Source organism: Diplotaxodon limnothrissa, linkage group LG5 (genome assembly GCF_057381915.1).
Source record: "Diplotaxodon limnothrissa isolate DT_005_m linkage group LG5, D_limnothrissa_male_GT1.1, whole genome shotgun sequence".
Taxonomy (NCBI): Eukaryota; Metazoa; Chordata; class Actinopteri; order Cichliformes; family Cichlidae; genus Diplotaxodon; species Diplotaxodon limnothrissa.
The window spans coordinates 24,376,209-24,485,212 of NC_140600.1; the positions used below are offsets into that span (position 1 = coordinate 24,376,209).

General features: G+C 40.4%; 5 protein-coding genes across 5 annotated transcripts; 4 read left to right on the forward strand and 1 right to left on the reverse strand.

Annotated features, from left to right (window-relative positions):
• The first annotated feature begins 7,506 nt into the window (after nt 1-7,506).
• Nucleotides 7,507-16,358, forward strand: miip (migration and invasion inhibitory protein). The gene is made up of 9 exons (XM_085354325.1): nt 7,507-7,738; nt 11,411-11,586; nt 11,871-11,976; nt 13,404-13,515; nt 13,594-13,673; nt 13,768-13,894; nt 14,409-14,505; nt 15,900-16,019; nt 16,200-16,358. The coding sequence occupies exons 1-9, from the start codon at nt 7,507-7,509 to the stop codon at nt 16,335-16,337; spliced, it is 1,188 nt and encodes a 395-aa protein (XP_085210451.1). The 3' UTR covers nt 16,338-16,358.
• Nucleotides 16,359-19,974: 3,616 nt separating this feature from the next.
• On the forward strand, nt 19,975-26,608 carry tnfrsf1b (tumor necrosis factor receptor superfamily, member 1B). The gene is made up of 9 exons (XM_085354326.1): nt 19,975-20,081; nt 21,467-21,560; nt 22,900-23,025; nt 23,144-23,302; nt 24,772-24,865; nt 24,945-25,198; nt 25,316-25,402; nt 25,550-25,608; nt 25,975-26,608. Exons 1-9 carry the CDS (start codon nt 20,031-20,033, stop codon nt 26,521-26,523), a joined length of 1,473 nt encoding a protein of 490 aa, XP_085210452.1. The 5' UTR covers nt 19,975-20,030; the 3' UTR covers nt 26,524-26,608.
• Nucleotides 26,609-32,436: 5,828 nt separating this feature from the next.
• Nucleotides 32,437-64,467, forward strand: trim62.1 (tripartite motif containing 62, tandem duplicate 1). Its single transcript, XM_085354327.1, has 5 exons — nt 32,437-32,928; nt 53,147-53,242; nt 56,335-56,591; nt 59,241-59,356; nt 63,874-64,467. Exons 1-5 carry the CDS (start codon nt 32,521-32,523, stop codon nt 64,422-64,424), a joined length of 1,428 nt encoding a protein of 475 aa, XP_085210453.1. The 5' UTR covers nt 32,437-32,520; the 3' UTR covers nt 64,425-64,467.
• Nucleotides 64,468-74,480: 10,013 nt separating this feature from the next.
• On the reverse strand, nt 74,481-98,513 carry LOC146632376 (uncharacterized). Its single transcript, XM_085354329.1, has 3 exons — nt 98,444-98,513; nt 77,651-77,800; nt 74,481-75,584 (listed from the first exon to the last, which is right to left on the reverse strand). The coding sequence occupies exons 1-3, from the start codon at nt 98,511-98,513 to the stop codon at nt 74,491-74,493; spliced, it is 1,314 nt and encodes a 437-aa protein (XP_085210455.1). The 3' UTR covers nt 74,481-74,490.
• Nucleotides 98,514-98,764: 251 nt separating this feature from the next.
• On the forward strand, nt 98,765-106,918 carry znf362a (zinc finger protein 362a). The gene is made up of 9 exons (XM_085354328.1): nt 98,765-98,811; nt 99,291-99,354; nt 100,597-100,837; nt 101,097-101,222; nt 102,861-103,185; nt 103,404-103,628; nt 106,099-106,177; nt 106,276-106,434; nt 106,521-106,918. The coding sequence occupies exons 1-9, from the start codon at nt 98,765-98,767 to the stop codon at nt 106,638-106,640; spliced, it is 1,386 nt and encodes a 461-aa protein (XP_085210454.1). The 3' UTR covers nt 106,641-106,918.
• The last annotated feature ends 2,086 nt before the right edge of the window (nt 106,919-109,004 follow it).

Genomic DNA, 109,004 nt, shown 5'->3' on the forward strand with positions numbered 1-109,004 from the left:
GGCATTCAGTTAGAGTCATTGTCTTCCCTCAGCCTGAAAGAAAGGCTGTGATTAACTGGTATGTTCCTCCTCTGTTGATTTACTGCATGTGTTTAATAGGCCTCGGAGAAGGCACACAGGCCATTAAGCACAGAGCTAACATAAAAGCTTCAAAATGAGGTCCCGCTGCAGACTAACTCTGAGGAACCAAATGGGAAGCAAACCTCATGTTCTCTGTCCTCATCTCACAAATCAGCATTCATTAGATCACAGTTTGCAGGTGTAATGTGTTGAAATACAAGTGGCTGCTGGTATATTCATTCCTCAAATGCAGCATAAGCATGGCTGAGCATAATTGCTTTGGGGATAACTTCTTTGGAAAAGAAAGTATAAAAGTATACTTCTTTAGACGATTTTGCCATACAAAAAGATTTTAAAAACATATTTTTTTGACTAGCATTGTCTTTTTTTATGTTTGTGTTCTGCTGAAAAAGTCCATTATAGATGGAACATAGGGTAATTTCTGCTTTTCATGGTTTCTTCTCAGTTTGTGAATATTGTCTAGCTTGCCAAAGACACTAATAAGAACAAATAGTTTTTCCCTGAATTATTTTGTCAAGCAGATGTAAACCTGCACTGAACTAATTAGAAAGTAATAACAAGAAAGGGGAAACAGTCACAGCAGCATGAAGAGCTTGAATTAGGTTAGGCTTTCATATGGAAAGCACTACGATACACTTTGTATGGTGCATTTATGAAAGCTTTATTGAAGTCTGTCTGCAGTTGGACCACAAATACTTCAAATACGGCATTTAAAATAAGACTTTTTAGCACAAAGTTGTGAATACCCGTAGCCTACACATTAAACACAACAAAACACCCCAAATAAAGTAGCTCAATAAAATAAAACAAAATGACCCAATAAAAACAAAAGACTTCTATAAGTAAAAATGTAAATAAAATGCAACACTAAAAGATTCATGATATTGCTTAATAATTTCTTAAATGTTTCCTACTTTTTATTTTACTGACACGTTTACAACAGGTACAATCACCAGTGACCCCTGACATCAGTATAAAATCATTAAAATACTTAATAATATGATGCAACCCAATTCACCATAACAGTAGCTCTTTGACAGTGTCAATCACTACTGAACATTGTTATATTTGTAAAGGTATAATTTATGCTGAACTGTAGGGAGATGATTCATTATCATAGGCTGAACTACTCAACAGCGTGATCGTAATTCATGCTGGAAGGGGCACAATCGTCTAATCTGCACAGCTTACCTATTAATAAACTCTAATCAATATATTACAGATTTAACTAATGTACTACTGCAAATAGTAGCGTCTTGCAAGACCTTTCTTTTTTACATATTGTCACCACCTTTCCTTCAACCCGTTCATTTTTGTTGGACATTTAGTGCTCTTTCACTGCAGCTGTTAATCACAAGAGAACAGTGAGAATCATTCAGCTCTTCATTATTTCATTATTATGGAAATATTGATGGTGAGAGTTTTTTAAGCTTCAGGTAGAACTGTTGATGGTGAAATATAACTGGATTGCTGTCAATTGCAATAATATTAAACTAAATAAAACGTGTTAACGTGAATGGATGAGTTTCTTTGGTCACAGAAAGGTGAAGTGACAAAATACCCCCCACTAGCCACCTGTCCCTCGGGTTTTAGCAGCTAGGACAGCACCGTGGCAGGTCTAATCCTCCTTATCTTAATGGCATCTGGCCTTATCGCTGGAGCTGTAGGGAAGATCGACCCTTTGCCTTTCTTTATCAGCAAAAACCACTTCCCTCACCAATCCTGTTGGTCACCCTGCTCTCTCACCATCAGTAGGCCTGTGTCACTCTGAACTTACCAAATCTTCTTGTGCAATGTGATAATCCCAACCTCGGTTGATGTCCAGATGCATGTTTCCAGGAAAACATTAAAAAATCTTCTCAGGAAACGTCGCTGCTGTTGAAATAGGCATATGGCTGACGTATCTGAAAAAACAAAACACTCACATTTATGTGCAAATACAAAGAACACACAGTCTGGATGTGTACCTTGGCTCTGGGTTATTTTCTTTGCCTCCCCATATTCCCACTGTGGCAATAGGGACTTTGCAACAGGGGAGTCAAGAGAGGCTTTGTAGCTCAGATTTTTAAAAAAGATTTTCTTTGCAAAGCCTTATCACAGTTTGGCTTTTATAACAAGAAAGTTGAGTTTCCCTAGGTCGACTGAAAACAAATGTAGATATACCTGGTTTCCCAGGCAAAACTGTGTGTGCTGTATAAACACTAAAACTCAGAAAAAGCATGTCCTAGCAAATATGCAATGTGAATGCAAAGATTTTGCTTGAAATGCTTAAAAATATTTGAAATATTCAAACAGCATTCATATTAATAAATCTGAGCTCAGCCTAAATCTTCTACTTTGTCTTATTGTGACGTTATCTTTCTTTTCATCGCGAACGTGAAGGGAGCTGAGCTGTATGTGAAAGACTTTCACTGTCCAAAACACTCTGTGTGCAGAAATCATTTACCATGGATGATAATCGGCTCTGAAAAATAATTGCTGCTCAGGAGCTGATAGCTATCAGCATCAGTTGGATCACTTTTTTGTTAGTTCTGTGTTTTAGTTCTTCTGTTTCAGGCACTGTAGCACAAGGAAACAAAATTGTCTTCTTTCACCACATTTTTCTTGTATTTAAGACTAAAACTGTTTATACAATATGATGCATTTGTCATTTCAGGAGATCGGTCTGACACCAAAATGTGCTGAATGTGAAAATAAAAATTAATTTTGACCATCAGATAGACTCCTATCCGATGGTCAAAATTAAAACTATTTGTTCTTATTAGTGTCTTTGGCACTCCTACTTCCAGGCAAGTAATGAAGTGACCACTATTAACAATGAAGAATACTTTTGATTGACATATGACCCGGTAGTAAATACATCTAGGCATCTATGCAACAAGAGGCTTGAATGCCATCAGTTTCAAAGCAATATGTGACAAGCGTCCAGTGTGCACACCCTTGTGGGCACACCCCTAGGTGCTCCACTGGCCATTTGACGTTAGTGCCAAATTTCTATTACTATTATGCAGATCTTCCTTATTGAACTTATGCATAATTTCAAATAAGTAAGATCTGTATTCATCCATTTGCCTGCTTTCCTGGGTGTTTGGCTGCTAGTCTGTTCTTTTCTTCACTACCATTTTCCCATGCTATCAAACTCAGTGCGGCAAAGCGACATCATTACTAGTGATATCATTACACGAGTCTAATATCTTCTTCCCCACTTTCTTTGAGCCAATCAGCCTCCACTCTGCGTGGTTTAAATCTCAGTGCTCTCTGCCATGATATTGCTCTAATACCAAGTTAATACAGGGACAGTACTGATGATACCAATATTGATACTGACACTTTAAACCTATGAAGGTTTATGTAGGGGAGAGCAGTGTGTCATAATTCGTGAGATGAATCATCATCAATTTGCGAAAATCGCTGTGATTTTTCATTTCTACAATAATTAGTGAAGACAATAAAAACAAATTTGTCTATTTCAACTCATGTTCAGTTGTTCCAAATGATCTCTCCTTTTTCAAATGTTAAAATGCCCAACTTAGAGCAATTAACAACATGTTTATAGCTATAGTAGATTTCTTCTTCGTAACAGCTACTGAGGTTTGATTTTTATAGAAATCTTGTTGGACAAAAGTTATATATTATTAGGGTGTGGCTCTTTTGAAGGTAGGGTGAGTCCGACTGGGCAGCTTTAACTCCAGCTCATATTTGTGCCGTTGGTGCCTTTTGGAGCATTTTTATTGAATTATCTGCTAAATACTACAGCTTAAGGTGCATTTAATGTACTCCCAGCAAGTCAAAGAAAGCTATGCTCCAGTTTTATTTCACTTGTATCTCATCACAAATTACGCATAGAAATAATTTTCTAAATAAATTTGCCTGTTAGTTGGCAACACTCTGTTCTTTCATCTAAATATTGTTAATTCTCACTCCAAAAACCCAAAAACTAAAATAGCAGCGGCTCTCCAGGCTTTTGTATACAGTCTATATGTTAATTCTTATTAATACTTATTGTCACTAATGCTATTTGTTTCTTTATTATTATAAGCTAAGTTATACATAAATAGCTTTAAGCAACTGTAATGGTAAACAGTTCTTTCCCTCTATATGTGAGCCAATTGCACTATGCTGATTTAGTATTTAGTAAGAGCTTCATTACACAGAGCCAAACAGGAAAGGATACAAAGACTTGAAACGGTCCTTCTGAACACATCACGACAAATATAACAGTTTCTCTGGGTCATGGGACTCATTTTCTAATAATTGCACAGCCATTCTTCTGAACACATCAGTGGTTTCTTTGAAAAGAAAATGTCTTTCTTAGGTGATTTCGTTATCAGAAATATGAATATTTTCACATTTTCTTTTGTTTTTGTTGTTGATGTGTCCGTTATCTGTGCCTAATGAACAATGAAACGTTCTGGCGGCGGGCAGTAATTGCTCAGAGCCCAACAGTGGGGGTGTAATTAGAGAGACAGGGAGGAGTATATGACTTCATGACTGGTACTGTTTAATGATAATGGGGTGCAACGCCACACTACTGTGGTCAGCTAATCATACTGGGCCGGCCTGGACAGCTCTCAGTGCAAACGAGCCGTGACTGGAATACTGAGCAGGTGCTCGCCCACACAGTTCCACACCATTCACTCCACAGGGGATCAGGCATATGATTATAGGTGCAACAATGTCATTAGTGCTACCACGCATGGACAGTTTAATGTAAATAAACCAATGTCATCAAGCCACCCAGTAAAAAGAGTGACCACATGCTGCTGTCTACACTTTTACAAGCACAGATTGCCCTTGAAAGGTCATACAATGAGAAGAAAATGAGGGTGCTGATCTACAGGAAGTTGGCAAGAAATTCTGATTATTGATTGATCTTTGCATGCTCTTATCTGATATGAATATCATCAGCTAACGGCAGCGTGGCAACAGGAAAAGAATGTGCTGATTCGGTAGTACTTGGTGTATTACGAGAACTCTAAGGTATAAAAAAAGTTCTGATGACGACATCACATTTAAAACTGAGAAAAACAGGAAACTGAAGCGTGCATGTTCATTGCTGTAGTTTCTCTCAGTTTATATTCATAGAGACTAAAGTTTGTATGTATAAGAGAATCATAGGATAAAGACACATCCTGAACTTCATGGGCAAAGTATAGTTACTGCCACTGAGACAGATAAACAGAATAAATAAAGTACAACTGTAAGCAAATGTTAACCAGCGCTCTTCTATATTTTTAATCTTACGAGTAAATAGCAGCAGCTGGGCAAAAACATCAGCTGGGTCATGTTCAAATACAGTCATGGCGATAACTGCTTGTATGTTAGATAAAAATATTAGATACACCCATAGACTTAAATCCAGTCCAAATGCAACAGGTCAGTCACTTAAAGTGCCTTCATATAATTTATTACTGCAATTTACAGTTAGGGCTCAGAGAGACGTTAATGCTCTTGTTTCTGCTGTTCATCTCAATTCGTTTTAGTAAAATGCACATGCAAAATAGTACAAAGACAAGTCAGTATAACACAGTAACATTAAAAATTGTGGTCTTAAAAATGAATGCCTCTCTGGCTGTATCAATGACAACTGGAGATGTCCGAGTACTGAAAACAAGAAGTATGTCAGACCCTGAAGTAGAATAATTATAGTTTGCTGACAAGTGATGGGTGGGTTTTGCAGTTATTAGGGAGCCTGTGTCTTCATTTAGGAAATTTGCAAACAAGTTCATTACTACATGCCAAATATCCTAAACTGTGTATGACATAAAGGCTGTAAATACAAGTAGTTTTAACTGTAAATTCACCAAAGGTTCTATTATTTTCTAGCACCTCTTGTAGGGGCCTGTGGAGGATTTTCCTCTGAGCTGCCTGGTCTTCCTTGCACCTAATATGGGTTTCTTGGGAGCATTTTGTCCTTGTTTTCTTTGAAACCCCGATGGTACTGTTTAGGCTCAACTCAGCCTTTAAAGGCTTGTTCTGTTCTCTGTAGTCTATCGTATCTTGTTTTGTTTTTCTTGTGCTATAAATAACATTTTTTTCTTTTCATTTATTAGCTGGATGTTGTTGGGCTCGTGTTTTGTAAAATTTTTAAAACATGCTTTGTGAATGGCTTTAAGACTAAGTTTGACCTTGTGCGTTCATATTTTTTACATCACTGACCTTATCAATAAGTAGAGAGCAACCAAGTACTTTTACAGAAACACTAAATTTTTTTTTACAAAAAACAAAAGGCTGCAAAGTTATGGAGGCATGATTAAATATTATATGGTTATGTATATCAACATTAAAAATGTATTGGAATGTAACTAGTACATCATAGGAACAAACTGCTTTTAAGGTACATTGTTCATGATGTTGCTAATTTTAATATTTATAATGAACTTTGGATTATGTTCTCCTTTATGGCATTTAAAAAAAATTCTCCTACTTTAAAAATAAATACATAATTTCAAAACTCCTCTATTATCTTGGCAATGGGTATGCAGAAGGTGATGTTAATCCAAAAAATATCATATTTAATAGCAAATCACTAACTGGAACCATTTTACAGTACAGAAGTTCTGTTGAAGGAATAAGGGTGATTTAAGGGACTTTGGACTTGTATTTCAGATGCTGCTGATCTGCTGGGGTTTCCCCAGAAAACCATTTCTAGGGTTTACAGAGAATGGTTTGATAAAAGAGAAAATATGCAGTGAGTGGCGGTTCTCTGAAAGAAAATGCCTTGTTGATGCCAGAGGTTAGAGGAAAATGACCAAAGTGCTTTGAGTGGAGAGGAAGGCAAAAGTAAAAATATAACAAAAAATAACAAGTAACTACTGAAGTACATATATTATACATATACATTTATTAAAATAGTACAGGTAACAGGATACTTTTATTGTGAGATAAACTTGTCGGGCATTGTGATATAAAATGCCCGACAATATAAAATTATGCTACTGAAGAATTTGATATTTTTTAGACTTTGGTCACTCCTTCGTGCTTCTTGGGGGAAAAAATTAAGTAGTAGCAGAAACTTACTGAAAACAGAAACATAAAAATGTACTTATAAGTGTTTCTTTTTAAAAGGGGGGATGAAAAAGGGGGAGAAAAAGCCAGCTAATATCCTAAAAAACGTGGGTCCTGTTGTTTCTGGGGAAGTCACCCATCAGTCTCATCAGTGTTTCCATCATGGAAGTGTGGCGCCCTCTGTTGTTCAACATCTGGCCTTGTAGTGAAAATTTATAGTTACACGTGTGCCTGTCACTTTAAGAATGCTCAGAATTGTGGGTAAAATGTTAACAGCCAATCAAATCACTGTTGTCAACGCGTTGTTATGGAGTCGGCCTAATTGAAAGCATAGAAGATCCCGAAAGTTTCTTTGTGTGTTTGATGTACTTTTAATTAAAGCTACATTTTATTTGCTTTCTCTAATATTAAAACTAAATGTCCATGGATCGGCTGGAGGTGTTGCGAGAGCGCAATAAACAGTTACTGGACCAGTTGAGGCAGCATGGAGAGAAACTGGAGCGGCTGTGCGGCTGCCGTGAAAGCCGCAAGAGGGAGAGAGAGGATGGAGCTGAGGAGAGAAGACCACTTGAAGAAACGATCGGGATGACCGGTGGAGACCGCGGCCTTGCAAGGGCGGCCCTAGCCAAGTCTTCCGTGAAGTTTGCCGGTAATTAAACTGTTTGTTTACTTGACGCCAGCAGCACGAGAGAAGTAATTAGCAATGAGCTAAGGTCACATCAGAGTTGCTCTTGATCAATCCAGACCTCACATCACAACAAACCAAAGCTGTCGACGTTTTGTTTACCAGATAGCCAGATTAAACTCCTTCACATATACAGCCCCAACTCCAAGAACGTGTAAAACGTAAATAAAGGCAGACTGCGATGATCTGCAGATCTCGTAGGCGCATATTCACATTAGAACAAATGTTTAAACTAGAAAACGTACGGTTTTAGAGGCGAAGATAATGCCATTTTGAATTTGATGGCAGCAACACGTCTCAAAAAACTTGGGACAGGATCATATTTACCACTGTGTACACGTCTGGACACCGAGGAGACCACGTGGTGGATTTGTGGGACAGGAATGTTGTCCCATTCTTGTCTTTTGGGGGATTCTAGCTGCTCAGATGGTCTTCTTCGTCAAATTTTTCATTTCATGATGTGTCAAATGCTTTTACTTGGTTAGAAGTAACTGTACGCTTGCCAGTTCAATGCCCAGCAGCCATGCTGTTGAAATACATGCAGCATGGAGGAACTGAAATATCCAAGACTTTCCCTGAAAAAGAAGTCTGGAAACGAGGATATATTTGAGCACTCATGGGACCTTTCCAGATGCCAGTTTCATAGATGCTGATGTATTCCCATGCCATGAGCATTATTAACAAGCTCTATGCCCCTTTTCCTCTTTAGTCCAAAGGACATAGCAGCCATGTTTTCCAAAAAGAAACTGTTTTCACTTTACCTAAGTCCATGTAGTGATTTCCATGAGAGAGTCATCATTAAATGTAGTGCTGCCTGATAGTCAGAAGACTATGGGCATCCAGTATTGATTCTCAGCCTTGTGTTTTGTGTAGAGAGATTTCTTCAGACTCTTGGAATCTTTTGATGATATTATGTACTGTAGATTAGATATTCAAAATCTTTTTAATTTCACATTGAAGAAATTATTCTGAACCTGTTCCACAAGCTGTACATGCTGTTTTGTACAGATTGCTGAACCTCTGCCCATCTTTGATTCTGGGAAACTCTGCCTGTTTAAAACGCTTTTTTTTTTTTTTTTTTTTTTTAATCCAATCATCTTGACCTGCTCCTCTAGCTGTTTCTTTTTAGTACCATTTACTTTTCTGGCCTTCGTTGCCCCTGGCCCATGTTTTGCTGCCATCAAAATGAAAGTCAACATATATTTTTCATGAAATAGTAACATATTATTTCGAAGTCAGTGACCAAGTCTGAGACCATTCCCAGTCAGTTGCCATCTGCAAAATGACCGTGGTGTGTCAAGACTACAATAAAATGAAAATACGATGGACTCAGTCTTGATCCTGTTTAATCAGTTTTTGATTGAAAAGGATCAAGTTGCCACTTACATGCAATCTATTTGCAATAATACCCCAATTAGCTGTGATAAATCTCTAATCTGTTGCTATCTGCATCAGATCTGTGGTGCTGTAACATCTAGAGGTGGACTCGCTACTGGCAGACCACGAAGAAGCCACACATGGGGTTTGATTCTCTCGATCACAGACAGCCAGATTGAAAAAGGGCAAATTTATAAATGTATAAACACAAACGCAGCTCGTTCATTTCAGTATTCTACCAAGAACAAAATATTTGTGTACAAGATAAAAAAGGTAATTTGCTATCATATCCAGAGCAGTCTGTGTGTTAATACAGATACTGCTACTGTGCCATGTGGGTTGTTCTACAGTCTGTGAAACTGAACTGGGTCTGTGCACCGCGGCTGCTGTTTCACATCTCGCAGTCAGAAAGCCTTGTTATGTGGGCGTCTCTGAAGACATGTAATGTGCAATGTTTGTTGGTTTTGCAACAGAAGGTGCAATTGCTGCCTCACTCCTGAGTGAAAAGACCCTAACCTCACCGTCACTTTACTGCTTCATTCCCAGTTAGAACTTGCAGCGCCTGATGCTGTAACAGACATTACAGAGCCAAACTTCACATATTTACTCTCAAACTCTCATAGTCTGTTTCGGATTTCACTAAGGCCTCAGTCACACTAGAGGAAAAATAGGCCGGTAACGTCTGTGCGATCACGAGAGGTGGTGGTTGGTGAGTGATTGGAATGAATTTTTTTGCAAATAGTTGCACCAACCAAATTGTCATCTACAGCAGGGGTGTCAAACTCAAATACACAGTGGGCCAAAATTCAAAACTGGAACAAAGTCGCGGGCTAACGTTAATATTTATTGAAAAAAAAAAATCTTCCTCCAGATATAAGAATAAATCTTTTCTTATGGACTCAAACAAGTTTTTCTGAAAAACTGAATATGGAACAAGCAAAGCTTAATACTAAACAATATATATATTAGCTGTATAATACAGGTAGGCCAGCTCTAATAGTAATTTGGTATGGCTTCGCGGGCCAAATGTAATTAGGCTGCGGGCCAAATTTGGCCCACGGGCCAGAGTTTGACACCTATGATCTAGAGGTTAAGCGTGCAGCACCCTCAACCTCTCAGTGACCAGCTTTGGTTGCAAAGCGACTGCATAGGCCACACTGTGGGAGTAAACCTGTATCACGTCTGCAGTTAATCGCTGTCTTATTTGTAAATGGAAAATTAATTGCCAAGATCGGTCGGAGTTAGTCTGCTCCATCATTTACTTCTCCAAGTGAGGATATAATGTAATAAATCACATACAATTGAGTTGCTAAAGTTTTTAGCAAATGCCTGCAAATAGCACAAAAAAGTCTTATTTTGCGCCCGATATATGTGCATTAGTTGTCTTTAGGAGTGTTCATTTATTTGGAATGAGAGGAGAGCAAGTTTAGCAGAATGAGTACGTAACTTTTACGGATGGATTGCTCAAAGCTGAGTGCAGTGCCAAAACTTTGGCTTTGCCCCGTAACTGTGAGTGTTTAGAGCAAAGGCCCGCATATTTCTGTTCCCTAACAACCCTGAAATAAAGCAGAACTGAACTGAACAGATAAATGGATAAAACTTTATTTTTTCTGTTTACAGCAAGCAGAGTGGGCGTTTCAGTTTTTTAGTCACATTTCGACACAGTGAAGCAGCAGTTCGCTCACACAGTGCAACATATTCACATTTCTTTCACGCCCCTCGATAGTATGATAGGTTTGATTAAATTAAGATGCTCAACATTCCACTTCAGACACTCGCAATCAAATGCAAGACAAATGGTTTTTCGTGGTGTAGTGTGACTGAGGCCTGAAGTAATTATTAATAAAGTACTTTAAATATAAGTATTTCTTCCCTGGAGATGTGAGCTTTATTATAGAGAGTGGATGGTGCTTGGTTTTATTTTTTAATAGTGGATTTAGTATATACATGATGAAATGATGTGTAAAATTTGAAAGTATCTGGAAGAAAAACTACAAAGTGGACCTTTATTACCATTCATCAGAGATGACAATTAACTGATATGTGTTCAAATGTAACTAAAATAAAAAAAATATTTGTGTCTTTATCACCTTTTCACTATTGACACTATTGGCAGTTTTTTTTTTCTGTTTGTTTTGTTTTTTTTTGTTGTGGAGCCTTTTCATCCTGCTGGTACTTTCCATTTGACTGTGAGCCTGTGGTCTGCATGTAATGTGTGAAATAATCATTTAGAAATCATTTTCTTCCTGTCTTCATCAGACACTTGTGAGAAAAGAACAGTCATCAAAAAGACTGTTTTCACACCATCTTTCACCAAACACAGAGAAGGAACTGCTGAACAAACAGTTAAATCAGATCTCATTAGAGGCAGCAAGAAACAAGACACAGAGCCATTCAGCACCAAGTCCTGTGTAGTAAATCCGAGCAAAGGACAGGTAAGCAAAGGAGCATCAGCATTACCCTGCCTGTGTTACTCTTATAAAGTTAGTAGGAATAAATAATTCATCTCAAACTGAAAAGGCACTCACTAGTATTTCACTGACAATCCCCCTTCAAAAAAGCTAATTCACATCTACATTGGTTTGGGAGCTTTGTATTTATATCGTTACAACTAGTTTATAAACTACAAGTCTGCAGCAAGCTGTGTGCTTTATGTCCACTGAAAAGGTGGAAGTAGAATATGCTGATTGCTAATGCACTGCCTGCTTTCTTTTTGTAGAGGGGTGTGCAGAGCAGGGTCACGTTTCAGTCGGACGATTTCAAAGACGTCCTTGACCCAGAGAGGCATCACCTACCACCCTTACTCGGATATGACTGGATAGCAGGTAAGCTTTATCGGTCTGTCACATATCGCACTGATCTGCAGCCAAAATGCTCCTGAAATATAGGGAGCCACGCTTTGCTAATTTAGGTTAAATTAGTTTGCATATATTTCAAATCTTATTATTAGATCTATTTAACCTTTTGACCTTTCCTCTGACCTTTGATTTAATCGTTCTAGTAACAGGAAATCTATAATGCTGAAAAGTCAAGTTACATGATTTCTTTTTTTTAATCCCACATGTAATACATTTTCACAATATGCTTTTGAAAGTACTGACTCATAGAACCTGCAGTAGTGAAATAGATATAACCTAGATATAACCTTTGCATTTTCTATTGTGGTGCCCAAGATTAACAAATAATTTAAAAAGTCTGATTGTGGAGATATCCACAGACATCTCAATACATTTATTACAGCTTTTTCTTTTGAATTAAGGCGGAGTATAGTTCTAGTGTAATGTTGCATGTTAAGTTTTCTTTACATAGACCTGTTTTCTGATATTTAAATTGTTTAATAATGATGAAAGATAAATTATCATATCAAAATTCTCCCCGTTGCCCCCTGGGAGTGTGGTATGCATGTTCGTCAGGCTCTGATCCTCTACCAGAGTTTAAGGTACTGACTGCACTTCTGGACAGAGACTTCTTAGCCCCGTTGTTCTCTACTACCTGTGGTAGCATTTCCCATCGGGAGTTGGACACTTGTCCATATGAACAACACATATTCCTGAACATTATCCCAGCCAGCCACCCAGGTTCGGACTGAACCTTTGTGCTGTTCTTTAAGCCGGCCTTTTCTAGCAACTGGTAGGATTTCTTGGTGTCAGCCACTTCCTCTGTATCTGTCTTATGTCAATGGTACATCCTATGCAGGAGGTTGGTCGTCCAGTGATAGTTCCTCTTCCTCTTTGTCATCACCGTCTGTCTTCAGCTGCCTGAGGTATTCTTGGAGCAGCTCATCTCAAGGGGCGATCCTCATGGTATATTCACGTATGCTCCGTGTTTCATCCTGTCGCTCTTGCCTCTCGTTCCATTGCTCATAGAGCGTCAGGGTGCTGGACTTCGGGTAGACACCTCCGTGCACTGTAAGGTGTTTTTGTGTCTTTACATCATTAGTGTCTATCTCATTCTGTGGCCAGCTTATTATTCCAGCTGGGTATCTGGTGATTGGTAGGGTGTTTGTATTGATGCCTTGGATCTTTTTCCTAACATTGAGCTGGCTTCTCAGCACCTGTCTTACCTTGTGGAGGTATTTGGCTTTAGCTGACCTTCATGTATTGTTATTGTGGTTCCTGTTGGCCGATGGGATACCCAGGTGCTTATAACTGTCCTGTTTAGCTGCTTTCTGACATCTCCACGCCTTGAGTCCACTTTTTATCTTTGAAGCAGAAGTACCGATAACAGCTGATGTTTGTTTTTACCCTGTTAGGAGTGCTGGATACTGAGGACTCCTTGATGGAGCGCTCAGACGAGTTCTTCAATGATCTCTGTGTATTTCGATCGCTCAATAAGGACGAGTGTGTCCACAGTGGACAAACCGAGTGAGTGGTGCTCTTTAAATATCTCTATTATATATCCATACTGTGTTTTCCTGTGGTTCATTAAGATTTTCCTCACAGATTCTCTCAGGGGAACCAGCCAGTGACACAACTGCTAACAGACAAGGATGGCCCACAAGCTAACATGGACACTCATCAGTGTAAGAGGGAGCATTTATCTGAACAGGCCACTTTCTATTTCCTCTCATTAAGGCTGTTCTAACACTTGTCTCTGCTTGCTCACCTTTTGTGCAGGTACATTCTCTTACAGGATTAACAGCAGACTGTTCCCGGTCCCCCTCCACTCTCAGGAGTGCTGTCCCTTGTGCAAAAAGCCTAAATCCTCCCACCCTCACACTGTTGCTGAACCTGCTCTAATCAGGTACTGATGGCCTGCACTTGAACTGCATTGTTAAACCACTTATGAACATTAAAGCACTTCATCAGTTTTATCTAAAATATATTAGTCTGTCACTTTCAATTGAATACAGGAGGCAGCAGCTCTACTGTGTGCAGCAGGGACTTAGACCTTGTGTTATTTTTTTCTGCCTTCCCATATTTTACACGTTAAAAGCTGAAGCTGTTTCTGAATTCAGTAAAACAGCAGCGACACAAAAAGCAAGCTATGGTAGCTTTGATCTGTAGTATGATACACTGCAACAAGGCAAGGGAAACCTGTGAAAAGGGCGTCCGAAACCTCCACTGGATCAAGTCCTAATAACTAAAAGCAACGGCGCCTGTATTCTCATTTTACATTTTGTTCAAATGTGCTGTAATCAGTAGTGTTGCTGTGTGATATTGACTAAAAAATTATCAGGATTAGTTTGAAAAAATTATCACCTCACAATAGATTTCTTCAGATTTCTTACTCATCTTCTTTCTCTTGTATTTCTAAGGGTCAGCATCCCTCGCACCAGGCTTCTGCCACCTTACATATACAAAGCTCATCGGCGATGCAGCTTTGACCCTTCTGACAGTTTAGGATTACCATCGGTGAGTTACAGGTTAATGACTAAAGATCATCACCACTTGATTTGATTGAACCACTGTCCCACAATAATAAAACCCCTTCTAGCCATTGTGTCTTTCCATTCATTGGTGATTTGAAGGTGCAACATCTCACTTCCTAAAAACAGTTAGACCGTGTGCATGGGTTATTGTCTTACTTGCTGCTCTTATAGCTAATAAACTGTAATGTTTCAGTATATACACACAAACGCACACTCACTGGCCAATTTGTAAGGTACACCCATTAATATGCTTGCTAACACAAATATCTAATTGACCAGTCACATGGGAGCAACGCAATGCATGTAGGCATGTAGACATGGTCAACACGACATGCTGAAACTGCTGAAAGTGAGAACCAAAATAGGGAAGAAAGGTGAGTTAACTTATTTTGAGCGTGGCATAGTTGTTTTTGCCAGTCGGGTGGGTGTGAGTATTTCAGAAACTGTTGATCTCCTGGGATTTTCCCACACAACCACCTCTAGGGTTAAGAGGGAATGGTCTGAAAGCGACAGAGCAGCCGATGAGCCGCATTTCTCTGGGTGAGGTTGCATTGACCTGATAGGAAAAGGCAAAAGCAGAAGATCACACTGGGTGCCACTCCTGTAAGCTAAGAACAGGAGACTGAGGCCATGTTCATCTACGAGTGGTTTCTTTAACATGACAGTGAGTTCACTGTACTCTAATGTCTTCTGCAGTCACCAGATCTCAGTCCAAGAGGGCATATTTGGGATATGGTAGAATAGGAGATCCACATCATGGAGGTGCAGCTGACAAATCTGCATCACCTGTATCTGTACAGGCGATATAGACCAATAAACACCTTAATATGGTGCTGTAGACACAGCACATTTAAATGCTGCAAACTTTAAGAGATAGGCATGCACGAGATTACTACTCCTGATAAATGTGTACCTCTCAGAATGCGTGTTGCTCAGCATAGTGAACACTTGCAGTACTGTGGCCTGTTATGACGCAGAAAGGAAATTTTGACCTCATGCATCCTGTGTGGCTTGATGTCCTACTTGGTATCTCAGGTATATTACACAAGTACCATGACTTTGTATGAATATAGCTCTGAGGAAAATTATTGTATCTGAAGTAATGCCATCACTTTACCAGATACTATGATACAGAAGTGTTGCATATCCCATCTCTAGAAAGGCTTTAGCATCTTTTTTTTTTTTTTTAAATTTTATTTTTTTTAAACTGATTGGTCGGATGTTCTGACTGTAAAGTACCCGCAATTGTGAATTTGACCATGAGGTCTGTATAGCCGATCAGCCATCTCTGCAACTTGTGTTATGGCCCCTGTATTCAAATCTATAAATTCATCTCAAAGCATTCTTTCTTTTCTTTCTTTTTTTTCCACCTTCAAGCACTGTCTATCAGGGTGGTCCAACACAGGGCAGAGCACCCTGCCACCACCCAGCAGCCTTGACCTGCAGAGCAGTGTTAATGTGAAGAACCCAAAAGGACCACTGAATAAACAACTGGAGGTGAGGAACTGGACAACTGTGTGGTTTTTATACAGTCCAAGCTGCCACAGGGCTGACTGATTTAATAATTAATAAATAAGCAGCTGTTCCTAGTATACAGTTTCTCGCTCTTGTTAACATAATTACGGAGGGTGCTGTACATGTCACAAATTAAACGGTGTTTTTAAAAATATTTTTCAGGATCGGTCTGCACTGAGGGTGTCTCATAACCCAAACCAGATCTCAGATGTGGCTCGCTTAGCTCGTCACAACTTTCAACGGTTTAATCCAAAAAGAAGAGTGGGCGGCATATCTTACCCTCCTTACCCTGCGTGCTGATAAACTATCAAAGTATACTGAGTGGGCTTTTTTTTGTTTGTTTGTTTTAAGCGCCAAAACTGAAAACCTTGAGCGGATGTCTAAAAAGTTTTGTCATAGATGACAGATTAGATTAATTTATTCACGTCTGTACAATAAAACTTGAATAACTGCAGCAATTCCAGTTTGGTTGTTCCTTTTTTTCATCTCTGTTAAAAGCTGAACCGATTTAGACTGCACATGTTACTGTCAACAGCCTTGTGGATGTGAAGCAAGACTACTTAGAATTATTCAGTGAAGTGTATGTACAACATTGCAACATAAAGGATGTTGTTTTGGTTGTCTCAAGTTTGCTTTTCCATTTCCAGCCTCTTGTTTTGGCTCCAGGGTCTAGCTTACTTCTGTTTTTAAGCTTCCTTTGACACTTCCTTAATGTTGGGCTGAGAACACAATAGAAGCAAAAGCAGGGGCTGATGTAAGGTACAGAAGCAGTAGTTCACAGGAAACCAAAGAAACACCTATGTTAAATGTCACATGCTGTAGAAATCCCACCCATAACACTGTCGCTTTCCAGTTTGTCCCCTCTAAGCCAACTAATTTGAATTTCTGAATACATTAAAAAATCTACATGCAATGTATTTCAACCAATTAAATCCACAGAAATAGGGTAAACACGATTCTACTGATTTCTTTCTGATGTATTTCTGCTGCTCAGAAGGGATATAATGACTGGGTAATAATTCATATCTTCCTGTTCTGGTGAAGCACTTTGAAGGTTTGTGCCACAAACATCAGAGACTGAGTTATCTGACAGACAGACATCCGATAGTTGACTTACTTTGCGGATGTTGTGACATAAATGAAAGGCTTCTGTGTAAGATGTGGCCCTGTGATAGCAAAAGTGTTTTTCTTTCTAACACTTGTCAATAAACGAATCTAACCCTGTTGATTATGGTCGTTAAACCTTTCAGTGTATTTGTTAGAAGCACCAACTTTTTCTTCCTTCAGCGAAAACAGGATCTGAAAGTCACTAGAGAGTGACAAGATGGCATTGCATAATCATCATTATGGCTGGTAACGGTGGCATAGATGCATTTTGGGATTTCGATGGTATGCGCAATTTGCTGTGAAATATTTAGACTGACTTCTTCAGAAATAGAAGCAAGCAGTGCGTTCATTCCCGTCTCAAGAATGTTTCATGTCTGTCATTAACAAATATCATGCTGTACTTTTGGAAATTAGTCATCAGTACTATATGCAAAATCAGTGCCCTATCACGTGAAAGTTAAGATATTTAGAAAAACCTTTAAAAAGGTTTCAATTCACCTTGTTGTGGTTTTTTACTACAACATGAAACTCAGGTGAGGCTAATGCTCTAAAATAAGCTCAGAATTTCATGAAAAAAGTTTTTTATTTTAGATTAAACATTAGAAGACTGTAATGGACAAGAGGGCTGATACTGCTGAGCAGCAGAGACGTGATGACAATGTGGGAGGGGAAACTTTATTATGAAATGTCAACTTCTCACACAGGAACAAACACTGCGGCACAGGGGCATCAGACTGGGCAAAGCACAAACGCATTCAGTGTCATAGCAGAAAACATGTCTTAACAAGAATAAAACAGTTGAGGTGTAAAGTATGATAAAACAAACCTCTCTGCCTTTCACTATTCCCATGTCTCCACAGAGAGATCAAGCTGGGAACGTCTCACCCAAAGACTCTTGAGCAATGTCAGCTAGCAGCCACAGAGTTGAACCTGTGTTTCTGGTTTCTTTTTTTTAGATCATTAAAAAGTCTAGACACACATATCTATCCACATCAATCCTTTGAGTAGATTAGGTAGTACAATAGCCATTGCATTTGACCCATATAATTTGCAAGCTGTGCTCTATAGACGGCTGTGCATCTAGGTTGCTGTGTATAAAGAAATCTAGGGCATTCACTTCCTGTTTTAAAGGTGACTTCAATACATATTTTTTTTAGCACTTCTATTTTTTGAATGAATTGTTGACACAGCGCTTAACTTTTTATTACCTGTCAGTTTTTCCCCGAACATCAAAAATCCTATTAAATGATCAAATTAAAGTAGTTTTCAGCTCCATAAGCTGATCCAAGATCTCCCAATCTAGTCTACCGACCACATGGAGAAGTATGCTGTTGGCATAATACAGGCTAAAAGCAATGCAATTGTGATTTAGACTAGACAAATGCTTACAGATAAAGTCCATTTACAACTGGAAAGGAAAGCTGCCAACAAAACCTAACGTTTACCAGAATCACTACGCCTTCATTAAGGCACAGGTGAATCTGACTATAATTACATATTGTATCTAGTGTGTTGTTGCTTAAATTATGCTAGTCTTATGGCAGGTAAGACAAGATTCGGCTTGCTCTTTCAGCCCTAACCCTGGTCGTGTTAAATGGACTGAAGAAATACAAAAGCACAATTCAAACTTGTAAGCAGGCTTACAAATGTATATAGGGTGACAAGTATCAAAACTTAGGTTTCACAGATATGTGAATGTGTGTTACTGGTTTTCTTCCTTCAACTTCTTAACTCAGTTCAAGGAAACTGCTCCTGCTTACACATGAGTATCAAAACTTAGGTTTTAGGACAATGTCCTTATTTTGAATCTTACAACTCCAAGACGATGTTTTTCATTATCTTCCAACAATCTTTGTGACACTAAAAACTCAGGGCTGAACCTTAAGTAACCCTGCTAAGTCCCAAATGCTATTTTGCAGTACAGCCCTCAGCAGCAGAACTTGATTGCTGAGTTTGAATTTAAAGCAGCATAATTAGGCAGATGTAACCACGATAAGTGGGAAGTAATTCTGGTGCATTTATGCTGATCTACGTTCGAGTGTTGAAGGGCAACAGACACACAATCCTCATCTCAATGCACATCAGCAAATTTAATGCTTATAGCTAAACACTAATGTCACATGCATTTTAGCTGAATAAAACTCTTTGTTTACGTGACTAAATAGAACTTAGTAGCTGAGAATGCCAGATCCAATGTCTTTTCACTCAGATGTTTAGATACTGATAATAAAGCCCTACCTTCTTGTTGAAACTAGTAAAGACCACTTAGCAAATCTACATAATGCGAAAAGATGTGGGTTAAAAATGACTTCCAAGTTGTTGTTCAAAGGTCTATTTCTTAATTTTTTTATGTGACAAACTTTTTGGCACATCATGTTACTGACCTAACGACCCCTTTTCATATGTACTAAATTAATTATTACCTATTCATACTGGTGTTCTGTCCATAGGCAGACATTTCTTTGTAGAAGTCTAAATTTTACTTTAACATGAAAGAAATATTATCCATAAACACCATTGTTTCCTCACGGCACAGCCAGCAGCTGGAGTAAATCTTACTCTTTTAGCAGACACTGAATTACCCCAGGTAAACAAACGCTGAGATCATAGCAATCTTATACTGCGCATTTATAACGGATATCATATGTAAACATGTGGGAGTCCAACATCGCTTTTTAAACATGAACTGTACCACTTCGTATTAGGTTTTTACAGATATGTGAATACGTGTTACTGGTTTACTTCCTCCAACTACTTAACTCAGTTCAAGGAAACTACTCCTGCTTACACATGAGCACAGTGAGTGTTGACCCGCCTAGAAATGAAAAGTACAGTGCGCACGCTGGCTGCCGACTCGTCTCCTCTGTGGTTTACTTTAAAGAAGCAATGAAGGACACGCTTTTACTGCTGTTTCTGCTGTGTGCCCAAACTATCAAGGTAGGCTTTGTCACTGTCTTTAAGTCTGTCACACTTGATTGTACTGTTCATCGCAGACTGGATGAATACCAGTGCAGTGGGATTCAGCTAATGACCAGAGGGACAGTTTAAATGGAAAAGGAACTGAAGACGCAATTCTCTGAAATCACTGAAAGACCGTCATTAACATTAAAGATTTAATGTAGATGTCTAACTTCTGTCATGTAATTTAACCTTTCTAATGTGTTTCTGTATATTGTTTAATCTGATCACCTGTCCTGAAACCAACAAACGGAGAGTTTTTCATTTCTTTTAAAGCATTTCTTAATAGTCTGTATCAATGTGATCATATTACAGTAAGTTTTACCGTGGAATTTTAATGAATAGGTTGTGCTGTGGTGAACCTGTATGAATGTTTGGTTTCGGTTACTTGCTCTCTCATGGAGTTTCAGACTGAATATCTCATTGCAGAAATGAAGGAGCAGCTCTTTCTGTTATCTCCCTGTATCACTGTGCTTTTCTGTAAATCATTAGTTGTTTTAGGCATGAAGCCGAGAGCTGGAGGAAAACACAGACTATTATCACTGATTAACTGTCAGGAAATAAGAACAAAGTGCTTCATAAATCACCTTTGTCATGACTCGCAGTAGTACCGGTGGTCACACTACACAAGAATTTACTGCTTAGGAACCCAGCGCTTCCAGGTCGCCGCCTCTGTTTCCTGTAATACGAGAAACACGGTGCTGCAGTCAGCATAATCGTTCATTTTGCTTGTCATTGGAGGCCACTGCGGTGAGGGAGTTTCATGTTTTTTTTGTGTGTGCATAGGACAGGTGTGCAAGCAGCTACAATGTACTTCAGTCTTTACTATCTTTTGGTGTGTGAGACAGAAGCACAGGCAGAGATGGCATGTGAGTTAAGGCATTGGTATGCGTGCACTGCCCAAACGCCCAGAAATACTGCAGAAAAAAGAGTCACTTCCTATGAATTCTGAACAAGAGTTTGCTTGTTTGACCATGTCTGCACTGGGGCCAGCACCATTACCAGAAAGGAAAAAGTGGGCGAAGGTGTGGGTAGTCTGGTTCTACTTTAAGGTCCTATTTAACATACTCAAAAGTACAGCAGGTTATATCTCAACCTGTCTGTTTCCTATATCAGACAGTGACTAAATCTTTGATTTTGAAATTACTATCTTAACTGAGTTTGCTAATGTTTACGCTTATTGTCTACTTCTGAGAACATTTATAGCAAAAACGTCATACACTTTCCACATAAATTTGTAATTTCAGAATTACTAAATTTACCTGAATTACTGGCTCTGGGTTGGAGGGTTACAGCATTCTTCGCTGTCTACATCTAAGGAGCAGAAAATGAGATGCGCTCAAGTATTTGTCTGTTTCCCATAGGTCTGCTCTACACCCTACAAGAGTGAAAATGGACAGTGTCGAAATGACACAGAGTACAATCACAATGGCCTGTGCTGTACAAAGTGTCGCCCTGGTAAGAGTTGTCCTGTAAACATAACAAAGACTGCATTTTTTTTTTTTTTACAAAACTTTCCACCACAACAGTTAGACTAGATAAACAATGGTCAGGCATAAGCTATTCTGAAAGTTGCATCACTACACGATGAGCACTAACGCATGTCATGAAACGTGTTAGTAAAACTTGGGTGTGAAGGTGTGAAAGAAGGAAATTTTCACCTACTGTGACTAATTATATGTATTTATAAGCTGCTCTTTCATCCTCAGAGACGAAGGAAAGCAAACGCACAATACTGTTAATTACTTAAAGATTTAAAGCAGAATTTTAATACCTTACACATAACACAGCTTAACAAACACAGACCGCCCAACTTCATTTGGAAAGGTGCACACACAAAGCCTCATAAAAGTCTACAGTTCCACATCTATTACAAACTGAAATAGACATGAAAAATCAAGCTATTACTATGTAGAATTTCATAGTTAAAATACAATGTGTATACTGTAACATAAACAGGTAGTACCTGTCAACAAGTAGTAACAATGAACACTCTTTTGAATGATACAGATATATTAAATACTAAGGTATTACTCAGTGGTGGACTTTATGGGATTTGAGGAATAGAGAACAGGGGCTTTTTTGTTCTTTCTGCAACAAAAACTACCAGCTTGGTAATTGTGTACTTCCTGACTCCGAACAAAAATGCTGGTTAATACTGCAGGTAGGCTGGGTTTCGTAATGACTGCACTAACAAAAGGTGCATTCACACAAGGATTTCCCTCTGTTTATTTCCTCTTTTGTTAAGCAGTGGCTTGTGTGTGTTTTTGGCTTTGTGAACCTCCTGCTGTGACAACAGTGATTTGGGCCACACTGAGCTGGAAATCAGTTTTACTTTGAAGCATTTCAGCCGTTTTGCCCTCGCTCCACCCCTGCTCATGAGATAACTTGATCTCCCATGCTCACTAATCTCATCTCTCCCACTCAGTATGAAGTTAATTGTTTTACTTCCCACTTTACCACTGAATGAGTGCAGCAGACATTTTATTGGACTGCCTTTTATCGGTTAAATGTGTGTATTAAATGCTATAGTTGCAATAACTTAATGCACTCAGGGACAGAGTATAAAGTATTGTATTATAATGCATTGTATGTGTCACTGTTACGTTATCAAAGTATGACCAGATTTTATTAGGCTGAACAATTAACAACTATGACAAATAACATTAAATTTATGCTTTTGGCCTTTTTGGGGCTTTTGTAGAGTTACGGTACCTATGTGCAGTAATAAAATGCATATAAAACTTATAAATTAAATATAAATGTAAGTTAAGTAACTAAAATGATATAATTACAGGCTATCGAGGGGACACACGTTGCACTGAAACTACCGATACTGTGTGTACACCATGTCCTCCGGATCAGTATCGAGAGAACTTTAACTTCTATCCAAACTGTAATAGCTGTCAAAAATGCAAAGAAGGTCAGTGGATGAACTGTACATCTCCATGTTATTACACTCATATTTGTCCAGTTATTGTTTTGTTTAATACCAACAAGCAATGGATGTGAGCAAAGAATACTTTTCTGTCTTCAACTAGAAAAAGGTTTACAGTATGCACAGAACTGCTCCTCTACAACACCGTCCAAGTGTATTTGCAGACCTGGGAGGTTCTGCCGCTTGGGATATGACAATCCATACTGCTCAGACTGCAAAAAATACAAACAATGCAAACCTGGCTTGGGAGTGTCTGTAAAAGGTAAAACTTTTTTTTTATATATATCTCTTGTCACTATGTTTTTATGGTACATCTTAAAACAATATTTTGAAATTTAAGGATGTACCATTTGTCAGATGAGCCAACTTCTTTCTGTGAGGGTCTTCTGTAATTACTACTAATAAAAATATAACAAAAATAAAAGGAGAGGGGTACATGCTTGTTGTGATATTTTGATACCATGGTAGCATTTACAGGATATTGTTTTATTGTGATATTATACAGAAAAGAGTTACTCAATAAGGCCCATTTAATAGTTGTTTTTCTCTTTCTCTCTGACCCAAGAATTGATGTGTAAGACTCACAGGCTGGTACCCCAAGGTCGAAAACACCACAGAGACGAGACCACTTCCTTACTCCCATCCTCCCTTCTTTATCTCTTAGAAAAAGGCTCGTTAAAGGCCAGGTGGTTTGTTTCAGAATTCACTAATGAAAGAACTCTGTATTCTATGTCTAGGAGTGTATTTTGCTGGGATGATCATAAATTGTAGCTGAACTGATAAACTACACACAGGATACTTCTCTGCTCACAAGGCAGGAAGACGTTTCCTTATTTGGTCTGTACCGGTTTGAACTGAGAACTTGCTGACACACGAACCTTTTTTTCCTCTATATAAGCTGTTATGTACTAAATAAACCTTTGAGTCGATTGGGAAGACAACCTAAAGCAGTCTCTGTTTTCTTGTTCTCCCAAGCTGCTCCCGAGCTCGTACTAACACGCTGAATGGCATACCTGAGTGTTACTTTAAATAATTAGGAATCTTAGAAGGAAAGGACAGAACTCTGCTTATCGCTCGTGCCTTGGAGGGAAAACCGGGATGGACATTTTTTTCCTTCAATGCTGGTGCAGTGGTTAGCACTTTTGCCTCAAGCAAGACCTCCTGATTGCCTGTGCGAGTTTCCTCTGGGTGCTTTAATTTCCTCCCACAGTCCACACTTATCTGGGTTGATGTTTTGATTTAACAAGAACAGGCCCTTTTCTAAGTATAGCTTTAACTTTAGTGGTTACTGGAATAGAAAAAGTACTGGTGTCGGCCCTCAGCCTCCTCGTAGATATACTCCACTCATTGACAAAGTTATATGCTGTTACAGATTCATTTATAGATCAATCAAGAGTCATCAACATGATCAATTATTCTGGCTCATCCCACCAAATCACTCAACAAATACCATGTTATGACATTATTAGTATATTGACCTTTATCCTTAGTGCAATATAGCTGTCGGTATACTGTGCTCATGTGACTGCTTTTTTCGGGACAGTGGGTCAGATGCACTCTTCGCAGCTACAGCGTTTTTTTCTACAGATTTCTATTCAGTCTCTCTGATATTTCCCATGAAGTCTCAATATGCCAGTGCTTTTATTAATGTTGTTTTGTAACATGTTCCATACAATACAAGTCATAGAGTGAAACACGTCATTAAATTAAATGTTTTTCTGTTGTTGCCAGGCACACCAAATTCAGATGTGAAGTGTAAAATATGTCCCGAAGGCACGTTCTCTGACAAGACCTCCTCCACTGACCCCTGCCAGCCCCACACAGAGTGAGTGAAGGAGAGCTATGGTATTTCCACAAAGGTGTTCCAGACTCAAATTGCTGACCCTTCTCTTTGTTCTCTTCAGCTGCAATGGGAGGGCTGTTCTTAGAGAAGGCAATACTGAATCAGACAATGTGTGTGAACCGTACTCACAGACAACAACTGACAATCACAAGAAGAGTGTCGGTACAACTCCCAGCACAAGCACGACCACAGTTGCACCAAGCTCAGGCTCGACATCTCTGCTAAGAAGCACCACACAGTCTGCCTCAGTTTCAGAAGAACCCTCCACCTATTTAATAACAAGCCTACTGACCCCACCGCCTGACAGCAGTTATGGTACTATAACTGACTAACTTTCAGACTACTCATAAGAAAACAGCTGTGTATGAAAAGTATTTCAAAAGTGCTCTTGTTTTGCTTCTTTTGAGATGTATCTCTGCTTACCTCTCTTAGTTGGATTAATTGCTTCTGTCACTGGATTACTTGTCATCACCATCATCCTTTTTCTGCTATGTTATTGTCAAAAAATCTGCAAGAAAGGTAAATATATGCTTTTATAGGCATTATGTTTATTTCTGAGTTACATTAGAGAATGATAAGGACCAGTTAGTTTTTAACTTCTTTACAAGGAACAGTTTTTATTACACTTTCCCTCTCTTACTTACAACCATTGTTCTTTTTTCTTAGACACTGCAAGTTTATCTCCTAAGGTGGATGCAAACGGAAACTGTGAGACTGCTGACGAAGTAAGTCTCGGCTTTCTATCTTTCATACTGAATACACCCTACATTTAGTAAAGTACACATCCTCTGTGGTCTGCAATTCAGTACAAGATCACTGCCATTTATTCTCCCCCTTTTAAAGTTGATTGCGTTCAGTTTTACAACAATTAAATCATGAAACATTCCCATTTGCACGTTTATTGATATAATCCAGTCCAGTACAACACCACTGCTAACTGTAACCACAGTGCGACTTCCAATAAAAGCATCAATAAAAACTGGGCTTGGTAGGCACCATAAAATTAGTCTTTATGGCAGAATAGCTCAGTGTTTGTGATTTTTTTTAAAAATCCGCTGGAAATGAACTTCTCTTTTTCTTCCTCCCTGCAGAAATACAGTGGGAAAACTCAGCTGACTTTATTTAAAGTTGCATCACAAGAAAATGAGTGCCTGCTAGAAAAAGGGGAAGCCAGCAGTGATCACAGTCAATGCACAACCAATACCGAAACTTTAACTAGAACTGATGGTTGCAGCAGCCAGGAATCCATCAGCCCTTTACATTCCACTTTTGCGCTTGACAATCCATTGTCTGTTCTGTCCGAGCCCAAGACTTTACACTCCAACAAAGACTCTGCTGCACCACAGCCCAGTATCCAAACACAGACGTCCTCTCAGCCCAGCAGCCCTCAGATCATCACGCCCATGACTACCAGCCCACACGTCAACGTTAACATCACTTTGCACATAGGAAACGGGTCCTGTGGGACACCAGCTTTCATACCTGCGGACTTGATAAAACCTGACTGTAAGCTCCCCTATGGAGAGGAAGAGGAGTCCTTTAGCACCCCACAGCAAGAAGATGGCAAACAGTCACTAATGTCAGTGCCGGAGAGTTCCAATTACTGCACTGAGCACACAAAGCAAGACTCATATGCATGAAAGACTGATGTTAAGGTACACAACTATTTCCACTTTGAAGGCAGAAACTGTTACTTATTGTTTATATTTGTATTTATATGTATATATAAATATATATAAGCCGTGCTGGAAATAAAAATGTAAATATGGAGAGAGGTGTAGTCTACAGTCATCATAATATATTACATCTATATCCAATGTTTGTTGTAAAATGCATATCTTGTGTGTACAGTTTTGCTGAAAGAATCATTTTCTTTTGTTAAGATACCACACATCACTATATTGTGTATTACATGTAAGGTAACCTCAAAAATGTGTTTGGATACCAAAACCACACTTTAAAAAAATGTAGGTCAACTGCACTAGATGACAAAATGTCAAAGATTAAGCAAATTATTTTAAAGCAAAATGGCACAGCTACACTTTAAATTATATATTTTTAAAAAAAATACATATTCAAGAAAACACTCTGGTCATGCAGCAGTGGCTGCCCTAAAGAGTTCAGTCACAGTCTTTCAGAAACTAGGCTGGGTTCCTTGCAGTTTGCAGAAACTGCTTGACAATATTGGGCCATGAAGTCAACTAGTTGAAATAGCTGTGGTTTCCTCCATGTGACAGAGGGCACAGATATCCGCTCATTCACGCTTCTGTATGCTGCATGTGCTCTGTGGGATATTCTGTGAATTTAATTTCCTCATTTGCAAAATATTTCTACAACGGGGGGGCTGAAGATCGACGTCGGTCACATACGCTCATCAGACGCTTTATTAGGTACACCTTGCTAGTACCATGTTAAATCTCTTTTGTCATAGCCGTCTTAATTCTCTTAAAACATTCCTCAGAGATTTAGTCCATGTTTGGGTCCACTGAAGCAACTGTGTGACAGTTGCTGCAGATTTGTCATGTTTGAGTCCATGATGCAAATCTCCTGTTTTACCACATCCAAAGGTGCTCTGTTGGATTCAGATCTGATGATCTTGATGATTTGAAGTTTGTGCATTATCCTGCTGGAAGAAGCCATCATAACCGAACCATCAGGATGCCGTAGCAGAAATTGAGAATCAGAGCAGGCAACATCTTTCCAATCTTTTCTTGTCTAATTTTGCTTAGTACATACACATCTCAGCCTCAGTTTCCTGTTTTTAGTTGACAAGAGTGGTACAGACTGTGGTTTTCTGCTACTGTAACCCATCTGCTTCAAAGACTGGCGTGCTGTACATTCAAAGATGCTCTTCTGGTTACAACCTTGGTTGTAACAAGTGGTTGACTTATTTTTGCCTTCCTAGCTGCTCAAAACAATATGGCCAGTCACCTCTTGCATCAACAAGATATTTTCACCGAGAGAACTGCTGTTGGCTGGGTGTCTTGTTTTTCAGATGATTCTCGGTAAACTCAAGAGATGGTTCTGTGGGAAATTCCCAGTACATCAAAAGTTTCTAACATAATCAGACCAGCTCATCTGGCACTAACAAATATGCCACATTAATAGTCACGTAAATCACCTTTCTTCTCCTTGTGATGTCTGGCTTGAACTTCTGCAAGTCATCTTGACCATAACGACCAAATGCACTGAGATCAAGCCATGTAATTGGCTAATCAGGAGTTGAAGAGGTGTACCTAACCAAGATGTCGGTGAGAGTCGACGTGTAGTTACATTTCTAGGGGGTGTATATCAGGTTATAGCAAAGGATTTCAGAGGGGTATGCAGTTACAATGTAAATAAAAGGTGTATTTTTATTTATGTATTTGGCTGATTTAAGTTTGCATCCAAATATTTACAAAAACAAACAACAGTACATGTCTGTTTGAAAATCATAGCCATAATTTCTGAGTTTTAAACATCACACACCCTTTTTATCCAAATTCCTTGATTCTACTTTAAATGTTCTGTAAACAGACTTGCATTTGGTAAGTCTCATTTATCCTAGAAGTGATCCCTGCTGCTGTTTCACACCTGCTCTGCTTGATGTTGCTCACAATTATTCAGTCCAATCTGCTGCTGCGCTTTCTCTGCCTGGTACCTCATGTTCTCGGTCAGAAGTCTTCCATTTCTTGTTTTATTCTTTAACATTTTAAACAAATGTGAAAGACAGAAGATTTTGCTGATTTGACAAAACTGCGCAAAAAACCAAAGCTTGACTTTTTCTTTGAGCTCATTTCACTCGCCTCTGAAACTATTTAAAACTATAATAGTATTTCTATTTTCAAAAATGGAAAGAGTACCCTAGCTAGTTTTAAAGGTTTTATACTTTTGGGTAGTGGAGTAAAAGAAGCAGCATATTTTCATGTGAAATACACCACCAAGCCACAGCATTAAAACCACCTTCCTAACATTGTGTAAGTCCCCTACCTGCGGCTAAATCACCTCTGACCCTTCACACCTCTGGTTCCTCAAGACCTCACGTATCATGCGGATGCAGTCCTTGGAATCTGGGAAATTTGGAGGCTAAATCAAAAGCTCTTCCTTTAAGCCCTTCCTGAGCATTGTTTTTTTTTTGGGGGGGGGTCGCAGTTCATTGTTTGCTTGGTTCGCAACAATGTTTGGGCACGTGTTATGTGTCAAAGAAACATCCACACGAATGCCAGGAACCAATGTTTCTCTGAAGAACACTGCGTTCTAATAAGATAATCACTGTTGTTTACTTCCTCTACAGTGGTTTTATTGGTGTGGTATCTTCGTGTAGTGGGGTTGGTGTAGAGTAGCAGGGAACTACAGCTGGCTCTGGCTACTGTCGATGTGAAAGTGCGTGACTCTACTATCAGAACGAGACTACACAAGTTTGACTTTTATGGGAGGTGTTCAAGGATGAAAACTTCACTCTCTAAGAGAAACATTAAGGCCAGACTAAAGTTTGCCAGAGTGAACATAGACAAAGACAATGACTTCTGGAATAATGTTCTTTGGACTGATGAGTCTAAAATTGAATTATTTGGACACCAGAACAGTAGACATGTTTGGCATGAACCAAATACAGCCTTCCAAGAAAAGAACCTCATACCAACTGTGAAGCATGGATGTGGCAGTATCATAGTTTGGGGATGCTTTGCTGCAGCAGGACCTGGCCAGCTCACCATCATAGAATCCATCATGAATTCGACTGTGTATCAGAGGGTGCTTGAAGAATATGTGAAATCATCTGTAAAACAAAAAACAAACAAACAATTAAAGCTGAAGCGGAACTGGAGACAGCAACATGACAATGACCCAAAGCATACCAGCAAATCCACCAAGGACTGGCTAAAAACTAAGAAGTGGAGAGTCCTGGAATGGCCAAGTCAAAGCCCTGATCTTAATCCCATTGAAATGCTGTGTGGTGACTTGAAACGGGCTGTACATGCAAGAAACCCCCAGCTGAAAGAATTCTGCATTGTGGAGTGGGGCAAACTTTCTTCTAATCAATGTCAGAGACTGGTAAAAGGCTACAAAAAGTGTCTCACTGAAGTTATATCAGCCAAAGGGGGCAACACTAGTTATTAGGGGGTAGGGTGTCCTAACTTTTTTCTCTCCATTAAAATACACATTTTTGTTCATATCTTTTTTTATGTGTAACAAAATGTTAATTTTTGCTGTTTAATTGCAATTAAGTCCCTTTTTTCTCCAGTAATACATGAAAACATGATTGGACACACTATTACACATATTATACATATTCATGATACATCAGCGACCAAGTGACCCACTTTTACATGTAGGTCCCTTTCAAGATTTTGTTTGGCTCTAGCTTACAAAAGTGAACATGCCAACAACAAAAAAAATAAAATAAAATAAATAAAATAAAACAAACAGAGCCAAGAAAGGAAAGAGCTGCTCTGAATTGCATCACAATAGAAAATGAAGTGCACAAGTTTACAAAGACATCAAAAAAGACATTTATGATTAGAATAAGTTGGGACTGAAATGACATACAGCACATTTATCCTTAAACTTTAAGAAGTATAGTTCGCTTGTGTTACACAAACCTCTCAGCATTATTAACTTTAGTCCCAGTTTGGAAGGATCTGCTTACTCTAATCAGTGTCTCAGCAGAACCACTCTTCTTTATAGTATTAATAAACGAAACTGTTGCATTTTGCTTTAATATGCCAAACCCGCGGTTCTTCTCTAGCTCTTGAAGAAACCGTTTACTTTTGATAAAACAAACGCTTATCCTCTGTCACGATACCTAAACCTGAAGATTAGGGTAGTTTTTTTGCGGACGCTTCTGACACCTGCTGGTCGAAGTTGGACACTACAACATCTCTCTGACTAATAAAATTGTTTTCAGTTAGAAGTGGCAGTTACTTTTCATGGCAGCTGCTGAACTTTTTTTTAAAGTCAGGCAATTTGCTCTACAAAAAAAAGTTGCTAACGGTTGATTTCTGTATATTTCTTTCTTGTAATTAGCTGAGCAGCAGCAGCAGCTTGTGAACGAAAAGAAAGGCAGTACGAGTCAATTCATTAGGAGAGGGGGATAAAACTTTACACAGTTTTATTCCTTGTCTCGTACTCAACTTGATAATCATTTAAATTACCACGCTACATATAAATTACTCTCGTTATCTTCCAAATGTTAGTCATAGATGACAAGTATCTTTCTTCCGAACATTGTGTGTGGTCGAGTCCCCGGCCCCCCTAATTTTTCGGTACAGTTGGTTGCATCCGTTGCCGCTGTGTGTTGCTCCCTTCCTGAAAGACACTTGCGTTGGAGCCGCTGATGTCGTTGAGCGAAGGCTGGTGAGTTTAGGCTCTTTTTGCTGTTTTAATTCGTTTCTTCTATTAATAATGGGCATTTTTTGGGAAGCCTCAACCTCCCGTATAGATTCCTACATACACTTTTCTAATTATACGGCTAATTAAATCAGTGTTATGCCTCTTTTGTGTCCCCTATCTCCTCCCGCTGTGGTTGGCGGTGTCGTGGACCTGGTCGCTTATGTTTACAGTCCCTGCCAGCGAGCAAGGTGGATGAAATATGTTATATAATGTGTATTTATCCTAAGCAACAGCTCATATGTTGGTCCGATAGTTTGTGATAGATGGTGCGAATTAAATAAAAGAGCAGCACGGGATCTTGAAGCCCTTTACGGGAGGGTATTTAAAAGGCAGCTTCTTAACACCGGGGAAGGAGGTGGACAGGCAACGGAGATAATACTGACTGCTGCAGGTGTTTGTCTGTTGGTTTGGTGGACTGCTGCAGTCAACCAAACCAACAGGCAAATCCATTAGAAATGAGCAAATCCATTTCAAAGAGCGAGGAAATGGGTGCAGCAAAGTACAGAACTAGTTTGGTAGAAACGCTAATGTACGTCAGGTGTTTCCCCAGGTAAAGAGGAAGCTCACAAAGTGAAAGCAAAGAGCAGGCATTATATTATGAGAACAAAAGGGACTGCTTTAAAAAAGGTGGTACACGCTACTGCCAAATTATTAAAGGGATTTGTTTAAAGTTATGTCCACCGCCTTCATTAGGGCATGAGATTTTGAAGTGCTTTAAAATAAAGTCAGGATAATTGTATTCACTATCCATGAATGTGCGGTTGATTTCAAATTAATTGATGTGCTAAATGCTGCTGGATAAAAGGATACTTGGTACACTGCAATAAAATACTAAAATCACGAGCAAATATCCAATCTGAGAAACTGGAAAGTGTGATTTCTTTGTCATTTTTTAAATACTAATTACAGGTCTAATCTAAAAACCCATATTTAGACTGTGTAATCAGTTTGTACAGAGCTAGTACAGCTTACTAGAAGCTCTTGTGTTGTAGATTAAATATTAAAGGGTTGTTGTTGAAGTTGATTTTGTTAATGTGTAACCAAAAGAATGTCTTCACATAACTTATTTAGGGTTTGGCTGATTAAAGGTTTGAGGTGCCTTATTGTCTTTTTGTTTATTGTTTTTACACCCCAACAGAGACGATAATTTCAGGATTCCTGAAGTCAACTCCCACATGGCAGTGAACCACGTCCTTACAAACTGAACCAAGTATACTCTGCTCCACGACGTTGCCCTCTTAGATGCCTTTCAGTGTCAGTTTTTGCAAATGGCTTGCTCTCTGAAGGACGAGCTTCTGTGTTCCATCTGCCTCAGCATCTACCAGGACCCCGTCAGCTTCGGCTGCGAGCACTACTTCTGCAGAAAGTGCATCACCGAGCACTGGAGCAGACAGGAGCCTCACGGAGCGCGGGACTGTCCCGAGTGCCGGAGGACCTTCGCCGATCCACTACTTTCGCCAAGTCTCAAGCTGTCCAACATTGTGGAGCGCTATTCAGCCTTCCCACTGGACGCCATCCTTAACGCACAGAGGAGCTCCTACCCCTGCAAGGACCACGAGAAGGTCAAGCTCTTCTGCCTCACCGACAAAAGCCTCGTGTGTTTCTTCTGCGACGAGCCGGCGCTACATGAGCAGCACCAAGTAACCACTATCGACGAGGCTTACGAGGAAATACAGGTCAGTCATAGCGCACACACTCTGACAGCTCATTAGCAAGAGCGAGGCTGACATTTTCTTAAAACCCATCAGCACTCTGCTCCACGTTCAGACTCTTTCACCCGTGGGAGCTGCCCAGACAGTTCAGCATTAAGTCCACTCCTGCCCAGAGAAGCTGCACTGAAGCAGTTTGGGGATTTGGTGCTTTTTGCTTTTGAGTGTTTCAGGTACAGCAGGTGCTGATGAATGAGGCACATCTAATTTGCTTCTCCCTGATGCCCACAAGTCCACTGACCTGAAATCATAATGAGATTCCAGTTTGTAAGTCCCGTTATGATCAGAGGTTAATAGTTTCATTTCTTGGTTCAAACTGAACTGAAATGATGGTTAGGAATGCAGCTCCTGCTGCCTGGAATGAATCACAAAGAAATTGAAAGAAGCAGTCACTCTTTAGGTGTGTTCAAGGAAGTTAAGAGAATAAGACAAATCTGATTCATTTAGATTTTTTTTTTTTTAAACTTCTTTACTTTTTTGGACTTCCTGTTTTTTTTTTTTTGGGGGGGGGTGGGGGTTGTTTGTTTTGTTTTTTTTAATACAAGTAGGTGTTAGTTATGTAACACCTTTTTATTTAATTAAGTTTTAGTTTTGTGTTGTCAGTGTCTTTGTCTGCTTCTTCATTGTTATGCCTCTGGTTTGGCAGTTTCTCCTTTAAAAGAAACAAACAAACTTGCAAATAAAGTTCATATCGCCAGGGTGATCTCGAATCAGTTGGGGACCTTTCCTGCTTAGGTAAAGTGCTTCTCTACGCAGAAACGCATGGCTTTTTTTTTCTTTTCACATTACTAATTAAAGTCCTGGAAATATTCCAGGAAAAAAGCATTTAGATTAGTTAGACATATACATCCACATTTCAGATCTGGCAGGGGGCCCTTGTTGCACATCAACATCATTTCTCTTTCTCCCTATCTCTTGTCATCTCTTTGCTTTCAGCTTAGCCCCAAATAATTTACAGGGGAAATTTGATTTTAGAGATCTTGACATCGGCAACTAACAGATGCTTGAAAACAGGAGAGGGGGAAAAAAACCTTCCTCAGTGATTCATTTAAATCTAGAATATTAGGAACTAATTGACTGTAACTGTGAAGAAATGAACTTCTCAATAAAGCGTGTGTTTAATGTGTCATTTGCGTTTACCCTGAGTCATGTTTTCCACATTAACGAGAATAGTTCAGTGTTTGCGTTCCCTTCACCATTTGGGTATTTCCATTCCCACGGAGCCAAAATCCAATAACTGTGAAACAAAGCTCCTAATCCTTTTCCTTCTCTGCTCCAGTATACAGAGCAACACATTCCAGTCTAATGTTATGGAGTTCCTTTCCGTTTTCATGCCTGCTGTTGCCAGTGTAGATGTTCATATCTGCTGTATGTAACATAAAACACTTTGTTTTCTTGATAGTGAGCACAGTGATGTTTCTGATAAAAGAGATTTATAGTTACTCGGTGGGGGTTTTGAGGTTTCACTGTCTTTCAGTGCATCTCAAACCAAAACCTCAAGTCTCTTTTGGATATATCACTAATGAAGTCTGAGTTTTCGGTTTCAGTGTCTGGCTCTAACTTCGTGATGCCGCTTTTGTTGTATACTTTATTTTTTTATGCTGGGGCTTACTGTTCTTCTTTTTAGAATTGGAATTTCAGTCAGGAGCAGAAAAACTATTAATCCCATCAGGGAAAGTCTATCAGCGAGATGGTCTCAGCCTTTGACTATTCATGACCTCAGACACTCTCCTTTTGTGGTGTGGTACTGTTAATGAGTGAGAAGGGTTATATGCAGACTGCAAGTGAATTAAGAAATCCCAAATAACACCATGTGTCTTTTATTTTTGACTTCCACCTTGAATATTCAAAACTTCCTTATGTTATTAGTTTCCAGTCTGCCTGCCCACAACTCTGTCCACAGATTTAGCTGTGATTATATTACTAACTATGCATATAGTTGACTGAACATCGAGACTGTCAGTTTAACTAGCAAATAAATGCCCAATTCTGCATCTGCATCACATGTTTGATGACTTCCTTTTGAAAGTTTTCAGTGGAAGTGGTGATTCACATCTCTGCTGCTACTTCAACCACTGGATTCTAGGGAAACAAGTTTGTCCCAACCAGCACCACATATTTTCTTGTGATCAGTTTCACTTAGCCAACAACCACTTGCCTCCCAGTTGCAGAGGGCTCATAGGCATGTCTCCACACCTCCAAGCTGCATTGGGTCAAAGTCTTTCTAGTAGCCAGTCTTGCCACTTGGCAGCCATATAGGTAAGGCAGTTATTTTCAGTGAAAGTAAAACCAGGGCATAATCTATATTGCATTGATCACCAAAACATGCAAATTCAGAAGTCAAATCTGATTTAAAACAAAAACTAAGTACATTTGGTAATTTTGCCACGCTAATTAAACATATTACATTTTAGGTATTTTGTACTGTAAAAGATGATGCAATAATACAGAGAAAATCCCACCAGTCAGACAACCCCTTACGAATAAAGGGAATAAAGAATGGGGAGAGTGGCGTTTTATGGTTTACAATTTACAAATTTATGGTTTCATCAACATTAGTGCACTTAAAGAATTGCTCTCCACTTTCACATTGTGCATTTACCATTTTCTTGGTTTATCATTCACATTCTTACATCAGGAGATATGTTTTCCACCACACTTGAAGCCTTCATAAACCTCAGCTTTTGCCATGGATGGATAAAACGATGTGATTGGCTTTATGCTTTCCCATTTCACTTCTTATAATTCTTAAAATGTTAACCATTCTGTATCTACTGTTGTACATAATCCACAGTAGCGGATTTTCAGATAACACACCCCAACTCATTTGTCCATTTACAATAATTTGGCACTGCACTTGACCATCAGTTCAGTTGGATATGTTGTACTTGTAGCAGCAGAGATGAGGAAGTCTTGTCAGGTAAGTTAACTTCTTTCTGTCTTCACATTTCCAGATTTCAACAATAACAGACTCTGACTCAAGTGTCATCACTTGACTTTGTGCAGCTACTTCTCCAAATGTCTTCATGGAACTTTTTCACTTATTCCCCAAGAGCTTTAAACAGACTTTGGCTTGTAAAATCTGTGGAGACTTCTTTAATTGGGGAAAAAAATACTTAATTGGATTAAAACCAATTTGTATGATCTAGGTGTTTGAGGGTTACAAGGAAACATAATTAGGCAGTTTGTGCATAGTAAATAGCTACATTTCCCCTCCCTTGTTCTGCATTAAATATAATTAACAGTGCTGTGTGTATTAATGCTGTCCTCATCAGTTTCCAATCAGGCTGTGTGCTGTAAGCTTGAGAAAGGTCAAAACTGTGTAATCTTGGAGCAGAAGTAATTAGGCCCAACACAAGATGTTTCTCTTTTCTTGGACACCGGCTTGTCCCTCTGCTTGGAGTTCTTTTCATGGTGGCGATCTGGCATTTTGTATTCTGGCAGGAGACTTGGAGGCTTCCCAGATCCACAATACTGAAACGGAGTGTGCGCACACAGTGGCCCCATCAGACACAAGCATGTCCCATGATGATCTTGGCAAACTCGTATTTGTAGAGCTCGTTACATCATGCCTCATCTATATCAGACGAACAACTTGCACATTTTCCATGTTATTTATTTGTTTTGCAGTGAGCAGATAGGAGCTGAGTGTCAAACAGAAACAAATGCGAGAGCTATGCTTGCAGGCTTAAACGTCACTTTTAGCGTGAGGCTCAGCAGTGTTTCACTAAATGCCAAAACAACATGGCGAGGATGTGTTAAAATGCAGCAGAGATCACATCCAGTGTTTTGACAGTCATGACCAAAGGGGCACATGCCCTGCCAGTATGATGGTGTATTTAAAATAAATGTTAGAGTTTTTGTAGAGTGGGGAACTGTTTAGATATGGGGAAAGGATTTGGTAGGCCGAGTGCCAAAGCTTTGCCTCATTATGTTGAAATGTTGGAGAGGCTAGCAAGGTCTTTGCCGAAGTAGTTTTGAATTCTTACAGAAATCTTCTGGAGAGAGTGCAAGGAGAGTTTCCCTAGTTTGGTTATGATTTTGTTCTTGGGGGAAAATGAAAGTCAAACTTACTGTCAGTCGTAATAGTTCAGCATTGCTGTCCAGTTTCCCAGCAGTGGTTGAATTTAGGTTAAGTCAACATCTTCATCACCCCGCAAGTAGATGCCGCCTCTTTTTCCTCAGTAATATATATATTTTTTTCATCTTTATCACAGCTTTCCAGAAAGCAGAAGGCTGATGATTTGTGTGTTACACAATCGGCATTCTAAGGATGGAAGAAATCAAGTTTTTTACATTTGAAGGAAGCATACCCAGACTGAGACCAGATCATAGAATAGACCTTCACGACGAAATACAAAGACATTCAGCACAAACATTTTTTTTTTTAACTCTTGTGTGTCTGCCAGAAGACCTTTGGAAAAAGCTTTTCATTTTGGAGAAACTTGCAGAATAACTAATGCCTAATTTCTGAGCAGTTGACCCTTAAATAGCTCATTTTACTATGTAAAGTCAAGTCAGTCATGGCTTATATTTTTATTTAGGCTCTTCTCAACACATTTCCACATGAGATACCTTTTTGTTTCTTATTCTCAAGCTAGGTTTAGATGGAACACCCTTCTGTTATGTCATGCCACTACTGCTTTAACTCTGATGTTTTTGGTTGGTCAGTGTCTACTCACAAGAGCAGCCTTTCGTTAGTCTGTAGCAGAATGTAATCTCCTTAGCCTGGCATGTCACTCTGCTGACCTCAGGCCCTGAGTCTTGATGCCACGTTGAGAGCTTTGCCTCCTGCTGATTTGCATCCTTTAACCGGTAAATGCTGCTGTGGCCAAATCTGTAATGCACAAACACATATGACACCTGACTTTTGCATGGTGATGTGTACACATCTGGCAGGCATTTACTCAGCACATAAGTGCTTGCTCGTACACTTTTTTTTTTCCCTCAACATAAAGGACATTAAGGTAGGATCTGGGAGGATTTGTCTGCAGCTCTGCCATTTGCTTCAGGGAGCAGAGATTTGACAGGGAACTAATGCTTTCTGATTAGGTAGGATTTTATTCCAGCAGTCATATTGGATGATTTGGGACACCCATTTAAAATGTACAAGAGCAAAAAGCACTCTTAATATAACATTCTTCCAAACGTCTTGTAATCTAAAACATTAAACAGAGCCGTAGATGGTCTCATAAATATCCACATTTAAATACACTCCAGACAACCCATTATGGCATGTATATAAAATTTCCCCCTGTCGGTTTTATGGTTAATTCATCAAATAAGGGTTTATCCAAAAGGCCGCATATCATTATCCACAGAGCTTCATTCCTTAACCAGGTTGAGCAAGAGCTTTATTTTGTGTGAAATAATTCAGTCATACATCAGTCATGCTAATGGAGTGCTGGAGCGATTTTAAAAAGAGGTTGGCTGGATTACTGCACCCTGATTGGTGCTGGACAGAGTTGTATACTTATTACCACACTGCTGTGGCCCTTAATGTTGGAAGTCAATTCCTGTGGAGGACAAAATGGAAGACACAGCAGCCACTTTGCCTTAATTGTGATGATGAAGATTGTCAGTGGGTTGTATGCAACCACAGCATCGCAGAGATTGACACTCTTCCTGCAGTCTACTTGCTCGAGGGATGCGTTATCACTCTACATTCTAGTTGTATTGGACCAGATAAAGAGGAAAATAGATTGCAACCACTGCTTAACCATACATTTGGAACTTTAAGTTTTGTTTTGTTTTTCCCAGACACTATAGATGCTGTACAGTATATGTGTGAGGAGTATACAGCAGGCAGCTGTGCAGTAATGCTAATCTCAGTTTGACTGAAGCCCACGCTGCAGAAGAATTAAATGATTACTGTAGTCTTGAGTCACCCACACAGACCTGTCACTCAGGGTGTCCAGATGTACCTGTGTGCTGCTATCTATTAACACCATTCTTATAGCAAGGCATTATATGCTTATCAGGACACAAACACGGGGGTTAATCACAGAAACCCATTAGCATTTTCCCGTCTGCCTCGCTCTAGTGCAGGGTGGCGTTTGAAAATGGAGAATGAGCACGCCAGCCTTTGAAGTGTTTCTCTGGTGGTTTAAAAACAGGGCTGTCTTTCACTCTCTGACTGTCAGTGCCTGGCCGAGAGCTCTCTCTCTGAGCCTGCCATCACCATGCATGGCCGTGCTGCTGCAGTAATGAGTCAGGCAATTTCAAGGGCACCCACGGCTGCCATCTCCCCTGTGGCTTGCCTCAGTCTGCTCTCTTTTCCTCCAGCAGCTCCATCTTTCCTTCTGTCTCTCTGTGAATTTTTTTTTTCATTTACTTAGTTGTTTCTCGGTAATCTTCTCATTTCTAAAATATGGGCTTTATTGAGTACCTCATAGCTGGTTCTTCTGAGAAAACCAGTTCCCAGCTCTCCACCCTTCTGTTTTTCAAACATCCACCCCAGACAAATTAGTTTGTCCATCTTAGCGGTTGGTCGTGGTATTGTGGCAGAGGGGCTTCATTCGTGCAGAAATGGAGCCACAGGGAAAGAGAGAACAGTAATGTTCTGTTAGGGAACTGGGAGAGGTGGTAGCTCATCCTGTCCTCATTACTGATAGCACTGATGATGCTTGAGGCAGAACAGAGCCAGGCAGCATGTTTACTTCAGCCCAAGCTGTTGGTAGATTAGCGGATAAACATCTGCATTGATTGGAAGAAAGCGAGCTGGTGCAGCCTCCATCACACAAAACATTTTGTATTGTTTAGATCATTACTTTGGCCTGCGCCAAGTGAGTCAGATGTCTCTGCATCTGTTGTTCTTTTAAAATGTTTATGCATGCCTTCTGCAAAGAGTTGATTTTGTGACTTGCCATATGTTTACTAGTCATTTCTCCTTTCAGTAGAGGGCAGGACGCATACAGGTAAAAGCTGTTTGCCTAGCTGCAATATGTAGCTGTTAAAGACTGTTCTGAACCGTGTTTTTAGGCTAACATGATTTAAAATGCATCAGGCTTAACAGGTGTCTCCTAAACAACCGTTGTTACAGTTACAACCTTTCAAATGACTTCATATTACCAAGTACACCCTGCCTCGTCGCAGAAAGCTGAGGACATCTTAGGAAGCCCCTGAACCATAAAGATATCTATTAGATGAAATGTTTTTGGTTAGGTTTTAAGGGTATTTGCAAACATGACTGCCAGTGCTTTCTGTTAAAGGAAAAACAGGTGATGTTTCATTTCAAAACATGGGGAAAATTAATCTAAGAAAACTAGACTTGCATACATAAAAACAAAGGCTTGTTTATGACAGTTTGTCTCATCAGCCTTCATGATCTTGTAACTGACATGCCACTATCCTGATGTCATGTATTCAGTTTCTATGTAATTTTGCAGTTGCTGTCATGTCAAAGAGTTTTCACAGTCCTGTGAAAAACAAAGTATACCTTTCATGCTTCCACAGGAATTAAAAAGGTAAGTAGCGACCAGATGCTACAAGTGTGGGCTCCCCCTATAAAAGCAGAAGTTTTTGCAGTTTGCTGGTCTGAAGCATTCGGCTGTTTCCTAACAAAGTGTCAAGGTGGAAAAAGCACCTTGGAAAAGTGAAAAAGACATCAGCAGTGATCTTAGATAAGTAATTGTTGATGCCCATCAGTCCAGGAAAGGTTGCCAAGTGCATCACTCTACAGTGAGACATTATTCATAAGTGGAAAGCATTCAAGAGAGTTTCTAATCTTCCTCACAGTGGACATCCCAACAGACCCTCTCTAAGAGAACTGTGCATAATGAATACCCTCAAACCTAAATGAACTAAAGCAACGTAAAGGACAGTGGGGACAAAAGGGTGGTACTAATACTGTATATAAAAAAACAGATATCAGTGTTGCATAGCCTTCAGTATGACTATAAAGTCACAGTAATACTATGGTAACAAACATCACTCTCGTAAAGGTGTGTTGTGTTGCAGAACTGTGCTAAACTTAGAAAGCTGCTGGGGAAAAACTGCCATCTGAGTCCATATGTTTGCTTAGCAACATCGTAAATTATATAGCCTCAAATCACTTCTTCTGAGAAGATGTGTTCTGTAGAAGTGGGTTTCATCAGAGATGCACAAACTCCCACATGTTAACTCTAGTCAGATGATTCATTGGAGCTGAATGCATGACATCTGTAGTTGCACGTCTACCTGTCAGCTAGTGAAACCTGAAGATCACGAGGGCTTGAGAGTGCTGGAACTGGCCTGACAGGCCAGAGAGTAAGACGGAGGATGACCAAAGACATGTGGTTTATGTGTCATCTTGGTGAATGAAAGGAGAAACGCTGTTCTTAAAGTTTTGCAGCTTTAAGTGAGGCTTAATGCTGAGCCCCCAGCCTCCTTAACGCAAGGCAGATCACCAGGGAGAGCAGCCTGCACACCAATAGCACTGCAATGAAGATTACATTAAAAATAAAAGCCCTGACAGTGGAGGGTGTTGTATGAACTCCCTTAGAAATGGAATAGGCTTTAAAACACATTGAAGAAAATGGTTTTGGGCATAGACAATTACAGATTTTGGTAGATGTTAAAAATGCATGAGTGGTGAGCGATCTGAGGAGTTATACTGTGGCTTTGCTGCATTTAGTTTTGTCTGTCAGTTTGGCATTTGGGTGGATGTGAACTGCTGTTCCCTGTCACTGCTGCCATGAGACTCTGAGCCCTGAGTTGATTAGCTTGGGAATTAACACAGATTACAGGCCATTGTTCTCTGGGGTCTGGGTAGGGCTGGACGGGGGCAGTAATCTCTTGTAATTCCCCGTGTTCGTGATTTGCTGCCGATGATTTAATTTGACTTGCTGCTGATAGGAGTCCTCATTTTCAGCTCTCAGGCACTCAGACTCCTCCCTTGAGCTTACCAGTTGCTGGGAAGAAGAGAGAAGGAACTTGTAGATGTTCACCTTTTAAATGCCTCCTTTGTCTAAACGAGAGAGTCGAGCTGTGTTGGTGTTTACCTAAAAACCCTTGGTTCTCACTACAGACCAGGTGCATAGGGGCAGGGCATGACTGACAGCAAGGCAAGTGCTGGGAAAGCTTTCACATGACCAGTCTCGTGCTAACTGTGGGATTAGTTAATGTTGTTAACTGAAGCAACAGTTCGTTGCTAAACATTAGTGTAAGTTTTAGTTGTGAGACAAATATTCAAAAACAAATGTCTTGCTTTAATTATCATTATGAAATGTAACCGCAACAGAATAATGACACAGTCAGCAGTTATATTGGTTTCCTATTACCCTCACATTTACTGTAAATATGATTTCCAACTTGTGTCATTAAGAACTTATTGTGCAACCAAAAACAGAGGGATGGCACCTTTTGTTTTGCCTTTAGTAGTGTAGGAAGTCATGGGTTGAAGTAACCGATTGATCTACAGGGTGGGCCATTTATATGGATATGCCGTAATAAAATGGGAATGGCTGGTGATATTAAATTCCTGCTTGTGGCACATTAGTATATGTGAGGGGGCAAACTCCTCAAGATGGGTGGTGACCATGGTGGCCATTTAGAAGTCGGCCATCTTGGATACGACTTTTGTTTTTTCAATAGGAAGAGGGCCATGTGACACATCAAAACTTATTGGTAATGTCACAAGAAAAACAATGGTGTGCTTGGTTTCAACGTAACTTTATTCTTTCATGAGTTATTTACAAGTTTCTGACCACTTATAAAAATGTGTTCAATGTTCTACCCATTATGTTGGATTGTCAATGCAACCCTCTTCTCCCACTCTTCACACACTGATAGCAACACTGCAGGAGAAATGCCAGCACAGGCATCCCGTATCCGTAGTTTCAGGTGCTGCACATCTCGTATCTTCACCCCATAGACAATTGCCTTCAGATGACCCCAAAGATAAAAGTCTAAGGGGGTCAGATCGGGAGACCTTGGGGGCCATTCAACTGGCCCACGACGACCAATCCACTTTCCAGGAAACTGTTTATCTAGGAATGCTCGGACCTGGCACCCATAATGTGGTGGTGCACCATCTTGCTGGAAAAACTCAGAGAACGTGCCAGCTTCAGTGCATAAAGATTGAAACACATCATCATGTAGCAATTTCAAATATCCAGTGGCCTTGAGGTTTCCATTGATGAAGAATGGACCCACTATCGTTGTTCCCCATATACCAAACCATCACTTTTGTTGTTCCAACAGTCTTGAAGGGATCCATCCAATGTGGGTTAGTGTCAGACCAATAGCGGTGGTTTTGTTTGTTAACGTCACCATTCACATAAAAGTTTGCCTCATCACTGAACAAAATCTTCTGTGTGAACTGCGGGTCCTGTTCCAATTTTTGTTTTGCCCATTCTGCAAATTCTGTGCGCCGATCTTGGTCATCCTTGTTGAGATGCTGCAGTAGCTGGAGTTTGTAAGGGTGCCATTTGTGAGTAGCTAATATCCGCCGAAAGGATGTTCGACTAATGCCACTCTCCAATGACATGCAGCGAGTGCTACGCTGTGAGCTGTTGCTGAATGAAGCTAGGACAGCCACTGATGTTTCTTCATTAGTGACAGTTTTCTTGCATCCACATTTTGGCAAATCCAACACTGAACCAGTTTCATGACACTTAGCAAGCAGTTTGCTGACTGTAGCATGGGAGATGGGTGGTCTCGTAGGGTGTCTGGCATTGAAATCTGCTGCAATGACCCGGTTACTGCGTTCACCAGATATCAACACAATTTCGATCCGCTCCTCACATGTTAACCTCTTCAACATGTCAATGGCTGTGAAAAAAAAAAAGAGAAACTTGTAAATAACTCATGAAAGAATAAAGTTACGTTGAAACCAAGCACACCATTGTTTTTATTGTGACATTACCAATAAGTTTGATGTGTCACATGGCCCTCTTCCTATTGAAAAAACAAAAGTTGTATCCAAGATGGCCGACTTCTAAATGGCCACCATGGTCACCACCCATCTTGAGAAGTTTGCCCCCTCACATATACTAATGTGCCACAAACAGGACTTTAATATCACCAACCATTCCCATTTTTATTACGGTGTATCCATATAAATGGCCCACCCTGTAGATCAATCGGTTAACACTGGATCAATCAGAGGGCTCAACTTTATGATTTTTCTACTTTTTACAAGTAGATAACGATAACAAATTTACCTGAATAGTAAAGTAAAAGTCATAAGCGACAAATTACTGTCATGTTGTTGTGTAGTTGTGTGAATCAGTCAGTCTACAGATTTGGAAAGATTGCACTCTATCTAGGTAAGTCAACTCAGAATGTCTTAATTAACACTCCAGGTGTCTTCAAAAGTTTGGTGTAGGTGTAGGAACCGTTCACAAAATGGTGTTGGCTGGACAGTTTGGCCAACGGCCAGCAATAGCACAAAGAATTAATGTGCAACTTCACCTCACAATTGAAACGGAAATTGGCCTCTTTAATAATTGATACCTCAATTAGAAACTTAAACACCCTCATTGCTAAAGTGATACATGGCCAGTTCAGGTTTCTGTGGCCACGAATTCTTAGACTTTGTTCATTTATTATAATGCATTACAAGGTTCAAGCTAATTAGTGGGGAGAAGCCAGTTCTATTGTACCCACTCACCCTATTCCCTGTACTCGCTCTTAGTCTGCACCGTTAGCAGGCACTTCCTCCCGTAGCAGCTGTTTACAATTTAACCATTTAGCCCACGCTTTTATCCATAGTGTCTTACGCTCTGGCTTTTAACACATTATGACCCAAGCATTTTGGATTTATCTGAATTAGTTAGTATTGTTTCAATTCTTCTATTTTATTGTTTCTATTGTTATTATTGTATTACACTGTAGTTTTTAATTTTATTGTTATTGTTAAGCACTTTGTGCAGCATCGGCTGTTGGAAATGTGCTATATAAATAAATCTGACCTTGACCTTATAATAATGCCAGCTGTAAACACAAGTGAGCAGTCTTCATAAAGGCACATGCTGTGAGACAGTTTAAAAGTGTGAAAAGTGTTACAAATTTAATCAGAAAAAAATCAAAGAAGAACATACTTCTAATCTGCAGTATCATCTATTACAAAAGTTCCCCTTTGAAATCCACAATTTTTACAATCAAAAGCTCATCCAAAAAAGCATTAGAGGTAGTAGTGTTTGGAAATATTGCTTAATTCATTGTAATCTTAGTGTGTGCCCACAGTAAACTAAGTGGAGAAGTATCCTTTTCTTTTTTTCTTTTTTTTTTTTCTTTTGGCTTATTTACAGTAACACTTCAGTAAAACTTTAGACGCTAAAACACGGCAGTTTGAACCTCTGGAAGGGTGCATTTTTTTTGTAGAAGCACCCGAGCTCTCAGAATTATTCTGTTCTAATTATTCTAATCTTATAGCATTTTAAATGCTTGCTTCAAAGATGGGGACCAAGTCTGCAACTGTCAGCTTTTGCTTTGCAGTTGAACAGGCTTTGTTGGAAATTACACACAATCTCTTTGCAATAATGTTCCAATTATCAGTGACAAATGAGCAACAATCGCAAATCAGTTGCTGTCTACATAAGCATAAATTCATATAGACTACATGTGCAATCATTTCAAAAGTAGTCGCTCAGAAGTTGAGGGTGTCGTATTCTCAACCTCTGTGCAACTATTTGGTTGCTACAACTACTTGCAACAGTTGCAGAATGCGAAGAAATTAAATGTGTTCGCCAGGCAACCACCTGACTGAGCCATAAGTGTACTAATTTTTAAATGTTGTTGTTAGTCTTTCTTGTTAACAGTTTGAACAGCATACTTTGTGTGGCCTCCATTTCTTTCCAGAGGTAAGAGTGTTCTTTCTCATCCTGTTTATATTCCTGCTGATAGCGTTTTGTCTGAAGACCTGTGTGGGTTGAAACTGGTCATTACTGCCCAACATGGCATGCATTAACTGTAAACAGCTTTTTTTTTTTTTTTTTTTTAATCCCACTCTGTGCATGAGCAGTCTCCTGAAATTAGTTTTTTAAAATGATGATTCAGGCATATGTTATCAGGAGATTTAAAACCATACAAAACCCACTTGAGGCTATACTTATAATTTAAACAACAGTACTGCCTCTCTAACCCAAAACCAGTGTGTTGCTTTACTGTGTGACTTGACAAAAGAGGTGTGTATCCCAAATATTTATTTGATGTCAAGGAACTGACTGAAAGAGAAGCAGGCGCATACTTTATTTGGTCAGATAGAGCTGTTTATGAGCTGTAGCCTGCGTAGTGCATATGCACCAGCCGTAAAGATGAACTAAAGGCAAACAAATCTGTTTGTTATCCCTGCCGTGTGGCACTGGCTGGCATATAACCACATCATGTTTTTTCACAAGGTGATTTGTGCGACTGACACATACTACATGGGTTTTATATTAACAACATGCGGACTGTTAGAGGTCTGACTAATCCTAAGAAGCTTTTTCTAAAAGATGACACAAGCCTGTATGCGGTTGTGGTGGAAATCTGCTGGCAGTCGTGCAGATCCAAGGGTTATTTTCAGGGTTTGTTTACGAAGTGTAACCAAAGGGTGAAGTCGTTCTGCGGCAGAAGAGAGATGATGGTGTTAGAAGGGAATGCAGAAAGTCAGTGCAGTGTTGATAAACCTGCACAAGTTGTAGTTCAAGTCAAAATATGAGATGAGTAGGTTTATCAAGAATCACTCCCTGAGTAGATTGTATTTAAGAAAAAGAAAAAAACAAAACTGCTGTACAATTGTAATGACATGCGTCTTTTAGCTGTATTTAGAGTAGGTCATGACAGGCCCACTTGATGTGTGGGCAGCAAAAATTGGGCTGCATCCTAGACGGGTTAACCAGTAAGTCATAAGGGTTACTGGTTAGCTTGTCGTAGACGTGATTGTGTCATGGTTGTAGATCAACACATATTCAACCTTATTGATCCTTTGATCTAAGCTCAGTGAAAACATTGCTAATAATTTTGTGGTCTAAATTGACCAGACCTCCCTCTCCCCGGCCACCTCCTCCAGCTCTTCCAGGCAGACACCAAGGCATTCCCAAGCCAATCAAGGGATCTATTTTCAACATGTCCTGGGTCTGCCCCAGGGCATCCAGAACACCCCGCTTAGGTCACACGTGGGAGACATCCTAGTGAGATGTTGTAATCACTTCAGCTAGCTCGTTTCAAATCACCACTTTTTCATCATATAGCAATTTATGTGGCATAGTCCTTGAAGCTATGTTGTCAGGGAAGAGCTCTAGGGGTCCAGTGCAGTATGGCCTTGGCACTCCAATCAGTGGTTTTATGATGTGTGGTTTAAAAAAAAAAAAGAAGAAGAAAAAAAAGGTGGCAGTAAATGAAAATCCTGTTACTTAAAAATAAACAAGATAATTGGAGAAGTTAGTTGTAAAACGTTATTTACATTAGCACAAATGCTAGTCAGCTGTTGTAGCAGCTTGTACTTTCAAAAGTGTAAAGATCTCTTCACTACTAGATCCAGCTTCCAAACAACACTGCAAAATAAATCGGCATTAAAAATGATCCCCTTCTTTGGAAATAATTTTAGAAGGCTCATGTGAGAAGCTAGGAGTTTGTTTTGGACTTTATTTCATTTCACATGCATAAAAGAAGCACCATTTTATGTTTTTTTTGTTGTTGTTTTTTTTGTTGTTTTTTTTTTTTATCCGCTGCCTGCGGAGATGATGTATAGCTCTCTCAAAGATTAGCATCTTGCTCTTGACAGCATTGATTGATAGTGCTTCAGAGAGAGACTAACTGGTTGCTGCACTGGAAATTATTCTGAAGTCTCACATTAGGCTTATAAGTCTTTAAACTTGGCTGTCTGTCAAATACATTTCCAACTCCAGTTGTATTAAAAAAGAAAAAGAAGAAAAAAAAAAGGTGTATGTCTTGAACTCCTGTTTGGCACTCAGGAGAGGACACGCTTTAAAAGCCTCAGGGCTGAAGGTGAAGCAGCGAGGAGCTCTGAGCTGCTGAGTGACTTTATACAAGCAGCAGGCTCTCTCTTATCGGTCAACACCTCTCCGATTTCCACTTTAAGGCCAAGAGAATCCCCCTGTTCCTCTTTAATGGCTTGTCCTGCAATGTGTACATTATCAGGCATAACACTGATGACTCTGAGATCTGTTTGCCTCTCTTAAAACCCTGAGACATCGACCTACTTTACAGCCCCGATAAAGCCATGCACCTCCTTTGTAGACCTTTGTCAACACTTCAGACGTCATTAATCTTTTTCATTTGAAGGATTAATCTGTTAGAACTGACTGGCAGAATAGTTGTTTTTTTTTCTTTCTTTCTTAGCATTTCGTGTTTAGACTAATACATTTGCATGCTCTGTGCCCTTCCTCGCTCGAGGAAGTGGAACAGCAGCCTCTGAGCATTCATCATTTACATGACGTGCCCTATATTCAGAGGACTGGCGGAAGCCGCCAGCATCAGTGCTTTCCCAGAGTTCATTGCTTTTACTATATGTTGCCGGTAGGAAAAAAAATGGTGGTGGTGGGGTCATTCTTGACAAACCCAGGGTCACCGCAGACGAGAACAGCTCCCATCATGCGGATGTTTCTATAGTTAACTTCTAAAATTGTAATGCTATATTTATCTAATTAAGGCAATGAATTTACTTGCTGTAAACATGTTTATGTTTAGTCCTATGAGAGAGTTGCACATGTACTGTGCAGGCCGTTCTCATCTCAGGGCGCCTCTGTCTCACTAGAGCAGATGCTGCAAGTGAATAGTGTGTCTGTCCTCCAGAGCCAGGCTTGCTCAGTCAGCTCAGCTGGCCTCGGCCTGCTCTGCTGGCTGATCTCAGGCTGCAGGGACGTACTCGTCCCCCCCAGAGAGGCTGTAGGCGCTGCTGATGCTAGAGGAAACAAGGCACTGGAATGTAAGGCACAGCTTGAGCTCAGTTTGATGTCTTGGAAGAAGTACGTCAGAGTTTGCAGCCTGAGACAGCGTTTTAGTTGTCCTGCTCTCTGTATCAGTTTACAAGTTTTTGTTTTTGGTTACTATCTGTGCCAGAGGAGGCTGCAGACTGCTGTCACACTGGGCAGGTGAAACATTTGAGATCCCTTGGCAAACAGTTTCAGCATGACTTTGAACACAGTTCCAGTAAATGCACCATTATAGTTTTTATCCAAGGAAATGATGACCTGCATAATGGAGAAGGAAACATTTAAGCATACACAATGTGTCGCATTCCCAGAGGTCATGGGTTTGCATTTTTAAATTGCACAGGCTGGCACTTTTAGAGAAGAAAACTGCATCAGAGATGTCAAAATATATATTTTTAAAGTTTTCCACCCCAGAACACACAGTACATATCATAGCAGGTATTTCTGCAGCGGTGACATCAGCCGTTGCAGTTTGCTTGTGGAGCTCTGCTGTTAGCTCCTTCACTGCAGCCTGTGTCAGTGTCTTCAGACTGCCCTCAGTTTGGCATCAAGCGCTGTAAAGGGCCCTCACATTGCACAGCCAGGACCGCGCACGGGCGAGTCAGCATCAGAACAACTTGCAGATCGGTTCCACGTAGCTTTTTCCCATCAAACCAAGATCTATACAGAATAAAAAGGTGGCTGGACAGCTTTGGTCTTGTCACCCTACATCACCAGTACCATACAGACACAAGTCATATAGTAATATACTAAACTTTTATATATTTAGTTAATCATCTTCTTGAGTCTCAAAGATGGGTCATTACCAGTTGAAATTCCTTAATGACTTGTATATTCTAGATGACACACATATATCAATGAGCCACAACATTAACACCAGCTTCCTAACAGTGACCACGATTAAGTAACCCAGGTGGTGTGGTGCTTCCTGCTCGGGGAGGCTGTTACCCCCATGTGCTGGTGTGCTGCTGTGTTTAGTTTCAGATTTACATCTGCAGTAAGTATCAGGACCCCAAGGTTCCCCAGCAAGGGACCCTGTTTGTGCTTTTTAATCGTACCTTACTGCCCAAACATTTTAGGCACGACTTCCTTTTTTTTTTTTTTTTTTAATATCCAGACTGATAGTTTTGATCACACAGTATGTTTTTTGTTTCTTTTGGGTCTTTTAATATATTGAGTATAGGAACAAGATATTTCAGTCCTGTTCTAAAAGCTAAATCGCCACAGGCCCATAAAGCTCACGGACAGACTGTGATGACTGCAGTTTGTTCACCGCTCTGTTATTGGCTGACGTCCTATTTACCCACACTGTCTGCTACCTGACAGAATTACACCCTGGGCTCGATGAAGGTTATGCCAAACCGCCCTCCTGAAAGTCACTTTGCAGCACTTTCAGTTAGCGAGGCCTGCGCTGGGGTGTGTGCCCATTGCCTTGCAATAAACAAATGAAAAGGATCCCAGTGTAATTAGAGCCCAAAAAGCATATTGGCTCTGCATTCTGTGAATCTTCCAGGAAGAATATGAATTCCAAGTTTTCATTATTTATTTTTTTTCCTTGTCACTATGTGTGAATGAAATAACTGGAAGCTCCTCTTGTCTGTGTGTGAGAGGAAGTTCTTCATCCTGTGAGCTTTTTATTATTCATGCTGCGACACTGCGCGACTGCATGTTGTTTTGTTCGCCTCTTTGTCGAGTCTAGCAATAATGCTCTGTAAATCCGAGCTACAGAACGGAAATTTTGAGGAATTTTAAAGCTCGTTTACATTTTTTGTTTTTTGTGGAAAACGTGCAAATAGTTTAGACTGTTGTGCGGTATAGAGACTGTTGTGCGGTATAGACTATTCTATATTATTTGATTTACTTCTATGTATCTGCCCAGGAGCTGCTAATATGACAGGAAAGTAAGAGGACGAAGGGAATGACAGCAGGATGAAATGAGTTTTAGATTTATAATCCCCAAGCTGTGACCCCCATTTCCTGCAGCTCGACGTCCTGGGGAAAATGTCATGTCAGACTTGTGTTGGCCAGATTCGATGGACAGGAAAGAGACGCCTCCACAGAGAACACACAAATACTCACACACACACCTGCACAGGCCATCTTTTTCTGTAGGTACCCGTGTACAAGCTCTTTCCGGTTTCCATTTGATATCATCTCATAAAATCTTCATCTGAAGGACAGTTTCTGCTTTTGGAAGATCAAAAAGGATTAAGTAATTGCACATTTGATTCAAGGCCTTGAATTAAAATGTTTTCACCAAGGTTGTGGGGTTTTGGTTTTTTTTGTTTTGTTTTTTTGTATATTTATTTAGAAGGATTCAACAGATGTGGAGTTTCCTGTTTGTACATCCATCTAAACGCTGTGACAGCAGCAACAGTTAAAGCTGCCCTTCCCTGACCGGTCAGTCAGCGTGCAGCAGATAAGTGGTGGAGCATTTATTTATTTATTTATTTTATTCTGTCAGTGCCGGTCTATCTCAATGTGTGGGAGTGGCCTTTGACCCGCTGCAGACAAACGCGTAGCGATGAGGCAGAGAGCCTGCTGAGCCTGCCGCACTCCGATCATTAACATGGAGAGTCACACTCCCCCTCTGCACCATCCATTGTTTTCTGTTCCTGTCCTTGGTAAGAAACATGCTTCATTTCCCCAGCCCACATTTGCTTCTTTTAGTTGCAACTCATAACAAAGGTCAGAAATTTTCTGCTAAATGGATTCTTATTCATTTTTCCTGTCCCGTCGTAGGAAAAAATACTCGAATCAGTAATTTTTTATTTATTTTTTTCCCTGTCAGACAGGCTTGGATGGTAGTGAGGAGTGACGGTTGTTTTATTAGCCTCTCTAAGCTGACAGTTCCATTTGCTGGATTTTTGCTGCAGTTGGTGTTCAAAGGAAGTGACACTTAGTGGATCACAGAGAAGGGGGCACACAGGTTACTCAAGCAGATACACCAGGCAGCGGTAAAGCTTAACTTGGGGGCCTTGAAATAAATGAGGCTTTTGGTTGTGTCCTTTGATTCAGTTTAGTTTTAATTTCCCCTGAATCAAAGCAGTTGGTGCTAGTGATGCACTGATGGTGCAGTTCTGGGCAGATACTAATGCTGATGCTTAAATAACTGTTAACCAATGCAGATGCATGCTCTTTTTTGTTGTTTTTTGTTGTTTGTTTACCCTTATTTGCCAGGGAATTAAAAGCAATTATATTATAAAAAAAAATAACTGAACATTTTTAAAGCCTGTCTTTGGCAACAGAATGGCACCAAATATGTTCTTTCAGTCAACAAGGTCAGTGTTATTACCAATATATGTCCAGCTTGCCCAATATCGTAATTCAATTAATTTTTCAAAACTGTGACCCTTCTTCATCTTCTCATGTTAAGAGGTGTTAAGCGTCTCAAGATAATTCCTCCTTGTTATTTTGGATTTGTTTAGTGTCTGGTGTTGTTTTATCCCTGTTTTAACATCCTGCAAAGAATGTGTGATTTTTCCAGGTCCATTGTGCCCTAATTCTTTTAAAGAAAAATGTCTGTTTTTTTTAATATATAGATATTGTTGCTCACACTAGCAACACAGGTTAGTCCTTTCCCTGCTTGCATGGGGATCATTGCTTATTCAATTTTTGTGGAAATGTGTCTGCATGAGACATTTCTGGGCTTGTTTTTGGACGGCTTTTATCTCAGTTCATCGGTCAGATCATTGTTTTTGATGCAGGTGATTTGTCTACTGATGTCTGTGCTTAAGGGATTGCATCAGCTAAAATGCCTTTATCCAAAAACCTGAAACACCGGTGTTGTTGGCAAGTGAAACCTGCTTAAAAACTCTGCACCGTTCGTGACAATGGACATCCCAGCCATTTCCCGCAGAGCCAATTGCCTTAGGGAGACTTGGAGGTGGCTGAGCAGTGCAGGTTCTGCCAGCATGTGTCTGACTAGAGATGAGACCCAGTTTTTGTCTGACAGAGCCCAGTGTCTCCAGAGATTTCAGTTTATTTCTTTTATATCTCACTCTCCGTCTGGATTGTTTGTTTAAGCTGCAGCTTAAATCTTTGCTGCCTCATACCCAATCAAAAGCGATTTCTTACGCAAATAACACAATTTAAATACAGTATCACAGAGTTGGAAAAATACTGGTCTGCTAACATGATTAGCATTAGTTCAACGTGACTGATGGTGTTTTTGAGACTTTACCGGAAGCAAGCAGAAGCTGATTGGTTTAAATGGAAAGGGAAATCTTTCAAATACGTTTCACAATTGAGTTAAGCTCAACAGTTCTTTCATATTGAAGTCCAATTACTAGTCGCTGATCTGTGTTTTGTTGTCTGTGTTGCAGAGGGAGATGAAGGAGCAGCTGGCCACCCTGCAGGACAGTGAGAGGGGACACACTGAGGCCCTGCAGCTTTTGCAGAGACAACTCACCGAGACCAAGGTACTGTGACGGTTCTCCTTTATAAAAACAAAAAAACAAGAGTTTCAACTACAGGTAATTTCCATGATCCATATCATTCATAAAGCCTTTTTAAAATAGTGATAATTTGGCATTCAAAAATTCCAAAAAGAAATTCAGTTTGCAATGATATTAACAAGAAATGCACCTTGAACCACGAATCATGGTTTTTCTGGATTTAAAAAAAGGAAATTACTAAGATAAAGTAATTGTTGTAGCACTATATATCACTCCACCTGCTGAAGCACGTAGGTTTATCTGTTAGAAGATAAGAATATCTGCATTTTTTTTAAGGTGTTGGAATTATTATCATTTTTTTTTTTTTTAAGACAAAGTGCCTTTGCTGCCTTTTTCCCTTTCAGAATAGTAAACAAAATATGTTCAGTGAAAATGCAACTCACACTTTTTTATTAGCTTTTTTTCCCCCACTCAGTTACCCTTTAGTTAAAATCATACATATACAGCTAGATCAGAGGAAATGTCTGAGCAACTACTTACAGTTGAGAAGTAGGAGCATTTTGGCATGTTTGCTTAAAAAAATCAGTTTTCAATTAGGGTCAATAAATGGCTTGCTAAGAATGAGATTTTAGGCTTGTTTATTGTTTTCTGGCATTTTCAAAGACGAAACAATTAATCCGGAAAAAGTAACTAATTAGGATAATAGCTTGAAGAAGCAAATCCCCAAACATGTCAGTTTGAAAAGACTTCAAAGATACTTAGAGAAGCAAGAAATCTTGTTTCCATTTTAGACATCCAAATTGACACAGTAAAACTTCCTCATTACAAGCAGCACAAGAAATGAAAGGGAAAGCTCTGGGTAGTATGTGCACTTTTTCAGCCACTGATCATGCATCTTTCCTTCTTACCGCTTCGACTGACAGTTAAGTTCCAATGCATAAACTGGTTTATTGAGTGACTGTTTAATCTAGACACCATGTTTTAATCAGGGAGCTGTGAACATCTGCTCAATATGTCAGTCTTTTGACCTCTCACACACACCGCTCCTCTCTCCTATAACTGATATTGACCAGGTAAGGAGCTCTGACTGTGTTGCCGCCGTCAGCATTATTTGTTATTCAGGGAGTACATTTGTCTTCTCTCTCGTTTTTGTATGCACTGTCTGCCACCACACAACTCACCTCAGTGTCCGAGACCTGCCAGAGCGAGCCTGGCCTGTCTATTTCATCGCTCTAACTGCTACGTGCAGGCCTTTTATCTGCCCCGCCTTCTCTTTGGAAGTGAGCTGATTTCATTAGATTTACATCCATTTGTACAGAGTGCTCTGCCTGGAAGAGGGCTGCACTGTGACTATATCGATCTCTGATGCATTTAGGGAGCTGACAATGAAATGTCTCCTTGCATTGCTTATTTGTTTTGTTGAAAGAGGTTGCAACCGCAGTAGTGTAGCTGGCAGCGTTCACCTCGTGTGGGTGTAGTCTCCATCGCAGCAAAGAGAATCCATGCAGAGCAAAGTCATGAAACTTAACAGTTGTGCAGTTTAAGTCTAAATGAAGGCCAAGTTTAAGGATTGGTGTGGTCCAGTGCATGAGTCCTGCATACACATGGATTAATGTAAGCTCATTGTGTTACTGCATTTCTTCACATGTCAGTTGCATTAACATTAAACCTTTCTGCCATCTTAGTCTTGGTACCAACACAGAGGAACAATCCCTCCAGCAGGTCGGCCTTTACCTATATGTGGCTCCAATTTTGATACCTTGGCTCACGTTTGCTGCGGAGGGTCTCCACGTGAAGGACCGACATTCTCATTCACACGCCCGCCGGGGATTCTCTTGATAATCACTTGCTCCCAGGAAAGGTATCCAGCCTGCTGTCTCCAAGGGCTGCAAAAACAGCCATCACAGACATCGCAGCCTGCTGGGCCAAAACAGCAAACACGTCAGTGTGACTGATACCTGGGCTGCTGCAGTCCTCCTCCTCACCATCAGTTTTCAACTCTTAACTAGGTAGGAGGGCTGTGTTGGAGCTCACTTTAATGCCACAGCACTCAGAGTCATGTTAACAGGTTCTCACAGGCAGACTAAGAATACCTGCCCCTCGCCTGTGAAAAGCCCCAGAGAGACATGCCTGCTGTTTAAAGAGGATTGATTGAATTTTCAGGCGAGCGTAATTTACAAAAAAAAAAAAAGAGCCAGATGATAGTTCCAAAACCCAGCTCGTCCTGTAAAGATCAGAGGAAATTCTGATCAGGCAAAATATTCATCGAAGCCTCTTAGAGACGACTTTCATCTGAAATTCTTTTTTGGATTGCTCTGAGGTCATTAAATTTCTCTAATTCTGAATTGCTCTGTGATGGGCAGATGTTTGGATTTCTTTTCAGTCAGTGTGCAAACACAAGTTCAATTTTTTTCCATTAAAATGATGACTATTTGAAAAATAAAAGTTTTAATGAAATCATGCTCAGAAGTTTCAAACTGAAATCTCTCCCCTCGTCTCAGTGCAATTTCTGGGTTTTACGTCACATCCCTTTGTTCTGCCTCTCTGACACTCCAGCTGCTAACACTCAGATGATTAATTCTCTTTGATGTCCATCTTCTCATTCTTCCTGTTAAGCTACAAATCATTTTCTCCAGTTCTTCCAATCTGCCATTCTCTGTCAACTGCTCGGTTCACTCAATGACTGTCTGCAGTAGCCTCTCCACCGATCTCGCGGTCGGTCGACTTCCTCCACAAGATGTCCTTTGTGACCTCCTCCTGGTCATCTGTTGGGGTTATTTCTATTAGTGTGTGCTCCTGTTTCTCCTCATCACAGTAATATAAAACAGACCTGTTTGTTTCCTCCCTGTGAGGTTGTACACATGCTCTCAGAGAGCCACTTAAAATCAATACATGTACAAGCTGAATCAATGAATGGCTGTTAATGCAATATTAACACAATTTAGAGTACTGTGTAAGCCCTTGAATTATTGACCCATGTCTAATTAAGAGTTAGACTGTTGTGACTGAATCACTCACTAACTACAGTATGAAGTCTGCTTCACAATCCTGTAATGACATTTTCAAATAGCCCAGCCAAGAGGGGTTTAATTTTCCCACCGTCTTTTGCTTTTCAGTCCTCGGCCAAGAGTCTGCGGGCAACTATCGGTGACGCATTTGAGCGCCTTCATCGATTCCTGCGCGAGCGTCAGAAGAGCATGCTGGAGGAGCTGGAGATGGACACGGCCCGCAAACTGTCCGACATTGAGCATAAGATCCAGCGCTACAGTCAACAGCTGAGAGATGTCAAGGAGGGCATCCAGATATTGCAGGAGCGCCTGAATGAGACAGGGCGACACGACTTCCTGGAGGGTGTAGCAGTCACATCTGAGAGGTGCTTCTTTTTTTTCCTTTTTTTTCCCCCTCTGTCTCGCACTCAAAATGTATTGTAGTGCAGTAAGAAAATACGAGAGAGGATTCAGGTATATGGAAGTAGTATCTCAGAACATGCCAAATGTGTGTTCTGCTTGTGCTGACGTTCAGGAGAAAGTACAGATTTGAGTAACAGCAGTGGCTAATCCCAGAGCAGATGGAGCATTAGCGCTGCAATAAACCAGCTGTAATGTTTAATCTGGGAGTGGCGCTTGAGTATGATTTAATTGAACAGTTTAATATCTTTAAATTGTCTTGATAAGGTTGACTATAGAGTTGGCAAAGCTTTAATTAACTCAAGGATGCCTTAAATTTAGAGTTTGGTACAAATGTGGTGTCAAATGAGAGCTGGCCAATACTGTTTTGTTTAGATTTTTATGAGCTGGAAACAGTCCCGGGAACTGAAGAGGGCATGAAATGAAGCGTTTGAAGCACTGAAAATCCAACATGGGCACATATCGAATGAAGGGACTGGCACAACTCCCTCAACCTTTTATTGGGTTCGTTTTGGAACAGGCTATGTCAAAATGTTGAGCAGCAATGTTGTTTGATGTGGGGGAATAAAAGGTATTGTAGTGAGTCTAAATGATGACAGTATATTATATAATCCTGATGTATTTTTAAAAAGGTAGAGGTAAGAGCTATTTTGGCACCAGTTTTGAAAATAAAAAACATTAAAAACATTATTAGGAGATGTATACAGTCATAAGAAAGCCAAGTTGGTCTTAATTTAGAGGTCACATCGTCAATTGTTAATGTGGACACAGAAGATGAAGGAACAAAAATACTAACAAAAAGAGAAACGAAGAACAGAAATGATGTTGGTCTCCCCAGTAGGAGTATAGCCATGAGGCTCATGATGGCCTGGCACCTTACAAAGGTCTTTGTTTTTTTCTGTCATGTAGTTTTGTTACATGAGCTACATGTGGCTTCAATAAAGAACGTACTAGACCACCAACACATTACAACAGCAGAAGCTCAACCATGGAAAGCCATGTCATGAAGCTCCCAGCGCACAGTTTTTGTTCTCCTGTTAATGCCAGAGGAGGACTGGAGCTCTGCACTGTGCGCCTTTCCCCTGTAACTTTGTGGTCTGCCTTTTCGTGGCTGAGTTTTGCTGTATTTCCTAAAACCTTCCACTTTACAATAGCACCACTTACAGATGATCATCAAATATCTAGACATCTAGAAATTTCATGAACTGACTTGTTGTAACAGTGGCGTTCTATTACAGTACTACTGTGGAATTCAATGAGCTTGTTAGAGCGACCCATTCTTTCAGTGTTTCAGTGCTACGTGGTTAGGTTTATACACCTTTAACAACAGGAATGAAAACACCTGAACTGAAAGATTAAAAGGAGAGTCACGTAATACTTCTGTCCTAACATTTTGTCCTGTACTTTAGACTAAATCAGTGTAAGCGGGCAAATTGTCAGTCAATCCATCTTTATTATAGACTCAAATGGTCCAAACAAGAAAATCATCATTTTAATACAGAAAGACAAACTGTATCAGTTTGTTCATACTTGAGTTAACAAGTTTATATTTGTTAGACCGACAATAATTTCATTATCAGAAACATTGAGCCTGTAAATAATTTATAAAGGAGATTTCTTAAGATACTTGCACTGATCCATCTCAGTCTCTTTTGTAATAATATCATGGTATCGTTTTGTGGTACTTGAAGTCTCCCTAAACACCCTTTCCTCTGGTTTGACTAAGTGTGAAGTGTGCAAAATTCAGAGGTGTACAATGGGCTCTACGTAAAGAAATTGTCACTTTGTCCATACATGTAGTTGTGTATGTAAAAGGCTGTTTGTTTGTGCACACTTCACTTGGCATTCGCTAGAAATATTTTCTTCAGATTAAAGTGCAAAAGTGTTCTTAAAATATAAGATGTGGTCATGGTTTAAAAAAAGCCCCCATCTGCATTGATCTGGAGATGAATTGAAACATGCTGTTCTTGTAAATGCAGATCCAGCAGCACTTCTGTGACCCGTACCATCTCTCTGCAAGCTTACAGTCATTTCTTTTATGGCTTACAGTAGCTACTTGACCCAAATCACCTTGTGATCAGATAACAGAAGAAAAAAGTTTGCGCTCTCAATTTCAAGATGAGTCACAGAAATATTTCTGTGGGATAAAGAAAGAGGAACTCAAGATCTTAGATGTCGAAAACACATGTCAAATCTTGTTTTGACACAGGAGGAAGAAGAATTAGCACATTGACATAGGTTGCCTTAAAAAATAGCATTTGAATAGAAGAGCTCAAAAGCGTAGGAAAGTCCCATGAAGATTTCACACTGTTAACCAACTCACTCGATTGCTTGCCTGATCTCTGAACTTCATGTAAGTGCTCTGAGTGATTCGTGTAGAGGTCCGTATTGACTGTGTACTGTGATTATTATTTTTATTTATTTATTTTTATCCCTGTGCCTTGAGATTCATGAAGTAGTTTCAGTTGCTTAATGGCATATTTAAAATACACAAAGTAGATTTATTACTCGAGGGGTCAATGTTGTGGTCTGAACACCACAGGCAGTGTTATTAAGGGCGGGGGGAAAGCAGCAAATTGGATTTGGACTGTTATTGATCTCTCTTTCTGACTCAGGATCAAGGGGAAGATTCATGAGACCAACCTAACGTATGAGGACTTCCCGACATCAAAGTACATGGGTCCGTTACAGTATACAATATGGAAATCACTCTTCCAGGACATTTCACCAGGTACGATGGGTGCCTTCAAATCCTTAGTCTTGTCTTAATTTCAGTTTGAATGAGTCTGTTCTTATTGTCATTATGTGGGAATTTCCAAAAACAAAATGCTGCTGTTTTCACTGTTTGAACACATTTTACTGTTTCGCTAACTCATTCAGGCTTATATATGTAAAAATGTGTAGAAATGATTTAAGTAGGCTGAAGGTACTTTAAATAACTTAACTGTTGTCGATCCCACCTTATGCTATATCTACATCAGGGAAATGCAACCTGACAAAAATGATTGCAACTGTGTGCAATGAACTTGGAAAAGGTTGACCTATTGCCTTTAAAAGTTGTTGCTTGAAAGATGGGAACCAGGTCTGCATCTTCAAAGCAACTTTGGTATCAAGGCAGCAAAAAATGTAATGTCTGTTATTGATTTGGGCCAAGTTGGCATTATTATATTATATTATATTATATTATATTATATTATATTATATTATATTATTATGATGATTGTCTGTCAACAGAAATCACAACTCTGATTTTCAGCTGTGCTTTTTAAGTCTTCATTGTGTGAAGACGATCTGTGCAATTGCATCCCTGCAGGTACTTGCAGTTAGTCACTGAATGCAAATACCAGATAACCAGAAATTATTTTCCTAGTTACAAGGACGTTGGCATCCTATTTTTAATCTAGTGTGACTGACCCAAAGGAGGTGGACAGTTTAGGCCAGATGGTGATGAAGAAGAGCTTTACTAGCCAACCTGCTCATTAGTCTCTGGACATGGGAAGATACAAGCTGAACAACTAATGGCATAAGAATAACTATTACTCCTGCGCTAAAAGCACTAAAAGCCTGAAGCAAACTGTGCTGTGTGTCCAAGGTGTTTCAAAACTGAGCCAATGCAACGTAGCTTAGAATTATAACGAGATTGTACACAATAAGAGTGGGATTTTGGGTTTTTTTTTGTATATTTTGACATTTGATGTGCATTTCAAACTCAAGTATGATCTTAAATTTTATGTAAAGTAAAAAGATCTCAAAGTTTTAAATGAGCCTTGCTTATATGTAGATGTACCCAGCCATGTTAGTAAATATACAGGTGTTAAAGGAGTGAATACTCACTTTTGAAAAATGTTGCTTGCTTTTAGTGCCGCTCCCACATCCTACCACTAAATGAGTCTAGACAGTGGCTAGCTTAGCTTCTCAGATACAGTGGAAGTAAACAGCTTGTCTTGCTTTGTGCATAACTGAAAAAAATCAATCTAGCAGCCCCTCTAAAGCTCTCATTTACATTGCATGTTTGTTAAATCAGTTTAAAAGCAGCACTTTGTTTTCTGTGTGGCTGTCTGTTCCTGTTTTAAAGCTTTTTTGGCCTGTTTGACTTTGTGCTAAGACTTTAAAACCACAAATTGCCGGTTATACTTTATTTGTCCATATTAAACAGACAAGACTTTACATGTTAATCAGAGAAATTAAAAGAGCTGGCTTCTGGCTTTGGTGGTGTTTGGACACAGCCATACTTACTCTTTTCACCCGGTTTCTAGCTGTTGTGTTTATATTTTACCCAAGGATATTAGTTGAGATGATTAATTCCTTTCTAACCTGGATAGAAAACAAGTAACCACATCTTCCATAGAAGATGGAGCCTAGAATAGGTTGATAATCTAATTTTCTTCACAAATATAGAGTGTTGGAAGATCCAGCATTAATATTTCTGGGAAGCTTTTGAGCTTCTTTCTCGTCTGTAATCGAACCTGCAGGTTGGTAATGTCCTTCTGTGTTTGCGGTCCTGAGAGGAGCTCTACCATCTCTGCCCTACAGTCATCACTCACTCAGAGGAGATTATTTAAAATAATGTGCTGAGGATTTTTTTTTTTTTTTACTCCCTCAATCAATTCTCTCATTTCAGCCTGTTGCTGGCTGAGTGGAGGCCGGGCACTTTCTTGGCCTCCCTTGACTGCCTGCCAAATGGAACAATTGGTTACGATCCATCACCAGCAGTTGCCAGAGATGCAACAAAGACATTCTTCCCATCATCCCTTGTTGTCACTGATGGGTTAGCAGAAATAACTACCAGACCCTGTGCCATTTTTTTTTTCCCCCTCCTTTCTCTTTTCCTATTTTTTTTTTTTTTCCTCATGTTCAGCAGCGGGGAAATGGAGTCTCCTCGTGTGTGTCTGCCTTCATGTTTCTTCATATGACACACAGAGGCACTCCGCTTATGAAATTTTAATGACTCGATTGTAACAAACACTGCAGATGTCATTGTGTGAAGAAGCTATTGTGCTGTCCACTGGCAGACTGCCAGACATTTCACCTCCATTTATCCCAGCTGATATAAATACGGGAGAACTGGAAAGTTGCCCTTCCCTCTCTTTCCTGAATTTGCTTCATATAAAAGAGGGCAAAGAGAACAAGATGTTATTGTTTGGCCTGAAGTGCTTCCCTTATAACTAAACGTTTGCAGACCCGCCTCCTACAGACGAGCAGGGCTGTGAGCTGAAGCTGCTCCTCCCATCCCTGTAATTACTGCTTCTTCTCTTTACATGGTCGCATCCTGTGCAGACTCATGAGAACACTTCATTTTTGAAGTATATGATGTATACAAGAATGTAAAAACACATTATGAAGACGACATCACAGTGTACGCACACTCACATGCACACGGGTCATGTTCCTGAAATAGGAGTTGAGCTGCAGTGGGGTGTGCCATATAATGACAAACCATTACTCGTCCTCTACCACAGGCCAGGGCTCTGGTCACCTTCTCCAATTCTGGCAGCAATTATACATACATACTGTAATGTTGTTTGGGTTAAATGCTTGGTTTTCCCAAAAGATAACACAATGCCTCTTACTTTAACTCAGTAGTAGCTTGGAGTGCAGACATTTTAGGATTTATTTGTCCGTTTCGCTTCTCTTCTGTATGGCTATTGAAAGAGCCAACCTTGACCAGAGTCTGCTTTGCAAAAAAGAAATGTACAACAAGAAAGTTACGTTTCATGGTTCAGGCACACTAAAGCGCCTCCTAGTGAAAATGGCTTCTAGCACTAGGAAAAATCTGGTTTCTCAGACTTGGTGATTGCATTCAGCCCTCCTTTGGTGGCCAATCAAATGTAGCTGCATTAAAGACTTACAGTTATAAGGCAATTGGAGACAGGTTGCTTCCCATCATGTGACCTGTGCAAACAGTCACACCCCAACTTGGACTCACTGCAGTCTCAGACAGATTGATGAAGGTTTGAAATTAATTGACGTCTAATTTACAAATCCAGATAGATTGGAGGCAACATGTTAGCAATCTGAGTAAAACCACACTGATCAGCGCAACCTGTCTGTGACATGATTACTTAGAATTGACGTTTTGGCCCTATTCAGTCACAAACTGTTAGCAGACTGATTGCAACTCTTTGAAAGTGGTCTGTAAAGCATTCATATCAAAGGCAGCGAGATCCCAGGGTCACTGCACATGGTCACAAAAGTTTTCTTTAGTGGGACATTATTGGTCAAACATCGGCATTGACCAGCTTTGTTGAATTAACAGCGATTAGCATCTGAGCAAACCAAATGATTTTGGTTGTCAGCCACATTCACAGCTGCTGCATTTCTAACTAACTGGTTCATTAAATTTTAATTCCACAGCTTGGTGAGTGTGGATTGATAAAGTTTATGAAACTGGTATCTCTGGGCTTTCACTCAGATGTTAGAAAGATTCCACAAAAATTAAGCCCCCGAATCATTTTTAGAAACTAACTTATAAGAAACTCAATAATGATAATAATAATGATCATGATGATGATAATAATGCAAACACTAGAGGTTCAATTCGCCAAATAAAGGCAAACAGAGAAATTGTGATTTATCCCAGATTGGCTGGTTGTCATTGTTACCATGGACAACATATGGCCACGTTGTTGCAGTATCAGTTACCCTCCAAAATCATGCCCCTAATTACAATATCTGCTGTCACCATCTTGTGCCTTTAAAAAACAGCAGCAACCACAAATCCTGAAGACAGTTCTTCATAACTCTGCCTGGAGGTTTGAGCTTGTTGTCATGCAGCAGAATAAATTTGGGACTGATCAGAAGCCTCCCTGATGGATAAGAAGGATCTGAAGTTTCAAGCTTTTTCAAAACTTTTTGCAAAGTACTGCAAATCAGAATCGGAGCATGAAGCCGAAACTTTTGTTCCAACTTTCAGTTTGTGATCGAAATGATGAAATCGATGGTAACTTTTCTGTTTCATCACCCTGACCCCACCTCTCCTACAAAGTGACCAGCAGTCTTCGAGTTTTCACTCACTGCCTCAGCACAAAACTGTTCCCGCAGCGGCAGCATGATGGAGCAAACGGACTTGCTGAGAATAACACTGCTGTCCTTGCTTTTCTGTCTGGCTAAGCTGAGTCATAACATATTAATGTGTTTGTTTTCTTTCTTTTTTTTAACTTTTTGTTTTATTTGTCATTGTTCAGTCTCTTTTCAGGGTTAAATCTAAAACTAAATTAAATGTTCGCTCTTGTTCATTTCTTTCTTCAGTGCCAGCAGCTTTGACCCTCGACCCCATCACAGCCCACCAAAGACTGATTCTCTCAGACGACTGCACCATCGTGGCCTACGGGAATCTCCATCCACAGCCTCTGCAGGACTCCCCTCGGCGCTTTGATGTCGAGGTGTCCGTTCTGGGTGCAGAGGGCTTTTCGTCTGGCGTTCATTACTGGGAGGTGATGGTGTCGGAGAAGACGCAGTGGATGATCGGCGTGGCCAGCGAGACAGTCAGTCGCAAAGGCAGCATCCAGATCCAGCCGAGCCGCGGCTTCTACTGCATCGTTATGCACGACGGGAACCAGTACAGCGCCTGCACCGAGCCCTGGACCCGTCTCAATGTCAAGAGCAAGCTGGAGAAGGTGGGGGTGTTCCTGGACTACCCCAAAGGCCTCCTCATCTTCTACAACGCAGATGACATGTCTTGGCTCTACACCTACCGAGAGAAATTCCCCCCCAAGGTCTTCCCCTACTTCAGCCCTGGCCAGAGTCACGCTAATGGCAAGAATGTGCAGCCACTGCGAATCAACACAGTACGCCTTTAAGAGCTGCTCGCCTCTGTGATCGCAGTTGTCCTGACAGATGAATCTGTCATTGATGAATCCACGGGTTTCACGTGTTTCAAAAGATGTTTAAGAAGTCACTTTCAAAATGTTAAATAGGGTGTTTGAAATACTTATTTCCTTCAGTTCGGTGTTGGAATTGTGCTCGATGTTGCTCTTAAAACTAAAAACTTCATTTTTTTTTTTTCTTCTCCTTCTTCTTCTCTTTTTGACTTGAAGTGACTGTACAGGTACAACCTGCTGTTGAGCCTCATTCTGCATCTTTCATGAAAAAGATGGCATTAAATGGAGATAGTGGGGACCCCTGGGCTTATTTTGAGGTCTGTGGCAGCAGAAGTTATCCTCAGTTTTAAAGTAACTGTCTAAGGCCCGCCTTGCACACTCCCAGGGGGCTCTGCTCTCTGTATCAAGCTTCAGGCTTTTCAGACTTGACGTCCTTCTCTCTTTCCCTCCCTCTCCCTGTCCAAACAAGTGGACAGTGGATACCAGTCACTTGTCTTCTCTGCGCTGTACAGTTGGCTTAGCTTTGTCTGTGGAATGTGATTGACAGCATTTGGCGCCTATTTTGGCTTTTGATTGGACAGCGATCTGCTCGTCAAGTCTGCTGGCACTTTTTTTTTTTGACTTGTCTCTGAGACCATGGTAGTTCCTTCTACATCCATGTGTCTGTACAGGTTTTATCATTGTGTAGAAAGCTCCAGTTCTGTGTGCACCAGCACCTAAATGAATGATTATAGAAGTCCATAGGCCGCTGAGGTGATGAGGTTGTGCAGACATATGCTGCTCATTGGTGGAAATGAATACGTGTGTGTGTGTGTGTGTGTGTGTGTGTGTGTGTGTGTGTGTGTGTGTATAAAGTATCAGTAGTTTAAAAAACTCATCATGCTGGATCATGTTTAAGTTACACAACGCCTGACGTTTGATCATTTGTCTTGATGTCAAAAACATTTGTAAATCATACTGAACTGAACAGAGACAAATGCATAAATTCTCAGATGTGAAAATCTGACCATTATAGATCAGTTCTGAGACCAGTTGTTCGCTTTGTTATTCTAAATCCTATCATTTGTGTAAACTGTACATTTTAGGAACTTTTAATTATCAAATAAAAGGTGATGGATGGATGAACGCGAGCAGTAATACGATATTTCCTGTGACTTGCATTCCCAAAGCTGCTGCCGCCGCCGTCGCTGTGATTAGAATCACTGAGAAGTCCTCAGAGGCTCACTTGTGTTTTTGACACGTGCCTCAAGTGCTCTTGTTTATCATTAGTTAAACACAAGTCGAGCAGAATCTGCTCTAAGAGGCTCTTGTCCCTCGGCCAGTTCCGGCACACTGAGAGACGCGTGAGGCGCTCGGAGGGGATGTTCACGGGTGTGTTTGTGCAGCCTGCTGCAGCTATAATTTTAAATCCAGCTTTGGTTGTGGTTGATAAACACCCATCTGGCCATCCAGGCATACCCACGGAGCGGCCAAAATGTTTATTGCAAAATACCCTGCTATCAAGCAGAGCTTAATAGATTTTTCTTCTGCGGGAAATCTACAAATGAACAAAAAAAAGGATCAGTTTGACCTTCCATTGCCTCTGTACACATTTGCATTTGTATGTGTGTCCTCTTGTTTTGTCCGTGTAAAAGAAAAATCGGGGCAGTGCCCCTGTTTTTGTAGGATGTGATTGCAGTATGTGCAGTATGACGCAAACTAGGGTCAAATTTTGTGACTCTGCAGATGACTCTGTGCGCTTGTCTTAGCTTGCACAGATCTGCAGGGGCCTGCGAGTTATTCACCAGTCATCTGATGTGGCTGAGTAACACCTGACACGCCTCAAATACCCAACAAAAATGCCCCCAGATAACACGGTGGGTTATTTTTCTCTCTTCGATCTGTTATTAGGGAAAACCTCCTTGGAGTAACCCCCCCAGGTTAAAACAAAACTTGACCCCAGTTTGTTGCAGACCCTTGTGCTGTCTGCTTCATTAAGACTTTATGTTAAATATTAAGAAGGAGATTATTGTGAGGTGATGTTACTGGTGACAGTGATGCAAATGGTTAAAATGACGATAGTATCTATGACACTTTTAATGATAATTATGATGATTGTGTCTTTTGATGAGGGGCCCCCTTGCGTCATTGTGTGAATATATTCTAGTGAGCTTTTGCCACTGGAGGTTTGTGGGAAATGTTTTAATGTACAATAAATGACTGTGAAAAACCCCACTGTCTCATTAACTTTGTTTTGCTGGTGCATCAGCAGCAACTCCACAGAGCAGTCCGGTTCATTTTTCTCATAATACCAATTCGGAAAACTGAAGCCTGCTCATCTGCACACCTCAGTGTGCCACAGAACAGAGTGTTTAATAGAGAACTTATATAGCAACTGCAGCTCAAGAAATCAGTGGATCAGAGAATTGATCCCCGGCTTCTCCAGTCCGCAAAACATAGTGTCCTTGGAAAAGATGCTCTAAGAAGCTGCTGTAAATACTTCTTAGAAAGCGAAGGAGTGGGTGAATGTATGTTGTAGTTTAAAGCACATTAAATGATCAGTAAGTCTAAAAAAGCAATACATAAATGGACTCTATTTATCTTTTGAGTGCCAACATGTCATCACGCATGACTAGTTTTCATTTTGGAGGAGAGGTCATCAATCTTAAATCTACTTCTTAACTTTATTATTTCTTCTTTTCTTTCCTTGTTCCCCCTTCTCACATTTTCTAGAAAAATAGAGCACAGCTTTATCTCAGGGTGTAAAATCAAAACATTTAGTCTTCACCCAAACCCAGCCTTAGTGCTCTTTTTGTGCAGCACCACCTGGCGTTTAACTTCACCTTTTATTTGTGCTGTTTCCTTTGGACATTGAAGGGTAGCGGTCATCTATTCCTCCATCTGTGACGATCTGTCACATTTTTGTTAAACCATCATCATAATGAACACCATGCGGCAGCTGAAACCAAAACCCCTAAAATGAAACATCTGGTAGGCAGATGAGTCCTGCTTTAAATGTAGGAAAGCTTTGTCTGAGCTTGTCAATACCTGCTCCAGATCAGAGAGAGTTTTCATGCCACACATTTTATTGGGCTGTGCCAAACTCGCAGCTCTGCTAAGGTATCCAGCAGGGATGTGGGAGGCTGTGCACTCTTTTTCATTACTGTTCCCTATTTTGGCTGAGACTGAGGCTCGGGCGTGTGACATGATGAATAAAAAAAGATGTCTGCTGGAGTTCAGTGTTCCCTCACTGCGGGTGAGCCATCGTTTTCAATGCATCGTCTTCGTCTGCCATCTGTGATGCATCTGAATGAAGCTCAGTGAAACGGCAAAGAAGAAACTGTCGTGCAGCCCCTTTATTTAACTTTTTTTAATCTCGACAAAAACGATTAACGTCTGAGTCACGTTCTGTGTTTTAAAACGCCAGGAAGAAAAAAAAATGTTATTTTTGTTTCTGACTTTGCGCCTTCGTTCTTTCTTCTTTCACACTCCAAAGCAATTGAGCGTTGTTTCATGAACAAACAGTGCAGTTTGAAGCAGTGCCATTGATCCAGAGCACACCCTCAGGACAAGAGGCTTCATATTCTCAGCTTTGACTCTGCGTACTTTTCTCCTGTGATTAAAGACATTTTTATCCGAGGAGAAGGTGTCCAACCCGTAATAGACATTTTTCCCAGAGGGGAAAGTGTCCATTAAAAAGTCACTGAGCTCTCCTTTGAGAGACTCGTATCTGATTCCAGTCTGATGTGGCCCTCCTGAGGCGGGAGTGTAGGGTTTTTAATCTTCTAAGTGATGGGGAAAGCAGAAATAGAGGCTCACTTTTGTCATCATTTTTTCCCTTCCTGCTGAAGAACGAGCTTCAGCCGTAATGCTGGTAGCATGAACAGATCCATCATCCATGTTATTATGCAGTTTATGTTCAAGGATTATGCACTGTATTAGATTAAATGGGACTTGAGGATCATGACTGTGCCACAGGATTTTACACCATCTCACTGCTGAAGGGATTAGTCCGACATCTATTTTGTTAATTGATTGAACACTGAGGTCATTTATCAAGCCAGAATGCCAAACATTGTCTGCTTCCTGTTTCTCCCATGTGTGGACTTCTTTTTCTCTCGTATAGGGGTGTGATTTTCCATTAGTTATGCATTTTTGGACACAATTCTCCATTACTGGCTTCTCTTCATTGGCTCAATGTTGAATTGATACAAAGTCGTGAATAATTAGCCTCTATTATATCTTAAAGACCTCATAGTACATTATTATTCTAACAGAGCACTTCGCTCTCAGACTGCTCGCTTACTTGTGATTCCTTGAATTTCTAAAAGTAAAAGGCAGGATCCAGCTCCCAGTTTGGATTCAAGAGACAAGACACCCTCTCTGCTTTTAAGAGTAGGCTTAAAACCTTCCTTAGAGCTGGATCAGATGGCTGTCCCTCCCTGAGCCTGCTTTTGCGGATATTTTCCTGTTAAAAGGGAGTTTTTCCTTCCCACCATGACCAAGTGCTTTCTCATAGGGGGTTGTTTAATTGTAGGGGTTTTCTTCAGTGCCATGAGCCATCTGTTGTTGTCATTTGGAGCTTCATAAAGGAACAGATGAACTTTAGATAGTTGTGTATCCCCCTTTTGGTTGATAAACACACTCCAGGGCTCATTAAAGAAATGACAAAATCTTGCCTTCATCCTGTCTCAGAAATTAAAAACAGAAAAGAAAAAAAAAGTTGTGTAGGTGAAGCAGAGGATTACTCATCTAGCTGGGAGAAGATAAAACACTTGTGGGTGTCTTGTTAAGGCAATAAAATGTTACGCCATTAGGAAGAAAATTATCTCAAATCTTGTATAAAAATACAGTCTGTTGTTCTTTCCACCCTCCTCATAGATCACAGTTCCAGCACTGAATAGTAAGAACTTCAGAAATGAGGAAATTTGAAGCAACTTTTCCAATTAAATGTCATCATCTACTTATATAAAATAAAAAAAATCCTCCCTCTCGCTTTCACACACATTCACACCCTCTCCACTGCACTCCTCAAACTTTTGTCCACAGCGGACACACAGAGAAATTGACCTTCTTGTATAATCTTGCATGAGTCAGTGTATTTGTCAGCACAAGTCTCTACACCGTAAAAGAAGCAGTGCGAAGGTGTTTAGCTCAATCAGAGAGGAGACAGCCTAATTCACCTTCATCCTGTTTCCTGAGTCCTCCTCATGCTTCTCCTGTTACATGCTGAAGCACTGAACACAGCGAAGTCAGGGTTTGTTGTTGTAGCAGAGTGCCCTCTGGTGTTGGCACGTTTCCCTAAGTTTTGGCTGCTACATCATGTCAATTTTTATCTGAATTGTTCATCATTAAAAGAAGAACACAGACATTTTTTATGCAAATAGTTGAAGTAGAAACCTGAAGCAGTATTAAAAGGGGAAAAAAATCGTTTCCATGTCTCCTCTAGAGAAGTCAGAAGATAAAGCAGAAGATAAACTATAGTTTGGTCCCTAAGTTTTTGGATAGTGACACAGATTTGGTTTTTTTGTTTGTTTGTTTTTAATTTTGTCTATGCACACCACTGCAGGGGATTTTAAATCAAAGAATCAGTATGTGAAGCACAGGCTTCCAGCTTTAATTTAAGGTATTTGACAAAAGTAAAGCATTAATTGTTCAGGAATTATAGTCTTTTTTAAATGTATTTTTTATAAATAGTCCCCCATTTTCTCAAAATGTTCAGAATTAATTGAACAAACTAGCAGAATTTTAATTGTTTTTATTACGTGGATGAAAATCCTTTGCAGTTAATGATGTTCTGCTGAAGGTGCTGCTTGTTTGTGAGTCTCTCTGCCTCCAGTTTTGCATTTATTGAAAAAAGCTACACTGCTGGATTGTGATCAGCTATCTGACTTGGCCATTCAAGAATATGCCCAACTTCTTTACTTTTCTTTAGCAGTATGCTTTGGGTCATTATTCATTAGCACTGCGAAGCACTCAGCATTAGTCTGAATCTGTAGACTTCAGATGTGATGATGTGACTGCTGCTATATATCATCATCATCATCATCATCAAATAAACGCTAGTAGCCTGGTTCCCTGCAGCCATGCATGCCGATGCCACAACGCTATGTCGATCATGTTTGACAGATCTCTGGCTTCAGATGAGCCGTTTCCCTCCTCCATCTATTTCTTTTCTCATCATTCTGGTACACGTTTATCTTAGTTTCATCGCTCTGAAGAACAGAACCGTGCAGGTTCCTGCAGATATTTTTTGTCAAAGTCTAATCTACAGGGTGGGCAATTTATATGGATACACCGTAATAAAATGGGAATGGTTGGTGATATTAAAGTCCTGTTTGTGGCACATTAGTATATGTGAGGGGGCAAACACCTCAAGATGGGTGGTGACCATGGTGGCCATTTAGAAGTCGGCCATCTTGGATACAACTTTTGTTTTTTCAATAGGAAGACGGCCATGTGATACATCAAACTTATTGGTAATGTCACAAGAAAAGCAATGGTGTGCTCGGTTTCAACGTAACTTTATTCTTTCATGAGTTATTTACACGTTTCTCTTTGTTCGCAGCCATTGACATGTTGAAGAGGTTAACACGTGAGGAGCGGATCGAAATTGTGTTGATATCTGGTGAACGCAGTAACCGGGTCATTGCAGCAGATTTCAATGCAAGACACCCTACGAGACCACCCATCTGTGAACAAAGAGAAACTTGTAAATAACTCATGAAACCAACCATTCCCATTTTATTACAGTGTATCCATATAAATGGCCCACCCTGTAATCTGTCCTCCTTGTTCTTGAGTGTAACCAGTGGTTTGCACCTTGTTGTAAACCGTCTATATTTCCATACATGAAGGCGTCTCTTGATTGTAGATCTAAAAAAAAAAAATGATACACCTTGACTTGGATGGACGTTATGAAGGTGTTCTTCTTAAAGACGGAAATAATTCTGTCATCATCCACTTTAGCAGTCTACCGTAGTCTTTCAGATCTTTTGATATTGCTGAGCTGGCCGGTGCATTCCTTCTTTTCAGGAATGTGATCGATGATTTAGCAACTCTTAAAGTTTTTCCACATTTTTTTCAGCCAGAAAATGTCATTCTTCACTTTTCACTGACAAGATCAACACTTGGATTTAACTTCAGCTCATTTATCTGCTTCATTTGTTATGAAACAACCAGGGAACCTGAACACGAAATGGCCTGTCAGTTAATTATCCAATTATTTCTGAGCCACTGAAAATGTCTGTAACACCTAAACAGTTGATGGAAAACTTTTGCTCAGTCACTTGAATTAAAGCTTAAAGTCTGCACTTAAATCACATGATGATTGTTTGATTTAAATAGTCTGTAGTCGTGTACAAAGGCAAAAAAAAAGGCCTCACTGTCCTCAAACGTATGAACTGAACTGTAGATGTCTCAATAAAGTGCAGAGACAAGAGAAGACACACAAAATTGGAGTAAATTAAGATTAATTTGAAAGTTATTCCTCTAAAACTTTCATTTGAATTTTTTTTAATCACTGAAACGCCAAAACTAACTAAAGAGAGCATGCCAGAACAATTTGAGACCTATTGGTCTAAAGCGGCTCTACCATTTGCGAAACTGGTCCAAAGTTGTTTTGGGTTTCCTTTTTCTTTTTTTTTAAAGGTTTGAGAAATGTGCTGTCTCATGTGTCTGGACAGGAAAACCCGATAACCTTTTCTGAGCAGGATACATGCCTTTTAAATATGAAGATATTGCCAGAGGACCAAGTCAGTTTTGTTTCTAAAGCAGAGGTGTCAAGTGTACAGCCTGCAGGCCAGAACCAGCGGAGGGGGGGGCATGAACATGAATGACTTTGACACCACTAATATGAAAGAAACTAGAACCTATCGTCAGTTATCTCTAAGCCTCACTAATAACACCTTACATTTTGTTTGTTTAGCCAATGCGTACAAAAGAAGATTCTTCTGTAGAATCACAGACTTTAAGAGCCAGGTTTTAGTTTTTGCAGGGACTTGTTGCCAGACAACCAGATGAAAGTCAAACAAGTCACCAACAACAGAAACAGGTAACACGGGAACAACTTCAGCTGTCAGAGAGATTTAGTGGGGCTGAATGGTACTTCTTTGGTACTTTTTGAAAGAGCAAAGGTACCTATTCCAGTCTGTGCAAAGTTAATGTTCAACTTAAAGGACAGAAACGAGAGTGGAAATAATTTCTGTGCCTGTTTTTAAGTAAAAGCACAAATTTAAACAGAATAAAATTTGATTATTTTCAAAATTCCTGCATTGAAAATGTAGTCAGTAAAAATATATAAAGTAAAAGCATTTACTATAAAAAGAGGTCTTATTACTCATAAATAAGTATTACAAGAAGACACTCATTGGACATTTTATTAAAAACACCTTGCTACTACAGGGTTCAATGCTTTTGAAATTTTTAATTGAACAAGGTGGTGGAAACATTCCTCTGAGGTTTTGGTCCGTATTGATATCATAGCATCACACGGGTGCTGCGGATTTGCTTTCGGCACATCCATGATGTGAATCTGTTGTTCCACAAAATCCCAGAGATGGATTGAGATCTGTTGACAGTGGAGGCCATTTGAGTACAGTGAACTCATTGTCACGTTCAACAAAGCAGTTTGAGATGATTTGAGCTTGTGACATGATGCTTTATCCTGCTTGAAGCAGCCATCAGAAGATGGGTACAGTGTGTCAGAAACAATACTCAGGTACGCTTTGGTGTTTAAATGATACTCAGATGATGCAAAGTGACCCAAAATGTGCCAAAAGATATCCCTCACACTTACCTTCACCACCAGCCTGAGCCACTGATACCAGGCAGGATGGATGCAACCTTTCATGTTATTAACACCAAATTCTGACCCTACCATCTGATCAGATCAGGCAACATTTTACCAATCATTTATTGTCCAATTTTGGGGAACCTGTGTGATGATAGCCTCAGTTTCCTGTTCTTAGCTGACAGGATTGGAACCACGTGTGGTCTTCTGCTATTGTAGCCCATCTGTTTTAAGGTTCAAGAAGAGATGCTCTTCTGCACACCTTGGTTGTAATGTTCTTCGAGTGTTCCCAAGAGGCTGAAGCAGTCTGGCCATTCTCCTCGGACCATTTTTTATATTTTCTCTTTTATGGAGAAATACTTATGGTTAAGTGGGAAAATCCCAGCATATCTGCAGCTTCTGAAATTGTCAGACCAGCCTGTCTGGCATCAACAACGCCAGCATGTTCACCCAGATCTTTCTTCCCCATTCTTCAGTTGGTTGTTAAGACCATGTCCACAAGCCTAAATGCATAGAGTTGCTGCCAGTTGACTGGTGATTGGTGTTAATGAGCAGTTGAACAGGTGTCCCTAGTGAAGTGGATAGTAAGTAAGCAGCTAACAGGTCACAGAAAGCAGAAACATGGCAAAGAAACAGAAATCACAGATTTAATGCTTCACGCTGCTTTTATAAAGTGATCATTTGTTCTATTTCAATGCGCAATTGTGATTGTTAACTTCCGAATAACTTGAATAATAAGTATTCAAGTTCACATACTTCAGCTTCAGTTGAATCCTTTGGAACAAACCCACAAAGAAAACCAAAAGAATTCCCGGTGTGCCCTGCAGTCACTCAGCATTTATTTATATGCAGCTTTAAACAAGCATTATGTGATGGAGCATCAGCAGACTCATATTAATTCATCCCGTTCATAACTTTCAAAACAGTGTTTGCGCCTGTATTAGTCTTATTTATACTGGAGTGGCTTGTTTTGTAACCCACTATGTAATGACAAATAGTGGCAGATCCCAAAGCTCTGAATAGTAAGGAGAGGCCTTCCAGCCATCTGTTCCAGTCGAGGTTTTTAGAGTCTTTCTACCAAGCACGCCTCAACCTGCCTCCTCAACAGCTATCAGCAGTTTCCACATATTACTCCTCACATGTGAATAGCTGCACGCAAATGTGCATTTGTGCTCTATTCAAGCCAGTGTTAACAGCCAAGCCAGCTGTAATCTGATGACTGTGTTGCAAACGGCGACCAATCAGGTTCCACTTTCTCTCCCCATTTGTTTGGCGTTAAATGAGTGTTTCATCACCAGAGGTAGACGTGTCTCTTGTGTTTGCCGCTATGTTTGATGAAAGTACAGATTTGATACACAGCTCCAGCAGAGTCTCAATAGTCCTGACGAGAACAACATTCACGCTTAGGTTGAGAGGCAGCGCAAATATGGAGAGCACACATACCAACCCTATCATTACATTCACCCCGAGGCTGGGAAAACCCCACTGTCGCCACCCACACCAGCTCCTGCACTGTGAGTCCACGTTTTCCTCTGTGATAAATGCCACAGATACATCTCTCCTTGCCATTTCTTGCTCCTGACTTCCCTTCTTTCCAGACAAACACATTGGGGAAATAAGGACAAAGTCTCCATGGTTGCATGTCAACATCTGCCAGCTGTTCCAGGCTGTATGAACAGTACAGCTGCTCTCTGTTTTCTCTGGGTCAACATGCTGTGCTGGCTCAGACACCAACATCCCTGGTTTTACAGGCTTGAGGGGTGCGGACGACTCTGGAATGAGTTCTTGGCAGTGACAGTCGCCTTTATTGAAGACTCTGAACATCAGCGAATGGCCTTGGCGTCTCCTTTGAAGGCCTGTGCTGCTCGTGGTCAGCAGGAGCAGAAGGAGGAAGAAGCCCATGGACCAGCAGAGATTTATGCCGCTAGGAATGGGGCTGAAGAGGCTGGGCAGACATCTGACAAGGGAGCTATTTGTGTGGAGACAGGCAGCAGCCCACACTTCCTCCAGCTTCCATTGCCCCCTGACATTGAGGGCGACAATGACCCACACTGACAGGCAGCAGAGGTAGCCGACAACATGAGACCGTATGTCTTCATCTGAGCCGCTGCTGTCTTCCTCTTCCTCCTCTTTCCCATCACAACACTGTCCATCAGAGCCTGCTGTCCGCCTCGCTGTCCTGAGAGGGACGACAACACAAGGCCACAGGAGTCTGATCACAGTCTCCACAGCGATCAGAGGTGCGGTCAGCAGCAGCACCCCTCCATAGGTTTGGCTGAGAAAGAGCAGGAAGCGCAGGGCAATAAAATCCCCTGATGGAGTCAAGTCAGTCAGCCAAGAGTCAAAGATCCAAAGGCAACTCAGAAAAGCTGCAGAAACACAAAACACAAAGAAAAAGTGTCAGAGTCAGTGGGTTAGATGACTGGATAAGACCAGGTAATTAGATATCACAAAGAAGAGAAAGGGTTGGTTTAATAAAGTAACTTAAAATAAATATTCTGCCATTTTATTAAAGACAAAGCTCTGAAAAACACTTCATCCTAATATAGGTGTAAGGTAACTCAGCCCGCAAATCATTTTTTATCCGAACACACCCCTCCATACAAACACAGTTTGACCGATTGAAGTATGAATAACTCGGGTAACTGTGTAGGAGTTCATGTGTCTTGCCTCCTAAACCACTGCCCCAGCCAAAACCAAAAGGACTGGTGAAATTTACATAAGGTCTGTTTTATTTATCTTTATTTTAGCAAACAATAGCATTTGCATCTCTTATCATGTAAATAAAAAGGCGTCTGGCAGCGAGTGGAACTAGTTCCAGGATCACTACATCTCACATAACAGCAACTTGTACATATTTATTATTCTAGAATCTGTCATTTGTTTTCTTGTTCTATCAGAAAATTGTGAAAATGTTCATCCGAAGTTCCAAAAGTAAAGTAACAACAACAACCCAAACTCAAAGATTACAATAATTATTTAATCTGTAGCTCTCAGATGAAGATACAAGTTCATTTCCTTTTCCATTTTACTTACAGTGAACATGAAAAACACTTTTATATCTTTTTTAAATTCATACTTCTTTATTCTTCTCAAGTTTGTTTGGTAGATATTGCTGCTTTGATGTCTATTCACCTTATTAATATAAACATTTATTATAGATGAGGTTATTATAAATTAGATTAAACAGGCTCCCAATTAATTTACCAGGCATTTTGGTTCTTAAAGCTGATTAGACCGACTCAGGTCGGAGTTGTGAAACCACTGCTCGTATTTACCCGAGATCTCTTTGTACTAAAAAGAATGAGTTGTAACATGTCTCTGTTAAGAAACACCAGTTTCTTAATAGATACAGAGTTTCTTTTTTCCATGTTCAATAAAAGCAAATTATAGACAATAAAAGTACAAAAGTCATCACCTGTCAGAGTTTAGACCTCTTGCAGAAGGATATAAGGCAGGTTTTCAGATTTGATTGGACCATGGATTTTGAAATATTTTTGAAATATGGGAAAACACAGTATTTATGAAGTGCTGTTAATCTATGAATTGAGACCCCGCTGAAACATTTAGGAGGATATATACTCATTGACTTTGTCAAGTGTTACATGACTTTAAGATTTAAAAAGTTCAACAGTAAACAAATGTATTGAAAGTAAGTTTAAAGCAAACCTTTCCAACTTTTGTTTAATTTTTTGTGATGTAGAAAAACAGTAACTTCTCATGGCTCCTGCTGACTCCAGCATTTTGAAGCGTAGGGAGGGCAAAACATGCTTTGCTTCAAAATGCTCCTTCAGTCCTCACACTCTAACAGTTTAATCAGAAACCTCACAGAAATGTTTTCCTCCATCGACAGAGGCACCCATCCACAGTCCGCAGATTCAACAGCAAATGCTGCTGAAGCCTGAGCATTAATCCCATCCTCAGCCAGCAGATCCCAGGCAGAGCAGCTGCAGCTGTGATCAAAGCCTGTGGCTACATACTGCCACATCTCAGCCACTGGCAATAAATAAAACGTGTGACGTTTCACAGCATCTCCTTTCTGTTGTGTCTGCAGTGCATTTATTACAGAGAGTGAACTGGATCAACAAATTCACTATTTCTGTAAGGCCATCGAGGCATCATTATTCTATTTGATTCATTATTTGCTGCACCTATAGCCACGCCCAGCAATGATGTCACAGGCCTTGGGTAACGCCTGCAAATCACCATTGCATGGTGAGTGCTTAAGCCACTGGAGGTCAGTAAAACCAAGATTCTGCTGTGAGGTAAGGTTAATCTTAAAAAATAAAAATTATTTGGAAACTTGAACATACAGGTTGTTGGAAACACCTTCTGATATTTTAAACTAATTCAAGTGATTCAGTTTGTATAAGAGGGCTGTGGGGGAACTGGAAACACTGGTTAGAATCCTGCAGTGTCCTAATCAAGCCCTCACCTGTGACCAGGAAGTCTGTGAAGACGAGGAGGCAGCAGCAGCAGAAACTGACAGCACTGTAGGAGTCGGCCAATGAGGGCAGGAAGAGTAGACTGCAGGCCAGTTTACATGCACACAACACAGCCGCGCCTTCCAACACACCATCCATGGCTGAAAAAAACAGGGTTGACATATTAAAATGGCTTCTTGTCTCAGGGTGGAAGAATTCAGGGATGACAAATACAAACATTTCTGGAACATCTTGCAAAGTCAAATCTATGTTTTACATGGTCATTCAACTGCCAACATGCTTCACAGTCAATATTTAGTTGTTTACATTAACACTGAACCCTGGAACTGAAGGCTGTTTGCAAATGACTGAAAAGAAAATTCTAGGAATAGGTTCATGTCATGTCGGGTAAATATCAATTCTATTTACATTTTTTCCAAAATTATGTCTTTCAAAGGCAAGATAAGAAATAAATAGTAATAAATGCAGTTCACATTCAGTAATGTGAACAGGTGCAAATGTACAGTAAACTTTGCTGTGACCTGACTGCCAGCATGTCCACTTCCTGGCAATGAAACTGGTTTAACCTGTGTAAACACTCCCGCCACCTCTACCACACGGCTACAGGTGGAAATCTACAAGCACCAGATAGTATCAATCTACCACAAAGTTCATTCGTTCTTACCTGTGCACACAGGAGCCTACAGAGCCACATGTCAATATGAGCTTCAAATGCTTCATCCGCTTTCTTCGCCTCCCCTTTTGCTCCACCCTCAAAGGGGATAATGACCCTCCTCCTTCCTCCCCTTTGCCTCCCCCACCCCTCTCTGTGATCCCTGCACCTGGACAGTGGAGGTGAGAGAACTGCGAGGGTGTGGCGTTGTTTGTGCTGACGAGAAAACCTGTCGAACGAGTACGGAACCAGCAGGGTGTGATGCAAAGTGGGTGTATGTTTGCTTGTAAAGAAAACATTTCTGTGTCTTGAGCCTGTACATACTGCACTTTTGGTAGTTCAAAGGGTACTTTAAATGCATACATGATGCATGCAGTCTTATAAAGCTGGATTAAACTATAGGTCACTGAAAATAGAAATACAATTTGTTATTTATTACCTTCTCAATGCTATATTTTAATCACTTGATCCTATTTAGGCATCACAAGTGATTAGTTATTATACTGGTTTCCAGTAATGCTCTGTTTGTAGAGATATATTGGTCCTCTGTATCCAATAGATAGATAAATAATGTGGTATGCAGGGTCTATAAAATACTTGTGGTGAAAACTGCCTGATTACTTCTGCTCTTTTATATTGAGAAATGAAGTGTAAATAAAGTGCATCTTCATAGGATTTTATGCCCTACGCTTAGCTTTTAAAGCACATCAAGAGTAATAAATTAAAACACAGCACAGTTATCTTTAATTATATAGAAAGCAACTCACTGAAGCAGGCAGTGTGTTGATAATTTCTCATCAGCTACTGCATCTTTATCTTTAAAACCAATGAGGTCATTTTATAAACAAGCAAATGTTCTTGACAGGAATCCCTAACACAGCAACGTCACTGTGATATCCTTAGCAAAAAAAGAACATTTACTTTTCAGAAGGTCATCTTGTGCTCAGATGTTCATCTTGTCTTTAAAAATGCTGCACCACCAAAAAGATTTGTGCAACTTTGTTCTGAGCAGATAAGCTTCAAATGCTCAGGTTGAGAGTGGATTTTTCCCCACAGAAGCTGTGCTTTTGCATGATCCTCCTGCATTTCAGCCCCTTAAGGAACAGAGCAAGCTCCCAGACAGTTGAAAGCATGTGCAGACTAATTTTTTCCCCCCCAGTCAATCAGTCAAATGGCAGCAACTCTATGCATTTAAACCGACTGAAGAATGGGGATGAAAGATCAGGTTAACTTTGAACGTGCTGGGTTTGAATTTAACCCTTAATCAGACGAGGACTCATATATATATATATATATATATATATATATATATATATATATATATAAACTTTTTTTTTTTTTTTTTAACACCCAGCACGCCCCTGCGGGCGGTTTATCCTTCAAGCTCGGGTCCTCTACCAGAGGCCTGGGAGCTTGAGGGTCCTGCGCAGTATCTTAGCTGTTCCCAGGACTGCGCTCTTCTGGACAGAGATCTCCGATGTTGTTCCCGGGATCTGCTGGAGCCACTCGCCTAGCTTGGGAGTCACCGCACCTAGTGCTCCGATTACCACGGGGACCACCGTTACCTTCACCCTCCACATCCTCTCGAGCTCTTCTCTGAGCCCTTGGTATTTCTCCAGCTTCTCGTGTTCCTTCTTCCTGATATTGCTGTCATTCGGAACCGCTACATCGATCACTACGGCCGTCTTCTTCTGTTTGTCTACCACCACTATGTCCGGTTGGTTAGCCACCACCATTTTGTCCGTCTGTATCTGGAAGTCCCACAGGATCTTAGCTCGGTCATTCTTTACCACCCTTGGGGGCATCTCCCATTTTGACCTCGGGACTTCCAGGTTATACTCGGCACAGATGTTCCTGTACACTATGCCGGCCACTTGGTTATGGCGTTCCATGTATGCCTTGCCTGCTAGCATCTTGCACCCTGCTGTTATGTGCTGGATTGTCTCTGGGGCATCTTTACACAGCCTGCACCTGGGGTCTTGCCTGGTGTGATAGACCCCAGCCTCTATGGATCTTGTACTCAGAGCTTGTTCTTGTGCTGCCATGATTAGTGCCTCTGTGCTGTCTTTCAGTCCAGCTTTGTCCAGCCACTGGTAGGATTTCTGGATATCAGCCACCTCCTCTATCTGCCGGTGGTACATACCGTGCAGGGGCCTGTCCTTCCATGATGGTTCCTCGTTTCCCTCCTCTTTCTTGGGTTTCTGCTGCCTGAGGTATTCACTGAGCACTCGGTCAGTTGGGGCCATCTTCCCAATGTATTCTTGGATGTTCGTTGTCTCATCCTGGACTGTGGTGCTGACACTCACCAGTCCCCGGCCCCCTTCCTTCCGCTTAGCGTACAGCCTCAGGGTGCTGGACTTGGGGTGAAACCCTCCATGCATGGTAAGGAGCTTTCTTGTCTTTATGTCAGTGGCTTCTATCTCCTCCTTTGGCCAGCCTATTACCCCAGCAGGGTACCTGATCACGGGCAGGGCGTACGTGTTGATGGCCCGGATCTTGTTCTTACCATTCAGCTGACTCCTCAGGACTTGCCTGACCCTCTGCAGGTACTTGGTGGTTGCAGCTTTTCTAGCGGCCTCTTCATGGTTCCCATTCGCCTGCGGGATCCCCAGGTACTTGTAACTGTCCTCTATGTCTGCAATGTTGCCTTCTGGTAGTTCAATCCCCTCAGTTCTGACTACCTTCCCTCTCTTTGATACCATCCGACTACACTTCTCCAGTCCGAACGACATTCCAATGTCATTGCTGTATAGCCTGGTAGTGTGGATCAGTGAATCGATGTCTCGTTCACTCTTGGCATACAGCTTGATGTCATCCATGTACAGGAGGTGGCTGACAACTGCTCCGTTCCGTAGTCGGTATCCGTAGCCAGTCTTGTTAATGATCTCACTGAGGGGGTTCAGGCCTATGCAGAACAGCAGTGGGGACAGAGCATCTCCTTGGTAGATCCCGCACTTGATGGTGACTTGTGCTATGGGCTTGGAGTTTGCCTCTAGTGTTGTACGCCACATCCCCATTGAGTTCCTGATGAAGGCTCTTAGGGTCCCATTGATCTTGTACAATTCTAGGCATTCCAGTATCCAGCTGTGGGGCATTGAGTCATAGGCCTTCTTGTAATCAATCCAGGCAGTGCACAGGTTGGTCAGTCTGGTCTTGCAGTCTCGGCTGATTGTTCTGTCTACCAGTAGCTGGTGTTTTGCGCCTCTGGTATTCTTGCCAATTCCTTTCTGTGTCCCGCTCATGTATTGACCCATGTGCCTGTTCATCTTAGCCGATATGATGCCTGACAGGAGCTTCCATGTAGTACTGAGGCAGGTTATTGGTCGGTAGTTGGAGGGGACCGGTCCCTTCTTGGGGTCCTTGGGGATCAGGACCGTCCGGCCTTCAGTTAGCCATTCCGGGTGTCTCTCGTTAACTAGCAGCTGGTTCATTTGTGCTGCCAGACGCTCGTGGAGTGCAGTCAGCTTCTTCAGCCAGTAGGCGTGAACCATGTCGGGCCCTGGTGCTGTCCAACTCTTCATACTGGAGACCCTTTCTTGGATATCTGCCACTGTGATGGTTACTGGACCCTGTTCAGGGAGGTCGCTGTGGTCTGCCCAGTAGTAATACGATGGCACCTGTCCAAGATGGCGGCCAACCAAACCGGTTTGACAACCGGTTTGACCGGTTTCGTGCGTGTGCGCATGCGCGTTCAGTAATACGATGGCACTAGTCCAAGATGGCGGCCAACCAAACCGATTTGACCAGTTTCGTGTGTGTGCATGCGCGTTCAGGTGTGGAAATACCACAGGGGATCAGAGGGGTTATATGAGTTTATGTGTTTTTAACGGGGTTTTAATTTAATCAAACCATAGGGTTTTTAATTAAACTTATCACTTAGGTGTATCGCAACATTCAGTTATGCATGTGTTCTTAAAAGCAATTCTTTGTTTCTTGTTTCATTCTTGGCGGAGTGGAAGCTGTTTTGGTTCACAGTGCGCCTTAACAAAGAGGGTGTGCTCTAGTCAAAAGTGTTGGTAATAGTGTTTTAATCACACTAATTTTCTAAATCTGACAATGTCTCAGCTTGCAGTGAGGCATGCATTTTATTTTATAAATGGCACAAATGGGAATTTCTTCTGAATGGGTGATGTCAGCATGTTCACAAGCGTTTCATTTAATCAAACCCCTAGTTTTAATTTAACTAGTTTTTACACATCTACTGGGGTTTCTTTCCAGGGTTGATGCGATCATTTTATTTAAAAATCGGGATTTCGGAATGTTGAACTAAGAGTGAGACAAAGCCAGCCAGCTAGTTTTTAACACAGTAAATGTCACAAATAGCATTCAGTCCTTTAGAAAATAAATGCTATAAGCAGCCAGTATCGCTCTTTTCAAACTAATCGTCTTTTAAATACACTCATTTTGTGATTCCGGTGTCAACACCTTGCACCGATGCAAGCATTTTATTTAATTAAAAACGGATCAAACGGGCCATTTCTTCTGTAAGGGGTTTCATGGTTTCAGAGTAGTTTTTAACACAACAGATAGTCGCAAATAACATTCAGCAAACGCTACAGTGATACTTCTAAAACGCTGCACACAATGTCGTCTTTTCACCCAAAGCAGCCAGTATAGCTCTTTTCAAACTAATCGTCTTTAAATACACTCATTTTGTTGACAAAGCCAGCCAGCTAGTTTTTAACACAGTAAATGTCACAAATAGCATTCAGTCCTTTAGAAAATAAATGCTATAAGCAACCAGTATCGCTCTTTTCAAACTAATCTTCTTTTAAATACACTCATTTTGTGATTCCGGTGTCACACCTTGCACCGATGCAAGCATTTTATTTATTTAAAAACGGATCAAACAGGCCATTTCTTCTGTAAGGGGTTTCATGGTTTCAGAGTAGTTTTTAACACAACAGATAGTCACAAATAACATTCAGCCCTTTAGAAAATAAACGCTACAGTGATACTTCTAAAACCAGTCGCCCAGACCCGCTCCAACTTTTCAACAGCTGGCTAATTGTTTGAATTTGTTCAGGATTGTAAAAGCCCACCGTGGGTATCACTAGTTGAGAGTACCATGCGAACAAGGGCCCAGCCTATTGTTTAAAGTGGCCGGTATTGGCTCTTTTTGTAATTCCTCGACAAGGTAAATGGGGCAGGTGTACCAGTCGGGTGGCGACCCCGCCTATTGTCTGAAGTATCGGCTCCTTTGTAATTCCTTGAGAAGACAAAAGCCCTGAAGGGTCTCATTTAAATTGATTGGAGACATACCTTTTCTTTTTGGAAACACCCACCCTATATAAAAAAAACACGCTCAGAGCCCGAAACCCTGAGCCATTTACGCCTCAAGATTCGCTGCAGAGCACACCATTTTCTTTGCAATCATCAACACTAACATCGTTCTTTATAACATGGCCATCGTAAACGGTAAGTAAAACAAAACCTATTATTGGATTTTTAAAAAGTGTTATGTTAACATATTATAGGATATTCAAACTATTTTTTTTCCCTAAAACAAAAGCTTAATTTTTAGGAGTTCGGGAGAACGGCCCAGGGCCCTTTTCTTTAGAAACGGGCGCTTTTACAGCTGGAACTAGTTCTCTAACAGGCACAAGGTGTGTACAGCATTACTGGATTTTAAAACGTATGTATGTTTTAAACTAGCGATTGTTTTAAATTATGTAATAACGTTTTTGTTTGTTCCAGGGTTAACAAACTGAGCAGGAAAACATTCAGACACCGCGACCACAGAGCCCAACCTTACATCAGGTGTGTATACAACGGGATGTATAGTTGTGTATTTTTTTTTCAAAAGAAAAAAAAATTAAAAAGAGGTTTAAACAATTACAAATGTTCTAAACTGACCGTTTTACACCTACAGAGCCACGCCAGAGAACCGGGTGTGTGGAGAAGCAGGACCATCCCGAATAACGCACACTACAAGGTAAGCATAGGCATATATAAATTAGATAAAAAGAGATAGAGAGGGAGACACGCTTATTCAGTTTGAAATGGGTACATGTATAAAATGTTTTAACACATGTCTATCTATCTTCACAGACTGCAGAACAGCACCCCTCCTCATAATGATCAGGACACCGTACGATTCCAGACGTTTTTGGAATGTTTAAGCAGTATCGACCTCCCAGAACAACAAAAACCTGGAGCTTTGTGCAACAGTGGAGAGTCAGAACAGATCTTCATCAGCGAACCTGCAACACCCCCGAGTGAGTGGCTACCTCGCGATTTCTCTGATGTTTTTGAGTACAGTATATCAGATTTTGATCTAGTTCATATACCCACCACCCCAGAATGTGACAGAAATAGCATTGATTCACACATAGATTTCGAAGAAGGCGGCATAACAGACTCTCAAATATCACCGGCGTATGATGCTTACATGAAGCTTCCAGACGCTCAGCCTGCTGAACAGAGTCATATAGCTTCAATAGCTGATAAATTATGTTTGATTGAAGCTAGACTCAATCAATACCACCAAGAAGCACAGGTACAAAGGCAACAGTTTACCAAATTCATAAACAAAGTGTGTAGTACATTAGACAACATCTGCTATGTTCTATTTAAACCCAGATTCCTTTTATAGTTTGCAGTGAAATTTCTTAAACCATTGTTTAATGGGACAGAAGTACAAGTCACTCTTTACTAACACACTGTAGATAAGTTTATTGCTGAACGACACAGCTAGCAGTCCCACACACTCTTTAGATTTTTGAAGTTTTGTGTGTGATGGTTTTGCCTCTCACACCTTACCCCTTTCTCCCAGTATCACAACAGTATGACTCCCAAAGTACGACTCAGTAAACAAACAAGGACTCTAAACTCAGAACAGAAAGATACAGTTGAAAGATTAGTGATATCTTTTATGATGCGTAATAAACTACACCCTCTTCTTCTCTGTATTTATGTTGTTTGTGTGCGTGCGTGCGTGTGTGCGTGTGTGTGTGTGTGTGTGTGAATGCCTTAGAAGTCAAAGTATACATTAGCCATACTTACAAAAACATTTTTAATTTCATTTAGAACTGAGATGCAGCAGCAGCAAGCCGTCGAGCTTGACGGTCGGGCATCTTCTTTATTTATCGATACCGTGAAAACAGCTGTGTATCACCTAGTCAACCTAGTAATCAACAAGTACCTCACTGACAAATGCAACGGCTGCAAGTTTGACGGCTTGCTGCTGCTGCTTCTCCAAGGGGCTATAGTAACCGGGCGTGTCAGGTACTAATGAACCCTCGTCCGAGGAACTGTCCTCCTCCTCAGTGTGACGCAGGGGTGCAGAGTCCATCCTTCTCGCTGTTTTGAGATTAAAAAAAAAAAGGTTTTGGAGGAATGAGATGGCGGTCTTGTTTTAAAATAACAGAAGGTGGGGCGTGATCCTGAAGTGGGATGATCTTAAAGGGCGGGTAGGATATGTAGCGTTTGAAATGCAAAACGTCTCCTTATCAGCTGGAAATATTAAAGCCAGAACTTGCAACATGATACTTTTTACTTCATGTACGGGGTTTCAAAAATAAATTTTATTTCAAGTAAACAAACTAATACATTTGATTCAGGTAAAACAGATCATCACATTTATTCTTGTAAAGGGTTTTCTAAAAAGTTTTATTTCATGTAAAGCGTTTCCAAGGCTGTTAGCCGCGTTGCCCTGTATTGAACTTATTTACAGTTTGTCAGTAAAGGGTGACATGCACTTCTGGCCCCTGTGTTGAATGAGCCCATGTTGGGTTTGTGAATTTGACACCTTAAGGTTTTGAAGTTGGGGATACATGCTCCTGGTGAGCACAAGATGTCTGATATCAGCTTGACATCACAGTTATAAATGGAATTCAAAATGTTTTTGGAAGTATGACTAACGTATAATCTGACTTCTAAGGTACGCACGCCAAGGCCTAGAAGACAAGGGGACAGTTTACTTTGTGCTATAAAAACACAAACCTTAATCTTTGATCTTCCAATTTTATCTTTCTGTTCTGGTTTTAGAGTCTCTGTTTATTGAGTCGTACTTTGGGAATCACCCTGTTGTGAGACAAGGGTACGCTGGGAGAGAATATGGCATTATACAAGCAGAGTGTTTTGGCTGTTTCTGTAGATCTAAGAAATACACCTGTTATTGGTTATGAAAAAGAGTTAGCTGTGGTGCAGGTTTAATTTATAATTGTTGCATGAACTGTTAAAGAATTAAAGACAGCTTTACACCGATAGTGCAGGCATTTTTTTTTTTACTTAAGTAAAAGTATAGCTGGTGTCAGAAATACTCAAGTAAAAGTTTGATAATGTATGGGCTCGGAAATGTGCTCAAAGTAAGAAAGTCAAAGTAGTAACCTAGCTGAATATTGCCCTGTAATAAAATAATGTTAGTAGGTGAGAGTACAAACTTAGTCTGGTGGTGAACAGGCACAAGAGGGTCAGAGGCACATTTGGCAGCCAGAGCCAGGGTTAGAGTTCAGAGACCCTGAGCCTGGTGGTTGGGCTAGCAACATGGTCTGGTGAAAGAGTCTAACATCCATGCATTACATGGTGTTGCGGCTGATAAAAAACAAAACAAACAAACAAACAAAAAGCCTATAAACTGACCCCTTGTTTAGAGGTGATTGTCAGTTTGCTGGGTTTTTTAGAGACGCTGAGAGTGAGAGAGATCATGTTCTACATTACTTTAAAAGTGATTTTCAGAGCTGTTGATGTATGAAACACTGTCCATAGAAACATGGATCAACTCTGTTTATGGCATTGAGTGTTAAATTGTGACAGTTTCAATAAAGTCTGCAAAATTCTTGCATTTATACTGGGGAGCTAGGAAAAGTTAGACCTTGGTTGTACTATTAAAAATCAGTTTCATAAAAAACCAATTAAACCGATATGAAGAAGAATGTGTTTGTAAAACTAGCGGTAAAGTATGGGAACTATAAGACAGACTGTTTCTGCTATCAAAACAGTTTGTGTTGTTAATCCTGAATGATTCTTGGTCACAACATTTTACTCCACACACATTTGGAAAATCGCATAGTTTGACAATAAATATCCCAGTAAAGACACTTCATTTCTTAAGAAATATGCAGAGGGAGTGATCTTTATCAAAAGTAGAAGTTATATCTTTAGCTAAACCGTTGTACACAAGAGCTTTAAAAATCTATAGTGTGTGAGGTTGTGTAAGTAAGGGTTGGCTTGCCCTTCTCGCCCACATGTGACAAACCATCTGTTGGATCATGGATTTGATGCCTCAGCATTGTGAAAGTGGGGAAACATACTCCTGGTTGAGCATACGATTTCTGCTTACAACTTAGAATCTCAGTTCTAAATGAAATTAAAAATGTTTTTGTAAGTATGGCTAATGTATACTTTGACTTCTAAGGCATTCACACACACACACACGCACGCACGCACGCACGCACGCACGCACGCACACAAACAACATAAATACAGAGAAGAAGAGGGTGTAGTTTATTACGCATCATAAAAGATATCACTAATCTTTCAACTGTATCTTTCTGTTCTGAGTTTAGAGTCCTTGTTTGTTTACTGAGTCGTACTTTGGGAGTCATACTGTTGTGATACTGGGAGAAAGGGGTAAGGTGTGAGAGGCAAAACCATCACACACAAAACTTCAAAAATCTAAAGAGTGTGTGGGACTGCTAGCTGTGTCGTTCAGCAATAAACTTATCTACAGTGTGTTAGTAAAGAGTGACTTGTACTTCTGTCCCATTAAACAATGGTTTAAGAAATTTCACTGCAAACTATAAAAGGAATCTGGGTTTAAATAGAACATAGCAGATGTTGTCTAATGTACTACACACTTTGTTTATGAATTTGGTAAACTGTTGCCTTTGTACCTGTGCTTCTTGGTGGTATTGATTGAGTCTAGCTTCAATCAAACATAATTTATCAGCTATTGAAGCTATATGACTCTGTTCAGCAGGCTGAGCGTCTGGAAGCTTCATGTAAGCATCATACGCCGGTGATATTTGAGAGTCTGTTATGCCGCCTTCTTCGAAATCTATGTGTGAATCAATGCTATTTCTGTCACATTCTGGGGTGGTGGGTATATGAACTAGATCAAAATCTGATATACTGTACTCAAAAACATCAGAGAAATCGCGAGGTAGCCACTCACTCGGGGGTGTTGCAGGTTCGCTGATGAAGATCTGTTCTGACTCTCCACTGTTGCACAAAGCTCCAGGTTTTTGTTGTTCTGGGAGGTCGATACTGCTTAAACATTCCAAAAACGTCTGGAATCGTACGGTGTCCTGATCATTATGAGGAGGGGTGCTGTTCTGCAGTCTGTGAAGATAGATAGACATGTGTTAAAACATTTTATACATGTACCCATTTCAAACTGAATAAGCGTGTCTCCCTCTCTATCTCTTTTTATCTAATTTATATATGCCTATGCTTACCTTGTAGTGTGCGTTATTCGGGATGGTCCTGCTTCTCCACACACCCGGTTCTCTGGCGTGGCTCTGTAGGTGTAAAACGGTCAGTTTAGAACATTTGTAATTGTTTAAACCTCTTTTTAATTTTTTTTTCTTTTGAAAAAATAATACACAACTATACATCCCGTTGTATACACACCTGATGTAAGGTTGGGCTCTGTGGTCGCGGTGTCTGAATGTTTTCCTGCTCAGTTTGTTAACCCTGGAACAAACAAAAACGTTATTACATAATTTAAAACAATCGCTAGTTTAAAACATACATACGTTTTAAAATCCAGTAACGCTGTACACACCTTGTGCCTGTTAGAGAACTAGTTCCAGCTGTAAAAGCGCCCGTTTCTAAAGAAAAGGGCCCTGGGCCGTTCTCCCGAACTCCTAAAAATTAAGCTTTTGTTTTAGGGAAAAAAAATAGTTTGAATATCCTATAATATGTTAACATAACACTTTTTAAAAATCCAATAATAGGTTTTGTTTTACTTACCGTTTACGATGGCCATGTTATAAAGAACGATGTTAGTGTTGATGATCGCAAAGAAAATGGTGTGCTCTGCAGCGAATCTTGAGGCGTAAATGGCTCAGGGTTTCGGGCTCTGAGCGTGTTTTTTTTATATAGGGTGGGTGTTTCCAAAAAGAAAAGGTATGTCTCCAATCAATTTAAATGAGACCCTTCAGGGCTTTTGTCTTCTCAAGGAATTACAAAGGAGCCGATACTTCAGACAATAGGCGGGGTCGCCACCCGACTGGTACACCTGCCCCATTTACCTTGTCGAGGAATTACAAAAGGAGCCAATACCGGCCACTTTAAACAATAGGCTGGGCCCTTGTTCGCATGGTACTCTCAACTAGTGATACCCACGGTGGGCTTTTACAATCCTGAACAAATTCAAACAATTAGCCAGCTGTTGAAAAGTTGGAGCGGGTCTGGGCGACTGGTTTTAGAAGTATCACTGTAGCGTTTATTTTCTAAAGGGCTGAATGTTATTTGTGACTATCTGTTGTGTTAAAAACTACTCTGAAACCATGAAACCCCTTACAGAAGAAATGGCCCGTTTGATCCGTTTTTAAATAAATAAAATGCTTGCATCGGTGCAAGGTGTGACACCGGAATCACAAAATGAGTGTATTTAAAAGACGATTAGTTTGAAAAGAGCGATACTGGCTGCTTATAGCATTTATTTTCTAAAGGACTGAATGCTATTTGTAACATTTACTGTGTTAAAAACTAGCTGGCTGGCTTTGTCTCACTCTTAGTTCAACATTCCGAAATCCCGATTTTTAAATAAAATGATCGCATCAACCCTGGAAAGAAACCCCAGTAGATGTGTAAAAACTAGTTAAATTAAAACTAGGGGTTTGATTAAATGAAACGCTTGTGAACATGCTGACATCACCCATTCAGAAGAAATTCCCATTTGTGCCATTTATAAAATAAAATGCATGCCTCACTGCAAGCTGAGACATTGTCAGATTTAGAAAATTAGTGTGATTAAAACACTATTACCAACACTTTTGACTAGAGCACACCCTCTTTGTTAAGGCGCACTGTGAACCAAAACAGCTTCCACTCCACCAAGAATGAAACAAGAAACAAAGAATTGCTTTTAAGAACACATGCATAACTGAATGTTGCGATACACCTAAGTGATAAAAATAGTTTAATTAAAAACCCTATGGTTTGATTAAATTAAAACCCCGTTAAAAACACATAAACTCATATAACCCCTCTGATCCCCTGTGGTATTTCCACACCTGAACGCGCATGCACACACACGAAACTGGTCAAATCGGTTTGGTTGGCCGCCATCTTGGACTAGTGCCATCGTATTACTGAACGCGCATGCGCACACGCACGAAACCGGTCAAACCGGTTGTCAAACCGGTTTGGTTGGCCGCCATCTTGGACAGGTGCCATCGTATTACTACTCTGCCCTCAGATCCTCTAGCCACTGAGCATTGCCGTTATGGGTTGCGTCCTTCTCCCATATGCTCTTCCAGTATTGCTCCGTCTCCAGCCTTGGTGGTGCTGTTCTCTTATTGTTCCCTTGCCACTGAGAGTACACCTTTGCTGGTTCTGTGGAGAACAGCTGGTTTATTCTCCTGCCTTCTATCTCTCTGGTGTACCTCCTCAAGCGGCTGGCCAAGGCTGTGAGTCTTTGCTTGGCAGTTTCCAAGGCCTCAGGTATGGACAGCTTGCTGTATTTCTTAGGCACCTTATTTGTCACACCTTGCTGCAACTCCGTTAGTTGGCTAACCTCCCTCCGTGCTACTTTGATCTTGCCCTCTAGCCTCCTTCTCCATGGAGGGTACTGCCCCTTGTCGCTGTTCAACTTGTAGCCAAGCATCTCACTGATGCCGTATTGTAGATCAGCTTGTTAGTGTCGGTAATCGTGGTTGTAGGTATTGCCCGTAGTGCTGCATTAACATCATCTAGCAGACCTTCTGAGGGTACTTCACGTAATCTTGGTAACCGGCTACGGGGGATCCAGGTTTCAAGCTTGGCCATGATCCTATTTTTCAGGTCAGTTCCTCTCGCACTCAACGATCCTTCTCCTATCGCACTTGGGGCTATGTACCCAATCTCGGGTGGGGGTGATGATATCGCCCCCCTGACCTGGCGTCCTGACTCCTCCTTGCCGTAGCATTTGTGTTGTACCTCGTCAATCTCTAGCTGTGAGAGCAGTCCCTTCTTTCGAATGTTGGAACACTGAGCTACTAGTTGTTTCGCCGTCATTGTGGATGTTGGGTATCGAAGAATCCATAGGTCCCTCATCCTATTCATGTAGCCCCTTCCGCCGGGGTTACTTGCATAGTAGCATTCCAACAACGCCCTGTTTTCGTCTCTTGCCCACCGATGCCTTCTTGTTCCAGTAGCCCACTTTTCGTCAGGGTGCCCTGGTTCCTCAACACCTGACGCGGACCTTGTTGATCCGGGCGACGTCCGAGCCGGCATGCCTTCATATTTATTTGTCTCGCTCATGTCTGCGGTAGGCTCGCTTAGCATAGGGGGTCTAGCCTTAGGACCCTTACTGGATACAGACGCTCCAGGCAGGAATCGAACTTGCGAGCCTCTGTTCCCAAGGCGTGTAGTCTAACCACTACGCTATCCAGCTGCGTTTGGAGGCACTGCTGGGATATGTCCTCCAAGGGCAGTCTAGGCTTGAAATTTTGACATCCATTTTAGTGGCTGCCTGAAAAGCCAATCATGTATTTTCTACCACTTATCCGGGTTTGTGTTTTGGGGGGCAGCAGTCTGAGCAGAGAAGCCCCAAGTTCCCTCACTATGACTATCTCTATCAGCTCATCAGGTGGGAACCTAAGTCATTTACAAGTCAGCTGAAAGATGTAATATCTTTAGCGAGTCCTGGGTTTCCCCCGTGGCCATTCTGCTAATAGGAAATACCTGTAACACCTCACCTATGAGGCGTCCAGCAGTCACCTGACTAGGATGCCTGGTTACCACCTGAACTGGCTGCTTTTGATCCGGAGGAGCAATGGCTTTATTCAGAGTCCCTCTGAAAGATTGAGCTTTTCCTTCTATCTCTAAGTGAGAGCCCAGATATCCTGAAAAATACAGTGAAGGAACCATCTAAACTTACAAAAGCGTTCCTAAAAACTGAGCCTATTCATGAGAGACCCCAACACCGATTTCTATGGCATAATAGTGTCATGATGTGTGTGTGTCAGAGGACCCCAAATGCAGACTTAAACTCAGGCAGACAGAACTAAAACTTCAAGCATAGTAGGAAATGGTCCAAAGAAAAAATTAATCCAGGAAACAAATACAAAACATGTTAGAAACATCTCGGGGTGGAATAACAAATACACTGACAAACGATAAGTAGAAAACTGGCTACTTAAATACATGTGGCTCCCCACGGGAAGTGAATATAGCTGGGGAACAACACAGGTGCAAACAATCAGGGAAACAAGAGGAAGTAAAAGTGAACACAAGACAGACAGGACAGATAACTATAGAGAAGCTAAAGCAGAAAGTGAAATGTGATAAATACACAGTGAAGTGTGTGTGTGTGTGTGTGTGTGTGTGTGTGTGTGTGTGTGTGTGTGTTTGTTTATCATTTATTTGTAATAGAGTACTCCCAAAAACTTTGATCATACAGGAGAAAAGAACGCTGGCGTCACAATTAGCTAGCTGTTAGACTGGGGTGTTAAATGTGATTTTAAATAGATGATGAAATACAAATGCATTTTCAACATCTTATGTAACAATAATGATGACATTTGCAAATTGAATTATTTCCCATAATGAATCAGCAACTCATTTCCAAACATTTTGCTTAGTTTAAATCAAAACAGGGTGAAAGGAACACTTTAGTTTGCATCTGACTAGGTGAGAGAATCCTTGGTGCCTCCCAGAAGACCAGGAGGAGGTGGAAGGGGGAAAGCGGTGGCATGGGCACCTCTGCTTTGGCTGCAGCCACCATGAAAAACAGCTGGATGTGTTAGTTAAGATAAATTTGTATGTATGTTGGAATTAAACTTTGAGGCAACAAACAAAAAAGGAAAAATGCAGCCATTACCTATGTTATAGTGTTATTCCTTGGCAAATATGAGCTGACCACATTTACTTTCAGCCCAAGTAAGAGCCACAAATGTGGAGTCAGAGATCTGCCAATTAAATCAGAGCCCACTGCTCTCTATGTGCACCTGCTTTGTATTTAGTGGCATTTGAATGCATTTTGTTTTCTCTGTCTGACTCATTTCAAAGATGGAAGAGGTGAAGTCCCACTGAGATATGCATTTTACATAGATTTGAATGTTTGTGTGTGTGAGCGCTTACGCTTATGCTAACAGCAAATATAGTTAAGAGGATGCAGAGAGTAAAGAGAGCTGCAGCATGTTAGTAAATGACACATTAAAGAAAATCATTCATTAAGGCTGCTTGTTGGCAGGTTAAAAACCCCAAGAATGCAGCAGTCCTGGACTAAATCATCTGATCTTATTAAGGCTCCGTTGTATGTTGCTGGATATTATTAGATTAACACCAAATATTCAGCCTACTTTTACAAGCAAAGACAAAAAGCTTGAAGCATCAAGTGCAGCTCAGCGCGTCAAACAAAAATGGACCCCTACAGTCAACAGAAAAGGTAAGAAGCACACTCAGCTGTGTAAACAGTCTTATCAGAAAGTAAAGAACGACCGCCGGTGTGATATTGGCATAAAACAGTTTACAGCAATTAAATCACGAGCATGTGTGCTTTCAAACAATGTTTGTCAAATATAATCCATAAATGTGCCATGCTGTTTAAAAATGTTGGGATTGTCCCTTGAAATTCTTTTTTTAGAGAGATTTTTGTGTCAAAGCCAAGCTTACAATTCAGCATTTTATAGCATAAAGTATATGTTACACCTGCAGTAAAACATCACACTGAAGAACAGGCATCAATCTAAGCGCTTTAACTGTTATAAGCAAGTTGGTTTGTTCCACCCTGCCACAGGACTAAAGCTAACACTGATGGCTGTGACATTGTGCAGTGTGACGGGCTGGGAAAAAAGTTAAAGCAACACGGACAAATTTCTGTATGCGGTAAAAGATAAATCACTAAAGAAAATATTCACATTCATGTGCAAATACAGTTCAAAAATTTAATTTTACAAAAAAGAAAGAAAGAAAGCACTCCGTGGCTCTCACATCTGATCAAACAGACGTTTCACACAAGGAACAAAATCCAAGAAAAAGTGCTAATTACTACTATATGTGGTGCAAATGTAGCCATGCAGTATGTCATCACCAAGGGAAAAACAAAACAAAACAAAACAAAACAAAATAAAAAACAGACCAGCAGTAATTCTTCATTAGACTCTTCCAAACCTCCATCTGTCCACATACTCCACATACATCCTCCTAGTCACTCAGGACACCAAACCTGTCTCACAGGTACATCATAGACCATTGAAGGTTCTTATCTACATCCTATATTATTACTTCCTCGAGTATCCTAGCAACCAAATGGATTAAAAATGACCCACCTTACTAAAACATCACATTAACACATTAATTGTTTTGAAGCAAAATCCAAACTCACCACCTTTGAACTTGTCTCCTTCAAACTCATTTCTGCCCAGTGACAAAGAAACAGTACAGTGTTTTTGCACTTCACAGGATGGACCATGAACGCTATGAAAAAAAACACAAATCCTATTCTTATTTAAACAAAACCTTTGTTTGTAAAAACCGACAGCCCCATTTTCAGTTCAGCATGTCTGCTGCTAAAAACATAAAAGTCTGAGATTACTTCAATACATGCTAGTATTACCTCAAAGAAGAGTGAGAGGGCATGTAAAAACCTAAAAACATTAAATAATTAAATTACAATTTTTAGAAGATTCACTTCGTACTAATGAGCCCCTTTCTTCAATCACTAAAGAACCACACTGACATCTTGATGCACGCTCAATCATCCAGGTAAATAAATCTCCAAAAGTTGATTCTGTTCATCTGGATGTAGTTCCAGATGGACAGAATCAACTTTTGGAGAACCACACTGACAGTTTTATACTGCCTCAATCGTCCCCTTAAATAATGGATTGTACAATAAACCACCACAGGCATTACCTCCAGTAATAAATGACCAGTGGTAGTTTAGAGATGTCCCATTCCCTAATGTAAAGGGACTATGCTAAATATCTCCTGTTTTCATCATTGAGGCAAAACCTTCACCATCAGCTGAAGCCCTCTCTGTGGCAGCAGTGCCATCTCCTGCTGAGCTAAGCACAGAGCATATTAGCAGCCTGTCATGCTGCTGCTGCTGAGAGGATTACACTTCATATGTGTGCATGACCATCGTGATCTCCTACACACGGGCGCCAGCTTTTTACAGACCGTGTAACAGATTACACCTGCATAGGGCAAATCCCACTGTTAGGCTGCGCACTTGTTACCCCACCTCTCTCTCTCTCTCTCTGATGGAGGAAAAAACCGAACAAAACCAAAAGCAAAAATAAAAAAAAACCTCAGCTGGACTTGTGTTTTATTATTTGTGTGCACACCTGTTCTCAGCGATGACACAAGAAAGAGACACCCTTTCATATGCAAATATATAATATAACATTAAATAAAATAAAATAAGATAAAATGTCTTACTGCCAAAACAATCAGTGCACAGATAAATGTGAACTTTTCCATTGTGTATCTAACGCTACAGCGCAAATGCGCACAACATCTGCGAGGAAACCAGAAGCCAGAAAATGGGTTAAAAAATCTGTTTGAGCGCAGTGTTTTTACATTGAACAATTCCTCGCCTGCAGCACCCAGAAGTGAACAGCAGGCGACCCGGAAGATTTGAAGTCCGACTGAGAGCGAGCAGAAAGAAGACTCTAATCCTTTTTTAAAAATTGTTTCCTTGCTCGCTGGTTCAGGTACGTTGGCCACTCGATGCAATTTCTCTGCCTCTTTTTGCTTTTTTTACCCTCCTTACCCCCTCTCTCTCTCGCTCACACACACACGCAGCTGCTCCGTGTCGCTTCGTCACCGTTTTTATTTAAGTCATGTAAAAGTTGGAATTACAAAAAAGCGCATTTGCAGCGCATTAATGGCGAATAATCACTTCGTTTTTCGGCCGCAGTGCCACTTAAAGCTTCCACGGCGCGTCAGGATTATCATCGACGTTTGGATTTATGGCTCAGCAGCTGCAGAGCATTCAGCAAAGGCATGATGATTGTTGTAGGAAGTGTCAGGGCTTTTTTTTTTCCTCCTCCCCGAGCCGGGCTATTCAAACCTGCAAATCAAAGTAAACAATCATTCGTACGCTTAATGCAAACATGCCGCTAGCAGATGCGTCGCAGCAGCGTTTAATCACATCCGGAGAATTATCTGCTTATAATATTCGGATCTGCAGAATATGGCGTCCAGTGCTTATAAAAATAAGACTGGGCTGCCATTTTTGTTTTCCTTTTGTCTGAAATTTTTTAATAAACTGTCTGAGAATGTGGGAGAGGCGGCGGACAGGCCGGGGAGAGCGGAGGATCGTGTCTCTCCGGAGGGAACGGCTCGTGTTTAAAGCTGCTCGGGTTAAGATTTGCACAGCGGATCCCTTTTTTGTTTTTAACGGAGAGTTAAAAAAGCAGAGCGGGTACAGAAATGGGGAAAGTTAACGCCAACTTTTGTTTCAGGGAAAGTTGGATTTCAATTTTTAGAGGCAATCTCGAAGTCTGATCTATTTTTAAAGCTGAAATATTGAGGTTTAAAGAGGATGTTCTGGATTTAAAATGTGCTGCCAGCAGACCGAGACTGACTAACCAACTGTGTGATCGTTAGACTCTAAAAATGTGCAGATATATTAGTCTACTTATTCAATAACAGTTCATGCAAAAATAACAGCATGAAGCATGTTTACCGTGATTGTTTTTGAAGCCTTATTAAAGCTTTAAAAGTCGAAGGAAAATGTTATTTAACCCAATTATTTAAGCTACAAAAGACCGCTTCATGATTTCTATTTTCTGGGTGTATATTCACACCCCTTTCTCTTATTAATATTGCTAATCTATTAATAAATAGTCATAATAACCACAAAGTATCACGGTATAAATATTAACGAACCCAAAATAGGGAACTTTAATCTGCCATGTCTGCAGCTGTAAACATGAACATGTTTAAAACCTACATTTCAGAAGGTGACAGGTCAGACCTTGTCACGGTAAAAGCCTAAAGCTGCCACATTAGCCTAGAAGGGTGATGTGTCCAAGTGCATCATATGATTTAATTAATTCATCACCTGCAGGAGTTTATTTCTTCTGAATAAAACCAGTAACATTTTAAAAGTGTCACAGTAACCTCAGAGTTTTAAACAGCATTATTAAGTGACGTTTCATGCTGTTGCATCGTGTGATTTTTTTATTTTTTTATTTTAAACTTGAACACCTGGATTAACTTTTCTTTTGTAGCAAGAGTAACCATAGACTGGAAATAATTACACCTTTAACTTGCCATACTCAAGGTCAGATGCAGTACTACAAAAAATGAAACTAATCTGGCCAAAATTGGCACAATCAGTCCTTAAATGAGCAAAGCAATGCAGTCCTGACTGTATAGGACGTAAAAATTAACCTGCGGATTGACTGCTGACGACTTGAGCATTTCGCTGCTGTTGCATGCGTTTTCAGTGTGTCAGGATGTCACGTCTGAAAGTGACACAAAGCTGTCCGCTGCCAGACGGACTGCTAAACTGTGCCTGCTGCCTTAAGACAGAAATGGTCCGGGAACTGAAACGTATCCCCCGCTGGCATCATTAGAGAAATATTTTGTGGGGTGCACTGTACGCTCGTACCCCTGAACATATCAGTTTTGTTTCTCTTGGCTCACTCATGTGGACTCTGTTCTGCCTCTGCTAAGCCAAACAGACTTAGGAATGGGGATGTGTGCCAAAGCATGCAATGCGAAATGTTTTAAAAAGAACTTCATACAGGGTTGAAAAGAGAAGTTATGGAAAGAAAGGCCTTCGGGTCAGGACTTGAGCAGTTAGTAACGTTCTCTGCCTGAAAAATAGGAGCGTTTCTGCCCACCTGGTCAAACCAGCTTCTCGATAAAGCACTGCTAGGTTTGTGCTCGCATTGTGCCATCGTAGTCAACCAGGGAAGAAAACAATTAAGGTTAACAGCTGAGTCATTTACAAATGAGTGTAGCATGTTGTGTCTGTGAAGCAATACTTGTAGTCTGTGTTTATAATTGGATTACTGACCTTCTGGTTTAGGCACTGGCTGTCTTTTGGGTCTTGCTGTACTCTGTGCAAACTTTGCTCTGTTGCCCATCAGACTCTTAACCAGTCGGGGCCCCATGTGTCAAGGTGGAGACAGAAAAAGCGGGTGATTACGATCTGAGCCACTTTGCTTCTAACATTTCTGTTTTCTCTGATAACTGTTCCTCCAGCTGGCTGTCGTAATCTTGCGTGACCCTCTCTCTCGGGCAGCATGCCCATCATGCTGACTTGTGGTTGGAGATCTTAAGGAAAAGCCTGACATCACTCCCCCCCCCCCCCAAAAAAAAAGAAAAAACTCACCGAATGCAACTTGGAAGCATCCTCCCTGCTATCAGTGATGAAGATGAAGTGTGAGAAAACAGCATTTTCTCACACACTTTTCGGGAAGCAGGAGGACTCATACAGGGTTTCTTTGAAAATGCTGTCACAAGACTGGAAAAGATTATCTCAAATTATCACATCTAACAGTCAGCTGCTGCACGGGTGGAGAGCTACTGACACATGTTTTAACCGCTGTGTGCTACATGAACAACAGATCCACACATAAATATATATAGGACATCGTTTTACCAGGATTCTCACAACAGTGGGTTCAAACAAGATCAATCTGAGGAGCCGCAAACTGGTAATCAGTGAAGGGTGCTCAAAATAACTTCCTGCATTGTTATTTAAAACTTAAAAACAATCACTCACCTGTGGAACCAGGGATAAGGTATCACACGTAAATGTGGATATCCCTGTCTTGTAAGCTTGACTACAGATGTTTCCTCAGTCCTGAGCATTTAGAGCACCGTTCACCTTTTTTATAACCCCTATGTATTTATTTCAGGATGGCTGAACCCCGCTTTAACAACCCTTATTTTTGGCCTCCCCCTCCTGCCATGCCTGGTCAGGTGAGTGACTGTGGTATTCACCCTTGTTTCTAAACATCTTAACACTACACTCTACATGACTGTTTAGAATATTTTTTGTTTTTGTTTTAAAAATATATTTTTTTAAATGATCTAGACAAATAGAGCATTCAATATTTCATTTCTTCATAATTTGCTTCCAAAGAGCCAGGTGTTGTTGTAGTGTTTTAAATAGGTCTTGGGCAGTAGTTGTCCAGACTCTTAAAGTTGTTCTTTGGACCATGGCTGCGTTTTCACTTTTCAGTCCAGTCCTTGTACCTGACCATTGTCAGAGGAACAGATTTATGAATCAGTCAAGGTTAAACAAAGCACCAAACTCGAGCGATCAACCAGTGTGGTGTCTAAATATAACGATCTATGAAAAATTAAAACAGTTTGAAGGCATAAAACAGTATTTTTACACCAACAAGGTAATTCCAAAAGAGGTATTAACTGAAAACCTGGTATATCTTGGGTTTGTGTACAATGGAAGGGTGGCTGATGAGAAGTCATTCTTAAGGAGGGAACCAGGGAGAAAAAAAAAACTTGTGTGTGTGTGTGTGTATATATATATATATATATATATATATATATATATATGGGGAAAAAACAATATTTAATATTTAAAAAGCTGTGATTTTGAAGGTGGTTAGCACTGAAATATTTTATAGCTTAGCATTGTGTGGCTAAGATATACACATAACTTCGGGTAAAACTACATTCTGATTTGTTTTCATGTTTGTTTGTTTTTTATTTTTTGCAGTTAAACAGGTGTGGCATGTTGGGGAAAAGCTTTTTAATTTGGAGAGAGCTAGGCTAGTTTTTTATTTTTTAAAACATTTTTTCCATTCTTTAAGCTAAGTTGTGCTAACTGCCGATTAGTTTTGGCAACACAGTTAGCATAAATCTTCCCATCTGAATACTGTCAATAAAATGAATATAGAGAAAGTGTAAGTGTATGTTTAAATAACAGTCATACAAACCTTGAAACCAAGGATTGTTGAAGATCACTCAGAGGAAGTCACGTTTTATTTTTAATTTTTTTCTGCATTATTCAGTAGCTACTACCTATTTGGGCTTCTTTCTGGTTTTAAAAATCATTTTTAAAAAGCGCCTCCAAAGGGAAATGGCTGGAAACGCATGTAATATCAGGTGTTAGCCACAAGAGGGAACCATTTCCTTATGAACTGACTGACTGAACTGATGGCTGTTTTCTTGTCACAAATGTTGTTTTCTGGCTGTCAGCTGGATAACCTAGTATTGATCAATAAAATCAAGGAGCAGCTGATGGCGGAGAAGATCAGACCGCATCATCTGCCCCCTGCTTCAGCCCCTTCCCAGCAGCCTCTATTGGCTACCTCCAGCCAGCCAGAAGGCGGCCAGCATGGGATATCCAAAGCCCAGCAGATGCCTGTTCTTCACAACCACAGCCCATCTCAGCCTGATATCGCCCTGCACGCCCGCCCTGCCTCCAGCTCAGTCACAGGTACTCCAGCGCTAAGTACACACCAGTTTCCTTAGTCTCCTGCAAAGAGTCATTTGCCTCATTAAAGGCTAATATAATTAGTAATGAAAAGTCTATTCACATGTCCACATATCAGGAAGTTACAGTTATGTAAGGGCGCACATATATGTGTGTGTATTCTTCAAATTTGGTGAAATTTCTTTAATAATTTTACTGTAATGTCATTTCATTGCATTTAGTCTGTAATTACACAGGCTGTGTGTGTGTGGTTGTCTTTCAGGCCGTATTCTTGGAGATGTAAACTTGAATCTAGATGACAAGGCAGCTATAAAAGCCAGAGGATTATGGGAAGACTGGCATCTGCGTCAACTCATAGATCATCCTTCCAGAACAAACCACGTCTCAGGTAACCATGCAGATTTCTGCAGATTTTATTGATTATTTAGAATTACAAACATATTTATGGGTGTGGCTGTAGCTCAGGAGGTAGAGCAGGTCAACCTAATCGAAAGGTTGGTGGCTGGCTGGTCCAGTCTCCATGCCAAAGTATCCTTGGTGAGATACAGATCTCCAAGATGCTCTCGGTGTATTCATCTTGGTGTATCAATGTGTATAAATGTTAGCTAGAAAGCATTTAGGTTCAGAAAATGTGATTGAATGAATGGGTGTCAATGAGGCATATTTTATAAAGTGCTTAAGTTGAGTAGCAAAGTGTTCGATAACAGCCATTTACCTTTTACCATATTTACAGAGCTAACTTTAAACACTAAGATTTCACAGCTTTATAATGAATACATTGTATTTTAAGATGAGAGAATTTAAATGGATGGATGGATGTGGACAATGTGAGCAAAGCCACATGGTAACCTAAACTAAGGAACTGCAGTTTAAACTCTACCTGTGCTCTTAAGCACCCGCAGACTGGGATATTTATCATTGTAAAATGGATCAACTAAACTCAGATGCAGCATCAAGTTATTTCCATTTGATTGTACATGCAAATTTATAGATTTTCTGTGGCATGCTACAACGTGCAGCATTATTGTGTCCAGGTGCCTAAACTGTGTCACGGCTTAATGAAGTCATGCCAGTCCTATTGCCAGGCAAATAATACTTGTGTGTGCAGTCCTGTGAAAAAGTGGAAACACTAGTACACTTTTACTGCTTCCATGTGAAGTTAAAGGGTAAGTAGAAACCAGGTGCTGCTAATATGTGAATAATTGACGATCAGCAAGTGAGAGCAGCTCTATAAAAGTAGAAGTTTTGTTGGTTTGCTGGTCTGAAGCATTCAGGTATGTGTGTGAACACAAGGCCACATTCCTGCCAGGAGTGGATGTCCCAGCAAATTCACCCCGAGGTCAGACCGTGCAATGCTCAGAGAAACTGAACTAGCTTGAAGGATTGTTGGAAGAAAACCTCTATTCTCTGAAAACAACATAGCAGCACACCTTAGGTTTGAAAAGTTGCATCTGAACAAATCAGTCCTGAAACAAAGTGGGGATGTTTGACCATAAGGCACAGTATTTAAACACACTCCCCTCATAGCAACTGTCAAGCATGGTAGTGGAGGGGAGATGATTTGGGCTTGTTTTTCAGCAAGAGGCACCTTGAGGTCCTAAAGTCAACTATGAGCTCCTCTGTATACCAAAATATTCCAGATTCAGCAACGGGACAAGATAGATCACGAGCAGAGCAGCAACATCTACAACAGAAAGGCTGAAAAAGAAAAAATCACAGTGTTACAAAGTCCACACCTCAAAATTTTGTGGCAGTACCTTAATTTCACCTCAGCGAACCGAAGACACACTGTAAAGAAGAGTGGTGTCAAAGAGAAAACGTTTAATTCAAGTTATTGGTGTTAAAGGTTGTTCTACAAGCTAATGAATCACTAGACAGATGCTATCTTCACCGTTAAATGAAAATGAAACATTTGGAGACCCCAGGAAATATGAAATATCTTTTAATATCTATTTGATCCTCTCTGGATTTATGCCAGCTGAAAGGTAAACGCTTTGCAATCATGTCTTTGTCTTCCATCTGTTAGGTGTGGCGCTGGCATCCAGAACAGGCAACCTAAACACCTCGGAGATCATCACCCCCACCACGCCCACCTCAAGCAGCCACAGCCGGCTGGGTGGAGCTCCCTCCCCTCACCTCATCTCAGGGTTGGCCGGCCACGGCATGGAGCCTGGGAAAAACAGCGGTGGACTCGTGGGACTCCTCGGTCCTCCTCCAAAGCAGGAACGAGGACGCAAGAAGATAAAGGCAGAGAATGGGTCATCTCTTTTGGTGGTGCCCTACCCATTTCTAGCCTCAGGCAACGACCAGTCGTGCATCACCATTGCTGCCAAAGAGGGAAAAACCTACAGGTAGCAAAAGACCTGCATTTACAGCAGCTCATTAGTATTAATTAATTAGTATTAATTAGTATTAAGTATTAATACAAGAAAGAGCTTCCTCATAGCTTTAACAGCTTCCTCATGGCGTTAACATGCAAAGGGGTTTGGCGACACTTCTGCTGTTTTTTGAAACAATGGGGGTTGGAAGAATATTCACAAGTGCATCTCTGTTTCTGTTTTTGACGCAGGTGTAAAGTTTGTCCGCTGACCTTCTTCTCTAAGTCAGACATGCAGATTCACTCCAAAACACACACAGAGGCGAAGGCTCACAAGTGCCCTCACTGCACCAAGTCCTTTGCGAACGCGTCCTACCTAGCCCAGCACCTGCGCATACACCTGGGCGTCAAACCTTATCGCTGTACCTACTGTGAGAAATGTTTTCGCCAGCTCTCCCACCTTCAGCAGCACACCAGGTCTGAAATGTTTACAGTGTATTTGTGATAGTTTGTTTCGCAATTATGTTGTCATCTTCTAAAAGCACAGGGAACATAAATGCACGAGTCCTATTTTAACGTGACAGCTGGATCTTCCCCTACAGCTCAGTGTTTCCTAATGAGGATAATCACTTAATATTACAACAGGAGAGAAAATATATGCTTGAACTTGACATATTTATTTTGTATTTAACGTGAACTGGCTCTATAAATAATGGTAACTTGTAAGAACAGGAGCTGACGTTTGAGCCTGTTGTGCAGCCCGGTTTTCAAAAAGATTGGAATTCTCTGTGACATGTACAAATAAACATTCATTTTATTAGCTTTGACTGTTCAACTACTTCTCTGAACAAACATTACTTTTGACCTTGAAGCAGATGAGCTTATAGTAGAAGAAGACCACACCAGATGCCACTCCTGTCAGCTAAGAGCAGGAAACTGAACTTCACCAAAACTGGACTACAGTGTATTGGAATAAATATTGTCTGGCCTCAGATTCATAAATTCTGATATGACATCGGGACTGTAGGGTAAGAATTTGGCATAAACTATGGTGTAATGGTGTGAGGGATATTTCCCTGGCATGGTTTGGACCCCTTAGTCCCATCTGTACTTAGATGCCTACTTTCAGCAGGATAACACACCATTACACAAAGTTCAAATCACCTCAAACTGGTTTCACGAGCATGACAGTGAATTCACTGTACTCAAATGGCCTTCCACAGTCTCCTAATATCAATCAAATAGAGCAACTTTGTGGTGGCAAGATTGGCATCGTTGATGTGTAGCGGACAAATGTGCAGCAACTGTGATGCTCTCATGTAAATATGGTTCAAAATCTCTGAGGAATGTTTTCAGTACCTCGATTAATCTATGCCGTAAAGATTAAAAGCTGTTCAAAGCAAAAGGGCAGCCAACCAGGTACAAGCAAAGAAAAGAAAATGCATCTTTTTTTAAACTCATTTAAACTCTGTATTTAATTTAAATAGTCCCATGACAACATAATAAAGCCAGACACTAAGAAATAGTATAGTTTTCTTTTCAATGTTCATTATGAAGTTTGATGCAAGCAACAAAAGAATGAAAAGTCGTGTAATACTAAAAATGAATCAACTGATGGAAAATCTCAAAACTAATTAGCAAGAAGTCATGAACATGATTATATAGAGAGCGTCCACAAGAGGCAGAACCATCAGAAGTCCACATGGTTTTAACATGACGTGAGAGTAATGGGTAAGCTAAGTGTGTTGAACTTAGAGATTTTCATGTCATGAAGGCAGCTTCATTTTTCACCTTGACAGATAATTACATGAACTTATACTGAACACGTACTTTGGACAAGAGAAGATTATGGTCACAGTTTCTCTTTGCAATCAGCTGTAAATAAATAAATAAATAAATGCAGAAACAACCAAAATATATAAACCTCGGGTGTCAATAAAAGTAATTTTCTAGGTAATAATATTCCAGCAAAAACATTTGCAGGCTAAAGTAATTGCATTGAACTCACTTGAAATTGCCTTAAATTCATTAATTGAGACCGGTTCCTTAAGTTTTAGTTGATTCTGCAGCTGATTCAAGGAGAAAGAAGCTGAAAATTTGATTGCTCTTTTTCCAAATTCAGTACAAACCTTTGGGGAAAACTAAAGGAATAACCAATAACTTCTCACATTATTAATCTTTGGTTCTTTAACACCGCGTGTCTCCTGTCCCGTCTTCCTTGCCTCATCCCCAAACGGCCGCAGCGGATGGCCGCCCCTCCCTGAGCCTGGTTCTGCTGGAGGTTTCTTCCTGTTAAAAGGGAGTTTTTCCTTCCCACTGTCGCCAAAGCACTTGCTCATAGGGGGTCATATGATTGTTGGGGATTTCTCTATTTTTTTTTTTTTTTATCTATCATTATAGGGTCTTTACCTTACTGTGTAAAGCACCTTGAAGCAACTGTTGTTGTGATTTGATGCTATATAAAGGAAATTGAATTAAATTCAACTTTTTGGTGAATGTAAGTCAGTGAGTAAGATGTGAACAAATCAAGAATAGCCTTATAAATGAGTTACCAGTTCATGACATGACAAAGGAGACCACCCAGCCTGACCAAACAACACAGTATTAAATAAGGCTTCTGAGGACACATGCATATACGTCACATCGCCATCATCAAGTACAGACCTAAAAGTGGAAAGAAGTCTCTTTCTTGCTTCAAAGGAGAGACTTTATTCTAAAGGTTGACCATTCTTTCAAGCATCTGTGTTGCTTTTTGCTGGCTTTTTTTTTTTTTTTTCCACTTTCCATGACCGAATTAACCTCACTGACGACACTTATTATTCATTGCTGTGCAGACGTCCTTGTAACTTGAGCAATCATTTGAATTCATTCAAAACTAAGTAGATTGCAAACATCTGCAAGCTGCCGGCTTCCCGTCTCACCTGTTGGTTCATTTTTCTCGTTTCAGAATCCACACAGGGGATCGGCCTTATAAATGTGCCCATCCTGGATGTGAAAAAGCTTTTACGCAGCTGTCTAATCTGCAGGTAGGTAAACATGAACTCTGACGTACTTTTTCTTTTTTTTCCCCTTAAACTTGCCTGATGACCATTTGGCTTTGTGTGCGTGTGTTTTCTCTCTAAAGTCTCACCAGAGGCAGCACAACAAAGACAAGCCCTTCAAATGTTCCAACTGTTACCGTGCCTACTCAGACTCTGCCTCACTTCAAATCCACTTGTCTGCACATGCCATAAAAAACGCCAAGGCCTACTGCTGCAGCATGTGCGGCAGGTCGTACACCTCTGTGAGTTCAAAATCCGAGTCATATTTTTAAGCCTCAATTAAGGGGCAACGGTCACATCTAAATAGCTTTCCTCTGCTTCTTCTCAGGAGACCTACCTTATGAAACACATGTCTAAACACGCAGTGGTGGAACACGTGGTGTCTCATCACTCCCCTCATCACAGGACAGACTCTCCCGCCATCCCTATACGGATCTCCCTCATCTGAGCCCTTCACGCGTCTCCTGCCCTCCTGTTTTCTGTGACATCGTCACTTTGGTCCTCTGATGAACCACACAGCCCGCTACTGGGATCCAAAAAAATGTGCCAGATTGCCAGTATTTTGTGACGAGGTGCTCTTTTATTGAGTATATCCTCCTGTCCTTCCTTGCTGACCAGACAGTATTATCGGGGGCATCCAAAGATGATTTCTCAGCACTTTCCGGCCTGAAAATCACAGGCCTAAAATTTCATTTTTCTATGTGACTTCACAGGAAAAAAAAATGCTCCAGGCAGCTACATGGAAAACCTTTTTAACCTTTTTTTTGTGTGTTTCACAGATTTATTTGTCTTTTTTATACAGTCCTTTACTTTCTTTACTCTTTACAAAATAAATATATTTGCATCAGAAATAGTCTTCCATTAGCTGAGTGGCCAAGTTAACATAAAAGTGAATGCTTATATACTGTGTAGCTATTCATGTATATCGTGCCACTTCTCATGTCAGCTTCGTCAGCAACGTTTCATCAACCACATGACCGTAATACACACATCTTATTATTCTTATTATTTTCAGCCTGCTGCCAAGTTCAATCTGAGCCGCTGTGACTCATTATCAAATTTAGTTTTTAATTCTTTTCTTCTTTTTTTTTAAATTTTAGTTTTTGTATTGTTAAACAAATATGCTCAAAGCAATCCTGGAGAACTCAGTTTAATCTGGTCAAGGTTTAAAAGTTCTGAATGATGAGCACTGTTATAAAGTGTCTCATAAAAATATACTAAATAAACCTCCAAGCCACTGAAAAATGAAATAGAAGCTGTCATACAACGAATGCAAGAGTTTCTGCATTCAGTAGTGTTACAAATGCAAGGAACAATGTTTCATTACTCCACCCATAAAAGGCAAAATACCAAAAACAGCCCTCACGTGATAACCTTTAATCACTCTAGCTTTCAAGGTTATCTTCTATTTCACCTCTGAGTCACTTTCTGTGCTTCTGTTAACTTTAGATTGCTCCCAGGACCTGGGAGTAAACGGTGGACTGAATTTCACTCATTTACTCACAAGTTAAATGTTTTGGGAAACAAGTGCACATGCAGGGGGTGGAGGGCAAACACTGGTGGGAAACTGCCGTGTCTGCAATGCCCCATGGGCTAACGTCACAGTTCAGGTTGTTTACGCTGAAGATTCTAGATATCTCTCAGAAAGTGACTGTAAAGCTCTGTGTTATGAATTGAAGGCTTATGGTTAAAGATAAATGAGTATGCTCCTGGTCATGCTCTCAACCTGATGCGCCACCTTGGGGCATGAATACCGTGGACTGTTCCGCTGAACACCGAGATGATGCTCAACATAGAAGTCCATTTGACACAGAACCTGCACATGTATGTGTGACTCTGATGGGCAGTGCAAATGGAAAATGCAAGATGGAAGCAGTACAGTGCTTCACAGGGGCCAAATTTAAAATCAGAGGTTTTTGCTTCTTATGGGTGGAGTTAAAAAATGTTATATGTTGTAACCCAAACATGTGTTACTCTCAGTTTAAGTTAAAACTGAAAAAATGGCAATGTATAATCACTTATCTTGCCAAATTTATATTTGTTTGTGTGTGTGTGTGAGTGTGTGTGTTGTGCGCTATTTGTTTTGTCTGTTTTGTATTTAATCTGGTCTTAAAATAAACCAATGTGGTGGCAAGACTTCCACCACCATTATTTGACAATAAGCTTTTTCCTTCTTGGTTGTGTAATCAAAGCATCAGCCTTATTTGAATATGTATTTTTTTAATTGATTTATGAATGAATATTTTGTCATTTTATATGCATTTAAGCCTTAATTTAGTTACAATTCTACATTTCATTTTGTTGTTGGCTTTACATTTGCCTTTTATGTTATAGCATGACGTATACTGTAAATAAACTATACCTACTGTCAACCCATTTTATATTAAATAGTTGTAAAAGTCTTTTTTCCCCTCCCCTCTTTTGTGGTTGCACATAAACAAAATAAGCAAGAAAAAAAGACTTCCGGTGACAGAGGTGGGGAGGAATGAGTCGCAGGAACTCAAACTCACTCACTTACAGGAGTCCTTTAGGCATATAGGTCACCTGCTCAGAGCTAGGTGAACCATAGTGGAACTGAGCAAACATTGCACATTTAGTCCAATACAACAAAGTTGTGACTGACTGTAAACTAATGAAAGAAAATACTGTACAAGTCACCTTATCAGTGTTCATAGCAAAAGTCATGTCACACTGGTCCATTAGACCAACTTCTCTGGTAAACGTGTTTGTAGGGTGTCGATTTCACACCACTTATTTTGTTCTTCACACTTTAGACAGATGTCGACTATGTTTTTGTAACTTCCTTTAAAGA

Coding starts and splice junctions, on each gene's coding strand:
- miip (XM_085354325.1), top strand. CDS start 7,507: ATGTCCATGGATCGGCTGGAGGTGTTGCGAGAGCGCAATAAACAGTTA. Junction 11,587..11,870: donor TAAATCCGAGCAAAGGACAG/GTAAGCAAAGGA, acceptor TTCTTTTTGTAG/AGGGGTGTGCAGAGCAGGGT. Junction 11,977..13,403: donor CGGATATGACTGGATAGCAG/GTAAGCTTTATC, acceptor TTACCCTGTTAG/GAGTGCTGGATACTGAGGAC.
- tnfrsf1b (XM_085354326.1), top strand. CDS start 20,031: ATGAAGGACACGCTTTTACTGCTGTTTCTGCTGTGTGCCCAAACTATC. Junction 25,199..25,315: donor ACCGCCTGACAGCAGTTATG/GTACTATAACTG, acceptor TACCTCTCTTAG/TTGGATTAATTGCTTCTGTC. Junction 25,609..25,974: donor ACTGTGAGACTGCTGACGAA/GTAAGTCTCGGC, acceptor TCCTCCCTGCAG/AAATACAGTGGGAAAACTCA.
- trim62.1 (XM_085354327.1), top strand. CDS start 32,521: ATGGCTTGCTCTCTGAAGGACGAGCTTCTGTGTTCCATCTGCCTCAGC. Junction 32,929..53,146: donor AGGCTTACGAGGAAATACAG/GTCAGTCATAGC, acceptor TCTGTGTTGCAG/AGGGAGATGAAGGAGCAGCT. Junction 53,243..56,334: donor GACAACTCACCGAGACCAAG/GTACTGTGACGG, acceptor TTTGCTTTTCAG/TCCTCGGCCAAGAGTCTGCG.
- LOC146632376 (XM_085354329.1), bottom strand. CDS start 98,513: ATGGGCAACAGAGCAAAGTTTGCACAGAGTACAGCAAGACCCAAAAGA. Junction 77,801..98,443: donor GCCAGTGCCTAAACCAGAAG/GTCAGTAATCCA, acceptor TGTTTTTTTCAG/CCATGGATGGTGTGTTGGAA. Junction 75,585..77,650: donor CACAGACTTCCTGGTCACAG/GTGAGGGCTTGA, acceptor GTGTTTCTGCAG/CTTTTCTGAGTTGCCTTTGG.
- znf362a (XM_085354328.1), top strand. CDS start 98,765: ATGCAACTTGGAAGCATCCTCCCTGCTATCAGTGATGAAGATGAAGT. Junction 103,186..103,403: donor AAAGAGGGAAAAACCTACAG/GTAGCAAAAGAC, acceptor TTTTTGACGCAG/GTGTAAAGTTTGTCCGCTGA. Junction 106,435..106,520: donor GCGGCAGGTCGTACACCTCT/GTGAGTTCAAAA, acceptor GCTTCTTCTCAG/GAGACCTACCTTATGAAACA.